General features: G+C 42.3%; 1 protein-coding gene and 1 pseudogene across 1 annotated transcript; one reads left to right on the top strand and one right to left on the bottom strand.

Moving 5' to 3' along the window:
- Nucleotides 1–42,954: 42,954 nt before the first annotated feature.
- Nucleotides 42,955–51,123, bottom strand: LOC147958414 (signal recognition particle subunit SRP54 2-like). Its single transcript, XM_087532119.1, has 4 exons — nucleotides 51,031–51,123; nucleotides 43,814–43,951; nucleotides 43,534–43,685; nucleotides 42,955–42,988 (listed from the first exon to the last, which is right to left on the bottom strand). The coding sequence occupies exons 1-4, from the start codon at nucleotides 51,121–51,123 to the stop codon at nucleotides 42,955–42,957; spliced, it is 417 nt and encodes a 138-aa protein (XP_087388245.1).
- Nucleotides 51,124–84,256: 33,133 nt separating this feature from the next.
- LOC147958413 (zinc finger BED domain-containing protein DAYSLEEPER-like) lies at nucleotides 84,257–111,343 on the top strand (annotated as a pseudogene).
- Nucleotides 111,344–144,179: the final 32,836 nt, after the last annotated feature.

The following is a 144,179-nucleotide window of genomic DNA, read 5'->3' as shown; positions in this document are numbered from 1 at the left end:
GACTGTGGCACGCATGTCATTTACTTTTCAATATAAGCCCTTTACGTGGTGCCGCTTAGACGCTCGACTGCAGCATGATTATTTATTTGTTCACCCTTCGAGGCGTCGCTCCAGACACCCGATCGGTTTTTCAGTTACTTTGTTGGGATTTCGGGAAGACTACCACCCGACACTTTTTTATTTATCGTGTTGTGCCAATATTTACTAAATCGAATGTGCAACACCAATTACTAATGACGCATTCATGCATGCATTTGTTATATCTTATGTCCAAACTGTCTTGCGAGTACTTTCAAAGTACTCACCTGGCTTGTTGATTTGGCCAGATGTTGACGAAGGTGATCTCATGGATGAAGAGTTCGATAGCGAGTCCGACGCCTAGAGGAGTCCCAGTCAGTCTCGAGTGATCCTGGATTTGGTTACTGTATTATATCCGCTTCCGCTACCCGAATAAATTCATCAAGCCTCACCTCGATGCTCGATGAGCTGCCAGTTTAGGAGTCATATTATCCACTCTCCACTGTGATATTCCACCACCACTTTTATCTCGAGTCAGTAGTATGCCACCACACCATTATGTCATATCCGCCATTATGTATAATTATTGGCGTGCTTGTAATAATTTGTTGAGCAGCCTTAGCTCGACCTTGTAATATATTATATGCTACTGGCTTACTGTATCAAGAATTTTATCTACCAGTAAGGAGGATTTTCCTCAATACTGGACTCAAAAGATTGGCTTCTCAATAAACATTTTATTGGAAAACCGGTCGTGACAAGCTTGTTACCAGAGCCAGGCTGACTGTAGGAAGCCACTAGGTGCGATCGCTAATCGGTTATTAGCATAATAGAGCTAATTCATATTTTTGCAAATGTAGTCATTTTCTGACAGTCAGCATAAATTTATGATCTGACCATTCAGAATTTTTGCCTACTTTTGTAGATGGCTGACAACAGCTGCGAGTCACAGATGTTCGCCAACGTGCCCGATGGGTTCGTCAAGCTCCTCTCCTTCATCGTTCAGGTCGCGATGGGGCCATCTATGCGCCCAGTCTTCACACTCTACCAGCACAAGGTCAACGACAGTCTGACCATGCACCAGGCCGCGGTGCAATTCAAGGGAGGGCGTGTTGAGTTACGCCGCTTCCGGTACTTGGGAAGAGCCATGCCTACGGAGAAGCATGCTATGCAGATGGCAACCCGCGAGGCGATAGCTCGTCTCAGGGATGTCCTTCCCTCGATGAAGACTCGTCGTTACCGCTACCTTCCATGCCATGTGCCATACACCTGTCACTACGCGTTCTCTTGCCCCAGAGGAGAACGAGACGAGGCTTTTGAGATGCTTATTGAGTACCTCCGGGCTCTGGAGGCAGCCTTCGACAACCTGGTGGACGACTTCGTGGCTGCCCGTATGGACTCAGTCCATGGCTGTGCCGCCAACAGGAGGGAGTTCCTGCACACTGCACCGCCACTGACTTTCGTCTCGTCCTCAGCATCTTATGCTCCTACCACTCTCTCCACTTCTCGTCGCCTGCCTACCACCGAAGAGTTCAACCAAGTCATTGCGCCCACTCCAGCCCGCACTGCACCACCCTTTGCGCCCACTCCTGTTCGTGTTGCTCCGCCTCTGGCGCCCGCTCCATCTACTCGGCGCAGCACTACACGTCTGGAGCAGGAGGAGGTCGAGTCCCCAGCCTCACTACGCCTCACCCTCGGCAGGGCAAAGGAGATCGTCAACATCTCCGACTGAGTACGCTTAGCCGCCATGCGATGACCCGCTTTGTACGATATGTTTATATGTACATAGGTTGTGAGAAGTAGCTTGTTTGCGCATCATGTAGGAACTGGGAGAAGTGCACTAGCCTAAATAACATGTCAGGAATATGTACGCATATCCTGAGTGATGTATTGTATAATTACTGCTTGCGTGTAAGATATGTAATGAGCAGTCCTTCTCCGTGCGCAATCGATTTTTATCTTGAAAAATCCTGGAGCATTTAAAAAAAATTCCCCGTCTTTATGGATTTATTGATTTTTTTGCGACTAAATTCCCTTTCTTATGAGGTTTACAAAATATATCCCCAGAGTGAAAAATGTCTCGTCCTTGGACGCGCTCCATGCCAAATCTGCCAGAAGAGAATTGTGGCACCCAAACTAGCAACAATTTCACACAGGGGCAGTCAAGTCAACAGGGCAGTGAGACAGCATTTTCCCAAATATGCCGCCTTTATGAGCAGAGTCAACAGCAACATCAGGAAATGATAAACCAAGTCATCAATATGGGAAATCACCATGGACAGTATCAGCAGCAATCCAAGTTGTCTGAGCTACAGAAGACGCGTCCCCCAACATTTTCTCATACTGACAAACCTCTTGAGGCCGATGACTGGCTCCGAGACATGGAAAGAAAATTAATTATTGCACAATGTTCATACCTCGAGAAAGTACTATATGCTCCGCACTATCTCACAGGAGCAGCTGCATCATGGTGGGAAAATTTCCTACACATGCACCCTAAAGAAAATGATATAACTTGGGAGGAGTTCAAAGAAGGTTTTCGCGGGGCGCACATTCCTAAAAGTCTTATGAAAATCAAGAAGAGAGAGTTTGATGACCTCAAACAAAGGACCATGACGGTGTCAGAATACAACGGTCAGTTTACTCTATTGTCTCGCTACGCCAACGAAGAGCGTATGACTGAAAGCAAGAAGATGGAGAAATTCCTAGACGGTCTGGCGCCCGCGCTTAAATGCCAGCTGGTTGTGCACACTTTTCCAGATTTCAAAATGCTAGTGGATAAGGCCATTACCTTGGAAAATGAGAGACGCAGCTTGGAGGATTTCCGCAAGCGAAAAAGGGACCAGACTACTCTTGCTCGCAACCACCGAAGCAAGACGGATTTTCAAAAAGGTGGGACACACAAACCCACGACAAACGTCTCACGCCCAATCAAGAATTTCCATGCAAGGGACAAGGAGTTCACATATCGCCCAGGCGTTACTTGCTGCGCATGTGGAGAAGAAGGGCACTATGCCAAGCAGTGCCCCAAGCCAAGGAACTCGACCCCCAAAGCCGAACAACGGTGGCAATAATTCAGCGCCCAAGAGAAACAATTTCAACCCCAATAACAACCACAAGAAGGGTCATCTGAACCACGTGACCAAAGAGGAAGCACAGAATGCCCCGGATATCGTACTCAGTACGTTTCCTGTCAACACAATACCTGCCATGGTTTTGTTTGATTCTGGAGCTTCTTGCTCATTCATTTCAAAAAGTTTTGCTTTGCAAAATAATTTTTTGATGTTTCCCTTGGAAAAATCCATGATCATCAAGTCCCCTGGGATTAAGCAAGTTACTCAGAGTTACTGCCAAGGTGTGGTTATTGAGTTTGAAGGATTGAAGTTTCACACCAATCTTATTGTATTGGAAAATAAAGGACTGGATGTCATCCTAGGGATGGATTGGTTAACCACCAACAAAGGTTTTATTGACTGCTTCAACCGGACCGTAATTCTCACCCACCACCACGGGAAGACAATAAGAGTTTCAGCCAAAGAGAGAAAAATATCCCGGCAACCGAGATTGAACAAGGTGGACATTTCTGAATTAAGCAAGGTTCCAGTAGTGTGTGAATTTCCAGACGTATTTCCCGAAGAACTACCAGGCATGCCACCAGACCGAGAGATAGAATTCAGCATTGAGCTAGCACCCAGAACCACCCCCATATACAAGAAACCATACAGAATGGCACCATCCGAGTTGGTAGAATTGAAGAAGCAAATAAAAGAATTACTGGACAAAGGATATATTCGAGCCAGCTCCTCACCTTGGGGTTCACCAATTTTATTTGCCAAAAAGAAGGATGGAACACTGAGATTGTGTATAGACTATCGAGCACTTAACATGGTCACAATCAAGAACAAATACCCGATGCCACGGATAAATGATTTATTTGATCAGCTCGCTCAGGCCAAGGTATTCTCAAAGATTGACTTAAGGTCGGGATACCATCAATTAAAAGTACGAACAGAGGATATCCCCAAGACAGCCTTCACCTCCAGATACGGACTATATGAGTTCACAGTAATGCCATTTGGACTAACGAACGCCCCTGCATATTTTGTTCACCTCATGAACAAAGTATTTATGAAGTTTATGGACAAGTTTGTTGTGGTATTCATCGACGATATTCTGATATACTCCAAGACACCAGAAGAGCACACTGAACATATCAGAATTGTACTAGGAGAACTCGGGAAACATCAATTGTACGCCAAGTTCAGCAAGTGTGGATTTTGGCTAAGACAGGTAGGTTTTCTGGGCCACGTACTGACCCAAGAAGGTATTGCTGTAGACCCGGAAAAAGTCAAGGCCGTACTTGGCTCGAAACCACCAGCCAGCGTAACAGACGTACGAAGTTTCTTGGGAATGGCAGGATACTACCGAAGGTTTATTGAAGGATTCTCCACCATAGCCAAGCCAATGACGCAGTTACTCAAGAAAGACAAGAAGTTTGAATGGACGGAAGCTTGCGAGAAAAGTTTCCAAGAACTAAAAAGGAAATTAACGACAGCACAAGTATTAATTGTGCCAGACATACACAAGAATTTTGAAGTGTATTGTGACGCATCCCGAAGGGGTCTCGGATGCGTATTGATGCAAGAAGGCAAAGTTGTCGCATACGCTTCAAGGCAACTTCGCAAGCATGAAGAAAATTATCCCACTCATGACTTAGAATTGGCAGCAGTCATTCATGCACTCAAGGAATGGAGGCATTTCTTACTTGGAAATCATTGTGAAATATATACGGACCATAAAAGTCTCGAGTATATTTTCACACAGCTAGAACTCAATTTACGGCAACGACGCTGGTTGGAATTGGTAAAAGATTATGATGTTGGTATCCACTATCATCCAGGAAAAGCAAATGTAGTGGCAGATGCTCTTAGTCGGAACCCCAACTCGGACGACAACAGTCTGCAAGGCTTGAGACCTGAATTCCAACAAGAGTTTGCCAAACTCAACTTGATGATGGTCACGGAAGGCACCATAACGAATTTGGAAGTACAACCCAACCTTGTGGAAAGGATTAAGGAAGCTCAGCATGGACACCCCAGCATCGAAGGCATTAAAAGAAAGGTGAGGATGGGCAAGGCCTCGGAATTCGTCATAGACGATGAGGGAATATTATGGTACGGAGAAAGACTCTGCGTGCCAAATATAGAGGACCTCAAACAGAAAATTCTAGCTGAAGCCCACACCGCCCCATATTCGATCCACCCTGGAGGAACCAAAATGTATAAGGACATTCAGGAAAGATTTTGGTGGCATGGTATGAAGAGGGATATAGCCACCTTCATTGCATGTTGCGATTCTTGCCAACGCATAAAAGCTGAGCATCAAAGACCAGCCGGACTACTGCAACCGAACAGAATACCTGAGTGGAAATGGGACGAAATAGGGATGGATTTCATTGTCGGACTACCTCGGTCACAACGCGGGAATGATGCCATATAGGTCATCACCGATAGATTAACCAAGGTGGCACATTTCATTCCAGTGAAGACAACCCACACCACTCAGAAGCTTGCCAAGATTTATCTCTCCTGCATAGTTTGTCTGCATGGAGTCCCAAAGACTATAATATCCGACAGAGGCACTCAGTTTGTCTCTAGATTTTGGGAGCAGCTGCAACAATCGCTAGGAACTCAACTGGCCTTCAGTACAGCATACCATCCCCAGACTGATGGACAAACTGAACGCGTAAACCAAATTCTAGAAGACATGCTGAGAGCATGTGTCCTCACCTATGGAACCAGTTGGGAAGAAAGCTTGCCATACGCAGAGTTCGCATACAACAACAGTTACCAGGCCAGCCTGCAAATGGCACCATTTGAAGCTCTGTACGGGCGGAGATGTCGTACCCCGCTAAATTGGTCAGAGACCGGAGACAGCCGTATCTTCGGCCCAGACATGCTCAAAGAAGCCGAGGAAAAGGTCAAGCTAATCAGGGACCGACTCAAGACAGCTCAAAGCCGACAGAAGAGTTATTACGATCAAAAACATCATGGAGTCAATTTTGAAACCGGAGAGTATGTGTACCTGAGAGTATCTCCTATGAGGGGCCTGCAACGATTCAAAGTTAAGGGAAAGCTAGCACCAAGATTCATCGGACCATTCTGTATAGTGGCACGAAGAGGCACGATAGCCTACCAGCTAGAATTACCTGAAGAATTATCCGATGTCCACGACGTGTTCCACGTCTCGCAGTTGAGGAAGTGCGTAAGCAACCCAGAGAAGCAAGTATCCCACGAGAACATTGACGTGCAACCAGACCTCACCTATCGGGAACATCCAGTAAAAATATTAGAGTTCTCTGAAAGGAGGACCCGACAGAAAACCATCAAGTTTTTCAGAGTTCAGTGGAGCAATCACACCGAGAGTGAAGCAACTTGGGAAAGAGAGGATTTTCTTCGAACAGAGCACCCACACTTATTTGAGGATCAGCTGAAATCTCGGGGACGAGATTTTTCCTAAGGGGGTAGGTGTTGTGACACTCCAAAAAAATTTATTTAATTTTCAACAAAAACTTTGTTGGTTTTGATGAAGGTCATTTAAATCCTTTCAAAAACCTCTCTCTCAAAACTTTTCCCCTGGCAAGGATTTTATTTTTGTATCTTCTTCAACTTTGGTGTTTGATTATTAAAAACCTTTTTTCTGATGGTTCCCTTCTCAAATATATTTTTGGAATTTATTTATTTTCTTTTAAGAAGAAATCCTATTAGTTTTGGGGCTTCTTTTTTTTTGAAACCACCCATGCTTTTACCATGTCTCTTATGGTAAATCCTCCCAAAACCCCTCACTCCACTTTGGGGCAATCCAAACTTCCTGCTCCAACAAGTCCAAACCATTTTTGGAATTTATTTCATTTATTTTACTTCCCAAAACAATTCTGTCAATTATTTTAAGCCTAGATGATTTACAAAGGAAGTACCTGATTTCCTTTGAGTTTTGATCTCAAACCAACTCCTCTGGATAGTCCTTAGCACCCCCAACCTAGATCCATCAAGATCCACTCTTCTTCTTTTCAAAATTGTCAAGTTTCAGCCTCTGCAAGTTTGGACCAGATTTGTCAAATTTGGTGAAATTCATATCTTCTCTTCTCCAAATATTCTACCAAAATTCAGGCAGCCCCCAGATGCAATGAGAGGACACCCCACCAAAAATCAGCTCAAGGAAAATTCCCCACATGCTAAAATCATTTCGTCGAACACTTGGTCGGCACTGTTTCTGTAGACTTTCAGAAATTCAGAGTTTCAGAATTCAGTCAGTGTCATTTTTCGTCAGTGGCTTGTCATCCATCACCAGTGCGCCCTGGCGCGTTGCGCACGGCCTCTCCTCCCTGGCCAGAGAACCGCACGCCCTCTTGGACGGGTGCATGTGTCGGTGGCGGTGAGCATCGCCGACGCCGGCAGCTTCTGTAGTGGCAGAGCCACCCGTGGCGGCCAGCGAGAGCCCGTGCCAGCTCGCTACGCCGTCCGGCGCCGCCCATCGCTCCCTTGCCCTCCGCGTGGCCTCATGCACGCCAGCGCACCCCGCAGCACCGTCGCCGTGGCTCGGCAAGCACAGGGCGCGCCCTCTGCCGCCGACGGGCCCGCGCCGCCCCGTTCCGTCGAACCCACCCAAAGCACCTAATCCGAACTCGTTTAGCGCTTAAACGGAACCGGAGGAACTCCACGTTGACGCCCAACTCCCTAAACTCCCCGACCAAGCTCTGCGCCACCGTAACCATCACCGGAGATCTCCGTTCTCGGCCACCGCCTCGGATCGCCTATAAAAAGGGGCCCCGAGCTCGCTCTCGAGCACGCACCACCACTGCACCCCACCAACACCCCGCCAAGCCACTAGGAGGACCTCGAGGAGGTCTCCTCCCCCAACCCCGGCCGCCCCGATCTGCCTCGGCCACCAGCTCAATCCACTTCGGTGAGGCCATTCCCGCCGCCCAAATCTCGTCAGTCATCTCCTCGAGCACCCAGTGATCTAACCCAGGCTTCAATTTGACCTCCGCAGCCCTCCCCGACGAGATCCAACTCCACCCGAGCCGCCGTCCGCCGGAGCAAGGACCGCCGTCGACGTGGTGCTCGCCGACAACCACCACCACCACCCACCGACGCGGAAGGACACGATGAGCATGTAGGTACTCTCCGATCCTCCTAACTCGCCGTGGATCGCCGCCGGCGACCACCGCAGCTCTCGGGCGCCGACGAGCTCTATTTCTTCCCCGTTTGAAATTTCAAACCTGACGGGTGGGAACCCCCCCCCCCCCCGTCAGCCTCTCTTTCTTTTAAACGAAACGTTTTCTGAAAGCGTCTTCTGCCAAAGTACGTCTCCCTTCTGGGCCGGCGTATTCTCAAACGAAACGTCTTCTGTTTTATAAAATGAACCCTGAGAAGTTTCTGTTTCATTCCAGAAAGGTCCCTGGATTAAAACCCTTATAACTTTTAAATAGAAAATGATTTTTGATTGATTCTTTTTCTGTCCTCTTTAAATTTTTGTCTAGTTTTTTACCATATTTATTTGAAAAATATTTGGAATTACTTTTGTGCACCTCATGGTATTTACGTTAGCGCGTATGTTTCTTTATACCGTAGATACTGAAGGAGGTGACGGAACCGCGAACTTCACCGAGCTAGGCTCCAACTACTCTGAACCAGGCCAGCATGTTTGAACTTTTGATATGACGAGTGCCTTTGGCATGATTGCATTAAGTAGTTTCATGGCATGTTTATGAGTATATAAATGAATGTCATATTACATGCAAAGTTGAGGCAAGTGAGTTTCGAAAATCAATAAGTTGTTGGATATGAGTTTGCATGGCCATGTGATGGCATGAGAATGGGTAAGAGGGCAGTGTTGTAGCATGCCAGTCTTATGCCAGACTATTTGACTCCAGTGTCAACATGAATCAGTCCAGTTTCCATCCGTTTTCCCTTCCTGTACTACCACATGTTTTCCGCAAGGGATATGGATTAGTAAGTTGCAAACCGCTTTCCTGGTACACACCAAATTGAGAGGCCGTGATGATGGTTCCATGGCCCTGGATTAAAGCCAGTCATCCGGTCAGGGAGCATGGGTGTTTCCGGTTGGGACCGAGAGGGGGGCACCCCTTAGAGCGCGCGTATATAAATTTGATCCCATGCTATTCGAGATTGTGATCTCCCCATCTCAAAGTTTTTCTTGAACGCTGTCTAGGGTGATCCCTGGCATCGTGAGGTGGGATGGGTGTGTACTGGTTAGATGTGTTTCTTCCGAAATACCGTAAACGGAACTAGTCCTTCGTGACTACGGAAATCCGTTGGCTGTGGGCAATTTAGTACAAACTCTGCAGAGTCAAAAATCCGTTGAACCATCTTATCCATGTCCAAGTACTGTGTTCAACTTATCTTGTCCCATGTCAGTCTCAGTGACAAAAACTCTGGTGAACCACATGAGTGTTAAGTCCGGTTAAATGTTTATTCCTGTGGATGGACTAACCCGTTTATTATTGTGTGTTGAATATTTATTGTGAGTATTGTATCTTTGTGAATTTATCGGATATGAATAAGGAAATTTAAGCCCCTTCTGAGATGTCGCTCAGACGTCCGACTGTGGCACGCTTGTTATTTACTTTCGATATAAGCCCTTTCTGAGATGTCGCTCAGACGTCCGACTGTGGCACGCTTGTTATTTACTTTCGATATAAGCCCTTTCTGAGATGTCGCTCAGACGTCCGACTGTGGCACGCTTGTTATTTACTTTTGATATAAGCCCTTTCTAAGATGTCGCTCAGACGTCCGACTATGGCACGCTTGTTATTTACTTTCGATATAAGCCCTTTCTGAGATGTCGCTCAGACGTCCGACTGTGGCACGCTTGTTATTTACTTTCGATATAAGCCCTTTCTGAGATGTCGCTCAAACGTCCGACTATGGCACGCTTGTTATTTACTTTCGATATAAGCCCTTTCTGAGATGTCGCTCAGACGTCCGACTATGGCACGCTTGTTATTTACTTGCGATATAAGCCCTTTCTGCGATGTCGCTCCGACGTCCGACTGTGGCACGCATGTCATTTACTTTTCAATATAAGCCCTTTACGTGGTGCCGCTTAGACGCCCGACTGTGGCATGATTATTTATTTGTTCACCCTTCGAGGCATCGCTCCAGACACCCGATCGATTTTTCAGTTACTTTGTTGGGATTTCGGGAAGACTACCACCCGACACTTTTATTTATTTATCGTGTTGTGCCAATATTTACTAAATCGAATGTGCAACACCAATTACTAATGACGCATTCATGCATGCATTTGTTATATCTTATGTCCGAACTGTCTTGCGAGTACTTTCAAAGTACTCACCTGGCTTGTTGATTTGGCCAGATATTGACGAAGGCGATCTCATGGATGAAGAGTTCGATAGCGAGTCCGACGCCTAGAGGAGTCCTAGTCAGTCTCGAGTGATCTTGGATTTGGTTACTGTATTATATCCGCTTCCGCTACCCGAATAAATTCATCGAGCCTCACCTCAATGCTCGATGAGCTGCCAGTTTAGGAGTCATATTATCCACTCTCCACTGTGATATTCCACCACCACTTTTATCTCGAGTCAGTAGTATGCCACCACACCATTATGTCATATCCGCCATTATGTATAATTATTGGCGTGCTTGTAATAATTTGTTGAGCAGCCTTAGCTCGACCTTGTAATATATTATATGCTACTGGCTTACTGTATCAAGAATTTTGTCTACCAGTAAGGAGGATTTTCCTCAATACTGGACTCAAAAGATCGGCTTCTCAATAAACATTTTATTGTAAAACCGGTCGTGACATCTTCTATGAAGTATTCGGAGGAGGAACCCGCCTTGCAATGCCGAAGACAATCTGCGCGCCGGACTCTTCGTCATTGAAGCCTGGTTCAGGGGCTACTGAGGGAGTCCTGGATTAGGGGGTATCCGGACAGCCGGACTATATCCTTTGGGCGGACTGTTGGACTATGAAGATACAAGATTGAAGACTTCGTCCCTTGTCCGGATGGGACTCTCCTTGGCATGGAAGGAAAGCTTGACAGTACGGATATGTATATCTCCTTCCTTGTAACTGACTCTGTGTAACCCTAGCCCCCTCTGGTGTCTATATAAACCGGAGGGTTTAGTCCGTAGGACCAACAACAACAATCATACCATAGGCTAGCTTCTAGGGTTTAGCCTCTCTGATTTCATGGTAGATCAACTCTTGTACTACTCATATTATCAAGAATAATCAAGCAGGATGTAGGGTATTACCTCCATCAAGAGGGCCCGAACCTGGGTAAACACCGTGTCCCCTGCCTCCTGTTAGCATTCGCCTAGACGCACAGTTCGGGACCCCCTACCCGAGATCCGCCAGTTTTGACACCGACAACGGGTAACAAGTAATAAAAGTAAATAAGGTGCAGCAAGATGGCCCAATCCTTTTTGTAGCAAAGGACAAGCCTGGACAAACTCTTATATAAAGGAAAATGCTCCCGAGGACACATGGGAATTATCGTCAAGCTAGTTTTCATCACGCTCATATGATTCGCGTTCGGTACTTTGATAATTTGATATGTGGGTGGACCGGTGCTTGGTTACTGCCCTTCCTTGGACAAGCATCCCACTTATGATTAACCCCTCTTGCAAGCATCCGCAACTACAAAAGAAGTATTAAGGTAAACTTAACCATAGCATGAAACACATGGATCCAAATCAGCCCCTTACGAAGCAACGCCTAAACTACGGTTTAAGCTTCTATCACTCTAGCAACCCATCATCTACTTATTACTTCCCAATGCCTTCCCCTGGGCCCAAAAATGGTGAAGTGTCATGTGGTCGACGTTCACATGACACCACTAGAGGAAAAACAACATACATCTCATGAAAATATCAAACGAATACCAAATTCACATGACTACTTATAGCAAGACTTCTCTGATGTCCTCAGGAACAAACGTAACTACTCACAAATCATATTCATGTTCATAAGAAGAGGTGTATTAATATGCATAAAGGATCTCAACATATGATCTTCCACCAAATAAACCAACTAGCATCAACTACAAGGAGTAATCAACACTACTAGCAACTCACAGGTACCAATCTGAGGTTTTGAGACAAAGATTGGATACAAGAGATGAACTAGGGTTTGAGATGAGATGGTGCTGGTGAAGATGTTGATGGAGATTGACCCCCTCCCGATGAGAGGATCAATGGTGATGACGATGGTGATTATTTCCCCTCCCGAAGGGATGTTTCCCCGGCAGAACAGCTCCGCCGGAGCCCTAGATTGGTTCCGCCTGTTGCGGCGGAGTTTCGTCCCGAGAGCTTGCTTCTGATTTTTTTTCTAGGGCGAAAGACTTCATATAGCCAAAGATGGGCACCAGAGGCCTGCCAGGGGGCCCACGAGGCAGGGGGCGCACCCAGGGGGTAGGGCGCGCCCCACCCTCGTGGATGGTGGGTGGACCCCTCTGGTGCTTCCTTTGCCCAATATTTTTATATATTCTAAAACTGACTTCTGTGAAATCAGGACTTTTGGAGTTGTGCAGAATAGGTCTCTAATATTTGCTCATTTTCCAGCCCAGAATTCCAGCTGTCGGCATTCTCCCTCTTCGTGTAAACCTTGTAAAATAAGAGAGAATAGGCATAAGTATTGTGACATAATGTGTAATAATAGCCCATAATGTAATAAATATTGATATAAAAGCATGATGCAAAATGGACGTATCAACTCCCCCAAGCTTACACCTCGCTTGTCCTCAAGAAGCCGATATCGAAAAATATGTCCACATGTTTAGAGATAGAGGTGTCGATAAAATAAAATACGGACATGAGAGCATCATGATCATTCTTAGAACAGCAACATATATATATATTGCCATATGATTTCTTATGCTAAAGTAACAATTCATTCACAATTTCAAGTATGAATCAGAAACTTCATTGAAAACTAACAAATTATAATCTCATTCATTGAAGCAATTGTAATTTACCATAACATCAGAAAGAGTCAATATAAGAGCTTTTCAGCACGTCCACATACTCAACTATCATTTAGTCTTTCACAATTGCTAACACTCACGCAATACTTATGGGTATGAAGTTTTAATCGGACACAGAGAAAGATAGGGGATTACACTTTTGCCTCCCAACCTTTTACCTCAAGGGTAATGTCAACAATAATAGTTCATGAAAACTCACATCCAATTAGCTATATATATCAGGATCTTTCCAACACATTGTGCTTGCCAAATGATAAAATGTAAAAAGGAAAGGTGAAGATCACCATGACTCTTGTATGAAGTATAAGACGAGAATAAAAGATATGCCCTTCGTAGAGGGAAGCAGAGGTTGTCATGTGTTTTTATGGTTGGATGCACAAAATCTTATTGCAAAAGAACATCACTTTACATTGCCACTTGTGATATGGACCTTTATTATGTAGTCTGTCGCTTTTATTTCTTCCACATCACAAGATTGTATAAAGCTTATTTTCTCCACACTAATAAATCATACATATTTAGAGAGCAAATTTTTATTGCTTGCAACAATGACAACTTACTTGAAGGATCTTACTCAATCCATAGGTACATATGGTGGACTCTCATGGCAAAACTGGGTTTAAGGATATTTGGAAGCACAAGTAGTATCTCTACTTCGTGCAAAGAATTTGGCTAGCATGAGGGGGAAAGGCAAGCTCAACATGTTGGATGATCCATGACAATATAATTTATTTCGGATGTAAGAAAGCATAACCCATTACGTTGTCTTCCTTGTCCAACATCAACTTTTTAGCATGTCGTATTTTAATTTGTGCTCACAATCATAAAAGATGTCCAAGATAGTATATTTATATGTGAGAACCTCTCTTTATTTATTACTTCCTATTAATTGCAACGATGACCAAAACTATGTTTGTCAACTCTCAACAACTTTTATTCATCATACTCTTTATATGTGAAGTCATTACTCTCCATAAGATCAATATGATCTCTTTATTTCTTTTTATTCTTACTTTTATTCCCTCAAGATCATAGCAAGATAATCAAGCCCTTGACTTAAAACTAATCTTTATTGTATATAGCTCACGGACTCGATTACATAGAAGGATCATAAAGCAAAACTCAAAACTAAATCATACTAAAACTTTATTCTACTAGATCAAGATATTACCAAAAGGATCGAACTAAGAAAAATGGTAAAGATAAAAGGTGTCATGGTGATACGATACCGGGGCACTCCCCCAAGCTTGGCAGTTGCCAAGGGGAGTGCCCGTACCCATGTATTTATGTCTCTTTCTTCGGAGGTGGTGATGTGATATTCTTGGCGATGATGCCCCTCAAGATGCGATTTTCTTTCTCGAGCTTATTAACTTGTTTCTTGAGGTCCATTATTTCCTTACGGAGCATGCCCATGATGGCTAAAGCTCCTTTCACCCATGGATGTTGCATAGCTGCGGGAGAACAAGTAACACTCTTTTTCATATTTTCATAAGAAAGAAATCTAACATTGGAAGGGATGACCGAGTTTGGAATAGTTGAGCTCTGTAGTTCCCCCATCGTGAATCCGGCTCGGAAATGAGAAGTAACTTCTTGATCCTCTTCCATGGCATCTATCCTTTTCAAGTCGGCCTCCATCTCTTTCTCCATTGATGGCCCAAAGTGGTCAACATCACTGTTTGCTCCTGGTCCCGGTGTCGGATGAGACACTCGGCTCTCCCGGACTGACTCTTGAGAAGACATCTTGATCTAAATCTGCTGCAGAAATAGCTCGAAACAAAAACAGAGGATATTTGCATGGTACGGTGGTCAAAACCTTCGGGAGATTATATAATGAATTTTTACCGACCAAAAGAAGTATCGTGAAAGAAAACGGAGTCCGGAGGGCACACGAGGTGCCCATGAGGCAGGGGTGCGCCCTCCACCCTCGTGGATGCCTCGTGTCCTTTACGGACTGCCTCTTATTTTCCTAAGTTCTTAAATATTCCAAAACGGAGAAAAATTGCTATTATAACTGTTTTGGAGTCGGTCTACTTACCGTACCACATACCTCTTCCTTCTTGGAGGCTGAAACGTTCTAGAAGGTGTCCCTTATATACTCCTCCGGTGTTACGGTTTCAATAACATTAGTTTCAACATTCATAGGGCTACCTGAGATATAATGTTTGATTCTTTGACCGTTCACCACCCTCGGATTTGTGCCTTCGAAGTTGTTGATTTTTATGGCACCGGAATGATAGACCTACTTGATAACATAAGGACCTTCCCATTTAGAGAGGAGTTTGCCTACAAAAAATCTTAAACAAGAGTTGTATAACAATACATAATCACCTACATTAAACTCGTGTTTTGTATCCTTTTGTCATGCCATCTTTTAACTTTTTATTTAAATAGTTTGGCATTCTCATAGGCCTGGGTTCTCCACTCATCAAGTGAGCTAATGTCAAATAGTCTCTTCTCACCGACAAGTGTGAAGTCATAGTTGAGCTCTTTAATGGCCCAATATGCCTTATGTTCTAGTTCAAGAGGTAAGTGACGTGCTTTTCCATAAACCATTTTATAAGGAGACATACCCATAGGATTTTTATATGCAGTTCTATATGCCCATAATGCATCATCAAGTTTCTTGGACCAATTCTTTCTAGATCTATTAACAATCTTTTGCAAAATTAATTTAAGCTCTCTATTGCCCAGTTCTACTTGACCACTAGATTGTGGATGATATGGAGATGCAATTCTAATATTAACATCATACTTAGCAAGCATTTTACGAAAAGCACCATGAATAAAATGTGAACCATCGTCAGTCATTAAGTATCTAGGGACTCCAAACCTCGGAAAAATAACTTCTTTAAGCATCTTAATAGAGGTGTTATGATCAGCACTACTAGTTGGAATAGCTTCTACCCACTTAGTAACGTAATCAACAGCAACTAAAATATGTGTATACCCATTAGAGGAAGGAAACGGTCCCATATAATCAAAGCTCCAAACATCAAATGGTTCAATAACAAGTGAATGATTCATAGGCATTTCCTGACGTCTACTAATATTACCAATTCTTTGACATTCATCACAAGACAAGACAAACTTACAGGCATCCTTGAAGAGAGTAGGCCAATAAAAACCGGATTGCAATACCTTATGTGCAGTTCTATCTCCAGCATGGTGTCCTCCATAAGCCTCGGAGTGACACTTGCATAGGATCTGTTCCTATTCATGCTTAGGTAAACAACGTCTAATAACCCCATCTACTCCTTTTTATAAAGGTGTGGGTCATCCCAGAAGTAATGTCTTAAATCATAGAAAAACTTTTTCTTTTGTTGGTATGTGAAACTGGGTGGTATAAATTTAGCAACAATGTAATTAGCATAATGAGCATACCATGGAGCAGTACGAGAAGCATTTACGATAGCTAATTGTTCATCAGGAAAGCTATCATCAATAGGCAGTGGGTCATCAAGAACATTCTCTAACCTAGACAAGTTGTCTGCAACGGGGTTCTCATCTCCTTTTCTATCAATAATATGCAAATCAAATTCTTGTAGTAGGAGAACCCATCTAATAAGTCTAGGTTAAGCATCTTTCTTTTCCATAAGGTATTTAATAGCAGCATGATCAGTGTGAACAGTTACTTTAGAATCAACAATATAAGGTCTAAACTTTCACAAGAAAATACAACTGCTAAAAATTCTTTTTCAGTAGTAGCATAATTTCTTTGGGCACTGTCTAGAGTTTTACTGGCATATTAGATAAAATTTAATTTCTTATAAACTCTTTGTCCTAGGACAACACCTACAACATAATCACTGGCATCACACAATATGTCAAAGGGTACATTCCAATCAAGAGGCTAAACAATAGGTGCAGAAATCAAATCTTTCTTAAGTATTTCAAATGCTTCTCTACACAATCATCATCAAAGACAAAAGGAACATATTTTTGTAAGAGGTTAGTCAGAGACCTAGAAATTTTTGAGAAGTCTTTAATGAACCTCCTATAAAAACCGGCATGACCAAGGAAACTTCTTATACCTTTAATGTCTTTTGGACACGACATCTTTTCAATAACATCAACTTTAGCTTTATCAACTTCAATACCTCTTTCAGAAATTTTATGCCCCAAGACAATGCCTTCATTAATCATAAAGTGGCACTTCTCCCATTTCAAGACAAGATTAGTTTCCACACATCTCTGCAAAACTCCATCAAGGTTGCTTAAGAAATCATCAAAAGAAGTTTCATATACGGAAAAATCATCCATGAAAATCTCAACAATCTTTTCACAAAAGTCAGAGAATATAGCAGTCATACATCTTTGAAAGGTAGCAGGTGCATTACATAAACCAAAAGGCGTATGTCTATAAGCCAAGGTACCAAAAGGGCAAGTAAAGGTGGTCTTTTCTTGATCCTCTTCTGACTACAGGAATCAGGAACTTTGCCGTCTACCATGGCTGACGGCAAAGGCATGCCTGGCGAACGACAAAGGCCTTTGCCGTCAGCCAGCAAACGGGAAAACGTCCTGTTGAATGAGCTACGGCAAAGGGCACTTTGCCGTATGCTGGCGGACGACAAAGATGAAAGGCCTTTGCCGTCAGCTAGCGGACGGCAAAGGGCATGGCTCTTTGCCATCTGCTGGCAGACGACAAAGGGCATGGCTCTTTGCCATCAGCTGGCAGACGGCAAAGGCTGCAGGCTCTTTGCCATTTGCTGGCAGATGGCAAAGAGACCAAATATGCATTAATTTTATTTCTTCTTATATTAATTCATTTTCACAGAAAATCAAACATATATATATAGTTATTCTTCACCCTCTCTCTATTCTGACACCAATGCAACGTATTTTTACGTTTCATAAATTTTGTCTTATTTCATACATAAAAATAGAACGTAAGAAAATATGTACTTGTCGTAAAATATATTTTATGTTACATAAAATTATGAATGTAAGAATATAGTGTAAAACATACATAAAATGTGATTTTTATGGTCTTATAACCTAATTTTTTTTATTTTTTATACCAAATTTTACATATTGAATCAATATGCATGTAACTATTTATATTGTAAACGTAATTTATTTAGGAAGCGGTCGTAAGATTACCTCGGGTGAAGAATAATTTATTCTGCACCCTGGGTGATGAATAGTAACACTATATATATGACCGATATAGCATATCCAACACATGTTCCAATAGTAGCAAGTTTCATCCATACATATACATAGTTTCATCAATATTACACAGTTTCATCCATAGGTACCAAGTTCCAAAAAGTCAAAACAAAAACTAAAGACAAGCACTCCATATATGAAATTACAAGAAATGACCTAAAACTAAATATCTACTTTCCTAAAAACTATCTTATTACTAAGATCTTCTTCTTTTCTTCCAACTTGCATAACAAAAACACTAAAAAGAGAGAATGGGTTAGGAGTAGAAATGTAGCATTTCACTTGGAGAAAAATTCATTTCAGAAACATTATTAGTAATTAAAAGTCAGTATAATTCTTCATAATTTGTCTATGATAACTGTATCAGTCAAACATGCAACAAATTACTGGGAGGGCCGATATAGCAAGGAAATCAGACACCACCATCATTATCGGTATTTTTCTACAAAATTTTAGTACGTGTATTTAGGAAATAAATGTTAAATATACATATATATCAACCCTTATTATAAACAGAATCACATGCACGCGGATCAAAATAGGTTGCACTCTAACTTTAAATTTCTAGTTTACTGTCTATTAGCTTTACTTGAACTTTCACCTCGCACAAATAAGTTCAATATTCCATCGTCCAACCAGGCATATGCAATATATATATATATAACTCAACATTTCAGGTTACAGTAAGAAATCAATGGAAATATCACCATAAGATACAAATCTGATTTATTTAATTAATTATTTCGTGAATGTTTTGAATATTCTATGTATCCTAGAATTGGCAGTTGTAAGTGCATCTAGTGCCACCCCTAGTTGGTTTTGGAGTATTGACGACAAACCTAGTTGAGGGACTAATGTGTTTGTGAGAATTGCAGGATAACACAGGTAGAAGTCCCTCATTAATTCGGTTTTACTACCAGAGATGACCCCTAAAAATGTATGAAGACATTGAAGCCAAAGGTGGTATATGAAGATATTCACATTGAAGACTATGACAAAAGAAGACATGTTATGAAGCCTATGGAGCTCGAAGACTTAGATCTTTCGTAGTTCTTTTTCTTTTGTGTTGAGTCATAGGAACCACTGTACTGTTAAGTGGGGTCCAGGAGAACCAGTCAGAATGACTGAAGTGATGCCTAAACCAAAAAACCTATGTCTTCGAGTGAAGACAATGAGAGCGAATCTTGTCCAGAGCCGGACAAGTCAGCTTTGCTTGTAGCCCAAGTAAAGTTGCCATGAGAGTTTGAAATCTGACCGTTGAGATACGTGTCAGTTCCTTAGTGACCCAGGGTCATTTCGGACAAATCAGGTCGGGTTGCCAAGTGGCTATAAATAGCCAACCCCCTACAACCATAAACGGTTGGCTGCTCAGATTTCAGTGCACGGCTTTTGTCGTTTGAGAGCAACCCACCTCGAAGCCTTTGAGAGAAAATTCCTAGTGAGGAGAAAAGCCCTAACCACCCAGAGCCAGAGAATATTGGGCATCACTTAAGTCTTCTTGTCTGTGTGATCTGAAGACTTATTACACTTGAGGACTGTGAATCCTCCAGACGGTTAGGCGTCGCGTTCAGAGCATCCAAGAGACATTGTGGATTGCCAGTGAACGAAGTCTGTGAAGGTTTGGGAGTCTACCTTGAAGACTTACTAGAGTGATTGGGCGAGGACTATGTGACCTTAGCTCAAGGAGAATACAGTGAGCACTTGGTGTCCTGAGCTGCGTGTTCAGGACTGGGTGTCCGGGACTGTGTGTCCTAAGGTTTAAATACCTAGCCGCTCCAACCAGACGTATAGTTGTCACAGCAACTGGAACTGGTCCAACACATCATTGTCTTCAACGAGTCACCGGTTTCATCTTCACTTCCTTTTTCTTACTGTTACTCATTGTGAAGCCATTGCATGCTTGCTCTATCTTTTGTCTTCACAACGTGAATGTATGATCTGTTTGGCTTCATAACTTCTTCCTACCTGATCCTTATTACACTGCAGCTGTTTGTCTTTGTGCTTTCACTCTATTGAATACTTGACCATGGCTTGCCTAGTGTAATCTAACTTCCGCTGCATAGTAATAGGCAAAATCTTTGCTGTTTGTCTTCATAACTCCCACGTTTTGAAGACTTTCATAAAAATCGCCTATTCACCCCCCTCTAGTCGATATAACGCACTTTCAATTGGTATCAGAGCAAGGTGCTCCCTTGTTCTGTGTGATTCGGTTTAACCACCTGGAGTTTTAGCTATGTCGACTGCAGGGATAATCAAAGTCTCCGCTGCGTGCCCCGTCTTCGATGGAACTGAATATCCCTACTGGAAGAATAAGATGCGCATGCATCTTGAAGCCATTGATGTCGACCTATGGTATGTCGTCGAGAACGGCGTTCCCTAGGCTGGAGAAGGTGTCACTGCTGCTGATGTCAAGAAGTTCACTCAACTGGACTCTACTGCCAAAAATATCATCTGTGGTCATCTGACAAAAGGACAGTATGGCCGTGTGAGTGCCTTGAAGACATCCAAGCTGGTCTGGGACTGGCTCTCCAAGGTCAATGAAGGCATCTCAACCCAGAGAGATCAGAGAATCAGTGTTCTTTGCAACCTCTTCAACCGCTTCAAGCGAAATGACAATGAGAATGTCCAGCACACATTTGACCGGCTCACTGACATCACAAATGAACTTCAAGCCCTCGGTGCCACTGAGATCACCAAACATGAAATCGTCAAGACGCTGCTGAGATCACTTGATAGTTCGTTTGACATCCTAGCCCTGATGATTCAAGAACGTACTGATTTCAAGACACTCGATCCGTCTGACATACTTGAGAGGCTCAACACACATGAGTTCCAGCTTTCTGAGAAAAGAGATATCTACGGTCCAAACTATGGGCGAACTCGTGCCTTGAAGGCAAAAGCTGTTTCCTCATCTGAAGAAGAATCTGACAGCAGTTCTGATGATCCTGAAGACATTGGAAGGGAACTTGCAATGCTAGTGAAGAAGTTCCAAAAATTCACCAAGAAGAAAGGCTTCAGAAAATCTTCACGATCAAGCTCAAGGAATGATGAAGCTTCTGCTCATGACTACAAGAAGAGAACATGTCACAAGTGCAAGAAAACTGGACGCTTCATCTCTGAGTGTCCAAAGTGGGACAATGAGAACAGAAGGAAGAAGAAGAGCAAGGAATATGATTCTGATGACAAAAAGAAGAAGAAATACTCAAAGTCTTCTTCCAAGTCTTCCTCAAAGTCTTCATCACACAAGAAGAGCTCATCTGGCAAGGCACGTGCGTTTGTTGGCAAGGAAATGGATTCAGAGGAGGAGTCCGCTTCTGAGGAGGCAGAGGTGGAATCTGAGGAGGAGTCTGATTCTGGCATTGCGAGTCTGGCTACAGCATACGTCGCCAAGTCCATCTTCAACACTGAAGACAATGACTTCATCACCGACACTGATGCAAATGACAAGAATGACTCCACTCCTACCTACTGCTTCATGGCACGCGGTGCCAAGGTAAACACACGCACTACTCGCTATCAAACATCTAGTGACGATGACTCTGACTGTGATTCAAAACCCAGCTACAAAACACTTGCTAAAATTGCAACTGAACAACAGAAAGCTATGGAACATATTCAAAAACTGTTAGACAGAAGCGATGATCTGTTGGGTGCTGAAATGACTCAATCTGAATCCTTAATTGAAGACATAAAAAATCTTCACGTTAAGTATCAGGAACTTGAAGATCGTCTTGATACTCTCTCAACAACTCATGAAAAGCTTTCCTATGATTATCTTCAAAGGAAGCAAGAACTTGAGAAATTGAGAGCGGCTCATGAAGATCTTCAAAAGGAAAATGAATCACTTCCCGCCGAACAGATCAGTTCCGCTCAGGAAGGATTTGAGCCACCATGTCTTAAATGCATTGAGCGTGATAATGCTACTTCTGTTGCTGAATGTTCCACTGCTACTGCTGTTGCAATATCTTCAACTGTTGATGTGGTAACTAACCCCTCTGCTGAGGATACCACTGCTATTGCTGATGAGAATGCTAGGTTGAAGACATTGCTTGAAACAGGGATGTACAAAAGTCTTAAAGGACATCAGACATTATGTGATGTCCTCAAGAAGCAGATTCTGAACCGAAACCCTAGGAAAGAGGGTTTTGGGTTCGTAAGGAAAATAAATGCAGATGGCTCTTACTAGAAACCTGAGCAGTACCCCAAAACCACATGGGTTGCTGCAAAGGAACCTTCAGCAGATCCATCCAATTTATCTGGCTTCACATGTGCTAGCCCCATTTTTATTGATGAATCCTTTGATGCAAACTATAAACTGTTTGAGAATCAGAATGGTGAAGTGTTTGCCAGGTACATTGGTACTAACTGCAGGAATGGACCGCCTATGAAGAAGATCTGGGTTCCGAAAAAGTGTCTGGAAAATCTTCCTGTGAATGTCTTCATGACACCTCACTTGAAGAAGACAAACCTCAGACCAAAGGCTTCATACGGTCCAAAGTCTTCATACAAATAGAGGACTCACCTGAGTCACACTAACGCAAATGTTTTGAAGGGAAACCATACTCAGGCATATGAATATGAGAGCGGTTCATCGAACCGTCATGTTCATATGACCAAAAATTATTCTGCTTATTCCTATGAGTATTGTTGTCCACTTGCAAGACTGTTTGCTAAGGCTTCAAAGCCAAAATTCTCAGATGCTGCACTTAGACTTATTGCTTCTAAGCCACCCTTGAAGATGTGGGTGGTTAAGAAAGCTTAACTCTCTTTTGCAGGGAAAGGTCTCTAGCAGAAAAACAAAATCTTCTGACGCTATTGCTGGGGACCTTAAAAATCTTGTAGGGCGCAAGATAAAATGCCCGAATGGCATCATTATGTACTTCGTTCCTGAATCGCATGCTACTCTCCCTATTAGTCCTAATCTGGACCTAAGTTTTCATAACCCACTGGTTCGTCAAATGTTTTTTCTTCACAATTCTCTTCGTGAAGCCTATCCCCCTAACTGCACTGTAGGGTACGACACCAGCGTCTTCAAAGTCTTCAGAATGGATTATTGACAGTGGGTGTACAAATCACATGACTGGCAAAAGAAGCCTTCTTATGGACTCAACCTTACGTCCATCCGACAAGAGCCACATCACATTTGCTGACACTGGTAAAAGTAAGGTATTGGGTCTAGGTAGAGTTGCAATCTCAAAGGATCAACACATGGATAAAGTCATGCTTGTTGAATCCCTTGGCTTCAACTTAATGTCTGTCTCAATGCTTTGCGATTTGAACATGATCGTAATGTTTGGAAAATATCGTTGCCTAGTACTAATGGAATCTGACAAGTCTCTAGTGTTTGAAGGGTATCGAAAAGATGATCTGTACGTGGTAGATTTCTCAGCAGGGCCACAACTTGCAGTATGTCTTCTTGCAAAAGCTTCAGAATGCTGGCTTTGGCATCGGAGGCTTGGGCATGCTGGCATGAGGAACCTCCACACCCTTGCGAAGAAGAAGCATGTCATAGGCATCGAAGGCGTCAAGTTCAAGAAAGATCACTTATGCGGTGCCTGTGAAGCAGGGAAGATGACAAGGGCAAAACATCCTTCGAAGACAATCATGACTACTACTCAACCCTTCGAACTGCTCCACATGGATCTTTTCGGCCCCACTCACTACTCAACTTTTACTACTACTGCTTGCCTCTATGGCTTCGTCATTGTTGATGATTACTCTAGATATACTTGGGTGCACATAATCCTTTACAAGACTGAAGTGCAGGATGTCTTCAGACGCTTCGCCAATCGTGCTATGAACAATTTTGGCGCCAAGATAAAACACATCAGAAGTGACAATGGCACTGAATTTAAGAACACTGGCCTTGATACATATCTTGATACCTTGGGTATCACACATGAATTCTCAGCTCCGTACACGCCACAGCAGAATGGCGTCGTCGAACGCAAGAACAGAACACTCATTGAGATGGCCAGAACAATGCTAGATGAATACAAGACTCCAAGAAAATTCTGGACTGAAGCCATTGACACTGCATGCCATACAATCAATCGTGTTTATCTTCACAAGCTTCTGAACAAGACATCTTATGAACTCCTAACTGGCAAGAAGCCAAATGTCAGTTACTTCAGAGTATTTGGCGCAAGGTGCTGGATCAAGGACCCACACCACACCTCAAAGTTTGCACCAAAAGCACATGAGGGCTTTATGCTTGGATATGGAAAGGATTCGCACTCCTACAGAGTATTCAATCTCTTTCATTACAAAGTGGTTGAAACAGTGGATGTGCGGTTCGATGAGACAAATGGTTCACAAAGAGAGCAACTGCCAAATGTGCTAGATGATATTCCAGCTAGTGAATCAATCAAGCTAATGGGAACTGGAGAGATTATACCTTCTGAAGCTCATCCTGAAGAAGAACTTATCATCTCAGCACCTGATCAACATGAAGACAATGCTCAGCCTGAAGACATTCCTCCCAACAACAACACAGATCAGCAAGAGCAAAGTCTTCGCCCTGTACATCCTCGTGTTGCCAATGAAGTGCAGATTGACAGAATAATTGACAGCATCAATGCACCTGGTCCACTCACTCGTTCAAGGGCAACTCAGCTAGCAAATTTCTGTGGGCACTTCGCATTCGTCTCAATATCAGAACCCAAGAAAGTTGAAGAAGCCTTCATGGAACCTGAATGGATTCAAGCTATGCAAGAAGAGCTTCAACAGTTTGAGCTGAATAATGTATGGGAACTGGTTAAGCGTCCTGATCCACGGAAGCACAACATAATAGGCACCAAATGGATATACCGCAACAAACAAGATGAGCATGGTCAAGTTGTCAGAAACAAAGCTCGTCTCGTTGCTCAAGGATATACTCAAGTAGAAGGCATTGACTTCGATAAAACATTTGCTCCCGTGGCTAGGCTTGAAGCCATACGCATTCTGCTGGCCTATGCAAATCATCATAACATACTTCTATATCAAATGGATGTGAAAAGTGCCTTTCTCAATGGCAAGATTGAAGAAGAAGTGTATGTTGCACAACCTCCTGGCTTTGAAAATCCAAAACATCCTGACATGGTATACAAGCTCAACAAGGCACTATATGGCCTCAAACAAGCCCCTAGGGCCTGGTATGACACACTCAAATACTTCCTGAAGAGCAAAGGCTTCATACCTGGTTCCCTGGATCCCACTCTTTTCACGAAGACATATGATGGTGAACTGTTTGTGTGCCAAATATATGTGGATGACATTATCTTCGGCTGCACCAATCAGAAGTACAGTGAAGAGTTTGGATATATGATGCAAGAGCAATATCAGATGTCCATGATGGGGGAGCTGAAGTTCTTCCTTGGTCTTCAAATACGACAACAACACAATGGCATCTTCATATCTCAAGAGAAGTATCTCAAAGATTGCCTGAAGAAGTTCGGTATGCAAGACTGCAAAGGCTTCACAACACCAATGCCAGCCAAACATCATCTAGGTCCTGACAACAATGGTGAAGAGTTCGATCAAAAGGTATAACGCTCCATGATTGGTTCTTTGCTTTATTTATGTGCATCTAGGCTAGATATTATGCTTAGTGTTTGCATGTGTGCTCGATTTCAAGTGGCACCAAAGGAGTCGCATCACTTAGCTGTGAAGCGAGTTCTTCGATATTTTGCTCACACCCCAACTCTAGGATTATGGTATCCAAAGGGCTCAGAGTTTGATTTGGTTGGATTTTCGGATGCTGATTATGCTGGTGACAAAGTTGATCGCAAGTCTACATCAGGCACATGTCACTTTCTGGGACGATCACTTGTATGTTGGTCTTCAAAGAAGCAGAACTGTGTATCTCTCTCCACTGCTGAATCTGAATACATTGCTGCTGGATCTTGCTGCGCTCAGCTTCTGTGGATGAAGCAAACACTCAAGGATTATGGCATTCATCTAAAGCAAGTACCACTTTACTGCGACAACGAAAGTGCCATCAAGATTGCCAACAACCCAGTTCAGCACTCGAAGACAAAGCACATTGAAATTCGTCATCACTTTCTCAGAGATCATGTTGTGAAGGAAGACATTGATATCATACACGTCAACACTGAAGAACAATTGGCAGATATCTTCACCAAGCCCTTGGATGAGAAGAGATTTTGCAAGTTACGGTGTGAGCTAAATATCCTGGAATCCTCAAATGTCCTGTGATCAGGCACACATCCTAACACTTATGCATATGATGACTTAGATGTGCAACGCACAAAGTAAAGTATATCTTCAATCAATGAAGACATACATTCTAAGTGTGAATACATTAATGTGGAATTTGACTTCAGAGCGCCACGATAATTGTGCGTCGTGTCTGGGTCTAATACTTCCTATACGGTGGGTAACGCCACCACCAAACGTTCTATTTTGAAGTGTTTCACTCATGGCGTTACCTTGCAATATCTTCACATTTGGTTTGGCTTCGAACTCAACATGTCTTCATGATTATCTTCACTACATTGATTATATAGATGTATACATACTAGTGTTCTGTCCTCTACAGCATTCACTTATAGCTATGTCTTCTTGGTTGAATCTTTTGAACTAAGTGAATGTGATCGGACCCTAATCTCTCTATGCTTTCTATCTCAAATTCTATCTCTCCAAGTCATATGCATTCTATTGAAACTGTCGAATGTCTTCACTGCGTCCTTGTTAGCAGAAGATATAGAGACAACCATAAAGTCCGTTTTCAATGCTCATTCCTCCACATAAAATCCGGAGAAGCAGGAACGACCGCCCGACAATCCAGGCGTGCGTGGGACGTGGAACAAACCCCAAACTTCCGCAAACAGGCCACGCATTCCTCAGATGCGAATCACTAGGGGCACCTGTGTAATAGCACAGTGCCGCCCCTGTGCCTATAAATTCACACTTACCGCGGTCATTATCTCCTTCTTCCACCTTCGCACGAACCCTAGCGCCACCGCTAGCTCTCGACGATGCCGGCGACGAAGCACTTCGCTGCCGCAACCTCTCCGACGCCGTCCTCACGCCGACCGCGGACATCGTTCTCTCCGCCATCGCCGTAGGTGTCTTCCGTCGCCAAGTTAGGGCACGGAGGACTGAACTGCTCGGCATCATCTCCCACTTCCGTCTAGCAGTTCCAAGTGTGGTAAATAAAACTTCTTTTTACAACCCCTTTTGATCTCGTGGTTCTGTCACTTTCTACCATAAGAAGTTTATCTTCTCACAAGTTAGATCTCTCAATCTGCATCTCATAACATGCCTATTATATTCACTTGTGCTTCATGAAGTAGTTAGATTCCTCACTTGTACTGATCTGTGGGTTCGTACAAATCTGGAATCAACTTCTTATCTATGAGTGAATGTCTTCGCACGATGAGGTCAATGTCTTCTAAACTGATTAATCTTCAAAACCTTCTGAGAATGCATATGACCTCTTCCCCTTCCCTCGCACCTTAATGCTGTCACAGGTACATGTCCGTGGGAGAATCCTTCGGTTCTCATAGTATGCATTCATTTGCAGAATTCCTACAGCATCACATAAATTCTCCTGAAGCCAGTTCCTGTTGGTCCAGCAAAAGAAAGCCTTTGAAGCCTTTGAAAGTTTTGAAGCCTTTCAAGTTAAAGTTTATGGCTTCAGAAGCAGCAGCAAGGAAGGGGGGCAGATAGCGACGTGAAGGAACTTCCAAAGATCTGCCTGAAGACCTGGCAGAAATGTATAAAACAGATCCTGAAGAGAATTATGGGCAGCGCAAGACCCGAATCCAATGGATTCGACGCTATTGGGCTGAACAATGGTTCAAATACCGCTTCACAACCCAAGAGTATGCTGAGAAAAGTGCCATCAAAAGACCATGGGGAGACATCTTATACAAAAACCTTGTACCCAGGTCCAGAGATGAAGCTATTGCCCAAAGCTTCTATCCATGCATGGTTCGTGGGCCACAGCCTGATGACGCACATCCGTCGTCACTACTCTAGTGTTGTGACGACAATCTATTCAAGCGCAACTTCCAGTTTGCCCAACAATCAGCGAAGCAGAACAAGAAGAAGTTGGGGTTAGACTTCAACCCTGGTCCCTCAGCACCAAGGGCAGATGGCACACGCTACGCAGAACCCAATATCATCGGTCCGTATGCCAATCTTGAGGGCCTCATCACCCGCATCTTAGTCCAAGGGACTGCCGTGAATGACCCTCCAGCTGACTCTGAGTCTGATGAAGCTCCTGCTGTACCGAAGCCAAAGCAGTCGAAGAAGCCAAAAGCTTCAAAGCCAGCCCCTTCATCAAAAATCTCAAGGGTGAAGCCATTGGCAACTGCACCTCCTGAAGACAGTGTGCAATCTGAAGAAGTATCCCGCGTCTCCAAGCCCCAGAAGGCCAAGGTGCCTCAGCCACACACCGGCAAAGAGCTCACAGCTGCTGCCATTCTGCGCAGCGAAGCCATTGATCTGTCAAGTGATGAAGATCTTGGAGATGACGCTCTAGAGCAGCTCATCAAGAGCAAAGAAGAAGCTGAAATCTTCAACAATTTGCCTCTCTTTGATGTCGCCATCATCCACAACTTCATCGACGAATGGTTTGCCACACCAAACATCAGCTTCGAAGATCTGCAGCTGCCTGTTGGCCTCAGTGTCGCCTTCCAAGGTGCAATTGCTTCAGAACTTGCCATTGCCCAGCGCATTGTTGAACTGAAGCAGAAAATTGATCATGAAAAGGCTCAGTTCAAGAAGAATATGGCCAAGCTCAGCGTGCAAGAAGTGAAGAGCTTCAAGACCATGTTGCATGAGCTCAAGGAAAATTTTCTGAAGAAGCGTGCAGAAGCTCAGGGCTCACGTGAGCGGATAAAGTCTCTGGCTGAAAGATGTGTACAAGCCTACAATGAGGCTGAGAAGCGCAAGGCACTTGGGCGTCCTGGCATCGACCCCAAGATGGCCGCGAAGAAGAAGAAGAAGCCTGCTATGGCTGAACCAGAGGCACCTAGGCAAGAAGCAGTTCCAATTGTCTTCCCAACTGCAACGACTGGCTCGAAGCCAAAGAGCCAGTCAACAGCTTCAGAGCTCAAGAAGACAAGAACTGCTGAGGCTGAAGCCAGAAAGAGGAAAAGCTCTGAAGCCTCTCCTACTGCCCCCAGCAAGAAGAAGCGAAAGATCAAGAAATCTCGGGCTGCTCTCACAGAGCCCTTGATAGTTGAACCTATCTCTATGGTTCACCCCAATGCAGAATGACAACTGATAGTTCATGAGCCTGCTTCTATAGAGGCTCCTGAAGCTGAAGACATACTAGCAGCCGACCCCATTGCTGCTGAAGACATTGGTCATCAGGACAATGTACAAGATGATGCAGCCCTTCCTCAGTATGAACAAAGCGAGCTCATCAGCATTGGTCGTCCTCTGACGCCAATTGCACAAGATGCGTCATGGGCGGATCGCCCTCAAGAGGAAGAAGACAATGAGGCCCAGCCCACTCCAACCCCACAGGCATCGTCTGCATTCCGCAGGCTTCGCAAAGGTCCAAGGCATCAAGTCTATGCTGAAGACATTCCGGCTGCATCAGCCACAGAAGACGCACCACAAGAGCCTACTCCTATGCTCCACCAAGAAGCAGTTCTCCAGGAGAACGTGCTTGTGACTGACCCTCCAGCTAGTCAAGCGGAGGCTGAAAATGTTGAGGCTGCCACAACCAACACTGAAGCCAATGTGGAGCCCTCCCCACCAAAAGCTTCAGCAGACAGCGAAGCTACTGATCCAGACACTTCTGTTCCTGAGTCTGCTGCAGGTCCTCAATTTGATTACCATGTTGAGCACATGCCTCATGTCCAGAAGCCAGTCCCAAGGCTGCCAAGGTTCCCAGGTCCTGCATCAGCACCTGGCTCCTTTGACATCAATAGCTTCAAGGTAGACAATACGTTCTTCAACAGCTCCAAGAACTCCTATTCAAGGGAAAGGATTTCATCAGATAGGTTCTAGAGCTATCCTCAACGCAGCTACTATTCATGCATCCTATACAACCAAGGTCGCATCTTCCCGCACAAGCGCCTTGATGTTGAAGCCATTGCTGGTCTGCCCTGCTTAGAGGAAGCGCTGGATTGCTTCAAGCAAGTGGGTCTGCTGCAGTTTATAACTGATGAAGAGCACTGGAATGAAGAGCTTCTGTTGCAATTCTATGCCACCCTACACATCAAAGGATACAACAGAGATCCGAAGACTTGGGCCCTGGAGTGGATGACCGGCAATGTCCATCACGAAGCCAATGCATTCGATATCATTGAGCTCACCGGCCTACCCACTCCTGGCGAACTCTTCGAGGAAGGTTGTCCACTACACACTGAAGCTCTTGAGAGCATATTCCAGAGGCCTGAACCAAATATGAGTCAGATGCTCTCCATGATGAAGCCATTGCCCCACAATGCTCCTTATCCAACAGAGTTCTTCGTTGAAGACTTTGAGTACCTGCCCAGAACCATCTATCACATTATCCGGCGGACTCTCTGGCCTATTAAAGGGCACTCTCCAAATGCCAAGATCGAGGGTGCAATGAAGACTCTGATATTATGTATCCTTCATGGCAAATGCTTCAACGCACAGGATTTCTTCATACGCTAACTCGCTGCATCAGGCTCAGATCTATTTGGTTTAAAGTTCTATGCTCCTTGGGTAATGAGACTGATCAAGCTTCACTCTGCGATCTCATATCAGCCCTCAGCCCGCAACCATCGGATCTTCTTGCCAGATGTGGATACCTCTGCTGAAGCTATATATCCTGAGCCTGCCAAGCAACCTTTGAGTCTTCAGAATGCAGAACACCAGAGCTTCACTCAAAATGATGAAGGTGTTGAAGCCATCTCCAGGGTGTATCCTTTGGCTGGCACTACACGTGCGCCACACCCTGCTTCAACTGAAGCCACTGATAGTGCAACAGCTTCCAGACCCAAGAAGCGCGCTCGTGTTCTCAATAACCGAGAGCTTCTTGTGGCCCTTCATCAAAAACAAGATAGGCATCACGACTGGCTAAAGCGTCAGATGAAAAGCCTCTTGGTGGATGTTAATCGTCTTTGAAATCTTGCCACCAAGAATGCTTTCGTCACTCATGAAACCTGTCGTCGTACATGGAAAGGGCTATCAATGATGTGTACTGAAGCTGAACTTGAAGAGGATGGCTTCACTGAGCGATTCAAGTTTGACACCACACCTCCTAGAAGGGCTGTGATGCGCAACACACCATCACTTGAAGACTCTGATTTTTCTTCATCTGCTGCCACAGTCACTGCCAGAATCATTGATGAAGAAGACGATGCTACATCACCGCAACCTGCTTCAGCACCTCCAAGCTCTTCTGCACCGCCAAACACCTCCAACGACCCTGCTGCTCCTGGGAACGAGTAGACACTCTATGTCTTCAAACCTTTTTGGTCCTTGCTGACAAAAGGGGGAGAAGCATATGGGTTGATAGTCTTCAAGCGGGTCCATATGGGCGGGTGCCTTATGTTTTGCTATATTTTGCTTCGTGCTTACAACTCTCGTTTTTGCTTCATTTGGTTCTTTGAGTTGTAACACTAAAACTCGATGGTCGTCTGCTACTTGTTTGCCACCCTGTTTGCGAAGATAAATTCCGCATGTGCGACGATAAATTCCGCACTTATCTCATTCTGCAGACGTCCATTTTCCATTATGCATGTCATTATCTTCATATACTTTCACATGCATAGTGGATTGTCATCATAAGCTGAATTGGATCTCCACAAGTACAACCTGCCATGTGCATTTGCATTCCAAAAGCAAATTAACTTATATGCACATCTTCAGGGGGAGCCCTTGAAACTTATGAAGACAATTCCTTATCCTTTACAAATTCACAGACTATATTCCCCGTTGAAAACTTCAACTAGTTTGTCATCAATCACCAAAAAGGGGGAGATTGTAAGTGCATCTAGTGCCACCCCTAGTTGGTTTTGGAGTATTGACGACAAACCTAGTTGAGGGACTAATGTGTTTGTGAGAATTGCAGGATAACACAGGTAGAAGTCCCTCATTGATTCGGTTTTACTACCAGAGATGACCCCTAAAAATGTATGAAGACATTGAAGCCAAAGGTGGTATATGAAGATGTTCACATTGAAGACTATGACAAACAAAGACACGTTATGAAGCCTATGGAGCTCGAAGACTTAGATCTTTCGTAGTTCTTTTTCTTTTGTGTTGAGTCATAGGAACCACCGTACTGTTAAGTGGGGTCCAGGAGAACCGGTCAGAATGACTGAAGTGATGCCTAAAACAAAAAACCTATGTCTTCGAGTGAAGACAATGAGAGCGAATCTTGTCCAGAGCCGGACAAGTCAGCTTTTCTTGTAGCCCAAGTAAAGTTGCCATGAGAGTTTGAAATCTGACCGTTGAGACACGTGTCAGTTCCTTAGTGACCCAGGGTCATTTCGGACAAATCAGGTCAGGTTGCCAAGTGGCTATAAATAGCCCACCCCCTACAACCATAAACGGTTGGCTGCTCAGATTTCAGTGCATGGCTTTTGTCGTTTGAGAGCAACCCACCTCGAAGCCTTTGAGAGAAAATTCCTAGCGAGGAGAAAAGCCCTAACCACCCAGAGCCAGAGAACATTGGGCATCACTTAAGTCTTCTTGTCTGTGTGATCTGAAGACTTATTACACTTGAGGACTGTGAATCCTCCAGACGGTTAGGCGTCGCGTTCAGAGCATCCAAGAGACATTGTGGATTGCTAGTGAACGAAGTCTGTGAAGGTTTGCGAGTCTACCTTGAAGACTTACCAGAGTGATTGGGCGAGGACTATGTGACCTTAGCTCAAGGAGAATACGGTGAGGACTTGGTGTCCTGAGCTGCGTGTTCAGGACTAGGTGTCCGGGACTGTGTGTCCTAAGGTTTAAATACCTAGCCGCTCCAACCAGACGTACAGTTGTCACAGCAACTGGAACTGGTCCAACACATCATTGTCTTCAACGAGTCACCGGTTTCATCTTCACTTCCTTTTTCTTACTGTTACTCATTGTGAAGCCATTGCATGCTTGCTCTATCTTTTGTCTTCACAACGTGAATGTATGATCTGTTTGGCTTCATAACTTCTTCCTACCTGATCCTTATTACACTGCAGCTGTTTGTCTTTGTGCTTTCACTCTATTGAATACTTGACCATGGCTTGCCTAGTGTAATCTAACTTCCGCTGCATAGTAATAGGCAAAATCTTTGCTGTTTGTCTTCGTAACTCCCACGTTTTGAAGACTTTCATAAAAATCGCCTATTCACCCCCCCTCTAGTCGATATAACGCACTTTCAGCAGTGGCGGGTTCCCATAGCATATATTAATATAAAAATCACAACTTCTTCATGTACCTATACATGTTATTACATAATGTTGCTAGTCTGACATAGATTGATACTAAGCACAAACTCTCCAAGGGAAATTGAGAAACTCCACTATGTCATGTTGATATATCACTGGAGATGGTAAAATTATACTACTAGGAAAAGGCTAATTAGTGGCGCGCCTGTTTTGGCCATTAATGGAGCACTACAGGTATGCCACTATTAACATGCCACTAGTAACAAGTACTAATGGCGCACCCCTGGTGCGCCACTAGTATCCCAGATAGTAGTGGCGCACCTGGCAGTGCGCCATTAATATGTCCCCTGGTGCGCTATTACTATGCCTCTCAGGGGGCCATATTTACCTTGTGCTCTGGGTTACTAATGGTGCACTTCTAGATAATGCGCCACTAGTGTGTTTATTGCAGTGCGCCACTCAAGTGCAGTATGGTGCGCCACTAGTATGAATATTAGGAATTTTTTTCTTTTCTGATATTTGCACGGGTTACAAAATATATTACTGCATAGAATATAGACAGCACAACATATAAATAGCAGATTTATCGAATACAACAGAAGATTAGTCTCCGAATACAATTCATCATATTAGTCTCTGAATTCAAAAGACCGAACAAAGTTAGAACATTACAAGTCTCGAGACCGCGAGTAGGGAGTTTGTCTTCACATTACAAGTCGATATCGATCATCTAAACTACCATCACATAGAAGAGAGTTGCGGTCATCACGATGAGCATCATCGCGATGAAACCGGTCTTCATCCGGTTCCTCCTCCGCTCCCTCCTCTCTCCCACTAGATAGCGCGCGTATCTAGCTTCCGCCTCCGCCCTAGTGGTGTAACCTTTGTAACTGTTACCGCTGAAACGGTGAACCTGTCTCCAACACTCCTCCCAGTCGTCGTAGACTCCGGGAACCTTACCCTTGTACACGACATATGATGACATCTCTATGCACTAGACAAACAAAACGTTAGTAGCAATTCACAGACAATACATAAGCAATATATAAGTATGCAACAAAAGGATCGGAAGAGAAAAGCAACACATTAATAGCATGATTCATGGTCCTACTAATAAATAGCATCGATTACATATAAGTTGAACGACTATCCAAACCAAAGAGACATACAAGTTCATTAAAGTTTAACTACAACATGAGCTAATCGCTATTTCAGAACTACATAGCATCACTACTTTCGACTCGACTCAGGGACCAGAGCGTGGATGAAGCCGCCGTCTTTTGTGATGGTCATGAAATCGCGATCGTTGTCAGCCTGCATTTGTAGCGTTGTTTCTATTTAATTGTTGGACGGTTGATATCTGAGGTAGAACTGCCCCGAAGTACGAAGGACATCTTGATGGATGATTTCTGCAAACTCCGACTGGATGCGAAAGAACTCTTGTCTGAGGTCCGCGTCCTGGATTGTCGACAAGCGTGCGGCCCAATCTTTGAGACTATTTGGTAGCAGAAGGTGACTATGGTCCCGTACGATCGTCCGCATGTGATGGAGGGCGTAGTAGGCATCCTTCTGACCGCCAAGCGGCTGCTCGACGCAGGGGAACGTCGTTACATGGGTGAACACGTGCTTGCCGTACCTAAAAATTGGCCTCCTGAAGGTGCCTCCAGATTTGGAGTAGCCGGGGAGAACATCATCAAGAACTTTCTTGATATTTGGTAGTCTTTATTCGACTGACGGTCCGAGTCGAAATACATGGCCATGGAATAGTTCGGGCTTAAGTGGATGAGTGTGCAACGTGTGTCACTGCACAAAACACGGAATGTTAGAGAGAAAAAAGAACGATTGAAATCTAAGAAATCATATGTTACGGGGCGGTGAGGGGATGACTTACTCGGGAAAGTAAGGCACGAGGAAGTTATCCTTATCTGGGTTCGCCGAAATGACGCCTTCGAGGTATGAACTCGCGACTTGCCGGTCCCTAGCGCTGCCCAAGAGCTTGGCACGCATGTAGAATGGGTCGACTATCACGATGTCCGGGGTCTTGTCTCTAATGATCCGCATCTCCATACTTAGCGAAAATAGCTGAATGAAGGTGTAGTGCAGCGGATGAAGGTTAAACATAGCAAAGATGTCATCAAACCGTAGGACGATCATACCCCCGATGGTGCTATCGACAAAGCCCTTGCCCTCTGGCACCTTGGCCACGAAAACCGGGTATGCCACATCATTCTCGGAGAGACGCCGCTTCTCCAAAGAAAGAACACTGTCATGCAGACTCCGCATAGCACCGGTTGCAGCATTGAGCAGATTAGTCGGTAGCATCGGCCTACCCGCCACATGCACCCTCCTCGAGATATCCTTGTTATTCTTTCTTTTTCGTCCCTTCTTCTTCTGCTATAATGGGATCGAGTTTTGCTCAGAGACAGCCTTCTTGAGTGTGTTGGGGCTGATAATATTTCGCACCTCGGCTATCTGAGGCTCGGTGAAGGCGGCAGCTGGAGGCGTCTCCTGAGAACTGAACGCCAGACGACGCCTGTTGCAATTGGGTTTCTCCGTGGTACCAGCTAGATCGTGATCGTCTTTTGCAGGGTTGGGTTCTTGAGAAGGAGGCCCCAAGAATTCGTCGCTGTACCCATGTTCGTTGAAGTACTTATCGACCCTGGTAAATGTACCGTCGTCGTCGTCTGGATCCTGTGCCATATGCATGTCCGGATCGGCCATATGTTCGTCGTCGTCGTCCGGTAGCATTGCGGCGATCTTGCCATGGCTTGGCGCCGGCACGACTGGCGGTGTTGTCTGTGGGGTGGTGTCCCCCGCCCCAAACGAATCTGGCTCTTCGGCCAAAGCATGGACCAGCTTATGCAGGCGCTGAGGGTCATCACATCATCTTCGTCGGCCCAGGGGGTCGATACGGAGGTAACAAGTCGTCGCAGCCCCGCAGCACCCGAACCAGTTGAACCCTATACATGTTGGGTGGCATTGGATTACCATGGAACAGACGGTTGCCCGGTTGAACGATTTTGGCCTTGGCGACATCGATCAACTCGCCGCCCACGAAGTGCAGGAGAGTGCATGGAACGTCGGCGGCGCCCTGCAAAAACATGTAGGGCGTCAGGGATGCCTAGTCAAAGGCAAGGAGATGAAGTCATCGGCCGAGAGGCTTAGTTACCGTGATGGCGTCGAGCTCGGCTAATGTCGAGGCACCGCCAACGGCGGGCGTGCAAGTGACGGAGGGGCCGCTTGCTGCCGAGGTGCTGGCCGGCGTATTCTTCCCACACCCGGGTGCATTAAGCTCCAATGTCGGCACCGACGCCGGAGACACCAATGCCGCCTCCGCCGGAGACACCAATGCTGCCTCCGCCGGAGACACCAATGGCGCCGCCGGCGAGTTGTGCGAGTTGCTTCCCGTGAAGCTGGGAATCGGGGGTGGCCCCTGTTGGCCGCCCGCAATCCACGCCTGCAGCCCCTCAAGCAAGGTAGGCATAATGGCGGTGATTATCGCTCCCAGTTGGTCTCGCACTTGCTCTTCGACCATCTTCGGAATTCGCGCCACTTGTGCCTTGAGTTCTTGAACCTCGCGCTCTTGGATTTCCTAGCTGGTCTTTCACTCCAAAACATTTATGAATGTGAAAAAATATCATCAAATTTGTTATTTGAAAATATTTATGAATATGAAAAATATCATCAAATTTGTTATTTGAAAATATCATCAAATTTGTTATTTGAAAATATTTAAAAAAATATCATAAAAATTGGTATACCAATGGCGCACCTCCTAGGGGTGCACCATAAGTACCTTGACAGCAATGGCGCACCTTCTCCTGGTGCGCCATTAGTAACTCTTTTTTTTGAATTTTTTTGTTACATCTAATAATTTTTTAGAAAATGATGATCAAATTTGAAAACGTTTATGAATGTGAAAAAATATCATCAAATTTGTTATTTGAAAATATTTATGAATATCAAAAATATCATCAAATTTGTTATTTGAAAATATCATCAAATTTGTTATTTGAAAATATCATCAAATTTATTTATTTTTTGGATTTTTAATTGCATTCATTTGTGAATTGTTAAAACATTTATGAATATGAAAAAATATCATCAAATTTGTTATTTGAAAATATCATCAAATTTGTTTTTTTTATTTTTAATTGCACTCATTTGTGAATTGGTAAAACATTTATGAATATGAAAAAATATCATCAAATTTGAAAAAATATTCATGAATTCAAAACGTGCCCATGAAATTTAAAAATATTCATGAGTTCAAAAATATTAACAAATTCAATACTTTTTTGTGATTTAGAAATTCAATACCACAATAAACATAAATAAAAATTGGTATACCAGAATAAACATAAATAAATATTCATGAGGACTAGAACAGAAGAAATATCATTGCAATATGTCGAAATACAATCGAGAAATGAAGACTACAATTTAAATACAATCGATCTTAGCTAGCTATCTTTTCACAATCTTCTTGCCCTTGTTTTTCGCAAATGGAGTTCTTCTGTTGAACGGACGTCCTTTAGGTAGGGTGGTCTTGCTTCTTCTTGTGGTGTATGGCACTTCATCGTCGTCGTCATGTTCCATCTTCGGGTCGCCGTACTTGTCGAAGTCTTGCTCATTTGCGACTCCATCCATTCCGATGATCTTCCTTTTGCCTCTCCTCATGACAACACAACTGGGCTTTGACGGGTCGGTAATGAAGAAGCATTGGTCCACTTGGGAAGCCAGTACCCATGGCTCACTTTTCGCGGTGATGTTTGCACCCGCGGTCTTGGATTTGGCTTCGGGTATAACCATGGTGATGAAATACTGGTCTTATTTTAGGACGCTCTTGGCCCATCTGACATGGAACATCGGGACCTTCTCTCCAGCGTAGCTCAGCTCCCAGATCTCCTCGATCCTTCCGTAGTATCTGTCCTTGTCGTTATCGGTGTAGGATTCCATCATTACCCTGGAGTTCTGATAACCATCGCTCTTCATGTCCTTGTCCTCGGTGTAGAATATGTAGCCATTGATATCGTACGCCTCATAGGTCATCAGGTTGTGCTCGGCGCCCTGTGACAAGGCGAATATGAGTTTTTATTCCGTGGAAGAATCCTCATGTAAAGGGTACGACATAAGCTTCTCCTTGAACCAACGCGTGAAACATGAGTTGTGCTCTTTGATTATATCTTCGTCCGTCCTCTATTGGCCTTGGTCATTGTACGTCTTCTCAATAAAGGTTTTGTGCTCTACCACCCAAGGATCGACCACGTCTATGTGTTGTAGCGCGACTAGGTTTGCTCTTTCAAAGTCGGCGAGTTGACCCTCGAAGTTGACATGCATTTCGCAGCGACCATCGCGGTGACCCCATCCAGCGAGCATGCCGAGGTGCCTGTTGACGGGCAGGCCAACGGGGTTCTCGATGCCTAGATAATTCGTGCAATAGGAGATGCACTCTTCGGTCAGAAAGCCCCTGGCTATGCTTCCCTCTGGACGTGACATGTTGCGAACGTATCCTTTGATGACACCATTCATACTTTCGAACGGCATCATGATGTGCAGCAACGTCAGCCCGAGTTGGATGATATCCTCCATGATATGGACCAGCAGATGCACCATAACATCGAAGAATGTGGGCGGGAAGTACATCTCAAGCTCGCATAGTATCACCACGATCTCTTCCTGTAGCCTTCCGAGTTGCCTCACGCCAACCGACTTCCAAGAGATGACGTCGAAAAAGTTGCATAGGCCAAATAGCGTTTCGCGGACGTGCGCGTCCATGATCCCATGGATTTTAACTGGAAGTATTTGCGTCATCGGCACGTGACAGTCGTGAGACTTCATCCCACTGAACTGTTGCTTCGCTGAGTCTAGGTATCTGCTTATCTTCCCGCGTAACCGTAAGGAAGTTTTACTCCTACGAGGCAGGTGAAAAATTGCTCGATCTCCTCCTGACTTAGAGTGAAGCACGCGGGAGGGTAGTCATTTCTGGTCTTCTTGGCCTTTTTGCCTTTGCAACGACTTTCCGTGTCCTGCTTTGCCTCATCATCATTAGCGTGAAGCTCCTCCCTGATGCCCATTGATTTCAAGTCGGCCCTTGCTTTCAGCCCATCTTTGGTCCTCTCTGGCATGTTGAGCAGGGTACCAAGCAGACTCTCGCACACGTTCTTCGTGATATGCATGACATCAAGGCTGTGAGGCACATGGAGGATCTTCTAGTATGACAAGTCCTAGAAAACAGACCTCGTTTTCCATACCTTCAGCAGCGGCTCTGGCGCCTTTCGCTTCTTTCCCGGCTCTGGCGCCTTTTGCTTCTTTCCCGGCAGTGGGCAATCTTTCCAATTTTTCAACAGCTCGTCTATTTCCTCGCGGCTCCTCGTACGCGGGCGTCTTCGGGGTTCGGTTTCACCATCGAACAGATCCTTGCGTTTTCTCCATGAGTCATCGTCGCGAAACCACCTTCCATGTCCCATGAACATAGTTTTCGAAGACCCGGGATCTCTATCTAGCTGGCGATATGTTGTGTCATCCATGCACCTGACGCATCCAGAAAATCCGTGGACCACCTACCCCGCGACATATCCGTAACCGAGATAGTCGTGCACCGTCGTGAGCAGTGCAGCTCTCATAGGGAAATATTCTTTCTCTGCGGCGTCCCATGTATTGGCTGGCGTTTTCCATAGCGTGTCTAGCTCCTCTTTCAACAGCCCCAGATACAGATTGATTTTGTTCCCTGGTTGTTTCGGCCCTTCAATTAGCATACTCATGTGAATGTACTTACTCTTCATGCACAACCAGGGGGAAGGTTGTACATCCACACAAACACAGGCCAGGGGCTATGTGTGCTTCTCTGGCTGCCAAACGGATTGACTCCATCAGTGCTCGCGCCCAGCACGATGTTCCTTGGATCGTCCCCAAATTCTGGGTGTTCGAAGTTCAACGCTTGCCACTGGCTCGCATCCTTGGGGTGACTCAGCATCTTATCTTTTTTATTTATCTCCGGATCATTTCCGTCATCTTCTCACTTCTTCTCCTCCCTATCCGCGTGCCAACGCAGGAGCTTTGCTAGCTTAGGGTCCGCGAAATACCGCTGCAGACGAGGAGTGATCGGAAAGTACCACACCACTTTTCGAGGAGCTTTCTTCCTCTTCTTGTATCGAGTGACGCCGCACACCGCACATATGGTAGACTCCGCGTGCTCGTCCCGATAAATGATGCAATTGTTCATGCACACATGGTACTTCACATGCGGTAAATCCAGAGGACACACGATTTTCTTCGCCTCCTCAAAACTGGTCGGGCACTTATTCCCCTTGGGAAGACGTTCATGCCAGAATGACATGTTCTCGTCGAAGCATGCGTCGGTCATTTTGTGTTTTACCTTCATCTCCAGAGCCATGAGCATTACTTTCAGGCGGGTATCCTCGGGCCTGCATCCTTCATACAATGGAGTAACCGCATCTATCTCCAGTTGATCCAGCTTGGCTTTCTCTCGGGCGGCAGCTCTTGCGTTATCTGTCTGCTTGAGAAGCAGCTCTTGAATATGAGGGTCTTGCACCCAGCCCATCGATGGTTCATCGTCGTCTGCTCCGGCATCTTCATCTTCATGATCATGCCCTTCGTCTGCTCCGGCATCTTCCTCATCATCATGTCCGGCATCTTCTACATGATGACTGTGTACTGCATCTACTTCGTGATCATGTCCTGGAGATTCTTCGTCTTCACGCCCGCCCTCCCCGCGGTTGTCTTGCTGCCCTTCCTCATTTCTTGCACGGCCCCCATGGACGACTTCATAGTCATCTTCATCACCTTGCCACCGATAGCCATCCATGAAACCACACAAGAGCAGGTGGTCCCGCACCTGTACGGAATCCGGGTCCATAAGGTTCTTCAGCTTGCATCTTCGACACGGACATCTTATCTCCGTCTCGTTCTTTTGAAGCATCTCGGCCTTCGCGGAGCTCAAAAACCTATTCACAATGCCTTCGATCATCGTGCGGACCATGGTCGCCTGCGGGGTAGAGCAAAACTATATTTTAGAACCAAAAAAAATTTGGCATGACTTTGCCTAAAAATAGGACCAAAAAGAATGCATAGTGCCAAATTCTCGCCAAAACGGAAATGAATCAACATTCCGGCAAAATATTGGCAACTATCGCATTTCAAATACCGGTACCTGCAAACACAAACATAAGCAACACCACAAACATATGCAACACCACAAACATACATAGATCTAGGCCATAAAAAGTGCATGTGCACGTTGTTGGAGGGAGAAAAAAGTAGATCTACAACATAAAGAAAGCTTTCCCCTTACTTACCTATCAAAAAAGGTAATTTAACCACTTAATTTGGGTGAATCTATGGTGCAAATGAGGTGAGGAGGAGGAGGAGGCAGCCGAGACAAGCTTGGAGGAGGAGGTGGAGAGAATGAAGTGGGGAAAGTGAGTGTGGTAGGTGGCTGTCCAAAATATATAGCTGCTCTCAGGTTAGTAATGGCGCACCACCTCAAAATGCGCCATTATTAACCCTGGTTACTAATGGCGCACCTGTTACGTGGTGCGCCATTACTAGTTTTGCAAAAAAAATTGTTAGTAGTGGCGCACTGTGGTTGTGGTGCGCCATTACTAGTTTGAACTAGTAATGGCGCACTATACACTAGTGCGCCATTACTAGTTTTGAAAAAAAAGTAAAAAAAATTGTTAGTAGTGGCACACAGAGTGTGTGGTGCGCCATTACTAGTTAAAACTAGTAATGGCGCACTATGCCCTGGTGCGCCATTACAAGTTTTGGAAAAAAATTGTTAGTAGTGGCGCACCGTGGGTGTGGTGCGCCATTAGTGATATGGACACTAATGGCGCACCTGCACATGGTGCGCCACTGCTATATAGCAGTGGCGCACCACATATGTGGTGCGCCATTAATATCCATATTGGCTATAGCCCTTTTCCTAGTAGTGTTAGTAGTGATGAAAAATTGGGATCTCCCTAATGCATCACAGGTCCTTAAGATTACAGAATGTGTATCTAGGAAATAACAAAAACATAACATAGGAGAAGTCTAGATGGATCAGTAGAAATTATGTATGAATTAGCTACCGTGTGTCGAGATACCAACCATCAGTATGTTGTTTTACTGGTGCGGTATTGAGTATTCTAATAGTAAGCGCAGTAATTTGACGAACATGTAAAACACATCTAAAACCTCATAATCAGATAAATGTGTTTACTGTGAAGTAATAGGCTTCTCTTATCAACTAAAGATGTGCAAGAAATTTGAGGCTCATGCATCAGCTCCCCTCAAATTGTGTCGATTGTAAAGCATGTCCAGAATGCCGATAAACTCATGTAGCAAAGTGAGAGAACAATGAAGTCGTGAATTAGCAATCCAGAAGCAATGGGTCTAACCCTGTCACAAACCTGATCAGGCGGCTATGTAGATTGAGTAATCAAAGAACCTGATCAGGACAAACTAAGAAGATGATACCAAATGAAATGACAAAGCAGAGTAGAGCTTGCAGCAACTGAAAAAACTGAATTCTAAAACTCTCTAACAGCAGAGTAAAGTAGAGCTGGCTCGTCTTATCAAATATTCAGTACCATTTGAATTCCCAGGTCCAAACAATGCAGAGTGATATGGTCTGGTTGTTCATGGCGGCCATCGATCCAGATGCCATTTTTTTGGTTTCTGAAGCTAGGGGATGAGTGACGATGTACCTTTTTTCGACGCAGATGTCGTGGTCGCGGCAGCATGCATCCAGGTCGTCGCAGAACTTGCAAGGCTTGACCTATGTCAATTTGTTCCCATCACTTGCCCCCCTTCAAATGAATATATAAGCAAACCGGTAAACAGCTTAACCAGAACTAATCAAGTCACTATGAAAGATAATGTTGTTCTCATCAAATTTAACCGTGAAACAATGTCCACCAAAGGAATAACATATACCACCATATGTGTTCATTTGGGTGTGGATGAGATTGCTAAAACATCAGGTATATATACCACAAAACGGAATTTAGGCAGAATAACGAAGCAACAGGCAGGGCAGACTGACCTTGCAAAACAACAAACATAACCATGCAAGGCTTCCCTTTCTTTGGAGCGAAGGCAGGCTTCCCGGAGTCCAACATGTTGCACAACTCATCGAAGACAAACTACAGCAACAACGACACACACCAAAGGCAATTCAATCAGGATGGCCGCGCATGCAAAGCCACTCCCCGAAATCGCATGAGAGAATTCTCGTCAGGCTAGGGCATGCTCGGGCGGGCCGGGACATTACCTTCTTGATGACGCGGTGCTTGTCGGTGCCGGCAACGAGCGCCCCGAGGTCGACGGCGCGCTTGACGCTGGCCTGCATGTCGCGGACCATGTCAAACTGGACGTCGGCCTGCAGTAGCGCGTGGGTGATCTCGTTGAGTGATATGTCTTTATCTATAATTTTTTATTGTTCCATGCTATTATATTATCTATTTTGGATGTTTAATGGGCTTTACTATACCTTTTTATATTATTTTTGGGACTAACCTACTAACCAAAGGCCTTGTGCAAATTACTGTTTTTTTGCCTATTTCAGTGTTTCCCAGAAAAGGAATATCAAACGGAATCCAAACGGAATGAAACCTTCGGGGGAGTTATTTTTGGAACAAACATGATCTAGGAGACTTGGAGTGGATGTCAAGAAAGAAGCGAGGAGGCCACGAGGCAGGGAGGCGCGCCCCCCACCCTCGTGGTTCCCTCGCAGCTCCACCGACGTACTTCTTCCTCCTATATATACCCATATAACCCGAAAACATCCAGGAGCACCACGAAATCCTATTTCCACCGCCTCAACCTTCTGTACCCGTGAGATCCCATCTTGGGGCCTTTTCCGACGCTCTATCGGAGGGGGAATCGATAACGGAGGGCTTCTACATGAACACCATAGCCACTCTGATGATGTGTGAGTAGTTTACCACAGACCTTCGGGTCCATAGTTATTAGCTAGATGGCTTCTTCTCTCTCTTTGGATCTCAATACAAAGTTCTTCTCGATTCTCTTGGAGATCTATTCGATGTAATTCTTTTTGCGGTGTGTTTGTCGAGATCCGATGAATTGTGGGTTTATGATCAAGATTATCTATGAACAATATTTGATTCTTCTCTGAAATATTTTATGCATGATTTAAATATCTTTGCAAGTCTCTTCGAATTATCAGTTTGGTTTGGCCTACTAGATTGATCTTTCTTGCAATGGGAGAAGTGCTTAGCTTTGGGTTCAATCTTGCGGTGTCCTTTCCCAATGACAGCAGGGGCAGCAAGGCACGTATTGTATTGTTGCCATCGAGGATAAAAAGATGGGGTTTATATGATATTGCTTGATTTTATCCCTCTACATCATGTCATATTGCCTAATGTGTTACTCTGTTCTTATGAACTTAATACTCTAGATGCATGCTGGATAGCGGTCGATGTGTGGAGTGATAGTAGTAGATGCAGAATTGTTTCGGTCTACTTGTCGCGGACGTGATTCCTATATACATGACCATGCCTAGATATTCTCATAACTATGCGCTTTTCTATCAATTGCTCGATAGTAATTTGTTCACCCATCGTAGAATTTGCTATCTTGAGAGAAGCCACTAGTGAAACCTATGGCCCCCGGGTCTATCTTCCATCATATTATTTTCCTATCAACTTGCTATTTTTGTTTTGCAATCTTTATTTTCCAATCTATACAACAAAAATACCAAAAATATTTATCTTATTATCTTTATCAGATCTCACTTTCGTAAGTGACCGTGAAGGGATTGACAACCCCTTTATCGTGTTGGTTGCGAGGTTCTTGTTTGTTTGTGCAGGTACGAGGGACTTGCGTGTAGTCTCCTACTGGATTGATACCTTGGTTCTCAAAAACTGAGGGAAATACTTACGCTACTGTGCTACATCACCCTTTCCTATTCAATGGAAAACCAACGCAAGCTCAAGAGGTAGCAAGAAGGATTTCTAGCGCTGTTGCCGGGGAGGTTGCACCAAGTTAAGTCAAGATTTGATCTCCCGTCAACAAGCCATTTCTGGCGCCGTTACTGGGGAGATCTACGCACAAGTCAAGACATACCAAGTACCCATAACAAACTATTATCCCTCGCATTACATTATTTTCCATTTGCCTCTCGTTTTCCTCTCCCCCACTTCACCCTTGCCGTTTTATTCGCCTTCTTTTCCGTTCGCCTCTTTTCCGCCCGTCTCTTTTTGCTTGCATCTTGTGTGTCCATGTGTTAGGTCGTTGGTTTTTGCTATCATGGCTAGTCCTTCTATCATTGTTAGTACTCCCGATCATGAAATTCTCAATTTTACACAAAGGGAGGGAGAAAATTTAAAAGATGCTTGGTATAGAATTTGCAATGCTCAGAATAGATCCACTAGAAAGCAGTCCACTTCCGTTCTTCTTCGCAATTTTTATGTAGGCTTCACCCCTTGGAATAGATATATTTTTGGTACCATTACCGGAGGGAATTTCTTGGGTAGCCATACTTTTGATTCTTATAATGCTATGATAGATTTGTTTGGGACACCACCTCTCTTGGTTAATGAAACTATTTTAACTTTGGAACATGTGATGCAAAGGCTTGAAATTATTGAAAATAAAATTGCCATTGTAGATTTGATTGAGAATTTGGATAAAAATATCCACAACCAGATTACCCAATATGGACCTAAGGTGGGAGTTACTCTGAAAGTTTTTAAAGAAAAAGAACCCATAGTTAACGAAAAGATAGATCAAGATTCCACAAGGATTGATAAACTTGAGGATATTATTACCAACTTAGGGTCTTCCTTTTCTTCCGTGAAAAATACTCCAAATCCTCCTACCGCTAGAGTTGCCAAGTTTATGTATGTGCCTAAAAATAAAAAGGGTGAATCTTCTAGTAAGGAAAATGCGGACCTCAAAGCAATAAGTGTTCATCCCAACTTTTTCACTATCATTAAGGAACCTTTTGCTACAAATGATTTTCTTGATTTCTTGCCTAGGAGTTTGATCATTAATAAAAATAATGAAACTCCTAAGGATTATAAGTGTTCTATTGAAGAATTGCATACCAAAGATGACAATACCTAGATCTATTCTTGTTTTTATGCCTAGCTAGGGGTGTTAAACGATAGCGCTTGTTGGGAGGCAACCCAATTTTATTTTTGTTTCTTGCTTTTTGGTTCTGTTTAGTAATAAATAATTCATCTAGCTTCTGTTTAGATGTGGTTTTATGTTTTTAATTAGTGTTTGTGCCAAGTAGAACCTTTGGGAAGACTTGGGGGAAGTTTACGTGATCTTGCTGTAAAAAACAGAAACTTTAGCGCTCACAAGATTTGCTGCCATTTTTTACTGGAGAATGTGATTAGGTTGATTATTTTTTAAGATGATTAATAGAAAAATTCCTCACGTCCACAAATTTATTTCAGAATTTTTGGGGTTACAGAAGTATTCGAAACCTACATATTACTACAGACTATTCTGTTTTTGACAGATTCTGTTTTTCGTGTGTTGTTTGCTTATTTTGATGAATCTATGGCTAGTATCGGGGGGTATGAACCATAGAGAAGTTGGAATACAGTAGGTTTAACACCAATATAAATAAATAATGATTTCATTACAGTAACTTGAAAGTGGTGGTTTGTTTTCTTATACTAACGAAGCTCATGAGATTTTCTGTTGAGTTTTTTGTTGTCAAGTTTTCAAGTTTTGGGTAAAGATTTGATGCATTTTGGAATAAGGAGTGGCAAGAGCCTAAGATTTGGGATGCCCAAGGCACCCCAAAGGTAAAATTAAAGGACAACCAAAAGCCTAAGCTTGGGGATGCCCCGTAAGGCATCCCCTCTTTCGTCTTCGTCCATCGGTAACTTTACTTGATGCTATATTTTTATTCACCACATGATATGTGTTTTGCTTGGAGCTTGTATGATTTGATTCTTTGCTTTTTAGTTTACCACAATCATCCTTGCTGTACACACCTTTTGGAGAGACACACATGAATCGGAATTTATTAGAATACTCTATGTGCTTCACTTATATCTTTTGAGCTAGAAAATTTTGCTCTAGTGCTTCACTTATATCTTTAAGAGCACGGTGGTGGTTTTAATTTATAGAAATTATTGATCTCTCATGCTTCACGTATATCATTTTGAGAGTCCTTTAGAACATCATGGTAATTTGCTTTGTCTATAAAATTAGTCCTAATATAATAGGCATCCAAGATGGGTATAATAAAAACTATCATAAAAAGTGCATTGAATACTATGAGAAGTTTGATACTTGATGATTGTTTTGAGATATGAAGATGGTGATATTAGAGTCATGCTAGTAGAGTAGTTGTGAATTTGAGAAATACTTGTTCTAAAGTTTGTGATTCCCGTAGCATGCACATATGGTGAACCGTTATGTGAAGAAGTCGGAGCATGATTTATTTATTGATTGTCTTCCTTATGAGTGGCGGTCGGGGACGAGCGATGGTCTTTTCCTACCAATCTATCCCCCTAGGAGCATGCGCGTAGTGCTTTGTTTTGATAAATAATAGATTTTTGCAATAAGTATGTGAGTTCTTTGTGACTAATGTTGAGTCCATGGATTATACGCACTCTCACCCTTCCACCATTGCTAGCCTCTCTAATACCGCGCAACTTTCACCGGTACCTTAAACCCACCATATACCTTCCTCAAAACAGCCACCATACCTACCTATATGGCATTTCCATAGCCACTCCGAGATATATTTCCATGCAACTTACCAGCGTTCCGTTTGTTATGACACGCTTCATCATTGTCATATTGCTTTGCATGATCATGTAGTTGACATCGTATTTGTGGCAAAGACACATTTATAATTCTTTCATACATGTCACTCATGAGTCATTGCACATCCTGGTACACCGCCGGAGGCATTCACATAGAGTCATATTTTGTTCTAAGTATCGAGTTGTAATTTTTCGAGTTGTAAGTAAATAAAAGTGTGATGATCATCATTATTAGAGCATTGTCCCATGTGAGGAAAGGATGATGGAGACTATGATTCCCCCACAAGTCGGGATGAGACTCCGGATGAAGAGAAAAAAAAGAGAAAAAATGGCCATAAAAAAGAGAAGGCCCAAAAAAATGAGAGAAAAAGAGAGAAGGGACAATGTTACTATCTTTTTACCACACTTGTGCTTCAAAGTAGCACCATGATCTTCATGATAGAGAGTCCCCTATGTTGTCGCTTTCATATACTAGTGGGAATTTTACACTATAGAACTTGCTTGTATATTCCAATAATGGGCTTCCTCAAAATGCCCTAGGTCTTCGTGAGCAAGAAAGTTGGATGCACACCCACTTAGTTCTTTTGTTGAGCTTTCATACACTTATAGCTCTAGTGCATCCGTTGCATGGCAATCCCTACTCAATCACATTGATATCTATTGATGGGCATCTCCATAGCCCGATACGCCTAGTTGATGTGAGACTATCTTCTCCTTTTTGTCTTCTCCACAACCACCATTCTATTCCACCTATAGTGCTATGTCCATGGCTCATGCTCATATATTGCGTGAAGATTGAAAAAGTTTGAGAACATCAAAAGTATGAAACAATTGCTTGGCTTGTCATCGGGGTTGTGCATTATTTAAATATTTTGTGTGGTGAAGATGGAGCATAGCCAGACTATATGATTTTGTAGGGATAACTCTCTTTGGCCATGTTATTTTGAGAAGACATGATTGCTTTGCTAGTATGCTTGAAGTATTATTATTTTTATGTCAATATTATACTTTTGTCTTGAATCTTTTGGATATGAACATTCATGCCACATTAAATAAAATTACATTGAGAATTATGCTAGGTAGCATTCCACATCAAAAATTCTGTTTTTATCATTTACCTACTCGAGAACGAGCAGGAATTAAGCTTGGGGATGCTTGATACGTCTCTAACGTATCTATAATATTTGATTGTTCCATGCTATTATATTATCTGTTTTGGATGTTTAATGGGCTTTAATATACCTTTTTATATTATTTTTGGGACTAACCTACTAACCAAAGGCCCAGTGCAAATTGTTTATTTTCCTATTTCAATGTTTTGCAGAAAAGGAATATCAAACGGAATCCAAACGGAATGAAACCTTCGGGAGAGTTATTTCTCGAACAAAAGTGATCCAGGAGACTTGGAGTGGACGTCAAGAAAGAAGTGAGGAGGCCACGAGGCAGGGAGGCACGCCCAGGGCGGTAGGCGTGCCCCCACCCTCGTGGGCCCCTCGCAGCTCCACCAACGTACTTCCTCCTCCTATATATACCCATATACCCCGCAAACATCTAGGAGCACCACGAAACCCTATTTTCACCGCCGCAACCTTCTGTACCCATGAGATCCCATCTTGGGGCCTTTTCCGACGCTTTTCCGGAGGGGGGATCGATCATGGAGGGCTTCTACATCAACACCATAGCCTCTCCGATGATGTGTGAGTAGTTTACCACAGACCTTCAGGTCCATAGTTATTAGCTAGATGGCTTCTTCTCTCTCTTTGGATCTCAATACAAAGTTCTCCTCGATTCCCTTGGAGATCTATTCGATGTAATTCTTTTTGCGGTGTGTTTGTCGAGATCCGATGAATTGTGGGTTTATGATCAAGATTATCTATGAACAATATTTGATTCTTCTTTGAAATATTTTATGCATGATTTAAATATCTTTGCAAGTTTCTTCGAATTATCAGTTTGGTTTGGCCTACTAGATTGATCTTTCTTGCAATGGGCGAAGTGCTTAGTTTTGGGTTCAATCTAGCTGTGTCCTTTCCCAGTGACAGCAGGGGCAGCAAGGCACGTACTGTATTGTTGCCATCGAGGATAAAAAGATGGGGTTTATATCATATTGCTTGAGTTTATCCCTCTACATCATGTCATCTTGATTAATGTGTTACTCTGTTCTTATGAACTTAATACTCTAGATGCATGCTGGATAGCGGTCGATGTGTGGAGTAATAGTAGTAGATGCATAATCCTTTCGGTCTACTTGTCGCGGACATGATGCCTATATACATGATCATGCCTAGATATTCTCATAACTATGCGCTTTTCTATCAATTTCTCGATAGTAATTTGTTCACCCACCGCAGAGTTTGCTATCTTGAGAGAAGCCAGTAGTGAAACCTATGGCCCCCGGGTCTATCTTCCATCATATTATTTTCCTATCAACTTGCTATTTCTATTTTGCAATCTTTATTTTCCAATCTATACAACAAAAATACCAAAAATATTTATCTTATTATCTTTATCAGATCTCACTTTCGTAAGTGACCGTGAAGGGATTGACAACCCCTTTATCGCGTTGGTTGCGAGGTTCTTGTTTGTTTATGCAGGTACGAGGGACTTGCGTGTAGTCTCCTACTGGATTGATACCTTGGTTCTGAAAAACTGAGGGAAATACTTACGCTACTGTGCTGCATCACCCTTTCTTCTTCAAGGGAAAACCAACGCAAGCTCAAGAGGTAGCATTGAGGCAGTCGCCGAGGACCCTTTCGTCGAAGACCGTGGCGCTCGTCATCTGCGCGAGCCCATAGGAGAGGCTCCCGCCGAGCTGCGCGAGCACCATCTCGTCAGACTCGCGGGAGCGGGGGCTCTCCTCTCCCCTCTCCTCGCCGGGCGGTGGCGGCGGCTTGGCCGCGCCCCCGGAGCCCCCGGCAAGCAGGAGGAGCACGACCAACACCGAAACCCTAGTAGGGCATAACCGAAGGGGCGACCACATGGAGCAGAGGAAAACAAATCAATGCGGAGGAATAGATAGATCTCGTCAAGGAGCAGCCGTAGGTGTGCTGGGCGGCGCCAGAGCTCACCGGAGCGGCCGGAATCGGCCAGCGTCTGTGGCGGCAGTGCAAGGGGATCGAGAGGACCAGACAGGAAAAGAGCTAAGCGAGCGAGAGAGATGGGCTCATGCGTTGGTTCTGGTCTAGCCCAGCCAGTGTAAGTTCGTGATTTGTGTGTTAGGCTAAGTCCTACCTGCAAAAAATAGCCCCACCTCTTTATCGTCTGCCTGTAGATGGCAAAGCGGTGGGGCTAGTGGGTCGTTACAGTGCTGGTATCCACTAGACCCCTCCCACCTCTTTGCCGTCTGCCAGCAGACGGCAAAGATTCTTTTCCATCTGCTGGCAGATGACAAAGAATTGGCTGATGGCAACCAGGTTCTTTGCCGTCCGTTTTTTGTAAGCGGGCGGCAAAGACCTTCTTTGTTGTCCGCTAGCAGACGGCAAAAACTCTGATTCCAGTAGTGAGGTATTTGAGAGAAACCAGAATAACCATCTAGAAATCAAAAATGTGTATGTTTGGATAATCTTTCTAGCATTTGATCAATAAAAGGTAAAGGGTGATGTTCCTTTTTAGTAGCTTTATTTAATTTGCGGAAATCAATTACCATTCTATAACCTGTAACAATTCTTTGTGGGATCAATTCATCTTTATCATTAGGAACAATAGTAATACCTCCTTTCTTAGGGACACAATGGACAGGGCTTACCCACTAACTATCAGCAACGGGATAAATTATACGTGCCTCCAGAAGATTTAGTATTTCTTTTCTTACTACTTCTTTCATTTTAGGATTTAACCGTCGTTGGTGATCAACAACCGGTTTACATCCTTTTCCAATTTTATTTTTTGCTGGCATAGAGTGGGACTAATGCCCTTAAGATCATCAAGAGTATATCCAATAGCAGCACGCTGCTTCTTCAAAGTTTTCAATAATTTCTCTTCTTCCTCCTCTGAAAGGTTAGCACTAATAATAACATGATATATCTTCTTCTCATCAAGATAAGCATATTTAAGAGTATCAGGTAATGGTTTAAGCTCAAACACGGGATCACCCTTGGGTGGAGGAGGATCCCCTAGAATTTCGACAGGCAAGTTGTGTTTCAAAATAGGTCCCTGTTTAAAGAATACTTCATCTATTTCTCTTCTTTCATTCATAAACATATCATTTTTCATGATCTAGCAAATATTGTTCTAAAGAATTATTAGGAGGCACGACAATAGAAGCAAGACCAATAATTTCATCTTTACTAGGCAATTCTTTATCATGGGGTTGTCTACGAAATTTAGCAAAATTAAAATCATGAGACATATCCCCTAGACCAACAGAAACAATGTCTTTTTGCAGTCTATCTTAGCGTTAACAGTATTCAAGAAGGGTCTACCAAATATAATGGGACAAAAGTCATCTTGTGGGGAACCAAGAACAAGAAAATCAGCTGTTTATTTTTAGTATCGGGTCTAGCAATTCTAGCAGCTTCATCACAAAAGTAAATAACATGCCCATCAATATTATCGGGCAAGAGATCCTTAACCATAGCAATACTAGGTTCAACTTTAATTTACTCAGAGGGTGTAGGTGTTCTAATGTTACTTTTGTTGACCACAGTTGAAGCTTTAGCATGATCCTATTCTAACAGGGAAAGGTGGTTTCTCAATATAAGCGGTAGGAACAATAGGATGAACATTATAAGTGATAGTATTTTCTTCAACCTTAATAGGCTCAACTACTTTTACTTCAATGGGAGGATGATATTTAATCCACTTATCCTTAGGGAGATCAACATGAGTAGCAAATGATTCATAGAAAGAAGCTACTATCTCAGAGTCAAGTCCATATTTAGTGCTAAATTCACGAAAAGCATCGGTATCCATAAAAGATTTAGAGGTAATATCATTGGCGGTCATAGAACTTGCGTTGGACGTTCAGTTTGGTGGGAAAACTTGTAAAATCCAGATTTATGGTCATCTAACTTGTTGATTGGTGCAAATACGGTGCTTTCTACCGTATTCGGACATACACCATGCCTGCGTGGCATGCCAGCTTGGTAGTGGCCCACATGTCAGTAGACTGGAGTAAATCCTTTTCAGATAACTCCCTCAATTTTTTTAATTACGCGGAAAAGCACATATGAGACCCACCTGCCAGTGAACAGTATTAAAGAAATCACTTTCCAGATAACTTCCTCAAGTTTTTGAATTACGCAGAAAAGCACAGATGAGACCCACCTGCCAGTGAACAGTACTCTCTCCGTTTTTATTTACTCTGCATATTAGAGTTGACTGAAGTCAAACTTCGTAAAGTTTGACCAAGTTTATAGAAAACAATATAGACATTTATCATAATAAATCTATACGATGTGAAAGTACATTTAATAATAAATCTAATGTTGTTGATTTGTTATTGTATATCTTAATATTTTTGTATATAAACTTGGCCAAAATTTGTAAAGCTTGATTTTGACCAAAGCTAATATGCGAATTAAATAAAAACGGAGGAAGTATAAGAGAAAAAAATCATTTAAAGGGGCCGGTATTTGAACTGGCGACCTTCAGATGGTGCGCACACCTCGTGAACCAACCCGCCTAATGACACTTCAAGGGATAAGGTCGTACTATATTATCCTCTTAAAACACGTGGGCCTGTCAGCTCAAATGGCGTATGATCAGTGCAGCCCATTTGCACCTTTGATAATTCTTTAGAAAATTGTAGATAGTCTGTAAATTATGATCTCGGTCAGAAAAATAATGTTAAAATATTGTTAATACAAACGAAATAGCTTACTTTCAAAACTCTTCATGTAATATTTCAATACTTAAAATAGTACTTACGAATTATGAAAATGTTTGTATAATTTAAAATAATATAAATATTTAAATTGTTGATTTGAACATTCAGTCCTGGCTAACATAATACATAGGTTTATATTTATATATTTTATTCACTAATCATCGTTTGTATGTATAATATTTTTTAACACACAAATATCTGAACAAATTATATTACTTATGTTTTACTAAATATTTATATAATAGTCAGGCTTATATGAAACTTTTTTATTTACTTGTCATCTTCTGTATGACAATAGTGAAGGGTGTCGTTGGTAGCGGCCTCGTGGGTTCGAGACCTAGCGGCTTCCTTTTTTATGTTAAAAAATTCTCTCATCTATGAGTAGTACAGTTTTTGTATAATATTTTTGAAATGTAATTTTACACATATTTGGATTACTCTAAACTATACAAACATTTTTGTAATCCATAAATATATTTTCATTACTGAGATCATAATTAACATTTTTTTAGACATAGATCATAAATTACATACAAATTTCTAAAGCAAATCAAAGTTGCAAAATGGGCTCCACTGATCATAGCCCATTTGAGTTGGTAGGCTCAGGTGTTCTACCTGACGGGTTACAAAAAGTGGTTATCCTTCCAAATCAGTAAATCACGTTGGGCCTGCTGGTTCACCTAGTATACGCTCCCTTGTGATGGTCGTTGGTTCGAGTCTCCCGCCCCATCCTATTTATATTGATCATTTTTCTCATATACTGTTCACTAACAAGTGAGTCTCACTTAAGCTTTTTTTCATGATTTAAAAATCTAGGAAGTTATTGGAAAAATTAACTCCTGACCACTGACATGTGGGCCGCCGACATGCCATGCAGGCGGGGTGTATGCCGGGATACAGTAGAAAGCACCGTATTTGCACCAATCAACAAGTTAGATGACCAGAAATCCATATTTTACAAGTTTTAGCATCAAACTGGACATCCAGCGCAAGTTCTATGACTACCAATGATATTACCTCAAAGATTTAACACAATCAAACTTAGGTGTTATACCTGACTCCTTACCTTCGTCGAGTTCCCAATCTTCAGAGTTGCATTTAATTCTTTCCAATAAATCCTATTTGAATTCAATAGTCTTCATCATAAAAGATCCAGTACAAAAAGTATTAAGCATGGAGCGATTATTGAGAGAAAGCCGAGCATAAAAATTTTGAATAATAATTTCTCTTGAGAGCTCATGATTGGGGCATGAATATAACATTGACTTAAGCCTCCCCCAATCTTGAGCGATGCTTTCTCCTTCGCGAGGCCAAAAATTATATATATAATTACGATCACGATGAACCAGATGCATAGGATAACACTTCTGATGAAATTCCAATTTCAATCGACTGTAGTTCCATGATTCAATATCATCACATAGCCTAAACCATGTCAATGCCTTTCCCTTCAAAGATAAATGTAAGACCTTCTTCTCGATAACATCTTCGGGCATACCTGCAAGCTTAAATAATCCACAAACCTCATCCACATAGATTAAGTGCAAATCGGGATGCAATGTTCCATCTCCTGTAAAAGGATTAGCTAGCAGTTTCTCTATCATACCCGAAGGAATTTCAAAATAAACATTTTCAGTAGGTTCAGTAGGTTGAGGAGCAACTCTTTGCTCTACTGGTCGAAGTGAAGATACCCCGAATAAGCCCCTCAAAGGATTACTTTCCATAGTAACAAGTGACAGTAAATTTCAGCACACTATATAAATCTTTCCTTACCAAAGGCGCTTCACTCCCTGGCAACGGCGCCAGAAAAGAGTCTTGATGACCCACAAGTATAGGGATCTATCGTAATCCTTTCGATAAGTAACAGTGTCGAACCCAACGAGGAGCAGAAGGAAATGATAAGCAGTTTTCAGTAAGGTATTCTCTGTAAGCACTGAAATTATCGGTAACAGATAGTTTTGTGATAAGGTAATTTGTAACGGGTAACAAGTAATAAAAGTAAATAAGGTGCAGCAAGATGGCCCAATCCTTTTTGTAGCAAAGGACAAGCCTGGACAAACTCTTATATAAAGGAAAACGCTCCCGAGGACACATGTGAATTATCGTCAAGCTAGTTTTCATCACGCTCATATGATTCGCATTCGGTACTTTGATAATTTGATATGTGGGTGGACCGGTGCTTGGGTACTGCCCTTCCTTGGACAAGCATCCCACTTATGATTAACCCCTCTTGCAAGCATCCGCAACTACAAAAGAAGTATTAAGGTAAACCTAACCATAGCATGAAACATATGGATCCAAATCAGCCCCTTACGAAGCAAAGCATAAACTAGGGTTTAAGTTTCTGTCACTCTAGCAACCCATCATCTACTTATTACTTCCCAATGCCTCCCCCTAGGCCCAAACAATGGTGAAGTGTCATGTAGTCGACGTTCACATGACACCACTAGAGGAAAGACAACATACATCTCATCAAAATATCGAACGAATACCAAATTCACATGACTACTTATAGCAAGACTTCTCCCATGTCCTCGGGAACAAACGTAACTACTCACAAATCATATTCATGTTCATAATCAGAGGGGTATTGATATGCATAAAAGATCTGAACATATGATCTTCCACCAAATAAACCAACTTGCATCAACTGCAAGGAGTAATCAACACTACTAGCAACCCACAGGTACCAATCTGAGGTTTTGAGACAAAGATTGGATACAAGAGATGAACTAGGATTTGAGATGAGATGGTGCTGGTGAAGATGTTGATGGAGATTGGCCCCCCTCCCGATGTGAGGATCGATGGTGATGATTTCCCCCTCTCGGAGGGATGTTTCCCCGGCATAACAGCTCCGCCAGAGCCCTAGATTGGTTCTGCCTCGTGGCGGCGGAGTTTCGTCCCGAGAGTTGCTTCTGATTTTTTCCAGGGCGAAAGACTTCATATAGCCAAAGATGGGCACCGGAGGCCTGCCAGGGGGCCCACAAGGTAGGGGGCACGCCCAGGGGGGTAGGGCGCGCCCCCCACCCTCGTGGATGGTGGGTGGCCCCCCTCTGGTGCTTCCTTCGTCCAATATTTTTTATATATTCTAAAACTGACTTCCGTGAAATTTCAGGACTTTTGGAGTTGTGCAGAATAGGTCTCTAATATTTGCTCCTTTTCCAGCCCAGAATTCCAGCTGCCGGTATTCTCTCTCTTCGTGTAAACCTTGTAAAATAAGAGAGAATAGGCATAAGTATTGTGACATAATGTGTAATAACAGCCCATAATGCAATAAATATCGATATAAAAGCATAATGCAAAATGGACGTATCATGATGCTTATGTGAAAAAGCTTCAGTCTGATAAGCTCGAACCCAAATCGGAGAAATGTGTCTTCATAGGATACCCAAAAGAAACTATTGGGTACACCTTCTATCACAGATCCGAAGGCAAGATTTTTGTTGCTAAGAATGGATCCTTTCTAGAGAAGTAGTTTCTCTCAAAAGAAGTGAGTGGGAGGAAAGTAGAACTTGATGAGGTAATTGTACCTTCTCTCGAATTGGAAAGTAGCTCATCACAAAATTCAGTTCAAGTGATGACTATACCAACTAGAGAGGAAGCTAATGATAATGATCATAAAACTTCAGATCAAGTTACTACCTAACCTCGTAGGTCAACCAAAGCACGTTCCGCACCAGAGTGGTACGGTAATCCTGTTGGGGAACGTAATAATTTCAAAAATTTCCTACGCACACGCAAGATCATGGTGATGCATAGCAACGAGAGGGGAGAGTGTGATCTACGTACCCTTGTAAATCGACAACGTAAGCGTTTGGTTGATGTAGTCGTACGTCTCCACGATCCGACCGATCCAAGCACCGTTACTCCGGCACCTCCGAGTTCTTGGCACACGTTCAGCTCGATGACGATCCCCGGGCTCCGATCCAGCAAAGCGTCGGGGAGGAGTTCCGTCAGCACGACGGCGTGGTGACGATCTTGATGTTCTACCGTCGCAGGGCTTCGCCTAAGCACCGCTACAATATGACCGAGGTGGAATATGGTGGAGGGGGGCACCGCACACGGCTAAGGAACGATCACGAAGATCAACTTGTGTTCATGGGGTGCCCCTTGCCTCAGTATATAAAGGATGGAGGAGGAGGAGGCCGGCCAAGGCAATTGGTGCGGACGGGATGTGGAGTCCTACTAGGACTCCAAGTCCTAGTAGGAGTCCACCAAGAGGGGAGGAAGGGAGAAGGAAGTGGAGGAGAAGGAAAGGTGGCCGGCCCCCTTTTCCCTAGTCCAATTCGGACTAGAGGGGAGGGGGGGCGCAGCAGCCCCTTGGCCCTTTCTCCTCTTCCCACTAAAGCCCATCAAGGCCCATTGCTTCTCCCGTAACTACCCGGTACTCCGAAAAATACCCGAATCACTCGGAACCTTTCCGATGTCCGAATATAGTCGTCCAATATATCGATCTTTACGTCTCGACCATTTCGAGACTCCTCGTCATGTCCCCGATCTCATCCGGGACTCCGAACTCCTTCGGTACATCAAAACTCATAAACTCATAATATAACCGCCATCGAAACCTTAAGCGTGCGGACCCTACGGTTCGAGAACAATGTAGACATGACCGAGACATGTCTCCGGTCAATAACCAATAGCGGAACCTGGATGCTCATATTGGCTCCTACATATTCTACGAAGATCTTTATCGGTCAGACCGCATAACAACATACGTTGTTCCCTTTGTCATCGGTATGTTACTTGCCCGAGATTCGATCGTCGGTATCCCATACCTAGTTCAATCTCGTCACCGGCAAGTCTCTTTACTCGTTCTGTAATACATCATCCCGCAACTAACTCATTAGTTGCAATGCTTGCAAGGCTTAAGTGATGTGCATTACCGAGAGGGCCCAGAGATACCTCTCCGACAATCGGAGTGACAAATCCTAATCTCGAAATACGCCAACCCAACATGTGCCTTTGGAGAAACCTGTAGAGCTCCTTTATAATCACCCAGTTACGTTGTGACATTTGGTAGCACACAAAGTGTTCCTCCGGCAAACGGGAGTTGCATAATCTCATAGTCATAGGAACATGTATAAGTCATGAAGAAAGCAATAGCAACATACTAAACGATCGGGTGCTAAGCTAATGGAATGGGTCATGTCAATCAGATCATTCAACTAATGATGTGATCCGTTAATCAAATAACAACTCTTAGTCCATGGTTAGGAAACATAACCATCTTTGATTAACGAGCTAGTCAAGTAGAGGCATACTAGTGACACTCTGTTTGTCTATGTATTCACACATGTATTATGTTTGCGGTTAATACAATTCTAGCATGAATAATAAACATTTATCATGATATAAGGAAATAAATAATAACTTTATTATTGCCTCTAGGGCATATTTCCTTCAGTCTCCCACTTGCACTAGAGTCAATAATCTAGATCACATCGCCATGTGATTTAACATCAATAGTTCACATCTTTATGTGATTGGTTCACATCTCCATGTGACTAACACCCAAAGGGTTTACTATATTCGATAATCTAGTTCACATTGCTACGTGATTAAGACCCAAAAAGTGATCATGTTTTGCTTGTGAGAGAAGTTTAGTCAACGGGTCTGCCACATTCAGATCTGCATGTATTTTGCAAATTTCTATGTCAACAATGCTCTGCATGGAGCTACTCTAGCTAATTGCTCCCACTTTCAATGTGTATCCAGATTGAGACTTAGAGTCATCTGGATCAGTGTCAAAACTTGCATCGACGTAACCCTTTACGACGAACCTTTTGTCACCTCCATAATTGAGAAATATTTCCTTATTCCACTAAGGATAATTTTGACCGCTGTCCAGTGATCTACTCTTAGATCACTATTGTACTCCCTTGCTTAACACAGTGTAGGGTATACAATAGATCTGGTACACAGCATGGCATACTTTATAGAACCTATAGCTGAGGCATAGGGAATGACTTTCATTCTATTTCTATCTTCTGCCGTGGTCGGGCTTTGAGTCTTACTCTATTTCACACCTTGTGACATAGGCAAGAACTCTTTCTTTGACTGTTCCATTTTGAACTACTTCAAAATCTTGTCAAGGTATGTACTCATTGAGAAAACTTATCAAGCGTCTTGATCTATCTCTATAGATCTTGATACTCAATATGTAAGCAGCTTCACCGAGGTCTTTCTTTGAAAAACTCCTTTCAAATATTCCTTTATGCTTTCCAGAAAATTATACATTATTTCCGATCAACAATATGTTGTTCACATATACTTATCAGAAATGTTGTAGTGCTCCCACTCACTTTCTTGTAAATACAGGCTTCACCGTAAGTCTGTATAAAACTATATGCTTTGATCAACTTATCAAAGCGTATATTCCAACTCCGAGATGCTTGCACCAGTCCATAGATGGATCGTTGGAGCTTGCATATTTTGTTAACACCTTTAGGATTGACAAAACCTTCTGGTTGCATCATATACAACTCTTCTTTAAGAAATCCATTAAGGAATGCAGTTTTGTTTATCCATTTGCCAGATTTCATAAAATGCGGCAATTGCTAACATGATTCGGACAGACTTAAGCATATATACGAGTGAGAAAATCTCATCGTAGTCAACACCTTGAACTTGTCGAAAACCTTTTGCGACAATTCTAGCTTTGTAGATAGTAACACAACTATCAGCGTCCGTCTTCCTCTTGAAGATCCATTTATTTTCTATGGCTTGCCGATCATCGGGCAAATCCATCAAAGTCCATACTTTGTTCTCATACATGGATCATATCTCAGATTTTATGGCCTCAAACCATTTCGCGGAATCTGGGCTCATCATCGCTTCCTCATAGTTCGCAAGTTCGTCATGGTCTAGTAACATGACTTCCAGAACAGGATTACTGTACCACTCTGGTGCGGATCTCACTTTGGTTTACCTACGAGATTCGGTAGTAACTTGATCTGAAGTTACATGATCATCATCATTAGCTTCCTCACTAATTGGTGTAGTAGTCACAGGAACAGATTTCTGTGATGAACTACTTTCCAATAAGGGAGCAGATACAGTTACCTCATCAAGTTCTACTTTCCTCCCACTCACTTCTTTCGAGAGAAACTCCTTCTCTAGAAAAACTCCGAATGTAGCAACAAAAGTCTTGCCTTCGGATTTGTGATAGAAGGTGTACCCAAGTCTCCTTTGGGTATCCTATGAAGACATATTTCTCCGATTTGGGTTTGAGCTTATCAGGATGAAACTTTTTCATATAAGCATCACAATCCCAAACTTTAAGAAACGACAACTTTGGTTTCTTGCCAAACCACAGTTCAGATTGTGTCGTCTCAACGGACTTAGATGGTGCCCTTTTGAACGTGAATGCAGCTGTCTTTAATGCATAACCCCAAAACGATAGTGGTAGATAGAAAAGAGACATCATAGATCGCACCATATCTAATAAAGTACGGTTATAATGTTCGGATACACCATTATGCTGTGGTGTTCCAGGTGGCGTGAGTAGTAAAACTATTTCACATTGTTTTAACTGAAGGCCAAACTCGTAACTCAAATATTTTACCTCTGCGATCATATCGTAGAAACTTTTATTTTCTTGTTACGATGATTCTCCACTTCACTCTAAAATTCTTTGAACTTTTCAAATATTTTAGACTTGTGTTTCATTAAGTAGATATACCCATATCTGCTCAAATCATCTGTGAAGGTCAGAAAATAATGATACCCGCCGCGAGCCTTAACACTCATCGGATCTCATACATCAATATGTATTATTTCCAATAAGTCAGTTGCTCGCTCCATAGTTCCGGAGAACGGCGTTTTAGTCATCTTGCCCATGAGGCATGGTTCACAAGAATCAACTGATTCATAATCAAGTGATTCCAAAAACCCATTAGCATGGAGTTTCTTCATGCGCTTTACACCAATATGACCTAAACGGCAGTGCCACAAATAAGTTGCACTATCATTATTAACTTTGCATCTTTTGGTTTCAATATTATGATTATGTGTATCACTACGATCGAGATCCAACGAACTATTTTCATTGGGTGTGTAACCATATAAGGTTTTATTCATGTAAACAGAACAACAATTTATTCTCTTACTTAAATGAATAACCGTATTACAATAAACATGATCAAATCATATTCATGCTCAACGCAAACACCAAATAACACTTATTTAGGTTCAACACTAATCCCAAAAGTATAGGGAGTGTGCGATGATGATCATATCAATCTTGGAACCACTTCCAACACACATCGGCACTTCACCCTTAACTAGTCTCTGTTCATTCTGCAACTCCCGTTTCGAGTTACTACTCTTAGCAACTGATCCAGTATCAAATACTGAGGGGTTGCTATAAACACTAGTAAAGTACACATCAATAACATGTATATCAAATATACTTATGTTCACTTTGCCATCCTTCTTATCCGCCAATCACTTGGGGTAGTTCCGCTTCCGGTGACCAGTCCCTTTGCAGTAGAAGCACTTAGTCTCAGGCTTAGGACCAGACTTGGGCTTCTTCACTTGAGCAGCAACTTGCTTGCTGTTCTTCTTGAAGTTACCCTTCTTCCCTCTGCCCTTTTATTGAAACTAGTGGTCTTGTCTACCATCAACACTTGATGTTTTTCTCGATTTCTACCTTCGTCAATTTCCGCATTACGAAGAGCTTGGGAATCATTTCCGTTATCCCTTGCATATCATAGTTCATCACGAAGTTCTACTAACTTGGTGATGGTGACTAGAGAATTTTGTCAATCACTATCTTATCTGGAAGATTAACTCCCACTTGATTCAAGCGATTGTAGTACTCAGACAATCTGAGCACATGCTCACTAGTTGAGCGATTCTCCTCCATCTTTTAGCTATAGAACTTGTTGGAGACTTCATATCTCTCAACTCGGGTATTTGCTTGAAATATTAACTTCAACTCCTGGAACATCTCATATGCTCCATGACGTTCAAAACGTCTTTGAAGTCCCGATTCTAAGACATTAAGCATGGTGCACTAAACTATCAAGTAGTCATCATATTGAGCTAGCCAAACGTTCATAACGTCTGCATCTGCTCCTGCAATAGGTCCGTCACCTAGCGGTGCATCAAGGACATAATTCTTCTGTGCAGCAATGAGGATAAACCTCAGATCACGGATCCAATCCGCATCTTTGCTACTAACATCTTTCAACACAATTTTCTCTAGGAACATATCAAAATAAACACAGGGAAGCAACTACGCGAGCTATTGATCTACAACATGATTTGCAAAATACTACCAGGACTAAGTTCATGAGAAATTTAAGTTCAATTTAATCATATTACTTAAGAACTCCCACTTAGATAGACATCCCTCTAATCCTCTAAGTGATCATGTGATCCAAATCAACTAAACCATGTCCGATCATCACGTGAGATGGAGTAGTTTCATTGGTGAACATCACTATGTTGATCATATCTACTATATGATTCACGCTCGACCTTTCGGTCTCCGTGTTCCGAGGCCATATCTGTATATGCTTGGCTCGTCCAGTATAACCTGAGTATTCCGCGTGTGCAACTGTTTTGCACCCGTTGTATTTGAACGTAGAGCCTATCACACCCGATCATCACGTGGTGTCTCAGCACGAAGAACTTTCGCAACGGTGCATACTCAAGGAGAACACTTCTTGATAATTAGTGAGAGATCATCTTAAAATGCTACCATCAAACTAAGCAAAAATAAGATGTATAAAAGATAAACATCATATGCAATCAAAATATGTGACATGATATGGCCATCATCATCTTGCTTCTTTGATCTCCATCTCCAAAGTACTGTTATGATCTATATCGTCACCGGCATGACACCATGATCTCCATCATCTTGATCTATATCAATGTGTCGTCGCGTGGTCCTCTCGCCAACAATTGCTCTTGCAACTATTGCTATCGCATAGCGATTAAGTAAAGCAATTATTGGACGCTTGCATCTCATGCAATAGAGAGACAACCAAAAGGATTTTGCCAGTTGCTGATAACTTCAACAAAACATGATCATCTCATACAACAACTTATATCTCATCACGTCTTGACCATATCACATCACAACATGCCCTGCAAAAACAAGTTAGACGTCCTCTACTTTGTTGTTGCAAGTTTTACGTGGCTGCTATGGGCTTAAGCAAGAACCAATCTTACCTACGCATCAAAACCACAACGATAGTTTGTCAAGTTAGTGCTGTTTTAACCTTCGCAAGGACCGGGCGTAGCCACACTCGGTTCAACTAAAGTTGGAGAAACTGTCACCCGCAAGCCACCTATGTGCAAAGCACGTCGGGAGAACCGGTCTCGCGTAAGCGTACGCGTAATGTCGGTCCGGGCCGCTTCATCCAACAATACCGCCGAACCAAAGTATGACATGCTGGTAAGCAGTATGACTTATATCGCCCACAACTCACTTGTGTTCTACTCGTGCATATAACATCAACACATAAAACCTAGGCTCGGATGCCACTATTGGGGAACGTAGTAATTTCAAAAATTTCCTACGCACACGCAAGATCATGGTGATGCATAGCAACGAGAGGGGAGAGTGTGATCTACGTACCCTTGTAAATCGACAACGTAAGCGTTTGGTTGATGTAGTCGTACGTCTCCACGATCCGACCGATCCAAGCACCGTTACTCCGGCACCTCCGAGTTCTTGGCACACGTTCAGCTCGATGACGATCCCCGGGCTCCGATCCAGCAAAGCGTCGGGGAGGAGTTCCGTCAGCACGACGGCGTGGTGACGATCTTGATGTTCTACCGTCGCAGGGCTTCGCCTAAGCACCGCTACAATATGACCGAGGTGGAATATGGTGGAGGGGGGCACCGCACACGGCTAAGGAACGATCACGAAGATCAACTTGTGTTCATGGGGTGCCCCTTGCCTCAGTATATAAAGGATGGAGGAGGAGGAGGCCGGCCAAGGCAATTGGTGCGGACGGGATGTGGAGTCCTACTAGGACTCCAAGTCCTAGTAGGAGTCCACCAAGAGGGGAGGAAGGGAGAAGGAAGTGGAGGAGAAGGAAAGGTGGCCGGCCCCCTTTTCCCTAGTCCAATTCGGACTAGAGGGGAGGGGGGGCGCAGCAGCCCCTTGGCCCTTTCTCCTCTTCCCACTAAAGCCCATCAAGGCCCATTGCTTCTCCCGTAACTACCCGGTACTCCGAAAAATACCCGAATCACTCGGAACCTTTCCGATGTCCGAATATAGTCGTCCAATATATCGATCTTTACGTCTCGACCATTTCGAGACTCCTCGTCATGTCCCCGATCTCATCCGGGACTCCGAACTCCTTCGGTACATCAAAACTCATAAACTCATAATATAACCGCCATCGAAACCTTAAGCGTGCGGACCCTACGGTTCGAGAACAATGTAGACATGACCGAGACATGTCTCCGGTCAATAACCAATAGCGGAACCTGGATGCTCATATTGGCTCCTACATATTCTACGAAGATCTTTATCGGTCAGACCGCATAACAACATACGTTGTTCCCTTTGTCATCGGTATGTTACTTGCCCGAGATTCGATCGTCGGTATCCCATACCTAGTTCAATCTCGTCACCGGCAAGTCTCTTTACTCGTTCTGTAATACATCATCCCGCAACTAACTCATTAGTTGCAATGCTTGCAAGGCTTAAGTGATGTGCATTACCGAGAGGGCCCAGAGATACCTCTCCGACAATCGGAGTGACAAATCCTAATCTCGAAATACGTCAACCCAACATGTGCCTTTGGAGAAACCTGTAGAGCTCCTTTATAATCACCCAGTTACGTTGTGACGTTTGGTAGCACACAAAGTGTTCCTCCGGAAAACGGGAGTTGCATAATCTCATAGTCATAGGAACATGTATAAGTCATGAAGAAAGCAATAGCAACATACTAAACGATCGGGTGCTAAGCTAATGGAATGGGTCATGTCAATCAGATCATTCAACTAATGATGTGATCCCGTTAATCAAATAACAACTCTTAGTCCATGGTTAGGAAACATAACCATCTTTGATTAACGAGCTAGTCAAGTAGAGGCATACTAGTGACACTCTGTTTGTCTATGTATTCACACATGTATTATGTTTCCGGTTAATACAATTCTAGCATGAATAATAAACATTTATCATGATATAAGGAAATAAATAATAACTTTATTGCCTCTAGGGCATATTTCCTTCAAATCCTGTTCTGGAAGTCATGTTACTAGACCATGATGAACCTACGAACTATGAGGAAGCGATGATGAGCCCAGATTCCGCGAAATGTCTTGAGGCCATGAAATCTGAGATAGGATCCATGTATAAGAACAAATTATGGACTTTGGTTGACTTGCCCGATGATCCGCAGGCCATAGAGAATAAATGGGTCTTCAAGAAGAAGATTGATGCTGATGGTAATCTTACTGTCTACAAAGCGACTTGTCGCAAAAGGTTTTCAACAAGTTCTAGGAGTTGACTACGATGAGATTTTCTCACCCGTAGCGATGCTTAAGTCTGTCCGAATCATGTTAGCAATTGCCACATTTTATGATAATGAAATCTAGCAAATGGACGTCGAAACTACATTCTTTAATGGATATCTTAAAGAAGAGTGGTATATGATGCAACCAGAAGGTTTTGTCAATCCTAAAGGTGCTAACAAAGTGTGCAAGCTCCAGCGATCCATTTATGGACTGGTGCAAGCATCTTGGAGTTGGAATATACGCTTTGATGAGGTGATCAAAGCATATGGTTTTATACAGACTTTTGGAGAAGCCTGTATTTACAAGAAAGTGAGTGGGAGCTCTGTAGCATTTCTAATATTATATGTGGATGATATATTATTGATTGGAAATGATATAGAATTTCTGGATAGCATAAAAGGGTACTTGAATAAGAGTTTTTCAATGAAAGACCTCGGTGAAGCTGCATATATATTGGGCATCAATATCTATAGAGATAGATCAAGACGCTTAATTGGAATTTCACAAAGCACATACCTTGACAAGATTTTGAAGTAGTTCAAAATGGAACAGTCAAAGAAGGAGTTCTTGCCTGTGTTGCAAGGTGTGAAGTTGAGTAAGACTCAAAATCCGACCACGGCAGAAATTAGAAAGAGAATGAAAGTCATTCCCTATGCCTCAGCCATAGGTTCTATAAAGTATGCTATGTTGTGTACGAGACCTATTGTGTACCTTGCCATGAGTTTGGCAAGGGGGTACAATAGTGATCCAGGAGTGGATCACTGACAGCGGTCAAAGTTATCCTTAGTTACCTAAGAGGACTAAGGAAATATTTCTCGGTTATGAAGGTGATAAAGAGTTACGTCGATGCAAGCTTTGACATTGATCTAGATGACTCAAAGTCTCAATCTAGATATTGTTGGGGAACGTAGTAATTTCAAAAAAAATCCTACGCACACGCAAGATCATGGTGATGCGTAGCAATGAGAGGGGAGAGTGTTGTCCACGTACCCTCGTAGACCGAAAGCGGAAGCGTTATGACAACGCGGTTGATGTAGTCGTACGTCTTCACGGCCCGACCGATCAAGCACCGAAACTACGGCACCTCCGAGTTCTAGCACACGTTCAGCTCGATGACGATCCCCGGACTCCGATCCAGCAAAGTGTCGGGGAAGAGTTCCGTCAGCACAACAGCGTGGTGACGATCTTAATGTTCTACCATCGCAGGGCTTTGCCTAAGCACCGCTACAATATTATCGAGGATTATGGTGGAGGGGGGCACCGCACACGGCTAAGAGAACGATCATGAAGATCAACTTATGTGTCTAGAGGTGCCCCCCTGCCCCGTATATAAAGGAGCAAGGGGGGAGGCCGGCCGGCCCTTGGGGCGCGCCAAGGAGGGGGGAGTCCTCCTCCTAGTAGGAGTAGGACTCCCCTTTCCTAGTCCAACTAGGAAGAGAGAAGGGGGAAGGAAAGAGAGGGAGAGGGAGAGGGAGAGGGAAAGAGGGGCCGCGCCCCCCTCCCCTAGTCCAATTCGGACTCCTCATGGGAGGGGGCGCGCCACCTCCTGGGCTGCTGCCCTCTCTCTCCCCTCAGGCCCACTAAGGCCCAATACTTCCCCTTCCGGCACTCCGGTTTTCTCCGAAATCACCCGAAACACTTCCGGTGTCCGAATATAGCCATCCAATATATCGATCTTTATGTCTCGACCATTTCGAGACTCCTCGTCATGTCCGTGATCACATCCAGGACTCCGAACAACCTTCGGTACATCAAAATATATAAAATCATAACGAAACTGTCATTGTAACGTAAAGCGTGCAGACCCTACGGGTTCGAGAACAATGTAGACATGACCGTGACACGTCTCCGGTCAATAACCAATAGCGGAACCTGGATGCTCATATTGGCTCCTACATATTCTATGAAGATCTTTATCGGTCTGACCGCATAACAACATACGTTGTTTCCCTTTGTCATCGGTATGTTGCTTACCCGAGATTCGATCGTCGGTATCTCAATACCTAGTTCAATCTCGTTACCGGCAAGTCTCTTTACTCGTTCCGTAATACATCATCTTGCAACTAACTCATTAGTTGCATTGCTTGCAAGGCTTAAGTGATGTGCATTACCGAGAGGGCCCAAAGATACCTCTTCGACAATCGGAGTGACAAATCCTAATCTCGAAATACGCCAACCCAACATGTACCTTTGGAGACACCTGTAGAGCACCTTTATAATCACCCAGTTATGTTGTGACGTTTGGTAGCACACAAAGTGTTCCTCCGGCAAACGGGAGTTGCATAATCTCATAGTCACAGGAACATGTATAAGTCATGAAGAAAGCAATAGCAACATACTAAACAATCAGGTGCTAAGCTAATGGCATGGGTCATGTCAATCACATCATTCTCCTAATGATGTGATCCCGTTAACCAAATGACAACACATGTCTATGGTTAGGAAACATAACCATCTTCGATCAACGAGCTAGTCAAGTAGAGGCATACTAGTGACACTCTGTTTGTCTATGTATTCACACATGTATTATGTTTCCGGTTAATACAATTCTAGCATGAATAATAAACATTTATCATGATATAAGGAAATAAATAATAAATTTATTATTGCCTCTAGGGCATATTTCCTTCAGTCTCCCACTTGCACTAGAGTCAATAATCTAGTTCACATCGCCATGTGATTTAATACCAATAGTTCACATCACCATGTGATTAACACCCATAGTTCACATCGACATGTGACCAACACCCAAAGGGTTTACTAGAGTCAATAATCTAGTTCACATCGCTATGTGATTAACACCCAAAGAGTACTGAGGTGTGATCATGTTTTGCTTGTGAGAGAAGTTTAGTCAACGGGTCTGCCACATTCAGATCCGTAAGTATTTTGCAAATTTCTATGTGAACAATGCTCTGCACAGGGCTACTCTAGCTAATTGCTCCCACTTTCAATATGTATCCAGATTGAGAATTTAGAGTTATCTGGATCAGTGTCAAAATTTGCATCGACATAACCCTTTACGACGAACCTTTTGTCACTTCCATAATCGAGAAACATATCCTTATTCCACTAAGGATAATTTTGACCAATGTCCAGTGATCTACTCCTAGATCACTATTGTACTCCTTTGCCAAACTCAGGGCAGGGTATACAATAGGTCTGGTACACAGCATGGCATACTTTATAGAACCTATGGCTGAGGCATAGGGAATGACTTTCATTCTCTCTCTATCTTCTGCCGTGGTCGGGTTTTGAGTCTTACTCAACTTCACACCTTGTAACACAGGCAAGAACTCCTTCTTTGACTGTTCGATTTTGAACTACTTCAAAATCTTGTCAAGGTATGTACTCATTGAAAAAACTTATCAAGCGTCTTGATCTATCTCTATAGATCTTGATGCTCAATATGTAAGCAGCTTCACCGAGGTCTTTCTTTGAAAAAACTCCTTTCAAACATTCCTTTATGCTTTGCAAAATAATTCTACATCATCTCTGATCAATAATATGTCATACATATACTTATCAGAAATGCTGTAGTGCTCCCACTCACTTTCTTGTAAATACAGGCTTCACCGCAAGTCTGTATAAAACTATATGCTTTGATTAACTTATCAAAGCGTATATTCCAACTCCGAGATGCTTGCACCAGTCCATAGATGGATCGTTGGAGCTTGCATATTTTGTTTGTACCTTTAGGATTGACAAAACCTTCTGGTTGCACCATATACAACTCTTCTTTAACAAAACCATTAAGGAATGCACTTTTGTTTATCCATTTGCCAGATTTCATAAAATGCGGCAATTGCTAACATGATTCGGACAGACTTAAGCATAGATACGAGTGAGAAAATCTCATCGTAGTCAACACCTTGAACTTGTCGAAAACCTTTTGCAACAATTCTAGCTTTGTAGATAGTAACACTATTATCAGCGTCTGTCTTCCTCTTTAAGATCCATTTAATCTCAATGACTCACCGATCATTGGGCAAGTCAATCAAAGTCCATACTTTGTTCTCATACATGGATCTCATCTCAGATTTCATGGCCTCAAACCATTTCGCGGAATCTGGGCTCATCATCGCTTCCTCATAGTTCGCAAGTTCGGCATGGTCTAGTAACATGACTTCCAAAACAGGATTACCGTACCACTCTGGTGCAGATCTCACTCTGGTTTACCTACGAGGTTTGGTAGTAACTTGATCTGAAGTTACATGATCATCATCATTAGCTTCCTCACTAATTGGTGTAGTAGTCACAGGAACAGATTTCTGTGATGAACTACTTTCAAATAAGGGAGCAGGTACAGTTACCTCATCAAGTTCTACTTTCCTCCCACTCACTTCTTTTGAGAGAAACTCGTTCTCTAGAAAGGATCCATTCTCAGCAATGAATATCTTGCCTTCGGATCTGTGATAGAAGGTGTACCCAACATTTTCTTTTGGGTATCCTATGAAGACGCACTTCTCCGATTTGGGTTTGAGCTTATCAGGTTGAAACATTTTCACATAAGCATTGCAACCTCAAACTTTAAGAAACGACAGCTTAGGTTTCTTGCCAAACCATAGTTTATACGGTGTCGTCTCAACGGATTTAGATGGTGCCCTATTTAATGTGAATGTAGCTGTCTCTAATGCATAACCCCAAAACGATAGTGGTAAATCGGTAAGAGACATCATAGATCGCACCATATCTAATAAAGTACGGTTACGACGTTCGGACACACCATTACACTGTGGTGTTCCAGGTGGCGTGAGTAGTGAAACTATTTCACATTGTTTTTAACTGAAGGCTAAACTCGTAACTCAAATATTTTACTTCTGCGATCATATCGTAGAAACTTTATTTTCTTGTTATGATGATACTTCACTCTGAAATTCTTTGAACTTTCAAATGTTTCAGACTTACGTTTCTTCAAGTAGATATACCCATATCTGCTCAAATCATCTGTGAAGGTCAGAAAAATAACGATACCCGCTGCGAGCCTCAACACTCATCGGACCTCATACATCAGTATGTGTTATATCCAATAAGTCAGTTGCTCGCTCCATTATTCTAGAGAGCGGAGTCTTAGTCATCTTTGCCCATGAGGCATGGTTCGCAAGCATCAACTGATTCATAATCAAGTGATTCCAAAAGCCCATCAACATGGAGTTTCTTCATGCGCTTTACACCAATATGACCTAAACGGCAGTGCCACAAATAAGTTGCACTATCATTATTAACTTTGCATCTTTTGGTTTCAATATTATGAATATGTGTTTCACAACGATCGAGATCCAACGAACCATTTTCATTGGGTGTGTAACCATAGAAGGTTTTATTCATGTAAACAGAACAACAATTATTCTCTAACTTACATGAATAACCGTATTGCAATAAACATGATCAAATCATATTCATGCTCAACGCAAACACCAAATAACACTTATTTAGGTTCAACACTAACCCCGAAAGTATAGGGAGTATGCGATGATGATCATATTAATCTTGGAACTACTTCCAACACACATCGTCACTTCACCCTTAACTAGTCTCTGTTAATTCTGCAACTCCCGTTTCGAGTTACTACTCTTAGCAACTGAACCAGTATCAAATACCGAGGGGTTGCTACGAACACTAGTAATATATACATCAATAATCTGTATATCAAATATACCTTTGTTCACTTTGCCATCCTTCTTATCCGCCAATTACTTGGGGTAGTTCCGCTTCCAGTGATCGGTCCCTTTGCAATAGAAGCACTCAGTTTCAGGCTTAGGTCCAGACTTGGGTTTTTTCACTTGAGCAGCAACTTGCTTGCTGTTCTTCTTGAATTTCCCCTTTCTTCCCTTTGTCCCTTTACTTGAAACTAGTGATTTTGTTTACCATCAACACTTGATGCTTTTCTTGATTTCTACCTTCGTCGATTTCAGCATCACGAAGAGCTTGGGAATCGTTTCCGTTATCCCTTGCATATTATAGTTCATCACGAAGTTCTACTAACTTGGTGATGGTGACTAGAGAATTCTGTCAATCACTATTTTATCTGGAAGATTAACTCCCACTTGATTCAAGCGATTGTAGTACCCAGACAATCTGAGCACATGCTCACTGCTTGAGTTATTCTCCTCCATCTTTTAGTTATAGAACTTGTTGGAGACTTCATATCTCTCAACTCGGGTATTTACTTGAAATATTAACTTCAACTCCGGGAACATCTCATATGGTCCATGACGTTCAAATGTCTTTGAAATCCCGATTCTAAGCTGTTAAGAATGGTGCACTAAACTATCAAGTAGTCATCATATTGAGCTAGCCAAACGTTCATAACGTCTGCGTCTGCTCCTGCAATAGGTCAGTCACCTAGCAGTGCATCAAAGACATAATTCTTCTGTGCAACAATGAGGATAAACCTCAGATCACGGACCCAGTCCGCATCATTGCTACTATCATCTTTCAACTTAGTTTTCTCTAGGAACACATATAAAACATAGGGAAGCAATAACGCGAGCTATTGATCTACAACATAGATATGCAAATACTATCAGGACTAAGTTCATGATAAATTAAAGTTCAATTAATCATATTACTTAAGAACTCCCACTTAGAAAGACATCCCTCTAATCTTCTAAGTGATCACGTGATCCAAATCAACTAAACCATAACCGATCATCACGTGAAATGGAGTAGTTTTCAATGGTGAACATCACTATGTTGATCATATCTACTATATGATTCACGCTCGACCTTTCGGTCTCAGTGTTCCGAGGCCATATCTGCATATGCTAGGCTCGTCAAGTTTAACCTGAGTATTCTGCGTGTGCAAAACTGGCTTGCACCCGTTGTAGATGGACGTAGAGCTTATCACACCCAATCATCACGTGGTGTCTGGGCACGACGAACTTTGGAAACGGTGCATACTCAGGGAGAACACTTTTATCATGAAATTTAGTGAGAGATCATCTTATAATGCTACCGTCAATCAAAGCAAGATAAGATGCATAAAAGATAAACATCACATGCAATCAATATAAGTGATATGATATGGCCATCATCATCTTGTGCTTGTGATCTCCATCTCCGAAGCACCGTCATGATCACCATCGTCACCGGCGTGACACCTTGATCTCCATCGTAGCATCGTTGTCGTCTCACCAATCTTATGCTTCCACGACTATCGCTAACGCTTAGTGATAAAGTAAAGCATTACAGCGCAATTGCATTGCATACAATAAAGCGACAACCATATGGCTCCTGCCAGTTGCCGATAACTCGGTTACAAAACATGATCATCTCATACAATAAAATTTAGCATCATGTCTTGACCATATCACATCACAACATGCCCGGCAAAAACAAGTTAGACGTCCTCTACTTTGTTGTTGCAAGTTTTACGTGGCTGCTACGGGATTAGAAAGAACCGTTCTTACCTACGCATCAAAACCACAACGATAGTTTGTCAAGTTGGTGTTGTTTTAACCTTCACAAGGACCGGGCGTAGCCACACTCGGTTCAACTAAAGTTGGAGAAACTGACACCCGCTAGCCACCTGTGTGCAAAGCATGTCGGTAGAACCAGTCTCGCGTAAGCGTACGCGTAATGTCGGTCCAGGCCGCTTCATCCAACAATACCGCCGAACCAAAGTATGACATGCTGGTAAGCAGTATGACTTATATCACCCACAACTCACTTGTGTTCTACTCGTGCACAACATCAACGCATAAAACCTAGGCTCGGATGCCACTGTTGGGGAACGTAGTAATTTCAAAAAAATTCCTATGCACACGCAAGATCATGGTGATGCATAGCAACGAGAGGGGAGAGTGTTGTCCATGTACCCTCGTAGACCGAAAGCGGAAGCGTTATGACAACGCGGTTGATGTAGTCGTATGTCTTCACGGCCCGACCGATCAAGCACCGAAACTACGGCACCTCCGAGTTCTAGCACACGTTCAGCTCGATGACGATCCCCGGACTCCGATCCAGCAAAGTGTCGGGGAAGAGTTCCGTCAGCACGACAGCGTGGTGACGATCTTGATGTTCTACCGTCGCAGGGCTTCGCCTAAGCACCGCTACAATATTATCGAGGATTATGGTAGAGGGGGGCACTGCACACGGCTAAGAGAACGATCACGAAGATCAACTTCTGTGTCTAGAGGTGCCCCCCTGCCCCCGTATATAAAGGAGCAAGGGGGAGGCCAGCCGGCCCTTGGGGCGCGCCAAGGAGGGGGGAGTCGTCCTACTAGTAGGAGTAGGACTCCCCTTTCCTAGTCCAACTAGGAAGAGAGAAGGGGGAAGGAAAGAGAGGGAGAGGAAGAGGGAAAGAGGGGACGCGCCCCCCTCCCCTAGTCCAATTCGGACTCCTCATGGGAGGGGGTGCGCCACCTCCTGGGCTGCTGCCCTCTCTCTCCCCTCGGGCCCACTAAGGCCCAATACTTCCCCTTCCGGCACTCCGGTTTTCTCCGAAATCACCCGAAACACTTCCGGTGTCCGAATATAGCCATCCAATATATCGATCTTTATGTCTCGACCATTTCGAGACTCCTCGTCATGTCCGTGATCACATCCGGGACTCCGAACAACCTTCGGTACATCAAAATATATAAACTCATAATGAAACTATCATCGTAACGTTAAGCGTGCGGACCCTACGGGTTCGAGAACAATGTAGACATGACCGTGACACGTCTCCGCTCAATAACCAATAGCGGAACCTGGATGCTCATATTGGCTCCTACATATTCTACGAAGATCTTTATCGGTCAGACCGCATAACAACATACGTTGTTTACCTTTGTCATCGGTATGTTACTTGCCCGAGATTCGATCGTCGGTATCTCAATACCTGGTTCAATCTCATTACCGGCAAGTCTCTTTACTCGTTCCGTAATACATCATATTGCAACTAACTCATTAGTTTCATTGCTTGCAAGGCTTAAGTGACGTGCATTACCGAGAGGGCCCAGAGATACCTCTTCGACAATCGGAGTGACAAATCCTAATCTCGAAATACGCCAACCCAACATGTACCTTTGGAGACACCTGTAGAGCACCTTTATAATCACCCAGTTACGTTGTGACGTTTGGTAGCACACAAAGTGTTCCTCCGGCAAACGAGAGTTGCATAATCTCATAGTCATAGGAACATGTATAAGTCATGAAGAAAGCAATAGCAACATACTAAACGATCGGGTGCTAAGCTAATGGAATGGGTCATGTCAATCACATCATTCTCCTAATGATGTGATCCTGTTAATCAAATGACAACACATGTCTATGGTTAGGAAACATAACCATCTTCGATCAACGAGCTAGTCAAGTAGAGGCATACTAGTGACACTCTGTTTGTCTATGTATTCACACATGTATTGTGTTTCCGGTTAATACAATTCTAGCATGAATAATAAACATTTATCATGATATAAGGAAATAAATAATAACTTTATTATTGCCTCTAGGGCATATTTCCTTCAGATACATATTGAACATGGGAGTAATTAGCTAAGAGAAGCTCCATCTAGAGCATTGTTGACATAGAAAATTTGCAAAATACATACGGATCTGAATGTGGCAGGCCCGTTGACTAAACTTCTCTCACAAGCAAAACATGATCACACCTTAGTACTCTTTGGGTGTTAATCACATAGCGATGTGAACTAGACTACTGACTCTAGTAAACCCTTTGGGTGTTGGTCACATGCCAATGTGAACTATGGGTGTTAATCACATAAAGATGTGAACTATTGGTGTTAAATCACATGGCGATGTGAACTAGATTATTGACTCTAGTGCAAGTGGGAGACTGAAGGAAATATGCCCTAGAGGCAATAATAAAGTTGTTATCTTATATTTCCTTATATCATGATAAATGCTTATTATTCATGCTAGAATTGTATTAACCGGAAACTTGATACATGTGTGGATACATAGACAAAACACTGTGTCCCTAGTAAGCCTCTACTAGACTAGCTCGTTAATCAAAGATGGTTAAGTTTCCTAATCATAGACATGTGTTGTCATTTGATGAATGGGATCACACCATTAGGAGAGTGATGCATTGGACAAGACCCATCCATTAGCTTAGCATATTGATCATTAAGTTTTATTGCTATTGCTTTCTTCATGTCATATACATATTCCTTTGACTATGAGATTATGCAACTCCCGGATACCGGAGGAATACCTTGTGTGCTACCAAATGTCACAACGTAACTAGGTGATTATAAAGATGCTCTATAGGTATCTTCGAAGGTGTTTGTTGGGTTGGCATAGATCAAGATTATGATTTGTCACTCCGAATATCGGAGAGGTATCTCTGGGCCCTCTCGGTAATGCACGTCATAATAAGCCTTGCAAGCAATGTGACTAGTGTGTTAGTTGTGGGATGATGTATTACGGAACGAGTAAAGAGACTTGACGATAATGAGATTGAACTAGGTATGAAGATACCGACGATCAACTCTCGGGCAAGTAACATACCGATGACAAAGGGAATAATGTATGTTGTCATTACGGTACGACCGATAAAGAACTTCATAGAATATGTGGGAACCAATATGAGCATCCAGGTTCCGCTGTTGGTTATTGACCGGAGAGGTGTCTCGGTCATGTCTACATAGTTCTCGAACCCGTAGGGTCTGCACGCTTAACGTTCGATGACGATTTTGTATTATATGAGTTATGTGATTTGATGACCGAATGTTGTTCGGAGTCCCAGATGAGATCACGGACATGACAGGAGTCTCGAAATGGTCAAGAGGGAAAGATTGATATACAGAACGATAGTATTCAGACATCGTAAGTGTTCCGGGGTACCTGGTACATATCGGGTCACCGGAAGGGGTTCCGGGCATCTCCCGGCAACTACATGGGGCTAATGGGCCAAGAAGGGGACAGACCAGCCCCTAAGGGGCTGGTGCGCCCCATGTAGGCCGAAATAAGGGGGAAGGAAAGAGGAGAAGAGAGAAAGGAAGGGGAGGGATTCGGCCTCCCCCTTCCTTCCCTCTTCCCTCCTCCTTCCTTCCCCCTCCGGCAGTTATGGAAGGGGGGAGACCGAATTGGGAGGCGCCCAAGTAGGATTCCTCCTACTTGGGGTGCCCCCTTGGCTGCCTCTCCTCCCCTTCAACCTATATATATGTGGGGGGCACCGCTAGAACACATACCAACAATTGTTAGCCGTGTGCGATGCCCCTCCATAGTTTACGCCTCCGGTCATATTCACGTAGTGCTTAGGTGAAGTCCTGCGCGGATCACTTCACCATCACCGTCACCACGCCGTCGTGCTGATAGAACTCTCTCTCGACACTTTGCTGGATCAAGAGTTCGAGGGGCGTCATTGAGCTGAACCTGTGCAGAACTTGAAGGTGCCATATGTTTGGTGCTTGATCGGTCGGAATGAGAAGAAGTTCGACTACATCAACCGCGTTGTCAAATGCTTCCGCTTTCGATCTACGAGGGTATGTGGACACACTGTCCCCCTCTCGTTGCTATGCATCTCCCAGATAGATCTTGCGTGAGCGTAGGAATTTTTTTGAAATTGCATGCTACGTTTCCCAACACCCGATTGGTTTTTCGTGGCTACAGAGGCTTGCGGTGGCGGAACTCCCGATCTAGGTTTATTTCTAGGGGTTTATATATTTATAGGGATTTTTGGCCTCGGGAACAAGTTAGGGGGGTCCACGAGGCGACGGAAAGACAGGGGGCGCGCCCTAGGGGGTGTCCTCCACCCTTGTGGATGCCTCGTGGCTCTTATGGCCCAACTCTTTTTCTTCGGGGGCTTCTTCTGGTCCATAAAAAATCATCGTAAATTTTCAGCTCATCTGGACTCTGTTCGATATTCCTTTTCTATGAAACTCAAAAACAAGGAAAAGACAGAAACTGGCACTGGGCTCTAGGTTAATAGGTTAGTCCCAAAAATCATATAAAATATGAAACATCCAAAACAGATAATATAATAGCATGGAACAATCAAAAAATTATAGATACATTGGAGACGTATCAAGCATTAGCTGCAGGGGTCTCCCCGTGGGCTCCTTGGTGCGGATCTGACGACGACGGGCCCCTCCCCTACCCCTCTTCTTGCCTCGTTGGTCTATGAGGCGGGCATCCGTGTGCCCGGTGCTCGTGGCTGGGTGGGGATGGGGGGTTGGTGGGTATGGACCGGGTGAAACCCTTGGTCTGCTGCATCCACGGTGACGGCGTCGTTGTCCTTCTTGAAGGCGCCACCTTTGGTCGAAGGATGAGTGGTCGAGGCTTCGCGGGAGGGGGGTTGTCTTCCTCGTGGTGTTCCTGCTCGGTTGCTTTCGGTCGACGTTGATTCGAGCTGCCGCAGTGACGAAGTATGGGTTGTGGCGGTGCGAGCTGAGGCGGCCGTGCTTGCAATTCTCTCCCCAGCATCCTGTTGGCCTGGCCTTCCTCTCAGGTGAGCGGCTTTACCTGCCGACGGCGTGGCACCCTACGGACCGGGACGAGGGGGTAGGGGCCTTCTTCGGAGGTTGAGACGGCTTGTGTGCTACTAGGGAAAAGGCTAGCAGCAGCGCGGGTTTTAGGTGTATCAGTAGCGCGGGGACCGGCGCTACTAATAAGGCGCTACAGCTAACATGTAGCAGTAGCACGTGCTCACCAGCGCTACTGCTACACAAGTGTAGCAGCAGCGCGCTTAGTGGAAGCTCGCTACTGCTATTATGCCACCCGCGCTACTGCTATTACGGACCCACGCTACTACTAACATAATAGTAGTAGCGTTTCTTGAGTACCAACGCTACTAGTATACTAAATACTAGTAGGGCACAATTTTTTCCGACGCTACTACTAACTTATTAGAAATTAAAAAAAATCAACCAATTCCATTCTATCACACAGTTGTCGTATCTACTATCACACAGTTCCTCATTATAGCCATAACTCATGCATAATTCCTATCCTTTATAGGCGTAAGAGTACAAACTGTACACAGTTCCTCATTGTAGCCATAACTCATGAATAATTCCTATCCTTTATAGGCGTAAGAGTATAAACTGTGTGTGGCAGCTACCTACGTAAGTGGTGCTTGCCATGCAAATTCAGAATTTTACCACTACTTCTAGATGCCAGAGAATGAGACACGTTAGTTGTTATGGTCCGATCAAAATATTGGATCACTCGTCAATGTGCGGCGCCTGCCCGAACTGATCTCGCGACCTGCAGCTGCGACGAAACACACTGGGTAGCCTCGACGAGCCACACCTAACCGACGACAGCCACCGTTGTGACGGCGTCACGTCCCTCACCCTGGCCCTCAGCTCCAGCAGGCATCGGTCGATGTTGTCCTCGTGCCTCGCCAACAGCGGAGGGAGGAAGCCATCATACACGTGCCTCGCACCCTGAAACCCGAACACCATTAAGATTCAGATTCAGAATTGGCCACATACCGAATCAAGTGTATCTAAATGTTGATCATCTCTCGGGCTCGGGGTGTCTGGTCGACTGCTTACCCATGTGCTGGGGTGCCGGAGATAGAGGACGAGCATCAGCTTCGCCTCTCCATACATCAGCAGCCATGACACCATCCGGTCCATGAACCTCTCGACGACCGTCAACATCGCCACCAGAACCCTGCAACATTACCAATAGAGGTTCAAAAACTTCAGATTCTATAGAAGAACACATAGAAAAACAACGCGGTACATGTCGGTGCCAATGTGCTACAAATTTTTCCCGAAATTCTTATTTAAGCCGTAATGCACAACTGAACTACACACTGAAGCAGCACATAGCTACTTCCATGACAAAAGATAACACAAAAGATTAGAAGCAATTCTGTTGTGTTGGAAGCCCTAAAAAGAAACAACACATACGAACCACATAAGGAGTTAAGAGGCATAATTCTTCCGGTAATTTTCTATCTATCCATTTTTCTAAGTAGTCACTTCAATACCTTGATATCTTCCACATTTTCAAAGATAACAAAGTCCATGAATCTACTGTTTGAAGAGCATAGTGACTATACAAACTTGCAAATTGGGCTGGCCAAAAACTAAACATAGAGTGCATCTTCTCTAAACAGAGAGTGGTACTTGTTGAAGACAAACTGGACTGAAGTGATAAAAAAAGGACACAGTGTCATACATACAGTCTACCGATGCACACAAAAGCTTACCCTCAAACAGCCAACCATGTAATAAGAAGACTAAAGCATTGTGGGGGGAGGGATGCTGCTGCCAGACAGTGTCATACAGTCTACAAAATGACAACCAGTGGACTCTTTTAATCTGATAGTGTTTCTTGTAGAAGAAATAGGCAAGATAAATCAAGTCATGATTGAATATTGATTAAGGACTACCAATCCATATATATAAATGTATTGTTTCTGTTACTCAACAGAACATGTAGGTAGCAACCTGATATGATGCTTGATTTGGACGAAAAAACCGCAAACCCTTTTTTCCTCTAGAATAAAAGTACCTCCCAAGTGTTCAAAACCACCACAAATTCATCTTGTTGCATATATCAACCGGAATGGATCCTAGTGTGGTTAATGATAATTACAAACTTAGCCTATTCACAATTGATTATTAGCTAAATATAAGAGAACATTGCATGTTTCATCACAGTAACTGCCAGAAAAAACTGAAAAACAAATGTTTCTACTATGTGGCATATTTGAACTTAAATATGCTATATCCCCATGTACCTTTTGTTTGCAGGTATCCTCTGGTAGCATTGCAAAAGTGAGACTACATTATGGCCTTGAATAAACATATACGAATAGTAATCTGCCAAGTAAGAAAAGTATCATGTTATATAACATATACAATCAAGTGATATAACTGGACGGATCTCCATACCCATGGAGAAGACCGGACATTGGTGCTGCTGTTGGTGGCGTGCATTGTCCTGGTCCTAGTCCTGGTCATGGAGACAGACGGGGGTTAGAGAGGGAGGGAGAGACGAGGGAAGATGAGGGATTTGTACCCATAGATGCGCCCCCTCTTGCCTGCAGATCCATGGCGAGCTCGCTCCGTGGGCTAGGGTTTCGGGTCCATGGTTCCGCCGCTGCCGCTGCCACTGCGTGGTTGTGGAGGAGGATGGCTCCGTGGATCTGGGTGCCGGCTGAGCAGCTCGAGCCGAGGACGAATCTGGCCGGAGGGGAGGAAGGGTCTCCATGGATGGACGACGAGGGCGTCCCACGGAGATGGCCGCAACCAACCGGAGCTTGTCGGCTCGATCTGCAGCCTTTGGAGCGAAGGAGAGGTCGGGGGTCGCCGGCGGCGGATTTAAGGGAGAGAGTGGAGGTGGGCGGCGGCGAGGAGATCTGGGGAAGGAGATCGACCGAGAGGGGTGGGGGGAGGAGATCGACCGAGGGGGTGGGGGCCACGAGAGAGAGACTTTTTTTTCAGGGATTCGTGAGAGAGAGTTTGGCAGGGGTGGGGGTCGATCCGTGTGCGGTGGTGGACACACTTAGTATTAGCGTGGGTATATCAAGTCGCTACAGCTATTCGCTTAGTAGTAGCGCAGGTTTTAGCATCTGCGTTATTACTATACCTAGTCTGGAGCCAACGCCCTGGCAACTTTAGTAGTAGCGCTTTTCTCAACTAGCGCGCTACTGCTAAACGGATATTAGTAATGCAGTTTTGTAAAGAGCGCTACTGCTAATTAACAGTAGCGTCTGTTTTTAAACCGTGCTGCTGGTAAGTTTCTGTATATAAGGTTTTCCTTAGTAGTGGTGGTTTGACATTGTTGGTCTCGGCGGAGTTAACATGCGTGGCCTCCTCTGCCTGCGGTTTCTGCCCGGTCCTAGTCGTGTCGTAGTCAAGATCGGGTTTGTCGACTTAGTGGTCCTTCCGGTGTCTTGTATCTTTACCGTTCTTACTCCTTTTCTTTTCTTTGGTTGTATGGCCCGTTGTATGCTGGTTGGGGTGCTTTATATATAAAGCGGGGGGAAACCCTTTATCGACTAAAGAAGGGCAGCGGTATTAATTTTCTGCAACATCTCCATGTATTTTCCGAATCAATACGACTACACATTGTCCATCGATTCATGCTCATTTCTAATGCCAGAACTTTTTTTTTGCGAGAATTGCTGCTGCAGTTGCTGGCTATGGCTCGTCGGTCAAAGAATTGTGGAACTTGCACCCGGTATTTGCGATCGGTGCTCGTCGAGTGCGCGCGTTCCTGGGTTAGTGATTGGTAACCTGGCGAAGCTAACCCCCACAACGTGTTTGGCAATATTTAGGAAGAGGAATGGAAGTTTAGAGTAGGGAGTTGGGTCGAGATTAGACATTGGATAGGTCGTTTTATTCCCAATCCTCTGTTTGGTGCGTGATAGGAGTTATGTGTGAGAATTTGAGAAAAAATTGTACTCTCTTGTTTGGTTTGTGGGAATTGACATGAGACTAGACAAGGAAAGTTAGGATAAACGGTTAAGATTGACTCACTTGTTAATAAAATGATGGGAGTTGAAGTCTCAAGTCTCATGCCTCTCCCCTTGTGAATTCCTAGTCCCTCGAATCAAACAATAGATTTAAAGTCTCATACTCCTTCAATTCCTATTCCCTGACTTTAATTACTCCCAACCAAACACGCTGCTAGAGATTAGCCAATTACGTGTGCAGTTGGGCATGCAAATTAGGATGGCAACACATCCATCCATCCATCCTTCACGAGGCAGACACACATGAGCGCGTGACGATTGAGGAGGTTAAATTAGCCGCCAATCGGCAATCGTTGTGCACTTGCATGAGAATCTTCTCTGATCGCGTACGGCATATCTCTACCGTCGATTTTACATGCATCACGAAAAGGGTTCTTCACGTGCTCCCTTCATCTATCTATTATATTATTAAAATAAGAGTCAAATAAGCCATTACGTTTGTTCACATATATTAACAAAATATTATCCATTGATTCTAACTATAATGGCCGAGATAAAAAGAAGTTAAAGGTTGCGTAGAACATCTATTGGGTACAATCTATCTTTGACACGTACAAAGGGCTTTGGCACGTAAACAAAATCAGCACACGTACAGGTGACGAAAAAGCTACATGAAAGTAAAGAGTTTTCCTTTAAAAAAGGAAAGTAAGAATTGTAATCACATCGCAGTTATAGCGACTTGAGAAAATATAGCGTTCGGCTCGGCTTGGCCTACGCTCCGTGAAGGGCATTGGAGATCCCATCGGAACCGGTGACACAACCGGAGTTGCCATCGAGGGGAAAGTTGTCGGCTCCAGAAGACTAACAAAGAACCTAATCAGTGTTCCGGACAAGATGCCGCTGAGCTGATTGGAGCAACCGAAGAACAACGAAAACCCCAAGATAATGCTTTCGAACAAGGCCATCATCGATCCTCACCGAGAAGTGCAGAATCTCCAGCGAGGTCGACGACCTCTCGACGAACCACACACGCAGGCTGCCATTGGCACCATCACCTCACGGCTCGCGATGGACGGCTATTCCCAGTGGATTATTTCGGCCTCAACGCCCACGCAGGCGCTGTCGAACCAGCGTGCCGCTCGACACCGGCAAAATTGTGTCCAGCTAACTCTACACCATCGTCACCGGCAAAACAGAGAAACTCTAGCCACAACACCTCGAGGAGACTGCGGGTGCCACCAGCTCGGGGAATGACTGCTTCCACAAACAAAACAATGGTTACCACACCGACCATCTGACGAGAGCAGCAAGATGGAGGTTGAAGATGAAGAAAAGGATGGGAGCAATGCTTGCAGTAGGCAACGGGTGAAGGATGGGCCATCAGCCTTGCAGCTGCTGCATAGCGAGCTGGCTGCGGTAGCTGTGAACCACAACATGCTGAAGTGGATGTGCGGTGGAGTTGGACGAGCAGCAGGTAGTATACGAGCACCATGAGTAGCCGAGTAGCAGCTGCAGTGCCTCGGCTGTGTCTCAAAGTGGGAGCGATTCAGCGCCAGTAACGCGTGAGACGGAAAGAATTAGCTATGACACCAACATGTGCAGGGCCACCGACTCCGATGGGATCACAACAGCGTTTATGGAGCATCTCACAAGGAGCAAAGGAGTCATTGCGTATACTGGAGCGCTCTTGACGTGATTAATTTTCCAGAGTCAGCTTGCATGATCCTTTATTCTAAGTATTTATGGTATGATATTTTCAAACAAGTGGATGAGCTCCCATGTAATCCCATAACAATAATATGTTTTCAAGTGTCAAAAAAATTTAGTCACATTTGTCTTCTTTTTGTGCGTGTAAATTTCCATGAATATTGATGAAATTTGTGTGACGTTTAAAAAATAAGTTTTCACGATTACAAGTTTGTTTTCTAGAGCATTAAAGAAATCAGTTACAGAAAGTACTATTTTAATGAAGTTTACACGTGCTTGAAGCATGAATATGTATAGTATATGAAACAATCAATTTGGTACTATACATCTTCTTTGTGAATTTATATATGAACATTTTCTTTCCCTAATAGCTTCTACATATGGAGACAATTAAAAAAAATTAGTGAAACACCTTGCATTCCAATTACGATGGACTGACCAAATCAGCGGTCACTATACCGGTTACATATGGAGACTCTTAATAATTGGGTAAAGTCATATGTCTGTGACAGGATGGATGATTTGGATGTGATAGTAGGAGAACAACCGCGCAAGAAACTGGAAGAAAAACTTAATGGGTAAGAAGAGAAGGATGTCCAACATAAGTACGGTGACGACACATGAATACCTGGTGGTGCTCGGCTGATTCAAAGCCTCAAAGGTTCCCGAACATCATCAATATAGAACACTAGACATGCATACTCTGACACTTATGCCATCATCAATACATACCACACAAATACGACCTCGAAAATGCAGTTAGAAACAGGCAACACAAAATCATATGTAAAAAATCCTAGAAGGCCTACACGTGCTCATTACGGCGGATAAACATCACATTTGAACCACCATGCTTGAAATTATTTATTTTGTAAAATAAATGATATAGTAGTTGAGTGCATAGTATGATATAAATCAATTAAATTTTGTTATATAAAAAGGGGTACTAGCGTACTCCACGTCACTAGCAGCCTATACCTAACTAATAATCACACTTCAATGCCATAGGAGTTAGGGTTTAATGAATCTAGGAAAGTAAGATAGTATGATCGGATTTTGACATAATAACTGAAAGTGAATTTTCTGGACAAATAGTTAAAAGCAAGTAACCCGATACTACAACTACATTTATTTCATAGTGGGGATTGACGAGAAAACATGCCACATAAGGAGAATATAATAACTTCATGGCTAAAGAGGCACTCTAGAAAATGAACGGTGCTGATTTGACACTCTAGAAACTAAGATGATTAGCGATTGAGATTTTAGGCAATTCGTCCAACATGGACACATATAACCATGCAAAAAAATAGACACATATACAACCAGAATATTTAGGTCTTTCGAAGAAAACTAAAAATAGGCAAATAATACACGTGACAACAAACTAGCAATAGGGAAGGATTTTTTAGGGGAGCGAGCAATAGGCAAGTAAAAATAACCTTGACACGTACAAAAAAAGTCCACCTTTCCCTAAGAAAACTTACACGCATAAGTTAGACCAAACATAGAATAAGGAATTATAAAAGAAAGCCTAGCCTGCTCTCTCTCTCTCTCCTTAAAAAAAGAAGTCTCACGTTGCACGTATGCATTAGCGACCGCCACCGCCGCCATAGAATGATTGAACGCTTCAAAGATCCTTCGAGGATTGCTTGGTTGTCATGGAGTGCTTGCCGGAGATGGAGACAACAGGCAGATTGAAGTTCCGGGTTGCTAGAAAGAAGAATTGGGCTAGCATGATTGTTAGATACATCTTGATGGGCTTGATCTTGGAGGCCGCCCAAATCGTGATGGCAAGCAGTACGAACCACGCACAATGCAAGACCTGGTCAGGTCGTCGGCCACATCCACATGGTCACTGACATAGATGAGAAGATGCACCAGCCGGATAACAAAGTTCTCCTCTTGACGATCAATCAGGAGCTTCGATTGATTGATAATGTCTACCTATAATATGTTTTTCTCTATCAACTAAGATATCGCGAACTCATAACTTTTTTTATCATTTTAGGAATTATGAAAATATCTCTTGGGAGAGAAAACATAAAAAAGAATTATAGGAGGAAAAGTAGACATGCCATTCAACATACATAATGCAAAAGCACCAAAAGGTGCCGCTGCTAACATACAATCAAAATACAAAAGGTATCCTAATGTATTTCAACTTTGGTGAGACATCCCAAGGGCGCGTTTGCAACTCCAGCTTAGCAAGGATAAGAGTGTTCCACTTGACCTTATAATAATTTAAATCGAAATGATAGAATTTCAGGTTGGGAGGAGTAAGAGAAAACAACACGTATAGTAAAGAACTCTTTCTCGGATAAGTACTCAAATGCTTGGAGTTAAGAAGGCAAAATTTGGCAAATAAAATCACATAATTTCAGTCATATAACTGCGGGATGACGATACTACGTACTTCTACAATAATTCTCTACCGTTTATATTTATATAGAATTATCATGTGTGTTAATACGTAAGTGATATAATTAAATATTATCACACAAAGACGTTCCTAATGCATATGAAGAAGCAATTTAAGCATTTTTTGAACATAAATTCATCTTGGAGACTTTTTGTATAACATATTTGAAATATGTTTCAGAATAACGTGTTACCAAGAAATAACATTACTATTTTAGGGCATGCCTTCCAAAATAATTTTTCATGTGTAACTAAGAACGTTTTCACAATGTACATTAAAAAAATGTAAAGAAAAATTTTCATTCATAATCTAGCCGCGCAAATGCGCGGGTCACCCCGCTAGTTTACTTATATAAGATCATTATAGAATATACATTTTACATCTATACAAGGCCACCAACAATAATTAAGAAAAAATTAATGATATTTTTTCGTATATTTGCATGCATGCAGTCGTAGTGATAGTCAACTACTTCCTTTACTCAGTTTTCTTGCATGCATGCGGTGTGTTAATGATCCCAATAAACGAAAAGAAATCCCCTCAAGAAAACATGAAAAGAAAAACTAACTTGCAAGGTAGGCATTAAATTCTACATTGATACCTGCAATCTGAATGTGTGGCCTTATATATAAAAATGGAGTACCACATAATCTCAGTTAAGTACTCTCCATCCAATAATATAAAACATTTTGACACTATGTAGTGTCAAAAAACGTATCATCAACCAAAGGTTGAAGTGACAAGACAATCAACTTTTCAACAAGATCAAGACTTCTTCCAAGAGGGAACTAGGAAAAAGGAAAGAAAAGAAAAGTTGCAGAATGTAATCCACGCACTAGTATCTACTTATCTATGAAGATTTCAACACAAGAAGAACACACGAGTTATAAACGAGAACATCCGGCTCCAACAAAGGATCCCAATATTTGCGTCGCATCATCATTACCCTTTTGAAGGCTTCTATCTCACATAATCAATTATCTTAATTAGCTCATTGAGAAGGCCAGCTCTACCAAGTGTAACAGCAATACTATGGTATGCAGCCATATCTAGGTATATTTGAGCATCTCCCTGATGTGAAGCAAGATAAGACGTTTGTGTTAGTTATTTTTTTTGTATTTTGAAAGAGGGAAACATACAAATTAACACTTTTGCTTCGGTACAATCCATTAAACACATTAACGGAGGAGAACTCTCCATATCCTTTCATAATAAAGGATTATTTTTAGTGAATCGTAACAAAGGGTATGATGGTCCTTTTTGAAAATACGTCAACGGTACGGACGAGCCCACTAGCGAGCATTTAAAAGGCCGGCCCATTAGCGAACACTTAATAAAATAAATAGAAGAGAAAATGGAGAGGGCGGGGAAATAAATAGAGGATAACGGGGATCAAACCTAGGTCCCCTGGATCAAGGGTTGAGCAACAAACCACTAGCTCACTATCAACTCTGTGATAAAAATGTAGGTCGCAACTAACTTAAGGTAAAAGGGCCGGCTATTCGACTGGTTTTTCGAGGGTTTTTCTTTTCGTTCTTTTGTTTCTTTCTCAACTTTCACTACATTTTTAATTTTCTTCTTCGGTTTTGTTCGGTTCTTTCTTGTTTTTATCGGGTTTTTTTTCTCAAATGCTTGAAATACTTGTTTAACTTTTTGTCAAATTCTTGAATTAACTTTTTTAAATACATGTTCAACTTTTTTCACACACATTATATATTTTTCGTACACATGAGAAACATTTTCTCTATACACATTTAATATTTTTCAAACTCTTGGTTAACATTTTTTCAAATATTTTTATGTAATTTTTTTGTAATATATTTATTTAGAATACTTGGAAGCATAAATAAAAGTAAAAACAAATTAAAAACGAAAAAACATGAAAAAAATGAGGTTGTGCCCTCCCGCACGTTTGGGCTGACCCATCTAGCGTCCGGCTTAACACGAGGCCTCCCTACGTCTCACTATAAGCGTGAAATAGGGGTGCCCCCGGTACGCGGCCAGTATTCATACCGCCCGTACACGGCCCGACGTATGTCATACCCAAACCCTATTTGGCGCATTCAGCGTTTTTTGTCTTTCTTTTTAATCTTCAAAAAAATGTGCACCACGGGAGATTCGAACCCCAACTCTAAAGGTTTGCTCGTGTTTTTTTAAACTGGGTTTTAGTCGCGGCAAAAGAAAAACAAAATCCATCCACAGGAAAATTTTCAAAATCCTAAATATTTTTTAAAAACTGATGAACTTTTTTCAAATCCTCAAATTGCCTAGTTGGGCCAAGGCCTAAGATTTTTTTTTCTCTTTTTTAAGTTTCTGTTTGCCCTATATTTTTTTCATTTATTTATATCCTTTTTGAAATTTATTATTCTTTTTAAAACCTGTTCAAAAATTTGTAATATTTTTTCGAATACCATGCAACGTTCTTGTTTTCAAATATTTTTATCTTAAAAACTCTTCCATTTTTGAATTTGTATTCACAAATTAGGAAATGTTTGTGTTTCAAAATAAAGTTGATAAATGTTTCTAAAAATATTTGTTTTGCAATTTTTCATCAACTATTAGGAATTGTTAATAATTTTGGCAAAAGAATTCTAATTTATAAAATTTTCATACTCAATTTAAATTCAAAATTGTTGAAAAATTTCAAGAAATAATTAGGACACAAGAAATGTTCATGTTGATTGGTAATGACAAAAATTGCAAATACCAGAAACATTCGAATTAGAAAAAACTACATGCCCACGGATGCACTCGTCTGGCCTAGTGTGACAACCAACTCTCAACTGGTAGTTTTTTTGGACTATGGATAAATGAAGCCAACTTTTGCAAGCCAATGAGCATGCCCATGTTAAGCATCCATGCCATGTTTGAACGAATTCCGACACCATTTGCATGTTGCGACATGTCCGACCATTTATTGACCTTTTTTTACTGGGAAAACTCTAGAAAATGATGAACTTGTCAAAAAACAAACAACTTGGCATGGTGCCTTGAATTGGTCATAAAAGATCATGGGAAAAATTGAGGTCATTTCAAGGATGTGCAGGAACAACGTGCTCTCAGACGGAGCCCTTTTTCCTATCTGAACACCCTCCGATGAAAATGGTCTATTTTGGACATTCTTGAAATAACACTAACTTCTACAAGCAGGTGGGCATGCCCATAGTACACATTCATGTCATGCTTGGACGATTTTTGACACTGTATGCAAGTCATAACACATCCGTCCATTTGTCGATCTTTTTTAACTGAGAAAACTCAAGAAAATGCAAAATTTGTTGAAAACCAAAACAAGTTGGCATGGTACCTGGAGTTGGCCATACAAGTCCATGGAAAAAATTAGGGTCATTTCAAGAATGTGAAGAAACAATGTGCTTTAAGACAAAGCCTTCTAGCCTACTCGAACACCCTCAGTTCAACATGGTCTATTTTTATACGTCCTTAAAATGATCACAACTTTTGCAAGAAGGTGGGCATGCCCATAATAGGCATCCATGTCAGGTTTGAGAAATTTTTGACATCATGTGCAAGTTGCAACACGTCTGACCATTTTATTGACCTTTTTGACTGAGAAAACTCTAGAAAATGCTAAATTTGTCAAAACAAATTGGCATGATGCCTTTAATTGGTCATAGAAAAAAAATTAGGGCCAGTTGAAGAACATCGAGAAAGAACATGCTCTCAGACGGAGCCTTCTGGCCTACCCCGACACCCTCCGTTCAACATGGTCTATTTTTGGACATCTTTGAAATAATCTCAACTTTTGCAAGCAGGTGGGCATGCCTATGTCAGGTTTGAACGATTGCTGACACCATATGCCAGTTGTGGCATCTCCGGCCATTTATCGGCCCTTTTGACAAAGAAAACTCTAGAAAATAGGGTTATTTCAAAGATGTCGAAAAACAATGTGCTCTCAGTAAATTTTTTTAATAATTTATCTAATATTTGAAGAAGTATTTAAAATCATAATAAAAATATTTACTTAAAATTGTTATTTTGATATTCCAAATTATTTTTTTAATTTTGTGAGAAGAGTTAAAAAATAATAATAAAGTGCACAAAGAGAAAATGAATTAACAAAAAGGAGCAGAAAAATAAAAAAAATAGAAAAGAGATTAGGCCTTGGCCCAACTAGGATTCGAAAAAATGTTCATGCATTCAAAAAATGTCAGTGTTTTCAAAAATCTGTTCACTATTTCAAAACATGTTTAATTTTTTCAAAATTGTTAAGAAAACAAAACATATATATACGAGAAAATTCAAATATGTTCTTGTTTTCTAAAAAAATCTTGAGAAATACAAAAAATGTTCGAAACAATTCACAAATTGTTCATATTTTCTGATTTTTTTTAATTCCAAATTTATTTTTATTTTTTAAATTTTGTTTGTCTTCAAAGCTTTGTTCGCTCTTTATTAAAAGTGTTCATGTTTTGACATTCCAAGCAATTTTTAAAGACACATTGTTTTTTGAATTTTCTATACAAATTTCCGAAATGCGACTATTTGCATCTTTTCTAACAATATATGAAAAGGCAATAAAGTCCTGTGTGTGGTGTCATCTATCTTGGGAGCTCCTAGTCAGCGCTTTTAGTGTTGGTTAGGAAGTTGGTGCTCACGCGCATGTTAGTGGGCTGCGGCCCAATATTAAACCAGCTCGCTCGCTTTGCCCGCTTGCTTTGAAAAAAGTTCACAAGTTTGAAAAACAGTTCATGAATTCCAAAATTCTTCATGAGTTAAATTTTAAAAATTTCATGATTTGGAAAAAGTTCATGACTTTGAAAATTATTACGAGTTAAAATATAATGAATTTGAAAAAAAGTTCACAAGTTTGAAAAATGTTTACGGATTTGAAAAATGTTCATAAGTTCAAATTTTCAAAAGTTCTTGAAGTCGAAAAAAGTCATGAGTTTGGAATTTTTTTGCAAATTCGGAAAAGTTTAAGGATTTGATAAAATGTTTGACAAATTTTAAAAATTTCACAATTTCAGAAAAAGTTCACGAAAAAATGAAAAAGGAAAAAAGAAGGGAAAAGCCGTGCATGAAAAACACAAAAGAAAAATTGCTCAGAAAAACATCGTATAACCTGAATCGGAAATGTACACAACAAGAAGAAAAAGAAGTAGAACTAAACACAACAAGCCTTCGGCTGGAACTGGTAACTATGGTTGGATTTAAACCTCATGGTCATTTGTTCAAATCCTGAATTGCGCAATATTTTTTGAGGCTCAAAAAGGGAAAAAAAATCCAACCACGGGAGGGCGTGTGTTCATGCCGCAACAAAGCTTGGCAAGAAAAGGTAAAAGAGGCACCGGTAGATGTGGTTCATAGTTGTCGATGGACATGGAAAATAGGTGGCGGGAAAGAAGCGATGTGCTCATAGCCGGACGACGCGACTGAAGGCAGCTAGAGGAGATGCGACTTGCCACTCGAGGGAGATGCGCTACCCGTGTGACCGAAGGACGCGTCCCGTGGCTGTCGAAGAAGATGTGGTGTAGCGCAAGAGCAAGTGGCAACGGGCGCGGGGGTAGCAGGGGCGGCAGCGCAGTCGAGAGAGGAGGAGGCATGAGGTACGCGCTGGCGGCCTATGGTGGGCCGAGAAGAAGGGTGTCGTCACACGCGGCTTAGAGCTCCGCTCGGCAGGAGGGGCGCCGCGCTAGATAAAGTTCCCAGTGGGATCGATCTCTTTGTACGCATCCTTGTCTGCTTCTCCTCTACTCCCCTCTTCCCGCAAACCGATATTTATTGGAGGGGTAGGAAAGGCGGCAAGGGCGGTGAAGTTTGACTCAAACTCATGGAGGAAATCTAGTAGCAAAAAAGCACATGCATTGCAACGGAAAAAAACACACGCTACTCTTTCGTCTAAAGATGCCTAACCGTTGCACCGGTCATTCGCGCGCGGGGGGGGGGGGGGGGGGTAACCATCACTCAAGACCACAATAGGTCCACGTTCTTTATTTTAGCAAGGTATTACATTTGTGTTGCTGCTTATCCTCCATCTCACCCTCACGGCCACATTTTCTTGCATCACCGAGATACATCGTCACTCTCAATTTCATGAAATCATGACATTTTTTAAAACTCATTAACATATTTGAAATCATGAGTATTTTTCAAATTCATGAATACTTTCAGAATTTTTCGTACATTTTCTAAAATCAAGAACATTTTTGAATTCATGAACATTATTTTTTGAAACGGACTTCATGAACATTTATAATGTTTGCAAAAAACTAGCGAACAATTTCTTAAACAAATTTTCTTGAATGGGCGAACATTTCTAGAATTCACAAACTTTTTTGATTTAGCGAACATTTCTTGAAATGCATGATCAGTTTTAAATCAGCGCACATTTTATGAATGAATAAACTATTTTGTAAGTCATGATCAGTTTTTATTTTTTTTCTATATTTTTTCACTCATGAACATTTCTTGAATAGGCAAAATTTTGTTCAATTTCAGTAACAATTTTCAATACACAAACCTTTTAAAAAATTATGATTTTTTTATTTTACGAACATTTATTTTCAAACTTTCAAACATCTTCTCAGTAAGCAAACATTTTTTTTTACAAAATCACAAATATGTTTTGTATCCAAAACATTTTTTTATGTTGGAACTTTTTTGAAGTAAATTTTTTAATAAATCATAAAATGTTTGTGGATTCAAAAAATGTTTGCTTACTTAAAAAATGTTAATTTTTTTAACAATATATGTTCGTAAAATTAAAAAAGGGTCATGATTTTGGAAAAAGTTCGTGTTTAAAAAATGTTAATGAAATTGAATAAAATTTCGCCAATTCAAAAAGTGTTCATGAATGAAAAAATATCCAAAAAAATTTAAAACTGTTCATGACTTACAAAATAGTTTATTCATTCATAAAATGTTCGCTGATCTAAAAACTGATCATGCACTGCAGAAAATGTTCGTTAAATCAAAAAGATGTTCATGAATTCTAGAATTGGTCGCCCATTCAAGAAAATTATTTAAAAAGATATTCACAGTTTTTTTGCAAATAGTGTAAATGTTCATGAATTCAAAAAAATACCTAATTTTATAAAATGTTCGAAAATTTGTAAAAGTATTCATAAATTTCAAAAATACTCACAATTTCAAATATGTTAACAAGTTTAAAAAAATGTTCATGATTTCAAAAAATTGAGAGTGACGGCGTATCTCAGTGATGCAGAAAAATATGGTCATGAGGATGAGAAGGAGGATAAGTGGCAACACAAATGTGATGCCTCGCCAAAATAAAGGACCTGGACCTATTGTGGTCTTGAGTGATGGTTACTAGGTTAAGAGCGTGTATTATTTTTTGTTACGTTGCAACGCACGGACTCTCTTGCTAGTCTCTACCTAATAATAAAGAGAGGATTGGTTCTGCAAAGTTGCCAGGATTACATCCAATGCCACCAGTGAGTGAAAAAACTTCTTTAGTCACTAGCCGTCGCATTTGTTAATATTCAGCTCACCCCTATAGCTCAAGAGAGAAACAGCCTAACTTGCTAGATACCCCGTCTTCTAATCGGGAGACTTGAGTTCGATTTCCCATCTCTCCTCTTTTCTTTTGCCTTTTACCTCTAAATTTCAGTTGGCGTAAGATAGAGATACCTGGCCCAAGCGTTGCTTAGCAGACGGGCTGCACAGTGCTACAAGTTCGGCTCAGCTACTCTCAGTTTAACTTTTCTTCTTTTTTTGGCAGATTTAAGTACTTTTTTAAAATATGCATATCTTTGAAACCTTAACACCAAATTTAACATGTTATATATGGAAATCACTCAAAAAATGTGTAGACTCTAAATATGCTATTATATTGCATGTTAATTATTTCTAAAATTATGTTTAGGATGCACCCTTAATTAATACTTTTTAATCCGTGGTATTTTGAAAATGTCTATTTTATACGTTTCCTATCCATTTAAGTTGACTAAATAGGATAGTATGATGCTCTCAGAAAATCTATTATTGGCACCATAGAGGATGTTCATTTCTACTTTATGCCACTATTACTCTAGATGGGCTGCACAGTGCTACAAGTTCGGCTCAGCTACTCTCAGTTTAACTTTTCTTCTTTTTTTTTTGGCAGATTCAAGTACTTTTTTAAAATATTCATATCTTTGAAACCTTAACACCAAATTTAACATGTTATATATGGAAATCACTCAGAAAAATGTGTAGACACTAAATATGCTATTATCTTGCATGTTAATCATTTCTAAAATTATGTTTAGGATGCACCCTTAATTAATACTTTTATCTGTGGTATTTTGAAAATGTCTATTTTATATGTTTCCTATCCACTTAAGTTGACTAAATAGGATAGTATGATGCTCTCAGAAAATCTATTATTGGCACCATAGAGGATGTTCATTTCTACTTTATGCCACTATTACTCTAGATTAATCTATTTGATGCTACTGTTGCTTTTAGATTTAGTTCATGACATGAGGCCCACATTTATTAATAATGTTATTCCTTTAAATTTTACTTTTAAATTTTAGAATGAACTAATAAGGTAAACTAAGTTGACTCAGGACCACATCTCATGTTTCAAATTGGCATCCTGCAAAACCCTACCCTCAATCAATCCATTGTTCTACATGTTGTTCATTGTTTTTGAAGCTCGCCGTTCATGCCTAATGGCCATTGCTTGTCATGTTAAAAAAGAGGGCATGCACCTACGAAGGATCATGAGAATGTTTATCACATTAGAGACGTCCTTTATTGTTTGAACTCCCGTTGCAATGTGTGTTTGCTAGTCTCTATCTCTACTAATAAATCAAATATTGCTTCTGGTCGTCCGTCTAAAAAATTACCCTCGAAGTTGCTATATATTACCCGCTATGCCATCCATAAGTGAACAAAGCGATTCACTTTTTTTCTACTAATAAACCAAATATTGCTTCTGGTCGTCCGTCTAAAAAATTACCCTCGAAGTTGCTATATATTACCCGCTACGCCATCCATAAGTGAACAAAGCGATTCGCCTTTTTTTGTTAAGTCACCGTCGTGGTAAGTCTTTTATACGCAAGATACCCAGTTTTAGTCATGTGCGGACCGGTGGCGTAGTGGCAGAAGCCTGTTACTCCAACTGTGAAGACCAGGGATTGAACCCTGTTTCCATCGATTTTCCCCACATCTTTTTCTCACCCACCTCATCTCCCCGTATGTCTTCATGGGCCAGCCCGCGAGGCATGGCGACGCTGTTTTTTTTCATTTCATTTTTTTGTCTTTCTTTTCTGTTTTTTTACTTCTTCTTTAAATTAATTTGAGACTGACAAATTTTAAAAAGTTGCGACTCTTGAAAAAATGGTCGAGAAATCATAAAATATCTACGAAATTTACAAATGTTCGAAAAATCATTAATTTTTCGTTGTTTCAAAAAATGTTGATAATTTTACAAAAATGTTGGCAAATTATAAAAAAAATAAAAATTTAGGAAAAAATTGTCAGGAAATAAACCATGTTCTTGATTTTGTTAAAATGATAATTTATACAAAACATATTCGCGAATCTAAAAAAATATCCATGAAATTTTAGAAAATTCTCAAAAAATATTCAACTTTTCTGCGAATTTCAATTTTTTGCCCTAATTTAAAAACAATCATTAAATCAAAAAATGTTCAGGAATTAAAAAACTATTCATGTGTTCAATAAATTTTCGTCTAAACAAAAAATGTTTATGAATTAAAAAAATGTTTTTTTAAAATGTATGTCAATTCAAAAAACTTTTCACCATTTCAATAGTCTTTTATGTCTACGTTTTGATCAGTTTCTGGAAAGTCTTTATATGTCTAGGCGTTGGGAGTAGCTCGTGGTAGATGAAATTTATTTTTAAAGTTTTCAACATTTTCTTGTGCTACACACTGACAAGTGTGCCATGCGGTGGCAAGCTCATTGCATTCGGATTTACCATGGCGAATGCATTGTGATCACATGGACATCACATCCATTATCAGCGAGAGTCGGAAGAAAGATAAGTGGCAAAATGATGAGCCACTGTGTTAAAATAGAAGATATTGATATGTCAGGGTATTTAGTCATACTTATTCAACCAACGTATAATTTTTGTATCTACCGTTGCAACGCACGGGCATGTTTGCTAGTAATAATAAAGAGGCCATTGCTTCTAGCGGTACGTCACCACAATTGCGCCCAAAGTTGCAAAAAATTACTCACAGATGCCACCTATAACTGATAAAAAAGTTTCACACAGGGAGATCCCCGCCTGGCCTATGCAGTAGAAACCTTCTATACTGCGCTATGTGCGCTGAGAAAAGACACAACACGCATTTATGGGCCGGCCCATGTCTAGCCGGCCTATTTTTTAAATTTCATTTTTGTTTTTTGTTTTCCTTTTTCGTCTTCTTTTTTTCTATTTTAAAAAAATTGGGACTTCAAAAAAATGTGAATTTCGAAATAAAATGTGTAATAATTCATAGTTTTTTGTGGATTCAATAACGTGCCCGACTTTAGAAAAATGTTCCCAATTTCGAAAACAATTTTTCAGGAAATAAAAAATGTTCATGATTTTTCAAAAAAGTTTGCTTATTAAAAATGTTATTGAAATTGAACTAAATTTCACCAATTCGAAAAATGTTCAAGAATTCCTAAAATTAAAAAATATATTTTATTCATTCATAAAATGTTTGATGATTGGAAAAATGACCATGCATTAAAAAAATGTTTGTTAAGTCAAAGAAATGTTTGTGTATTTCAAAAATTGTTCCACCAAATTCCAAACAATATTCGTCTATTCTAGAAATGTTCGCCAACTCAAGAAAATTGCTAAAAAAATGGTCACAATTTAAAATAATATTTGAAAATAGTATAAAATGTTCATGAACTTAAAAAGTGTTCGAAAATTTACAGAAGTGTTCATGAATTTGAAAAAATGTTCATGATTTCAAATATGTAACGAGTTTAAAAAAATGTTGATTATTACACGAAATTGAGAGTGTAGTGTATCTCGGTCAAGCAACAAAATGTGATAATGGCTATTGGAGATTTTGGTTTTTTTCTCCCGTTACAACGCATGGGTCCTTACGCTAGTAAAAGGGAAATTTCTAGTGGAAGTGCATCCAGTACAAATATGAATACAACAATATAATCTTTGGTGACATGCATTATTATTATTTAAGTTAAATCTATGATCAAAGTTTGGTGTTCCCTCTGTCTCAGTTTACAAGGCTTGCATGTGCATCTAGGTTGTCAATTTAACTTATATAAAATAAATTGTTTAACATAAAAATTATATCATTAGAAAATAGAACACCTAAAGGTTCTAATGATATATTTTTTGTAATGTATGACTCTTATTAAGTTGGTCAAATTAACGACCTAGGTACACGTGCAAGACTTGTAAACTGAGATGGAGAGAGTACAAAATACTAAGGGGATGAATAAACCAGAACGGAGGTAGTAGTGGTCTATTTTAGGAGCAGGTTGACCATGGTTTATGTTTTCTCCTCATTCCCCATAATGTACATTACGAGCGCACCCTCATCTGACCTTTAGATACATATCTAGTGGCGTGCGCGTAAACATAGTTTAAAGCAAAAGAAATTTAGATGCATTTTACGTACTTCCAAAATAACCAATCAAATTGTCTCCATTCTCAAAACATCTCTCGAATTAAGAATGTATCTTCTTAGATTTCAAGGGAGATTTCTCTATTACGCACGCCCTTTCGTGTTTTGTGATGACACCTGGGGCTTGCATGAAGCCCATATGCAAACAACAGCTTGGTCAATTCATTTGTATCACAAAACCCAACATCTGCATATTGGGCCTACGCACAGCCCACCATCTGTATGTTGAGCCTACATAGAACGTGGTTCATCTTTTGACCAAGGGAGAGATGACCAACATATATGGGGAATCTCCATTCTTGTACAAATGTTAGAACCACACTGAGAGGAGGGTGTTGTGCTATGGACACACACACATACACGTATTATAGCGCGTGCGTTCGTGTGAAATATTTTCATGGCTTGAACTTAGAACTTTGAATGCTTGGGTGACCGCATTGTGTGCGAACAATAAAACTTTTTTATTTTTTTTTTCTAACTTGCAAAGTGCTGGCACTCTTGTTTTATCAATTTCAAAAGCAATGACACGTCTGCATTTCATCTCCAGAGTTTGAATAAAATTTCAGGGATCTACAGATCGCCGAAACTCTAAAGTGCCAACGGCTTAACCAACTAATCTACATACCAAATGACAATATTAAGCTGGTTCCATGATACCAACGTAGAGTGAAAGGAATACTTTTCTCATTGGAAAACCCTTATTTTCCACCAACCGATTTCCTAGGAAATCAGTCGGGCCGCTAACCCGCCACGTGCCCGTGGCTCCTGCACGCTGCTCTTTCCTTTTTTTTTTTCCAGGAATACGCAAAAGCCTTGTGCCCTTGCGTATCATTGCATTTATAGGTAGGGTGAAATACATGGCAATGTTGCTACAAGTTGTTACAATAGCGGACGGCGTGACGAGCATGTTTGCAGGGATGGCATGCTTCGGCAGCCGTGCGCACGGAGAGATATGGGTACGCTGCTCTTCCCTGGCTTTCATTTATGTTTTTCTTTATCTTGTATTCCCCACGTCCCAAAATTCTTGTCTTAAATTAGTCTAGATACGGAGTCTAATTTAAGACAAGAATTTTGAGACGAAGGGAGTACGAAAGTACAGGTTCTTTTTACGTTTAAAAGCGATGGAATCCAACTCGCTAACTCTCTAACGCAGTAAGCAGGTATTGTTCACTCCGGCCCAAGCCATAGATCGGGCTACTAGTACAATTTAATTGAGATGCATGCTATATGGATGGAGTAGCTTATACTCCATATCATAGTACAACCAAGTGTAGTTATTATTAACAAAAAAGGAAAACTGATATGAATTGGTTAGTCAGGTCATCTACACGTGACGGACGACTAGGGCGCGTTGCGAACCGAGATTCCCGTCATGCCACCACCTGGCGTTGGATAAATCTACCGCTCCCAAGCTGCAAGCAGGAGCCGCGTATTGCTGCAAGGGAAAGGTGGTTGCCGATGTTGCAAGGGGAGAGTTTGGTCGCCTAAGCTGTTGCAAGGGTGGTCAATGATGAATACATTGTTGCAAGGGTAGCGGCCGATGATGCAAGATGGAATCGCAACATTGCAAGGCCAACTCGATGATGTTGCAACTGAGGATATGTGATGTTGTAAGGTCGGGTTGGCAATGCTGCAAGGTGGATGCGCGGCGTTGCAAAATCGGAATCTCGACACTCGCTTAATCACGATGTTGCAACATCGGCCGACAATGCTGCAAGCTACGACGTTGCAACACAACAAGGCCAGACTGCGTTGCATGTCTCTTTTACCTTACGCCCACCCCCTTGTGTTGTTACCTCTCTCCTAGTCTGAGCATGCAACCACATCTTTCTTCTCTTCCTGTGATGGCAACAACATTGGATCAACCTCCGAGATTTTCCATTGTACTCGCCAATCCTATGTCACATGTTGTCAATCACCGCCCTTCCTATCCAACCCACTACATCACTAACATGCTGCCTCTAGCTGTCATGTATCTAAGTTGGACCATTGCTTGAGAACACACCAGCTGCATCGACCATAATATACACATGAGGAAAAACTAAAAGGTCATTAAATTGGTGGCGTAATTATGATTATGTGATTCCTGTTTGATAACGGGAATAAGTAAGGGCAACTTTAAACTTACCAAAGGCTGCATGCATCAACCGATGCGACGGCCGGAGGTTATCCTCCTTTTCGGAAAAAAGGTTAGACTTTTCTATACTCTTAATAGAACATACTACTTAACATATGAACTTATAATGTGTAATGAATATGCACCCACATTGTTGTCATTGCAAGACACAAGTCAACCCTATTTAACATTGTATTTTATCCTGAATATTCTGATTAGTGTACCTTCATACAATATATATTAATTAAAAATTAATTCCCACTTCCAGGTGACTACTGACAGGAAGAATTACCATTGCCACCCTGGTACATTGTTACCTTTTCATAGGAAAAGACAAGTCCAAAATGAATAGCATCACAACAAGACATAAACACAAAATATACTATTCACAATTGAATTTGTTTTCTTTCTCTTTGTACTCGATACACAGATCAAATTTGGGTCGAAAAATTTATGGGACTGTAAAAACACACTTAGATACTAATTCAATTTCAAAATGAATTAGATGTGCTACCGTGATGGTATCATGGTATCACCTAATTAGATCCATTCCCCGCTAGAGAATCATGTTGCATGGCCTGATACCCGCCACAGCTATTTTGGCAAAGTAGTCATGGCAGATTGTCAAAATGAATCCGCCACTGGTATCTACAGAGCAATGGCGGGCGGACATACACACCCGCCACACATAAACTCTTCCAATTTTCTTGCGTGGTGAAATCTACTAGTGGTGGGCCAAATTTATGCCTGCCACAAATAAAATATGGTAACCCACGCCAAAATAAATTCTAGATAACTAGAAGTTAGCTGTGGCCGACACTAATAGCCGCCCGCCGCCCATAAGTTAGGTCCAAAAATTCCTAAGAAAATGTATGTAGTAAACTTAGAGTAGTCTCAAATTTGAACGGGGTCCAAAAATTCATAAGGAAATCATATTTGGTAAACATAGAACAACTTGTATGTCCGCTACGTCGGGGGAGAGTGTCTAGCTTGTACACGACGTGCATCAAGTTTTTGTCGTAACGGTGTCAAATTTTTACCACACACTATAGGTGTCTAATGAATATATACACCATGTCAAGTCTCATCCCGTTCGGAGCTCATTTGCTCGCCCAAAGATTTTTGCCATTTTTATTGCCAGAAAGTCAATTAATGTCGCGAAAGAGCAAACTAACTCAAAAAGTGACAAAATTCGAGAACGAAGCATTCAATGGTGTCAATTACTCATGGAAAAGGTTTGAAATTGAAATGATTAAAAAAAATGAGTTGGGTGTGTATAAGGGCGGTTTTGGTTCGAAATCCTTACACTTGGGGGAGTGTGTCTAGGTTGTACACGAGGTGCATCAAGTTTTTGCCGTAACAGTGTCAAATTTTTACGATGCACTACAGGTATCTAATGAGTACACCATGTCAAGTCTCATCCCATTCGGAGGTCGTTTGCACGCCCAAAGAATTTTGCCATGTTTAATTGCTGGAAAGTCAATTAATGCTGCAAAAATAGCAAACTAATTCAAAAAGTGACAAAATTTGAGAATAGGGATTTCGATGGTGTCTATTACTAATGAAAAAGTTTGAAGTTGAAATGATATTAAAAAAATTAGTTGGGTGTGATGATAATAGTTTTCGTTTGAAATCCTTACACTTGGGGGTAAACCCGGGCATGGACAGCTCGGCCCAAAAAACCCAGGCCAGGCCGCGCTTCTATCTCGGGCCGGGCTCGGGCTTTAGAAATAGGCCAGTTTGTATTTTCGAGCCAGGCTCGGGCTTCAAAATTGGCCCAAAGAAAAGCCCGGCCCGAACCTTTGCTGGAAAACTCCAACGCACAGACGACCCAGGCACCCAGTCCAACCATCATGTGTTCTAACTCCGGAAGCCCAGCTCAGTACGCAAACCCTAACTCCTATCCCCGCACCCACACCCCCGTCTCCAACCCTCCCCGAAGCATAGACCTACCCCGCGTCTCCAACCCTCCACCGCTCCACCAGTGGCGGCTAGATCCTGCTATGGCGCGGCCGCGGTGCTCCCTCCCTACCCCAACCTGACGAGCTCTGTTCCCTCCGCATCCCGACCTAACAAGCGGTGGCGCAACTTCCTCGTGCCGACGGCGCCGCCCCTTCATCGACCCGAAGGTGACTGTGGTTTGGTAATAGGGATGGCATATTCAAGTCAAACTTCTCTCTTACTCATGATGAATGGGAAAAGATTGGTATCATGCATGATTTCTTGAAAACCATTTATCAAGTGACATGCACATTGTCCGAGACAAATTATCCTATCTCCAATTTACATTTCCAGTGTGTATTCTTGGTTCAATCATGTGTCTTAAAGGCATTTAGTGAAGGAAAGGAGTTCATGGCACCAATGCTAGCTCCAATGAAAGAGAAGTGTGATAAGTATTGGGCTATAATGTCTTATTTTCTTGTGCTGCTGTCCTTGATCCCCGTTGCAAGCTTGGTTTTGTTAGCTATTGTTATGGAAAACTTTATGCCCCCGACGAGGCAAAATGCCGGGTGCATGAAGTTAAGAAAACTTTGGAGAATTTGTTTGCTGAATATAATGGTGCTGTTGTTAGTCAAACATCATCAGATGTTGCTACAACACTGGTACATCGACGTGCTATACAAACGGTTTTTAACCCCTTTCCGCGACATTATTTGGAACCATCGCCAAGTGAGTGTGGGCGATAGGGGGTCCTTCCCACACGACCTAGAAATCGTCAGGGATAGGCCCTCATGGGACACAGGCTGGGGCCGTGTGCGATCGGGCGAGGCATCGAAACCCAATCATTTTCATAGGTATGTACATCCCACACGGTAATTCGAGAAAAACATTTCAGTAGGTATATACATCCCACACGGTGAATCCCAGAAAATCATTTCCGCAGGTATGTACATCCCAAACGGTGAATCCTAGAAAATCATTTCCGTAGGTACGTACATCCCACACGGTGAATCCTAGAAAAACATTTCCATACGTATGTATATCACACACAGTTGGAAATGTTTGTGCAAGGTGGCCTAACGCAAACAGTTTTCTACCGGAAGCCGTGTGTGATTGTTAGTTGATCGAACACGCATACTTTCTAGAAAACCGTGCGGGTTGTTTGAGTTCATCACCCACGGTGCTGTCTAAGTAACCGTCTGCAATAGAAAACCACAATAAGCAGGGTAATTAGTCTATTATTGATAATCCATGTACTAATCAAACAAACATTTCTTATAAAACACGCCAGATATTTCATATCCGTATAAAAGTAACCAGAATTTCATAATCGAATTACATCAGATAGCTTCGGCACTCAGTTACGCTATTACACAACAGCACTGAGTTTCACATGCAACATGAAAAACCTTTGGAAAGTAGCATCATACACGGTAAATAGACAAATGAATCTCATCTAGGAAACTACAGAAGCGGAAGGCAAATATTTAGCCTTCAGTGATGTTGAATGTCCTTGCAACTTTAGGCCAGTGGCTATGGATAATTGCCCGCCCAACCTTCGTCCTCTTCAGCAAGACTTCAATATTGTACAGTGGGTGTTGAATGAATACCTTCCTCGCCTATTGAACATGCAGGTGGTTTGCGAGGTAATCATCGGTGAACTGCTTCGAAAAGTACTGAAAACAAAGCTATGCACAAATTGCTGTTGTAAATTTTGAAATGGCGCAAGGGGTAAAAACAAGGTAAAAGAGTTGGTACCATCCTATAGTTGGATGATGTCTTCTTCATTGTGCAAACAAAGATCTTTCTGTTATTCGTCGCAAGTTTCTTCATCCTAACAATCTTTCTGAGTTTCTTGACTTGATTGATATTCATGGACATCTCATTTCCCCATATGCAAAATGGGTTGAACAGTGGGTCTAAGCCTCTGACAGCAGGACCTACATGTGCAAGACCAAATTGTAAGAAACCTAAATATTAGAATGATTCCTGCAACTGCACAATAATGTGCTATTAGCCAAAGGACCCTGCTTGAACAAACCTTGATGGTAAACCGCAGTGTGTCCCATTGTTTCTCTGCAACACACATAAGGAAGATCTTGATCAGGTTACTGAGAGTTGCCATACTATCAGTAGAATATGTATTGAGTACAGCCAAATTCGATTGGTGTCACATGCATAACAATACAAAATTGTACCCACATCAAATGAAAATCAAATTGCAGAACTGAACCAAACAGTTAAATGGATAGCAGACGAAATGAACCAAAATAGTTAACTGAGCACGGCATTGCAGAATGAATCATGTACTAGAAGATAAGATAGTTAACAAAACAAAGAATGCTTGAGAACAATACTAGGAAATGTAGCAATTGTTGGACCAAAGTGTTAATGGAACATTACATTTCAAAGGACCAAACTGTTAACTGAACATCAGATTGCATATTAACATTACAGAGGACAAATCACTAGAAGGCATTGGCGGTGGCCTCAAGAAAACAGCACGAACTGTATTTTAAAGTAGACAACCGCGTGGCGGTGTCGACGGCGGCCTCGAAGACGAGGTGCTCCTCCAAGATCTGGCGGTCGACATGCATGGCAGCCATAGCTACCTCGTGTGCGTGTGCGGCCACATGCTACTGAGCTCCACGTTATACTGCGTGCAAAATGGCTGTGGGCAGCGCTTAATTGGAGGAGGGGGCAGTGATTTCGGTGGAAGGTGTGACGCCATTGGTCGGGGCATGTGGTACGGGAAAGGAGGAGGATGGTGTGGGTGGGGTGTGGATTACCTGACCATATCGACGAGACTGCGCAACAAGAAGAAGGGTCGGCGGCGAGGAGGCCGCGTAGCAAGAAGAAGGGTCGGCGGTGAGGAGGCCGCACAGCAAGAAGAAGGGTCGCCGACGAGGAGGCGGCGCTGCAAGAAGAAGGGTCGCTGGCGAGGAGGCGGCGCTGCAAGAAGAAGGGTAGCTGGCGAGGAGGCGGCGCTGCAAGAAGAAGGGTAGCCAGCGAGGAGGCAACGCTACAAGAAGAAGGGTCGCCGGCAAGGAGGCTGAGCTGCCAATAAGCAACAATGAAGGTTTGAACTTGGAAAGTAAGGAGGAACAGTGGCAATGTGGCTTTTGGTAGGAGGGAGGGGCGGGGAGATAGATATTTCCGTGGTGGCAAATTTTTTCGCTCGGCGCCACGAGAAACCTTCGCGCAAGTGTAGTTCAAGCGGGGGCGGTGGACTGTAGATGACGAAGCTTCCTGCGTAAGCCATACAAGACGGTGCACCAAGATATTTTATATTGCATCCCGCATGATTCTTTCTAGTTAACTGTTTGTGATATACCTGATTTTTTCATTATGTTTTGAAAGACAAAATGGTGTTATGGAGGGAAAGGATGGTGTTTGAATTGCTAGAACAATTACATACAGTGAACATGCAACTAGTACATGAGTGTCGTGTTTAAATTTAGAATTATTCCGGGTTTGTTTGGGATTTTTTGCATTAGTTGAGTTTCTGGGCAGTTAATGTGCATAATTCAAATTTAAACTGCAAGCACATGCTCCAATGCACCAAAGTTTGTTGAAAATCGCATCTGTGTCTTTGGGTGAATTTATAGGTCCCATGCAAGAAATGAGAATGAAATTCAAACATCTGGGCGTCGTGGCTAGGCCGGAAAGATTGAGAAACTTGGTTTTTAAATTCCTGTAAATCCAAAACACGCCTGAAAATCATGAAACTTGGCATGGTGTCATGACATGGCACCAACATGCTGCGGTAAATTTTTTGATCGAATTGGGACAAGCTTTGGTGTAAGCTTCTTGCAAACCGGAGCTTCCCTCAAGAAGGCTCGTGGTTCCGAGAGGGAACGTGTCACCTCAGTGTGCGAAACGAGATACGTACACTGTCTTCTCCCGCCTTAATTTTTTTACACAGCCAGATTAGACCAAATAGAAGTATCGTGCTAAATTTTGGAATTATTCCGGGTTCGTTTGGCCTTTTTATACATTAATTGAGTTTCTGCGCATTTAGTGTGCATAATTCAAATATGAACTACAAGCACATGCTCCAGTGCACCAAAGTTGGTTGAAAAACCACGTGTGTGTCCTTGGGTGTATTTATAGGTCTCATGCAATAAATGAGAATGAAATTCAAACATCTGGGCGTCGTGCCTTGGCCGGAAAGATTAAGAAACTTGATTTTTAAATTCCTGTAAATCCAAAACACGCTTGAAAATCATGAAACTTGGCATGGTGTCATGACATGGCACCAACATGCTGCGGTAATTTTTTTGGCGAATTGGGACAAGCTTTGGTGTAATCTTCTTGCAACCCGTAGCTCCCCTCAAGAATGCTCGTGGTTTCGAGAGGGAACTTGTCACCTTCGTGTGCGAAACGAGATACGTACACTGCCTTCTCATGCCTTAATTTTTTTACACAGGCATATTAGACCAAATAGAAGTATCGTGCTAAATTTTGGAATTATTCCGGGTTCGTTTGGCCTTTTTTATACATTAAATGAGTTTATGCGCATTTAATGTGCATAATTCAAATTTGAATTACAAGCACATGCTCCAGTGCACGAAAGTTGGTTGAAAAATCACATGTGTGTCCTTGGGTGTATTTATAGGTCCCATGCAAGAAATTAAAATGAAATTCAAACATCAGGGCGTCGTGGCTCGGCCGGAAAGATTGAGAAACTTGGTTTTTTAATTTCTGTAAATCCGAAACATGCCTGAAAATCATGAAACTTGGCATGGTGTCATGACATGGCACCAACATGCCGCGGTAATTTTTTTAGCCGAATTGGGACAAGCTTTGGTGTGAGCTTCTTGCAAACCGGAGCTTCCATCAAGAAGGCTCGTGGTTCCGAGAGGGAACGTGTCACCGCCATGTGTGAAACAAGATACGTACACTGCCTTCTCCCGCCTTAATTTTTTTACACAGGCAGATTAGACCAAATAGAAGTATCATGCTAAATTTTGGAATTATTCCGGGTTCCTTTGTCCTTTTCATACATTAATTGAGTTTCTACGCATTTAATGTGCATAATTCAAATTTGAACTACAAGCACATGCTCCAGTGCACCAAAGTTGGTTGACAAATCACATGTGTGTCCTTGGCTGTATTTATAGGTCCCATGCAAGAAATGAGAATGAAATTCAAACATCTGGGCGTCGGGGCTTGACCAGAAAGATTGAGAAACTTGGTTTTTAAATTCTTGTACATCCAAAACACGCTTGAAAATCATGAAACTTGACATGGTGTCATGACATGACAGCAACATGCTGCGGTAATTTTTTTGGCCAAATTGGGAAAAACTTTGATGTAAGCTTCTTGCAAACCGGAGCTTTCCTCAAGAAGGCTCATGGTTCCGAGAGGAAACGTGTCACCTCCGTATGCGAAACGAGATACGTACACTGCCTTCTAACGCCTTAATTTTTTTACACAAGCATATCAGACCAAATAGAAGTATCGTGCTAAAATTTGGAATTATTCCGGATTCATTTGGCCTTTATTATACATTAATTGACTTTCTGCGCATTTAATGTGCATAATTTAAATTTGAACTACGAGCATAGGCTCCAGTGCACCAAAGTTGTTTGAAAAATCACATGTGTGTCCTTGGGTGAATTTCTAGGCCCCATGCAAGAAATGGGAATGAAATTCAAACATCTAGGCGTCGTGGCTCGGCCGGAAAGATTGAGAGACTTGGTTTTTTAATTCCTGTAAATCCAAAACACGCCTGAAAATCATGAAACTTGGCATGGTGTCATGACATGGCACCAACATGCTGTGGTAATTTTTCTGTCCGATTTGCGAAAGCGCACACATTAACAATCAACGAAGTCATTTTGGAAGAAGTGTTGTCACATTACAAATCGGAAACACAAGTATTATTGAAACTGTGAGCGTTCTACTTACCATTTACGTGCCGCCATGTGTCTCCTTTTTTATTGGCTAGGAGGTGCCGTGCGGGGTAGCTATTTGAGTACAGGAGGCGTGCGATCAAACCCCTGCGCGTGCTCATCGGGAGGAGAGCCCTTTGACCGCTACCCGCCGCACACCTCCCTCCCAACGTCTCCATTAATGGCGCCCGAGCCCCTGTTCTACGGCGTGGCTATGTGTCTCACTGGACCGAGATTTAAGAGAGAAAAATGTAAATCAGAAAAGAAAGTTTTGCACGGATCTTGATGTAAGATCTGATGGACCTATATAGCATCGATTGCGGCTTATAGCAAGCATGATGAATATAAGGACGATGACAGTGGATAATAATTGTCTTACATATTTAGGAACATAATTAAAAAAGCCACATGCGGCAACGCCCGAAATACACAAGAGCAAAAGAAGAAGGAAGACAACGATCTGCCCCGCTGATCTCTATGTTGCTGTAGGCCGCGGGAACTAGTCTCCGCGGCGAGCGGCGATGAGCTCTTTCTTGTCCTCAAGATGCTACTTGAGAGCATCCTCGGATTCCTCCACCAGCCTTCTGCACTCGATGCGCAACATGGCATTCTCGTCCATAAGTTTCTCGACAATGATGCCGGTCGTCTTCAACAAGGCAGCGGTCTCCTCCCGCTGCTCTGCACTTCGGACGATCTTCGCCCTCAGCAGGTCACGCTCGGCCCGGAGCTTCGCATTGCTCTCATTTAGTTGCCGGATGATGCCGGCAAAAGAGGCTTTCATGTCGTCGTGCAACCTCGCCCAGCCGGAGATCTGATCCATCTGGCTATGGACGATCGCATGCATGCGCCTGTAAAAGTCCTCGCCTACCCGCGAGACATTTTCCCAGGCTTCCACGGCGCGGGAGGATATCTCTGCTGCATTCACGGCACGGCGGGACATCTCTTCTGCTTCCGCGGCGCGGCCGGACCAGTCTGCCGCATCGACGGCGCGGCGGGACTTGCGTGGTGCTTCAGTGGCGCGGCGGGACCTCTGTGCTGCTACGGCCGGGCGGCGGGACATGCCGGTTGCGTTCGCGGCGAGGCGGGACATCTCTCGTGCTTCCGCTTCCATGCTCGCATCTCCCTGGTGGCAATCTCTCGACCCAGAACTCACGCTGGCCATGGCAAACAGAAAGGGAAGGATGATGAATGACTTTGTTTTTGTGGATGAGGAGTTGAGGAGGAATGTGCAGTCATCTTGGAGTAGTAGTATTTATAACTGAGTAGTAATACGCTCCTAAGTGAGAAACCGTTTAGGTTTTGATAGATGTGAACAGGTTTGCAATTTGGAATGTGACGGGACGCATGCTCAAAATTTACTGACAGTTATAAGTGCGACACTATTCCCGGAAGGCGTAACATGGGCACATACGCCTTCTCGGCCGCGTACATGGCGTTTGCACCATAGGGTGCACCGCAATAGGCAATGTCAGCTCACGTCTTGTTCCAACAACCGTGCGTGCTCGTTATTACCATCGCGCAAGCTTCTTTTAATTAGAATGTGTGTGCCCGTCTAGCGCATACACATTGATCGATCTAACTGTTTCAGTTTGTTGTGGCTAATCGCAAGCAGTTCATCCATGTGAAGTGTATGACATCAATCGCATACACTTTGATCTGGCTGACCCGTTTCAGTTATGTTGCCTAATCGTAAACAGTTAATCCTTCCGAAGCGTATGCCCTCAATCACACACACCTTGATCTGGCTGACCATTTCTTTTGTGTTGCCTACTCACAAACAGTTCATCTGAGTGAACCGTATGCTGTATATCGCACGCGCCTTCATCAGGCTGCCCATTTATTTTGTTCCGCATCATCGCAAATAGTTCATTGGACTGAACTGTATGCCCTGCATCGCACACGCAACTAAAATCTGAACCGTGTTTGATGGCTCTGCCATCGCAAATGTTTTGCACCTTTTTTGACGGTTCTTTTACACCACCGTTTGCGATTATTGCATCGCACACAGTTTCGTCGAAGGGTCTCTGATCGTAGTGTCGCGTTAGCAGCATCCTGCAGTAGTGCAAACACTAGGGGAAGTAGGTGAGATGGTTCTGATATGTTCGATGACTACAAGAGTTACATTCAATCTCAATGGGCAAATGTAGAGAGGTCTCAATTGGATCTTTACTTGGAAGAAACACCTAGGAAATAGAATGATGAGTTGAATGTGTTGGAATTTTGGAGCAAATCATCTATGCGAGATCCTGAGCTTGCATCAATGGCTCAGGATATTCTTGTTGTTCCCATTTCCAGTGCTGCTTCGGAGCAAGCCTTTAGCATGAGTCGCAAAGTTATAACACCTGACCAAGCTTCACTTAAGCCTAAGACCATCGAGGCTTTAATGTGTCTCCAAGATTGGTATCATTGGAATATGTCTCAGAATGAAGGTACAATCAAGTGTCTATTGTTGTTTCATATTAACATCACCATTGATTCTTGTGTTGTTTGTTTTGTAGAAATGAGCACTATAGGAGGTGGACCTTCAAGTTCTCATGCAGATGAGTTATCTTTAGATTCGGTTTGTTTCTATCTAACTTACTATCTTGTCTTATTTACCATATATCAGTTTTGCACTCCTTTAATATCTTCCTTTGTTTGTTGATATCAAGCTTACTTTCGTGCTTCATTCCATTCCTATCTTCCTTACTTTCAAATTGTGCTTTCATCCAGGAAAATAATTAAGTTGAGATAGCTTGATGGAACAATGAAGATATGGATTCAAAAGAGTCATCAACTTGTGGCTTTGAACTTGTTATTTGGTATCTTTATTATGTAATGGACTTGTTATTTGATATGATGTTATGTAATCAACTTGTCGAACTATGTTGTGGACTTATCGAACTATGTTGTGGACTTGTTGAACTATGTTGCTTGTGTCTTTGGACTTGAGAAATATGTTATGTAATGATTTAATGGACTTGTTATTTGGTATCTTGTGAAGAGTTTAGTCATATGCCTATGAAGATTACATGTATATGCTGCTAACCGTATATCTCAACCTAGAGATAAAAACATTTTGAGAGGCATACTTTTCCCATCAATGAAAACGACTTAGAGTTCCCTACACTTTCCATGCTAGATATATCATAGGCGGTTCCCAAACAGAAAATAAAGTTTATTCCTTTTTCCACCATACCTCCACTTTCCATGGCTAACCGTATCCACGGGTGCCTTCCACACCAACACTTTCCAAGGAATTTATTATTTGACAACATAAAGTAAATTCATTTTTCATTTCGGGACTGGGCATCCCTAATACCTTTGCCTTACTCTCGTGCAATGAGAAGTGAATAAACACTCATCGTGAGAATAACACATCTAGCATGGAAACTATTGGCCACCCCTCACCACCTCACGAGCGGTACGAGCAAACAAAAGAGAAATTTATTTTGAATATTAGAGATGGAACATATGAATTTGCTTAGAACGCCAAAAGAATACCGCATATAGGTAGGTATAGTGGACTCATGTGGCAAAACTAGTTTAAAGGATTTTGGATGCACAAGTAGTGATCATAATTAGTGAAAAATGAAGGCTAGCAAAAGATTGAGAAGTGACCAACCAAGAAACCAATAATCTCATAAGAGAGCATTAAGCATAATTAACACCGAATAATGCACCACAAGTAGGATGTAATTTCATTGCATAACTATTGACTTTCATGCTTGCATAGGGAATCACAAACCTTAACACCAATATTCTTACTAAAGCATAATTACTCATCAACATGACTCACATATCACATCACCGTATCTAAAAACTATTACGAGGAATCAAGTTTATTTTGTCCAATGATCTTCATGAAAGTTTTTATTATATCCTCCTTGGATATCTATCACTTTGGAACTAATTTGCATGTGTTTCTTTTGATAAGCTCAAACAAATATAAGTGAAGATCATGAGCATAATATTTCTTTCTCTCAAATTAATTTAAGTGAAGCAAGAGAGAATTTCTTAAAAAAATTACTAACTCTCAAATAAATCTAAGTGAAGAATGAGAGCATTTCTTCAAAAATACTAAAGCACACCATGCTCAAAAAGATATAAGTGAAGCACTAGAGCAATTCCATAGCTCATAAAGATTTAAGTGAAGCATAGAGAGCAATTCTAACAAGTCGTGGCATAATTTTGGCTCTCTAAAATGGGTGTGTCCAGCAAGGATTCAAGACTTAAAATAAAAAGCAAAACAAGCAAAGACTCATATCATACAAGACGCACCAAGCAAAACTCATAGTATGTGACGAATAAAAATATAGTTTCGAGTAAAATACTGATGATCGTTAGAAGAAAGAGGGGATGCCACTCGGGCATCCCCAAGATTAGTTGCTTGCTTCTCTGTGGATAATATCTTGGGATGCCATGGGCATCCCCAAGCTTAGGCTCTTCTTACTCCTTATTCCATCATCCATCGTAACATCACCCAAAACTTGAAAACTTCAATCACACAAAACTCACAAAACCTTCGTGAGATCCATTAGTATAAGAAAACAAATCACTACTATAAGAACTGTTGCAAACCCATTCATATTTTATTATTTCATTATATCTACTGTATTCCAACTTTTCTATGGCAAAAACTCTTCAAAGGAAACCATAGAATCATCAAAACAAGCACACAACGCAAAGAAAACAGAATCTGTCAAAAACATGAGAGTCTGTACCAATCTGGACGAATACTTTTGTAACTCCAAAAATTCTGAACAATTGGGACCACGTGAGAAATTTGTATATTAACCTTATGCAAAAAGAATTGGCATTTTATCACGCTCTTGTTAAAAATTAAAATTATTTTCGTGAGCGCAAAAGTTTCTATTTTTTCAGCAAGATCAAATCAACTATCACCCAACATAATCCTAAAGGCTTTACTTGGCACAAACACTAATTAAAACAAAAAACACAATCATAATAGTAGCATAATTGTGCAAATACTCAAGAAAAGAAAGCAAAAGACAAAAATAAATTTTATTCGTTGGGTTGCCCCCCAACAAGCGCTATCATTTTACACCCCTAGTGTCACATCCCTAGTTCTGGTATGCACTAGGCTAGCCTTTCATGTGAGCGTCATGTTTAAATTTCAATGAATTTGAATTGGGGACTGTTCAAACTCTAGCACCAGATCAAATCAAATAGGTTCAACATAAAATCATTTTCAATAAACCCAAAATGCCCTTTGAAAATGTTCATGATTTGTGATAAAGGTGTAAACCTCTGCCAAAAATGATGAGCATATTTCTTGGACATTTATGGATTTTTGAGTTAAATTATATTGTATTTGAATTGGAGCATTTAATGCCTATAAATATTTTAAATGCTTCAATACTTCTGAAAACAATTGGGGGCTGTTGGAAATAATTCAAATAGTGCCCACAATTTTTGTCAGGATTTTACAAAATGAGTTAGTATTTTTACTAATTCAAAACAAATCAAAATAAATAGAAAACAGAAACAAAAGTAGAAAGGCAAAGAGGGAAAGAAACCCATCTAACTTACCGCAGCCCATTTAGCCGGCCCGCTACTATGCAGCCCACCTGCCAATCATCTTCTCCACCGCGCCAGTAGACAGGGCGCGTGTGCTTGACGCACGCGCGCTCACCGTGCGGCACGCAGTAGCTGCTTGGCTGCCTGCTGAGACACGTCGACGACGCGGGCGACTTCGCCGCTGCTGTTCGCATTGAGCCATCCCTCTCTGCTCACTTTCCCCTCGTCCCACCGCTTCTTCCCCCCAATGCCGAAGCCGCCATGAGCAGGCCACCGCCGTTCTCGCAGCCACCGTCGCCGCCTCGCTGAACCGCCATGTCTAGGAGGTTCCCCGCGTCTCCCTCGACCTCTCTGCTGAAGCACGCGACCACGGGCGCCCCGAAACGTCGCCCTCGAGCTCGTCACCGCCGCATCTGCTCGCCGGACTTCATCGATGATTCACCACCTACCGGTCCTCCCCGAGCCCGCTGAGCCTCCTCGTCGAACCACCGTGAGCCGTGCTACCTTTCCCCTCTGTTTCCCTCGTCGGATACATGCCGTAGCTACCGCTCCCGTCAGCTCCCGAGCTCGCCGCCGCCAGCCATGACGCCACCGCGACCACAACTGCTGTCGCCCGCGTCCGAGCCCGTTAACATTCTCAGAAGCTCCCCAGCAAGCCAAATCCACCACCAGCACCTCCTACCGTGCACTGCAGCCCCTCCAGGCCAACCCCGTGCTCCGGCCGCCGCCCAAGTGGTCGCCGCCGTCGACCCTGGCCTCCCTGCGCCCAGCTGCGTGCACCCCTGGATGGGGGCGAGCGAGGGCTCCCCCCTGGTGCCCTCAGCGCGGCAAGCCGCAGCCTCTAGCACCACTCCGGCGAGCTGCGCCGCGTCTGTGTGTCGCGAGCGACTAACCCCGGCGGCTGCCGACGTGGCCGTCATTAGATTAGGGACTAATTAACCGTATTAGTTAACACTAGTCACTGACAGTGGGTCCCAGTTTGTTAGTTTACTGGTTAACCAAAACTATTAGGCTAATTAGCAAAACCAGTGGACTCATGCGTCAGCTTTGACCGAGCTGACGTGGACCTTGACCGGCCCCACCTGTTAGTGACCCAAGCCAGCACTGTTACACTGACCAGTGGGCCCCACTGGACAGGTTTGACCCAGAACAACTCAGTTGACCTGCTGACGTCACAGCTATGTCATGCTGACGTAGTAAATCATTTTCTAGATTTTAAATAATTAGAAAATTCCAGAAAATGTCTAAAACTTCAAAAATTCATAGTAATTCAACCGTAACTCCAAATCAAACAAATTATATATGAAAAATGATCAGAAAAATCCAATCTATCCATCTGTACCATTTTTATGCATGTTAGAACAACTTAAGGCCACTGTTTAGGACAAATCAAATGAATGGCATTTAAATAACCACATGTGGAGTTTGAATTTGAACTTTGGGTTCAAACCAACTTCATTTAATTGTGTTGCTAGTTGCATTAGCTCAATCAACAACATATTGCCATGTCATTATCATGCATCATGTTGTGCATCGCATTGATTGTGTTCCTTCTCTGTTGCCGGTGGTTGTCCCCTCTCGATAGACGTTGTACCGACGTTGTGATTGTTGACACTAATGAAGACCCAATGATATCTTCAGAAGTGCCAGGCAAGCAAAAACCCCTTGGTCATTTCGGTACAATACCACTCTCTCGCTCCTGCTCTCTTTTACTGCATTAGGACAACAACGTTTCAACTGTTACATGCTGCGGTAGCTGAACCCCTTTCCTCTGCATGACCTGTCATTGCCACAGTAAATAGATGAAACCCACTAGCATGAGTAGGAATTGTTTGAGCCCTGATGTGCCTACTCATTCATGCTTGTTGTCATGCCTACTACTGCTTAGAGTTGAGTCAGGTGTGATTCATCGGGAATGAATTGGAACATGGTGAACATGTCCTACCGTTAAGAGCTAAGTGGATGAACACGATTTGGTAAATGTAGCGGTGAGAGGCCATGTAGGAGTACATGGTGGGTTGTCTCATTGCAGCCGTTCTCAGGAACTGAGTTCTGTGTTTGTGATCCATAACAGTTACTACCACACATTGGGTTCCGGTAACTCGGCCCCTCTCGGCTTATTAATCAACTCGATCTCTGTCCAGGAGTTGCAACTAGTTTCTGGTGTTTGTAGGTAGTGTTAGTAGTCTACCAAGTGGCACCCAGTACATGTGGGCTTGGGACAGACTAGGCACAGTGGCACGGTGTACCAAGTGGCACCCGGATGGTGGGCTTGGGAACCCTGCTCACATCGTTTGGGGCCGTGAGCGACACCCCAGCCGGATCTCCTTGCGGATGGAACCCGAATAGGCGATAAACCTGGACTAGAGACTTGTTGGTTAGTCAGGTCGTGGCCGACTCCCTCGCCCGGCTTCCGCTTGAAGGTTGTTGAGGTACATGACGTGTACAGGGCGATAAGTGGCGAGAGCGTGTGTGAAGAAGTACACCCCTGCAGGGTTATCATTATCTATTCGAATAGCTGGATTCCTCGGATATGGAAACTTGGACCCCTTGCATAGTTCATAGACAAGTGAAAGTGGATATTCTAAAATGCGCAAGGTAAGTGTGAGTGCTATGGATGGCGTTCTCGCAGGGAGACGGGAGCGGGTCCATAGTGGTGTATTGGTATGGTGAATATGTGGACTCGTGTGCGCCATCTCAAAAGAGTTACTTGCAGTCGTAGTTCAGGATAGCCACCGAGTCAAACTGGCTTGCTGCAGTTAAACTCCACCACCCCTTTATTGATACTGATGCATATGTAGTTAGTTCTGATGTAAGTCTTGCTGGGTACATTTGTACTCACGTTTGCTTAATTTATGTTTTGCAGAGAGACTTCAGTCTCACTAGTAGTTCCACGTGGACTTCGACGTTTAGCTTGTTACCTCAGCTACGATCTTGTACCCTTGGGAGGGTCTTGTAGATAGTCAGGCTTCTGAGCCTTCTTCATTTGTAGTTGTCTGTACTCAGACAAGTTAAGCTTCCGCATGTGCTTGTTGCTTGTATGCTCTGTATGTTGGGTCATGAGACCCATGTTTGTAATTGTTGGCTCCTCGGAGCCTAATGAATAAATACTCTGAGTCGTAGAGTCTTGTTGTGATGCCATGTTGTATTGCACATATTGAGCATATTGTGTGTATGATTGAAATGCTTGGTATGTGTGGGATCCGACAACCTAGTTGTTTATCCTTGGTAGCCTCTCTTATGGGGAAATGTAGTCTTGTGCCTCCATGAGCCATAGTAGTCCGCTACAGCCCGGTTCACCGGAGTCCTGCTAGCCCAGCACTACTGCTCCGGAACACTTGACTGGCCGGCATGTGATTCACTTCGTTCCTGTGTCTGTCCCTTCGGGGAAATGTCACACGGTGACATCCGGAGTCCTGCCTAGCCTGCTACAGCCCGGTTCACCAGAGTCCTGTTAGCCCAGTGCTACAGCCCGGATTCGCATGCTGCGGATCGACATGCTCGATGTTGATTCATGTATGCCTGTCCCCGTAAGTTAGTGCCACTTTGGGTTCATGACTAGTCATGTCGGCCCGGGTTCTCTGTCATATGGATGCTAGCGACACCATCATATACGTGAGCCAAAAGGCGCAAACGGTCCTAGGCCATGGTAAGGCGATACCATGGGGATACCGTGCGTGAGGCCGCAAAGTGATATGAGGTGTTACAGGCTAGATTGGTGTGACTTAGAATCGGGGTCCTGACAGCTTTGGTATCAGAGCCTGACTACCTGTAGGATTACCAAGCCAAGCTGGTCGAAGTTGAGTCTAGAAATGCTTTAGTTATATAAGGGAATTGATTGTGGGAAGGAACGTAAGGCTCTTTTTACTCCTTATCCTCATGACCTTCTGATCTGAGTCATCTTATCTTTTCTACGGGGTTAAGAACTAGGATTCTCTTCTATCTCTTAGGAGGACATGTTACTAAACCGTAGTTGCCTAGGATTGTTGAGTTTAAGCCTCAGTTCAGTTCCTACTACTTCCATATGTTCATAGCTGGCCTTAGAACCTTGATATTGTGATGTTGAGTGGTTATGCCACCATTTTTGCAGGTTGTCTCAAATCTTTTGAGCAATTACAGCCATTATGCTGTCCGAGTCATCCCAGGTTTCTAAACAGTCTGATGCATTTGCAAATGTCTTCATCTCGTTTCCAATGTCCTTTGGGCCAGATTAAGCATGCTAATCGGTCTGTTGAGGTACTCCATTGCCTTGACATATATGTTGGAGCTAGTATTATGACCCTAGGCATTCTAGCGAACCACCCATATATCCCCTGTGTGATAATTCTGGCCACCTTTCTTGAAAGCATCCCATGATGTTATTTAGTATGTAGGTATTCTATTCCTGGGTTTTGAACCCGAGATATTCACCCTACTTACTTCATGTTGTTAGTATTTGCTAGTTCCCTTAAGATATTAGTAACCTTGTGATAGTCCTCGAGGTCTGTGGTATATCATTCTTCCAATACCATGAGCCAATATGGCAGAAGTTATTTGAACCAAAAGATCACAATCAGAGTACTCTTGAGGAGTTCTCCATTCATAATTGTGATTATGCCAGTTCTACCTTTCTGCATGGGTTATCCGGAAGAAACATGTTGAGCTTTGTTCAACATACTAATCTATGCATCCACAACTCAGAAAGATATATCTCCCCTTGAGTTGTCCCTCCTCATTTGTATTCCGACCATCATCTATCAATTGATAGTCAGGAGTAATTGTGCATCCGTGTTATCGATGCTTATTATTCTTGTGGTCAGTCAAGCCATTCTAGTTCAGAATGACTAGGAGAAACAAACTCCAGTACCTCATCCATTTCAAGGATTGGGTCAAAGCAGTTGTATTCCGCAGATCAAATGCAATCAAGCTTTTGGTCTGTTCTACCCTGAAGTATTACCCACTTTATGTCAGGAATGTCATGAGAATTGCACCTTCTCTTACGAATTCTTAACATAGTGATACTTCTCGCCATCATTATTCATTCCTCGGTGTCGTGTTGTCGCAACCAGAATTCCGGCAAGTGAATTGTGATGTGTGAAATCAGTACTCTGAGCAACTCGTTGCTTGGTAGTAAATGGACAATATTCTCATTCTTAGCGTGTTGGTTATTGAACTACCATTCTCAGATTGATCTTGCTACCTAGTCCTTACTTCAGGTGCACTCTTCGATCAATGAGTTATGATTGTGTCAATCCCTCACTCTTTCGATCATATCGTCTTGCCCTGAAAAGCAAGATTGTTCTCGAGCTTAGAGTCATATCGGTGGTTTGTGATTTTCTGGATATCTTCACGGAAGTATCACCAGGTCATCTCCTGACCAATATGGTGAGTTCGTGATCAAGTTGGTTACCAATAAACCACTCTTTCTCCAAGAATCCGTGTTGGATACCCTTGAGCTAGTTGGTTAAGCTAAACAACAACTTGGAGAGTTGGAAGATAAAAGCTTTGCCGAATTTAGTTCATTCTGAAGGGATATCTTTGCGTTTGTGTGTGTGTTGAAGAAAGGTGATTTCTTCATCGATTGGTCCTCTGATCAGTTGTTGGATCTATTTTCTTGCCAAAACTTTGATTTGGGCGTGGGCTATCCTCAAATCAAATCAGAACCAACGATGATCGTAATGTTGCCTTACTCGTGGTTGATCCCTCGAGCATACACCATTATATCTTTTGGGTCTGACCAATGCTATCGTCTTGTTCACATAGTTGTGGGATTCCATATATATGGAAACATGGATGAATTGTTGTTGAGCCCATCAACAACATCCTTACCCTTTCCATGAATTATGTTGAACATTAAGCTAGTGTGGGAAACTTTGGAAGCGTTGCCCTCGTGTCCCGTTCATAAGGTATATGTTTGGATGAAAGAAGATACTTCCTCTAATTCACGTGCACTTGATGCAAGTTGCCGCCATGAATTTGAGAAAGGTTTGTTTTGCTTCCTCTGGAACCATCCCAAGTCAGTCATGCATATGTGCGAAGTATTTTGTGGTCTGGAGACTTGCAACTTCATTCTATATGTATTCCTAGCACACCAAGCCACTGATTGATTTGTTCAAGGAGAAGAAGTTCCTTCTTAAGAGCATGCCTTATGCAAGGACTTTGTTATCCTTGATGGTGGTTCCCCACCTGAACTCGGTAGTGTTTTTATTATAAGACTACTACGTGGTCATGCTTGTCTGGGACAACATGTTCACATGTGTTAGCAAAACCAGCTCATGTTTTGGAGCTTACTACCATAGTCCATTTCCCGAGAATCTCGCAACGCCATCTCGTCGATTTGTGTTGCAAACTTTCATTTTCTTCTAGACTTGATGGGTCTAGAATATCCTGTTACCAAACAGATTTGAATCTCAGACAGATATGATGGTTGGAACTTTTCCAAGATCTATGATGTAGGTCCCCGACAAGGTTGATGTTCTGGCCGACACACCTAGCCAGAAGATCTATCATTGTAGTATCTTGATTGAGCTATTTGACCATTTTCTCCATGAGGATTTAGTGTGACCTATTCTTGAAGTTGTTCCTTAGGGATCCTTGTGCTCTCAGTTTCTTCGATGATTCTATAACCATTGGAACGTTGGAAACACTCTCGACTGTTGAGTTCTTCCCCAGTTACCAGAATCATTCCCAACATTTGCATTTTGTTCCCAGCTTGCACCTCAGTAGTTGTTGTTCAGGATCATCTTCAAAAGTGGACTTACCATGGGTACCATCCATTTCCGATGATAAGCTAAAAATCATCCATTGCGTTGTCTTCAACAAGGTAGTCCACATCATCCATCCTAGTCGGAGTATGCCATTCTTTCGAACCCTTCCAACGATCGATTGTGATTACCTCAGGCTGGTATAAAGAGTTTCAATGATCTTTGTATCAAAAGTAATTCTTTTTGTCACTTAAGGGAAATGCTTTTCGAGTCACCTTTCCCTAAGGTGTCCCGTTATCGAATCATGGCAGATAACTCCTCTTATCTTGAAACCATGCACCATCTTATTCAGCGTGGAATTGTGCTTATCAACTTGAATCTTCGTTCTCTGTTTCACTCCATCCCTTTGGATGTATGTTTTGTGTCTCAACTCGAGATGTTTCAACATCTCATTCCGTGAGTTGATCGTGAGTTGTTCGATCTTCGAGAAGATCGATTTCGGTAGAGAGTCTCTTTCCGTCATCATCATGTTGGATAAAGATCTCGATAGCAAAGATGTCAAGATCAATTGGAGCAATGAGTCAACATCCTCGAGAAGGGCAGTTGGATCGAGAAGACTGTGATAGTTTTGTGACCCCCTCTGTCTTCTTACTTCACTTCTTGAATCTCGGGACGAGATTCTTGTTTAGTAGGGGTGAGCTGTCACATCCCTAGTTCTGGTATGCACTAGGCTAGCCTTTCATGTGAGCATCATGTTTAAATTTTAATGAATTTGAATTGGGGACTGTTCAAATTTTCTTGAATGGGCGAACATTTCTAGAATTCACAAACTTTTTTGATTTAGCGAACATTTCTTGAAATGCATGATCAGTTTTAAATCAGCGCACATTTTATGAATGAATAAACTATTTTGTAAGTCATGATCAGTTTTTATTTTTTTTCTATATTTTTTCACTCATGAACATTTCTTGAATAGGCAAAATTTTGTTCAATTTCAGTAACAATTTTCAATACACAAACCTTTTAAAAAATTATGATTTTTTTATTTTACGAACATTTATTTTCAAACTTTCAAACATCTTCTCAGTAAGCAAACATTTTTTTTACAAAATCACAAATATGTTTTGTATCCAAAACATTTTTTTATTTTGGAACTTTTTTGAAGTAAATTTTTTAATAAATCATAAAATGTTTGTGGATTCAAAAAATGTTTGCTTACTTAAAAAATGTTAATTTTTTTAACAATATATGTTCGTAAAATTAAAAAAGGGTCATGATTTTGGAAAAAGTTCGTGTTTAAAAAATGTTAATGAAATTGAATAAAATTTCGCCAATTCAAAAAGTGTTCATGAATGAAAAAATATCCAAAAAAATTTAAAACTGTTCATGACTTACAAAATAGTTTATTCATTCATAAAATGTTCGCTGATCTAAAAACTGATCATGCACTGCAGAAAATGTTCGTTAAATCAAAAAGATGTTCATGAATTCTAGAATTGGTCGCCCATTCAAGAAAATTATTTAAAAAGATATTCACAGTTTTTTTGCAAATAGTGTAAATGTTCATGAATTCAAAAAAATACCTAATTTTATAAAATGTTCGAAAATTTGTAAAAGTATTCATAAATTTCAAAAATACTCACAATTTCAAATATGTTAACAAGTTTAAAAAAATGTTCATGATTTCAAAAAATTGAGAGTGACGGCGTATCTCAGTGATGCAGAAAAATATGGTCATGAGGATGAGAAGGAGGATAAGTGGCAACACAAATGTGATGCCTCGCCAAAATAAAGGACCTGGACCTATTGTGGTCTTGAGTGATGGTTACTAGGTTAAGAGCGTGTATTATTTTTTGTTACGTTGCAACGCACGGACTCTCTTGCTAGTCTCTACCTAATAATAAAGAGAGGATTGGTTCTGCAAAGTTGCCAGGATTACATCCAATGCCACCAGTGAGTGAAAAAACTTCTTTAGTCACTAGCCGTCGCATTTGTTAATATTCAGCTCACCCCTATAGCTCAAGAGAGAAACAGCCTAACTTGCTAGATACCCCGTCTTCTAATCGGGAGACTTGAGTTCGATTTCCCATCTCTCCTCTTTTCTTTTGCCTTTTACCTCTAAATTTCAGTTGGCGTAAGATAGAGATACCTGGCCCAAGCGTTGCTTAGCAGACGGGCTGCACAGTGCTACAAGTTCGGCTCAGCTACTCTCAGTTTAACTTTTCTTCTTTTTTTGGCAGATTTAAGTACTTTTTTAAAATATGCATATCTTTGAAACCTTAACACCAAATTTAACATGTTATATATGGAAATCACTCAAAAAATGTGTAGACTCTAAATATGCTATTATATTGCATGTTAATTATTTCTAAAATTATGTTTAGGATGCACCCTTAATTAATACTTTTTAATCCGTGGTATTTTGAAAATGTCTATTTTATACGTTTCCTATCCATTTAAGTTGACTAAATAGGATAGTATGATGCTCTCAGAAAATCTATTATTGGCACCATAGAGGATGTTCATTTCTACTTTATGCCACTATTACTCTAGATGGGCTGCACAGTGCTACAAGTTCGGCTCAGCTACTCTCAGTTTAACTTTTCTTCTTTTTTTTTTGGCAGATTCAAGTACTTTTTTAAAATATTCATATCTTTGAAACCTTAACACCAAATTTAACATGTTATATATGGAAATCACTCAGAAAAATGTGTAGACACTAAATATGCTATTATCTTGCATGTTAATCATTTCTAAAATTATGTTTAGGATGCACCCTTAATTAATACTTTTATCTGTGGTATTTTGAAAATGTCTATTTTATATGTTTCCTATCCACTTAAGTTGACTAAATAGGATAGTATGATGCTCTCAGAAAATCTATTATTGGCACCATAGAGGATGTTCATTTCTACTTTATGCCACTATTACTCTAGATTAATCTATTTGATGCTACTGTTGCTTTTAGATTTAGTTCATGACATGAGGCCCACATTTATTAATAATGTTATTCCTTTAAATTTTACTTTTAAATTTTAGAATGAACTAATAAGGTAAACTAAGTTGACTCAGGACCACATCTCATGTTTCAAATTGGCATCCTGCAAAACCCTACCCTCAATCAATCCATTGTTCTACATGTTGTTCATTGTTTTTGAAGCTCGCCGTTCATGCCTAATGGCCATTGCTTGTCATGTTAAAAAAGAGGGCATGCACCTACGAAGGATCATGAGAATGTTTATCACATTAGAGACGTCCTTTATTGTTTGAACTCCCGTTGCAATGTGTGTTTGCTAGTCTCTATCTCTACTAATAAATCAAATATTGCTTCTGGTCGTCCGTCTAAAAAATTACCCTCGAAGTTGCTATATATTACCCGCTATGCCATCCATAAGTGAACAAAGCGATTCACTTTTTTTCTACTAATAAACCAAATATTGCTTCTGGTCGTCCGTCTAAAAAATTACCCTCGAAGTTGCTATATATTACCCGCTACGCCATCCATAAGTGAACAAAGCGATTCGCCTTTTTTTGTTAAGTCACCGTCGTGGTAAGTCTTTTATACGCAAGATACCCAGTTTTAGTCATGTGCGGACCGGTGGCGTAGTGGCAGAAGCCTGTTACTCCAACTGTGAAGACCAGGGATTGAACCCTGTTTCCATCGATTTTCCCCACATCTTTTTCTCACCCACCTCATCTCCCCGTATGTCTTCATGGGCCAGCCCGCGAGGCATGGCGACGCTGTTTTTTTTCATTTCATTTTTTTGTCTTTCTTTTCTGTTTTTTTACTTCTTCTTTAAATTAATTTGAGACTGACAAATTTTAAAAAGTTGCGACTCTTGAAAAAATGGTCGAGAAATCATAAAATATCTACGAAATTTACAAATGTTCGAAAAATCATTAATTTTTCGTTGTTTCAAAAAATGTTGATAATTTTACAAAAATGTTGGCAAATTATAAAAAAAATAAAAATTTAGGAAAAAATTGTCAGGAAATAAACCATGTTCTTGATTTTGTTAAAATGATAATTTATACAAAACATATTCGCGAATCTAAAAAAATATCCATGAAATTTTAGAAAATTCTCAAAAAATATTCAACTTTTCTGCGAATTTCAATTTTTTGCCCTAATTTAAAAACAATCATTAAATCAAAAAATGTTCAGGAATTAAAAAACTATTCATGTGTTCAATAAATTTTCGTCTAAACAAAAAATGTTTATGAATTAAAAAAATGTTTTTTTAAAATGTATGTCAATTCAAAAAACTTTTCACCATTTCAATAGTCTTTTATGTCTACGTTTTGATCAGTTTCTGGAAAGTCTTTATATGTCTAGGCGTTGGGAGTAGCTCGTGGTAGATGAAATTTATTTTTAAAGTTTTCAACATTTTCTTGTGCTACACACTGACAAGTGTGCCATGCGGTGGCAAGCTCATTGCATTCGGATTTACCATGGCGAATGCATTGTGATCACATGGACATCACATCCATTATCAGCGAGAGTCGGAAGAAAGATAAGTGGCAAAATGATGAGCCACTGTGTTAAAATAGAAGATATTGATATGTCAGGGTATTTAGTCATACTTATTCAACCAACGTATAATTTTTGTATCTACCGTTGCAACGCACGGGCATGTTTGCTAGTAATAATAAAGAGGCCATTGCTTCTAGCGGTACGTCACCACAATTGCGCCCAAAGTTGCAAAAAATTACTCACAGATGCCACCTATAACTGATAAAAAAGTTTCACACAGGGAGATCCCCGCCTGGCCTATGCAGTAGGAACCTTCTATACTGCGCTATGTGCGCTGAGAAAAGACACAACACGCATTTATGGGCCGGCCCATGTCTAGCCGGCCTATTTTTTAAATTTCATTTTTGTTTTTTGTTTTCCTTTTTCGTCTTCTTTTTTTTCTATTTTAAAAAAATTGGGACTTCAAAAAAATGTGAATTTCGAAATAAAATGTGTAATAATTCATAGTTTTTTGTGGATTCAATAACGTGCCCGACTTTAGAAAAATGTTCCCAATTTCGAAAACAATTTTTCAGGAAATAAAAAATGTTCATGATTTTTCAAAAAAGTTTGCTTATTAAAAATGTTATTGAAATTGAACTAAATTTCACCAATTCGAAAAATGTTCAAGAATTCCTAAAATTAAAAAATATATTTTATTCATTCATAAAATGTTTGATGATTGGAAAAATGACCATGCATTAAAAAAATGTTTGTTAAGTCAAAGAAATGTTTGTGTATTTCAAAAATTGTTCCACCAAATTCCAAACAATATTCGTCTATTCTAGAAATGTTCGCCAACTCAAGAAAATTGCTAAAAAAATGGTCACAATTTAAAATAATATTTGAAAATAGTATAAAATGTTCATGAACTTAAAAAGTGTTCGAAAATTTACAGAAGTGTTCATGAATTTGAAAAAATGTTCATGATTTCAAATATGTAACGAGTTTAAAAAAATGTTGATTATTACACGAAATTGAGAGTGTAGTGTATCTCGGTCAAGCAACAAAATGTGATAATGGCTATTGGAGATTTTGGTTTTTTTCTCCCGTTGCAACGCATGGGTCCTTACGCTAGTAAAAGGGAAATTTCTAGTGGAAGTGCATCCAGTACAAATATGAATACAACAATATAATCTTTGGTGACATGCATTATTATTATTTAAGTTAAATCTATGATCAAAGTTTGGTGTTCCCTCTATCTCAGTTTACAAGGCTTGCATGTGCATCTAGGTTGTCAATTTAACTTATATAAAATAAATTGTTTAACATAAAAATTATATCATTAGAAAATAGAACACCTAAAGGTTCTAATGATATATTTTTTGTAATGTATGACTCTTATTAAGTTGGTCAAATTAACGACCTAGGTACACGTGCAAGACTTGTAAACTGAGATGGAGAGAGTACAAAATACTAAGGGGATGAATAAACCAGAACGGAGGCAGTAGTGGTCTATTTTAGGAGCAGGTTGACCATGGTTTATGTTTTCTCCTCATTTCCCATAATGTACATTACGAGCGCACCCTCATCTGACCTTTAGATACATATCTAGTGGCGTGCGCGTAAACATAGTTTAAAGCAAAAGAAATTTAGATGCATTTTACGTACTTCCAAAATAACCAATCAAATTGTCTCCATTCTCAAAACATCTCTCGAATTAAGAATGTATCTTCTTAGATTTCAAGGGAGATTTCTCTATTACGCACGCCCTTTCGTGTTTTGTGATGACACCTGGGGCTTGCATGAAGCCCATATGCAAACAACAGCTTGGTCAATTCATTTGTATCACAAAACCCAACATCTGCATATTGGGCCTACGCACAGCCCACCATCTGTATGTTGAGCCTACATAGAACGTGGTTCATCTTTTGACCAAGGGAGAGATGACCAACATATATGGGGAATCTCCATTCTTGTACAAATGTTAGAACCACACTGAGAGGAGGGTGTTGTGCTATGGACACACACACATACACGTATTATAGCGCGTGCGTTCGTGTGAAATATTTTCATGGCTTGAACTTAGAACTTTGAATGCTTGGGTGACCGCATTGTGTGCGAACAATAAAACTTTTTTATTTTTTTTTCTAACTTGCAAAGTGCTGGCACTCTTGTTTTATCAATTTCAAAAGCAATGACACGTCTGCATTTCATCTCCAGAGTTTGAATAAAATTTCAGGGATCTACAGATCGCCGAAACTCTAAAGTGCCAACGGCTTAACCAACTAATCTACATACCAAATGACAATATTAAGCTGGTTCCATGATACCAACGTAGAGTGAAAGGAATAATTTTCTCATTGGAAAACCCTTATTTTCCACCAACCGATTTCCTAGGAAATCAGTCGGGCCGCTAACCCGCCACGTGCCCGTGGCTCCTGCACGCTGCTCTTTCCTTTTTTTTTTCCAGGAATACGCAAAAGCCTTGTGCCCTTGCGTATCATTGCATTTATAGGTAGGGTGAAATACATGGCAATGTTGCTACAAGTTGTTACAATAGCGGACGGCGTGACGAGCATGTTTGCAGGGATGGCATGCTTCGGCAGCCGTGCGCACGGAGAGATATGGGTACGCTGCTCTTCCCTGGCTTTCATTTATGTTTTTCTTTATCTTGTATTCCCCACGTCCCAAAATTCTTGTCTTAAATTAGTCTAGATACGGAGTCTAATTTAAGACAAGAATTTTGAGACGAAGGGAGTACGAAAGTACAGGTTCTTTTTACGTTTAAAAGCGATGGAATCCAACTCGCTAACTCTCTAACGCAGTAAGCAGGTATTGTTCACTCCGGCCCAAGCCATAGATCGGGCTACTAGTACAATTTAATTGAGATGCATGCTATATGGATGGAGTAGCTTATACTCCATATCATAGTACAACCAAGTGTAGTTATTATTAACAAAAAAGGAAAACTGATATGAATTGGTTAGTCAGGTCATCTACACGTGACGGACGACTAGGGCGCGTTGCGAACCGAGATTCCCGTCATGCCACCACCTGGCGTTGGATAAATCTACCGCTCCCAAGCTGCAAGCAGGAGCCGCGTATTGCTGCAAGGGAAAGGTGGTTGCCGATGTTGCAAGGGGAGAGTTTGGTCGCCTAAGCTGTTGCAAGGGTGGTCAATGATGAATACATTGTTGCAAGGGTAGCGGCCGATGATGCAAGATGGAATCGAAACATTGCAAGGCCAACTCGATGATGTTGCAAGTGAGGATATGTGATGTTGTAAGGTCGGGTTGGCAATGCTGCAAGGTGGGATGCGCGGCGTTGCAAAATCGGAATCTCGACACTCGCTTAATCACGATGTTGCAACATCGGCCGACAATGCTGCAAGCTACGACGTTGCAACACAACAAGGCCAGACCGCGTTGCATGTCTCTTTTACCTTACGCCCACCCCCTTGTGTTGTTACCTCTCTCCTAGTCTGAGCATGCAACCACATCTTTCTTCTCTTCCTGTGATGGCAACAACATTGGATCAACCTCCGAGATTTTCCATTGTACTCGCCAATCCTATGTCACATGTTGTCAATCACCGCCCTTCCTATCCAACCCACTACATCACTAACATGCTGCCTCTAGCTGTCATGTATCTAAGTTGGACCATTGCTTGAGAACACACCAGCTGCATCGACCATAATATACACATGAGGAAAAACTAAAAGGTCATTAAATTGGTGGCGTAATTATGATTATGTGATTCCTGTTTGATAACGGGAATAAGTAAGGGCAACTTTAAACTTACCAAAGGCTGCATGCATCAACCGATGTGACGGCCGGAGGTTATCTTCCTTTTCGGAAAAAAGGTTAGGCTTTTCTATACTCTTGATAGAACATACTACTTAACGTATGAACTTATAATGTGTAATGAATATGCACCCACATTGTTGTCATTGCAAGACACAAGTCAACCCTATTTAACATTGTATTTTATCCTGAATATTCTGATTAGTGTACCTTCATACAATATATATTAATTAAAAATTAATTCCCACTTCCAGGTGACTACTGACATGAAGAATTACCATTGCCACCCTGGTACATTGTTACCTTTTCATAGGAAAAGACAAGTCCAAAATGAATAGCATCACAATAAGACATAAACACAAAATATACTATTCACAATTGAATTTGTTTTCTTTCTCTTTGTACTCGATACATAGATCAAATTTGGGTCGAAAAATTTATGGGACTGTAAAAACACACTTAGATACTAATTCAATTTCAAAATGAATTAGATGTGCTACCGTGATGGTATCATGGTATCACCTAATTAGATCCATTCCCCGCTAGAGAATCATGTTGCATGGCCTGATACCCGCCATAGCTATTTTGGCAAAGTAGTCATGGCAGATTGTCAAAATGAATCCGCCACTGGTATCTACAGAGCAATGGCGGGCGGACATACAGGCCCGCCACACATAAACTCTCCCAATTTTCTTGCGTGGTGAAATCTACTAGTGGCGGGCCAAATTTATGCCCGCCACAAATAAAATATGGTAACCCACGCCAAAATAAATTCTAGATAACTAGAAGTTAGCTGTGGCCGACACTAATAGCCGCCCGCCGCCCATAAGTTAGGTCCAAAAATTCCTAAGAAAATGTATGTAGTAAACTTAGAGTAGTCTCAAATTTGAACGGGGTCCAAAAATTCGTAAGGAAATCATATTTGGTAAACATAGAACAACTTGTATGTCCGCTACTTCGGGGGAGAATGTCTAGCTTGTACACGACGTAACGGTGTCAAAATTTTACCACACTATAGGTGTCTAATGAATATATACACCATGTCAAGTCTCATCCCGTTCAGAGCTCATTTGCTCGCCCAAAGATTTTTGCCATTTTTATTGCCGGAAAGTCAATTAATGTTGCGAAAGAGCAAACTAACTCAAAAAGTGACAAAATTCGAGAACGAAGCATTCAATGGTGTCAATTACTCATGGAAAAGGTTTGAAATTGAAATGATTTAAAAAAATGAGTTGGGTGTGTATAAGGGCGGTTTTGGTTCGAAATCCTTACACTTGGGGGACTGTGTCTTGGTTGTACACGAGGTGCATCAAGTTTTTGCCGTAACAGTGTCAAATTTTTACGATGCACTACAGGTATCTAATGAGTACACCATGTCAAGTCTCATCCCATTCGGAGGTCATTTGCACGCCCAAAGAATTTTTCCGTGTTTAATTGCTGGAAAGTCAATTACTGCTGCAAAAATAGCAAACTAATTCAAAAAGTGACGAAATTTGAGAATAGGGATTTCAATGGTGTCTATTACTAATGAAAAAAGTTTGAAGTTGAAATGATATTAAAAAATGAGTTGGGTGTGATGATAATAGTTTTCGTTTGAAATCCTTACACTAGGGGGTAAACCCGGGCATGGACAGCTCGGCCCGAAAAACCCGGGCCAGGCCGCGCTTCTATCTCGGGCCGGGCTTGGGCTTTAGAAATAGGCCAGTTTGTATTTTCGAGCCGGGCTCGGGCTTCAAAATTGGCCCAAAGCAAAGCCCGGCCCGAACCTTTGCTGGAAAACTCCAACGCACAGACGACCCAGGCACCCAGCCCAACCATCATGTGTTCTAACTCCGGAAGCCCAGCTCAATACGCAAACCCTAACTCCTATCCCCGCACCCACACCCCGTCTCCAACCCTCCCCGAATCACAGACCTACCCCGCGTCTCCAACCCTCCACCGCTCCACCGGTGGCGGCTAGATCCTGCTATGGCGCGGCCGCGGTGCTCCCTCCCTACCCCAACCTGACGAGCTCTGTTCCCTCCGCATCCCGACCTAACAAGCGGTGGCGCAACTTCCTCGTGCCGACGGCGCCGCCCCTTCAACGACCTGACAGAGACACACGTTCATCGACCCGACGGTGACTGTGGTTCGGTAATAGGGATGGCATATTCAAGTCAAACTTCTCTCTTACTCATGATGAATGGGAAAAGATTGGTATCATGCATGATTTCTTGAAAACCATTTATCAAGTGACATGCACATTGTTCGAGACAAATTATCCTATCTCCAATTTACATTTCCAGTGTGTGTTCTTGGTTCAATCATGTGTCTTAAAGGCATTTAGTGAAGGAAAGGAGTTCATGGCACCAATGCTAGCTCCAATGAAAGAGAAGTGTGATAAGTATTGGGCTATAATGTCTTATTTTCTTGTGCTGCTGTCCTTGATCCCCGTTGCAAGCTTGGTTTTGTTAGCTATTGTTATGGAAAACTTTATGCCCCCGACGAGGCAAAATGCCGGGTGCATGAAGTTAAGAAAACTTTGGAGAATTTGTTTGCTGAATATAATGGTGCTGTTGTTAGTCAAACATCATCAGATGTTGCTACAACACTGGTACATCGACGTGCTATACAAACGGTTTTTAACCCCTTTCCGCGACATTATTTGGAACCATCGCCAAGTGAGTGTGGGCGATAGGGGGTCCTTCCCACACGACCTAGAAATCGTCAAGGATAGGCCCTCATGGGACACAGGCTGGGGCCGTGTGCGATCGGGCGAGGCATCGAAACCCAATCATTTTCATAGGTATGTACATCCCACACGGTAATTCGAGAAAAACATTTCAGTAGGTATATACATCCCACACGGTGAATCCCAGAAAATCATTTCCGCAGGTATGTACATCCCAAACGGTGAATCCTAGAAAATCATTTCCGTAGGTACGTACATCCCACACGGTGAATCCTAGAAAAACATTTCCATACGTATGTATATCACACACAGTTGGAAATGTTTGTGCAAGGTGGCCTAACGCAAACATTTTTCTACCGGAAGCCGTGTGTGATTGTTAGTTGATCGAACACGCATACTTTCTAGAAACCGTGCGGGTTGTTTGAGTTCATCACCCACAGTGCTGTCTAAGTAACCGTCTACAATAGAAAACCACAATAAGCAGGGTAATTAGTCTATTATTGATAATCCATGTACTAATCAAACATACATTTCTTATAAAACACGCCAGATATTTCATATCCGTATAAAAGCAACCAGAATTTCATAATCGAATTACATCAGATAGCTTCGGCACTCAGTTACGCCATTACACAACAGCACCGAGTTTCACATGCAACATGAAAAACCTTTGGAAAGTAGCATCATACACGATAAATAGACAAATGAATCTCATCTGGGAAACTGCAGAAGCGGAAGGCAAATATTTAGCCTTCAGTGATGTTGAATGTCCTTGCAACTTTAGGCCAGTGGCTATGGATAATTGCCCTCCCAACCTTCGTCCTCTTCAGCAAGACTTAAATATTGTACCGTGGGTGTTGAATGAATACCTTCCTCGCCTATTGAACATGCAGGTGGTTTGCAAGGTAATCATCGGTGAACTGCTTCGAAAAGTACTGAAAACAAAGCTATGCACAAATCGCTGTTGTAAATTTTGAAATGGCGCAAGGGGTAAAAACAAGGTAAAAGAGTTGGTACCATCCTATAGTTGGATGATGTCTTCTTCATTGTGCAAACAAAGATCTTGCTGTTATTCGTCGCAAGTTTCTTCATCCTAACAATCTTTCTGAGTTTCTTGACTTGATTGATATTCATGGACATCTCATTTCCCCATATGCAAAATGGGTCGAACAGTGGGTCTAAGCCTCTGACAGCAGGACCTACATGTGCAAGACCAAATTGTAAGAAACCTAAATATTAGAATGATTCCTGCAACTGCACAATAATGTGCTATTATCCAAAGGACCCTGCTTGAACAAACCTCGATGGTAAACCGCAGTGTCTCCCATTGTTTCTCTGCAACACACATAAGGAAGATCTTGATCAGGTTAACTGAGAGTTGCCATACTATCAGTAGAATATGTATTGAGTACAGCCAAATTCGATTGGTGTCACATGCATAACAATACAAAATCGTACCCACATCAAATGGAAATCAAATTGCAGAACTGAACCAAATAGTTAAATGGACAGCAGACAAATGAACCAAAATAGTTAACTGAGCACGGCATTGCAGAATGAATCATGTACTAGAAGATAAGATAGTTAACAAAACAAAGAATGCTTGAGAACAATACTAGGAAATGTAGCAATTGTTGGACCAAAGTGTTAACGGAACATTACATTTCAAAGGACCAAACTGTTAACTGAACATCAGATTGCATATTAACATTACAGAGGACAAATCACTAGAAGGCACTCGCGGTGGCCTCAAGAAAACAACATGAACTGTATTTTAAAGTAGACAACCGCGTGGCGGTGTCGACGGCGGCCTCGAAGACGAGGTGCTCCTCCAAGATCTGGCGGTCGACATGCATGGCAGCCATAGCTACCTCGTGCGCGTGTGCGGCCACATGCTACTGAGCTCCACGTTATACTGCGTGCAAAATGGCTGTGGGCAGCGCTTAATTGGAGGAGGGGGCAGTTATTTCGGTGGAAGGTGTGACGCCGTTGGTCGGGGCATGTGGGACGGGAAAGGAGGAGGATGGTGTGGGTGGGGTGTGGATTACCTGACCATATCGACGAGACCACGCAATAAGAAGAAGGGTTGGCGGCGAGGAGGCCGCGCAGCAAGAAGAAGGGTCGGCGGTGAGGAGGCCGCACAACAAGAAGAAGGGTCGCCGGCGAGGAGGCGGCGCTGCAAGAAGAAGGGTCGCCGGCGAGGAGGCGGCGCTGCAAGAAGAAGGGTAGCCAGCAAGGAGGCAGCGCTACAAGAAGAAGGGTCGCCGGCGAGGAGGCTGAGCTGCCAGTAAGCAACAATGAAGGTTTGAACTTGGAAAGTAAGGAGGAACAGTGGCAATGTGGCTTTTGGTAGGAGGGAGGGGCGGGGAGATAGATATTTCCGTGGTGGCAAATTTTTTTCGCTCGGCGCCGCGAGAAACTGTCGTGCAAGTGTAGTTCAAGCGGGGGCGGTGGACTGTAGATGAGGAAGCTTCCTGCGTAAGCCATACAAGACGGTGCACCAAGATATTTTATATCGCATCCCACATGATTCTTTCTAGTTAACTGTTTGTGATATACCTGATTTTTTCATTATGTTTTGAAAGACAAAATGGTGTTATGGAGGGAAAGGATGGTGTTTGAATTGCTAGAACAATTACATACAGTGAACATGCAACTAGTACATGAGTGTCATGTTTAAATTTGAAATTATTTCGGGTTTGTTTGGGATTTTTTTTGCATTAGTTGAGTTTCTGGGCAGTTAATGTGCATAATTCAAATTTAAACTGCAAGCACATGCTCCAATGCATCAAAGTTTGTTGAAAAATCACATCTGTGTCTTTGGGTGAATTTATAGGTCCCATGCAAGAAATGAGAATGAAATTCAAACATCTGGGCGTCGTGGCTAGGCCGGAAAGATTGAGAAACTTGGTTTTAAAATTCCTGTAAATCCAAAACACGCCTAAAAATCATGAAACTTGGCATGGTGTAATGACATGGCACCAACATGCTGCGATAAATTTTTTGATTGAATTGGGACAAGCTTTGGTGTAAGCTTCTTGCAAACCGGAGCTTCCCTCAAGAAGGCTCGTGGTTCCGAGAGGGAACGTGTCACCTCAGTGTGCGAAACGAGATACGTACACTGTCTTCTCCCGCCTTAATTTTTTTACACAGGCAGATTAGACCAAATAGAAGCATCGTGCTAAATTTTGGAATTATTCCGGATTCGTTTGGCCTTTTTTATACATTAAATGAGTTTATGCATATTTAATTTGCATAATTCAAATTTGAACTACAAGCACATGCTCCAGTGCACGAAAGTTGGTTGAAAAATCACATGTGTGTTCTTGGGTGTATTTATAGGTCCCATGCAAGAAATTAGAATGAAATTCAAATATCGGGGCGTCGTGGCTCGGCCGGAAAGGTTGAGAAACTTGGTTTTTCAATTTCTGTAAATCCAAAACATGCCTGAAAATCATGAAACTTGGCATGGTGTGATGACATGGCACCAACATGCTGCGGTAATTTTTTTGGCCGAATTGGGACAAGCTTTGGTGTGAGCTTCTTGCAAACCGGAGCTTCCCTCAAGAAGGCTCGTGGTTCCGAGAGGGAACGTGTCACCGCCATGTGTGAAACGAGATACGTACACTGCCTTCTCCCGCCTTAATTTTTTTACACAGGCAGATTATACCAAATAGAAGTATCATGCTAAATTTTGGAATTATTCCGGGTTCCTTTGTCCTTTTTATACATCAATTGAGTTTCTGCGCATTTAATGTGCATAATTCAAATTTGAACTACAAGCACATGCTCCAGTGCACCAAAGTTGGTTGACAAATCACATGTGTGTCCTTGGCTGTATTTATAGGTCCAATGCAAGAAATGAGAATGAAATTCAAACATCTGGGCGTCGTGGCTTGACCGGAAAGATTGAGAAACTTGGTTTTTAAATTCTTGTACATCCAAAACACGCTTGAAAATCATGTAACTTGGCATGGTGTCATGACATGACACCAACATGCTGTGGTAATTTTTTTGGCCAAATTAGGAAAAACTTTGGTGTAAGCTTCTTGCAAACCAGAGCTTCCCTCAAGAAGGCTCATGGTTCCGAGAGGAAACGTGTCACCTCCATGTGCGAAACGAGATACGTACACTGCCTTCTAACGCCTTAATTTTTTTACACAGGCATATTAGACCAAATAGAAGTATCGTGCTAAAATTTGGAATTATTCCGGATTCATTTGGCTTTTATTATACATTAATTGACTTTCTGCGCATTTAATGTGCATACTTCAAATTTGAACTACGAGCACAGGCTCCAGTGCACCAAAGTTGTTTGAAAAATCACATGTGTGTCCTTGGGTGAATTTCTAGGCCCCATGCAAGAAATGGGAATGAAATTCAAATATCTAGGCATCGTGGCTTGGCCGGAAATATTGAGACTTGGTTTTTTAATTCCTGTAAATCCAAAACACGCCTGAAAATCATGAAACTTGGCATGGTGTCATGACATGGCACCAACATGCTGTGGTAATTTTTCTGTCCGATTTGCGAAAGCGCACACATTAACAATCAAGAAGTCATTTTGGAAGAAGTGCTGTCACATTACAAATCGGAAACACAAGTATTATTGAAACTGTGGGCGTTCTACTTACCATTTACGTGCTGCCATGCGTCTCCTTTTTTATTGGCTAGGAGGTGCCGTGCGGGATAGCTATTTGAGTACGGGAGGCGTGCGATCAAACCCCTGCGCGTGCTCATCGGGAGGAGAGCCCTTTACCCGCTACCTGCCGCGCACCACCCTCCCAACGTCTCCATTAATGGCGCCCGAGCCCCTGTTCTACGGCGTGGCTATGTGTCTCACTGGACTGAGATTTAAGAGAGAAAAATGTAAATCAGAAAAGAAAGTTTTGCACAGATCTTGATGTAAGATCTGATGGACCTATATAGCATCGATTGCGGCTTATAGCAAGCATGATGAATATAAGGACGATGACAGTGGATAATAATTGTCTTACATATTTAGGAACATAATTAAAAAAGCCACATGCGGCAACGCCCGAAATACACAAGAGCAAAAGAAGAAGGAAGACAACGATCTGCCCCGCTGATCTCTATGTTGCTGTAGGCCGCGGGAACTAGTCTCCACGGCGAGCGGCGATGAGCTCTTTCTTGTCCTCAAGATGCTGCTTGAGAGCATCCTCGGATTCCTCCACCAGCCTTCTGCACTCGATGCGCAACATGGCATTCTCGTCCATAAGTTTCTCGACAATGACGCCGGTCGTCTTCAACAAGGCAGCGGTCTCCTCCTGCTGCTCTGCACTTCGGACGATCTTCGCCCTCAGCAGGTCGCGCTCGGCCCGGAGCTTCGCATTGCTCTCATTTAGTTGCCGGATGATGCCGGCAAAAGAGGCTTTCATGTCGTCGTGCAACCTCGCCCAGCCGGAGATCTGATCCATCTGGCTATGGACGATCGCATGCATGCGCTTGTAAAAGTCCTCGCCTACCCCCGAGACATTTTCCCAGGCTTCCACGACGCGGGAGGACATCTCTGCTGCATTCACGGCGCGGCGGGACATCTCTTCTGCTTCCGCAGTGCGGCCGGACCAGTCTACCGCATTGACGGTGCGGCGGGACTTGCGTGGTGCTTCAGTGGCGCGGCGGGACCTCTGTGCTGCTACGGCCGGGCGGCGGGACATGCCGGTTGCGTTTGCGGCGAGGCGGGACATCTCTCGTGCTTCCGCTTCCATGCTCGCATCTCCCTGGTGGCAATCTCTCGACCCAGAACTCACGCTGGCCATGGCAAACACAAAGGGAAGGATGATGAATGACTTTGTTTTTGTGGATGAGGAGTTGAGGAGGAATGTGCAGTCATCTTAGAGTAGTAGTATTTATAACCGAGTAGTAATATGCTCCTAAGTGAGAAACCATTTAGGTTTTGATAGGTGTGAACAGGTTTGCAATTTGGAATGCGATGGGACGCATGCTCAAAATTTACTGACAGTTATAAGTGCGACACTATTCCCGGAAGGCGTAACATGGGCACATACGCCTTCTCGGCCGCGTACATGGCGTTTGCACCATAGGGTGCACCGCAATAGGCAATGTCAGCTCACGTCTTGTTCCAACAACCGTGCGCGCTCGTTATTACCATCGCGCACGCTTCTTTTAATTAGAATGTGTGTGCCCGTCTAGCGCACACACGTTGATCTATCTAACTGTTTTAGTTTGTTGTGGCTAATCGCAAGCAGTTCATCCATGTGAAGTGTATGACATTAATCGCATACACTTTGATCTGGCTGACCCGTTTCTGTTCTGTTGCCTAATCATAAATAGTTAATCCTTCTGAAGCGTATGCCCTCAATCACACACACCTTGATCTGGCTGACCATTTCTTTTGTGTTGCCTACTCACAAACAGTTCATCCGAGTGAACTGTATGCTGTATATCGCACGTGCCTTCATCAGGCTGCCCATTTCTTTGTTGCGCATAATCGCAAATAGTTCATTGGACTGAACTGTATGCCCTGCATCGCACACGCAACTAAAATCTGAACCGTGTTTGATGGCTCTGCCATCGCAAATGTTTTGCACCTTTTTTGACGGTTCTTTTACACCACCGTTTGCGATTATTGCATCGCACACAGTTTCGTCGAAGGGTCTCTGATCGTAGTGTCGCGTTAGCAGCATCCTGCAGTAGTGCAAACACTAGGGGAAGTAGGGGAGATGGTTCTGATATGTTCGATGACTACAAGAGTTACATTCAATCTCAATGGGCAAATGTAGAGAGGTCTCAATTGGATCTTTACTTGGAAGAAACACCTAGGAAATAGAATGATGAGTTGAATGTGTTGGAATTTTGGAGCAAATCATTTATGTGAGACCCTGAGCTTGCATCAATGGCTTAGGATATTCTTGTTGTTCCCATTTCTAGTGCTGCTTCGGAGCAAGCCTTTAGCATGAGTCGCAAAGTTATAACACATGACCAAGCTTCACTTAAGCCTAAGACCATCGAGGCTTTAATGTGTCTCCAAGATTGGTATCATTGGAATATGTCTCAGAATGAAGGTAGAATCAAGTGTCTATTGTTGTTTCATATTAACATCACCATTGATTCTTGTGTTGTTTGTTTTGTAGAAATGAGCACTATAGGAGGTGGACCTTCAAGTTCTCATGCAGATGAGTTATCTTCAGATTTAGTTTGTTTCTATCTAACTTACTATCTTGTCTTGTTTACCATATATCAGTTCTGCACTCCTTTAATATCTTCTCTTGTTTGTTGATATCAAGCTTACTTTCGTGCTTCATTCCATTCCTATCTTCCTTACTTTCAAATTGTGCTTTCATCCAAGAAAATAATTAAGTTGAGATAGCTTGATGGAACAACGAAGATATGGATTCAAAAGATTCATCAACTTGTGGCTTTGAACTTGTTATTTGGTATCTTTATTATGTAATGGACTTGTTATTTGATATGATGTTATGTAATCAACTTGTCGAACTATGTTGTGGACTTATCGAACTATGTTGTGGACTTGCTGAACTATGTTTCTTGTGTCTTTGGACTTGAGAAATATGTTATGTAATGATTTAATGGACTTGTTATTTGGTATCTTGTGAAGAATTTAGTCATATGCCTATGAAGATTACATGTATATGCTGCTAACCGTATATCTCAACCTAGAGATAAAAACATTTTGAGAGGCATACTTTTCCCATCAATGAAAACGACTTAGAGTTCCCCACACTTTCCATGCTAGATATATCATAGGCGGTTCCCAAACAGAAAATAAAGTTTATTCCTTTTTCCACCATACTTCCACTTTCCATGGCTAACCGTATCCACGGGTGCCTTCCACACCAACACTTTCCAAGGAATTTATTATTAGACAACATAAAGTAAATTCATTTTTCATTTCGGGACTGGGCATCCCTAATACCTTTGCCTTACTCTCGTGCAATAAGAAGTGAATAAACACTCATCGTGAGAATGACACATCTAGCATGGAAACTATTGGCCACCCCTCACCACCTCGCGAGCGGTACGAGCAAACAAAAGAGAAATTTATTTTGAATATTAGAGATGGAACATATGAATTTGCTTAGAACGACAAAAGAATACTGCATATAGGTAGGTATAGTGGACTCATGTGGCAAAACTAGTTTAAAGGATTTTGGATGCACAGGTAGTGATCATAATTAGTGAAAAATGAAGGCTAGCAAAAGATTGAGAAGTGACCAACCAAGAAACCAATAATCTCATAAGCGAGCATTAAGCATAATTAACACCGAATAATGCACCACAAGTAGGATGTAATTTCATTGCATAACTATTGACTTTCGTGCTTGCATAGGGAATCACAAACCTTAACACCAATATTCTTACTAAAGCATAATTACTCATCAACATGACTCACATATCACATCATCGTATCTCAAAACTATTACGAGGAATCAAGTTTATTTTGTCCAATGATCTTCATGAAAGTTTTTATTATATCCTCCTTGGATATCTATCACTTTGGAACTAATTTTCATGTGTTTCTTTTGATAAGCTCAAACAAATATAAGTGAAGATCATGAGCATAATATTTCTTTCTCTCAAATTAATTTAAGTGAAGCAAGAGAGAATTTCTTAAAAAATTTACTAACTCTCAAATAAATCTAAGTGAAGCATGAGAGCATTTCTTCAAAAATACTAAAGCACACCGTGCTCAAAAAGATATAAGTGAAGCACTAGAGCAATTCCATAGCTCATAAAGATTTAAGTGAAGCATAGAGAGCAATTCTAACAAGTCGTGGCATAATTTTGGCTGTCTCAAATGGGTGTGTCCAGCAAGGATTCAAGACTTAAAATAAAAAGCAAAACAAGCAAAGACTCATATCATACAAGATGCACCAAGCAAAACTCATAGTATGTGACGAATAAAAATATAGTTTCGAGTAAAATACCGATGGTCGTTAGAAGAAAGAGGGGATGCCACTCGGGCATCCCCAAGATTAGTTGCTTGCTTCTCTATGGATAATAGCTTGGGATGCCATGGGCATCCCCAAGCTTAGGCTCTTCTTACTCCTTATTCCATCATCCATCGTAACATCACCCAAAACTTGAAAACTTCAATCACACAAAACTCACAAAACCTTCGTGAGATCCAATAGTATAAGAAAACAAATCACTACTATAAGAACTATTGCAAACCGATTCATATTATATTATTTCATTATATCTACTGTATTCCAACTTTTCTATGGCACAAACTCTTCAAAGGAAACCATAGAATCATCAAAACAAGCACACAACGCAAAGAAAACAGAATCTGTCAAAAACATGACAGTCTGTAGCAATCTGGACGAATACTTTTGTAACTCCAAAAATCCTAAAAAATTAGGACCACGTGAGAAATTTGTATATTAACCTTATGCAAAAAGAATTGGCATTTTATCACGCTCTTGTTAAAAATTAAAATTATTTTCGTGAGCGCAAAAGTTCCTATTTTTTCAGCAAGATCAAATCAACTATCACCCAACATAATCCTAAAGGCTTTACTTGGCACAAACACTAATTAAAACAAAAAACACAATCATAATAGTAGCATAATTGTGCAAATACTCAAGAACAGAAAGCAAAAGACAAAAATAAATTTTATTCGTTGGGTTGCCCCCAACAAGCGCTATCATTTTACACCCCTAGTGTCACATCCCTAGTTCTGGTATGCACTAGGCTAGCCTTTCATGTGAGCATCATGTTTAAATTTCAATGAATTTGAATTGGGGACTGTTCAAACTCTAGCACCAGATCAAATCAAATAGGTTCAACATAAAATCATTTTCAATAAACCCAAAATGCCCTTTGAAAATGTTCATGATTTGTGATAAAGGTGTAAACCTCTGCCAAAAATGATGAGCATATTTCTTGGACATTTATGGTTTTTGAGTTAAATTATATTGTATTTGAATTGGAGCATTTAATGCCTATAAATATTTTAAATGCTTCAATACTTCTGAAAACAATTTGGGGCTGTTGGAAATAATTCAAATAGTGCCCACAATTTTTGTCAGGATTTTACAAAATGAGTTAGTATTTTTACTAATTCAAAACAAATCAAAATAAATAGAAAACAGAAACGAAAGTAGAAAGGCAGAGAGGGAAAGAAACCCACCTAACTTACCGCATCCCATTTAGCCGGCCCGCTACTGTGCAGCCCACCTGCCAATCATCTTCTCCACCGCGCCAGTAGACAGGGCGCGTGTGCTCGACGCACGCGCGCTCACCATGCGCCACGCAGCAGCTGCCTGGCTGCCTCCTGAGACACGTCGACGACGCGGGCGACTTCGCCGCTGTCGTCTGCATCGAGCCATCCCTCTCTGCTCACTTTCCCCTCGTCCCACCGCTTCTTCCCCCCGATGCCGAAGCCGCCACGAGCAGGCCACCGCAGTTCTCGCAGCCACCACCGCTGCCTCGCTGAACCGCCATGTCCAGGAGGTTCCCCGCGTCTCCCTCGACCTCTCTGCTGAAGCACGTGACCGCGGGCACCCCGAAACGTCGCCCTCGAGCTCGTCACCGCCGCATCTGCTCGCCGGACTTCATCGATGATTCACCACCTACCGGTCCTCCCCGAGCCCGCTGAGCCTCCCTGTCGAACCACCGTGAGCCGTGCTACCTTTCCCCTCTGTTTCCCTCGTCGGATACGTGCCGTAGCTACCGCTCCCGTCATCTCCCGAGCTCGCCGCCACTGGCCCTGACGCCACCGCGACCACAACTGCTGCCGCCCGCGTCCGTGCCCGTTAACGTTCTCAGAAGCTCCCCAGCAAGCCAAATCCACCACCCGCACCTCCTACCGTGCACTGCAGCCCCTCCAGGCCAACCCCGTGCTCCGGCCGCCGCCCAAGTGGTCGCCGCCGTCGACCCCGGCCTCCCTGCGCCCAGCTGCGTGCACCCCTGGATGGGGGTGAGTGAGGGCTCCCCCCTGGTGCCCTCAGCGCGGCAAGCCGCAGCTCTAGCGCTACTCCGGCGAGCTGCGCCGCGTCTGTGTGTCGCTGGCGACTAACCCCGGCGGCTGCCGACGTGGCCGTCATTAGATTAGGGACTAATTAACCGTATTAGTTAACACTAGTCACTGACAGTGGGTCCCAGTTTGTTAGTTTACTGGTTAACCAAAACAATTAGGCTAATTAGCAAAACCAGTGGACCCATGCGTCAGCTTTGACCGAGCTGACGTGGACCTTGACCGGCCCCACCTGTTAGTGACCCAAGCCAGCACTGTTACACTGAATAGTGGGCCCCACTGTTCAGGTTTGACCTAGAACAGCTCAGTTGACCTGCTGATGTCACAGCTATGTCATGCTGACGCAGTAAATCATTTTCTGGATTTTAAATAATTAGAAAATTCCAGAAAATGTCTAAAACTTCAAAAATTCATAGTAATTCAACCGTAACTCCAAATCAAACAAATTATATATGAAAAATGATCAGAAAAATCCAATCTATCCATCTGTACCATTTTCATGCATGTTAGAACAACTTAAGGCCACTGTTTAGGACAAATCAAATGAATGGCATTTAAATAACCACATGTGGAGTTTGAATTTGAACTTTGGGTTCAAACCAACTTCATTTAATTGTGTTGCTAGTTGCATTAGCTCAGTCAACAACATATTGCCATGTCATTATCATGCATCATGTTGTGCATTGCATTGATTGTGTTCCTTCTCTGTTGCCGGTGGTTGTCCCCTCTTGATAGACGTTGTACCGACGCTGTGATCGTTGACACCGATGAAGATCCAATGATATCTTCAGAAGTGCCAGGCAAGCAAAAACCCCTTGGTCATTCCGATACAATCCCACTCTCTCGCTCCTGCTCTCTTTTACTGCATTAGGACAACAACGTTTCAACTGTTACATGCTGCGGTAGCTGAACCCCTTTCCTCTGCATGACCTGTCATTGCCACATTAAATAGATGAAACCCACTAGCACGAGTAGGAATTGTTTGAGCCCTGATGTGCCTACTCATTCATGCTTGTTGTCATGCCTGCTACTGCTTAGAGTTGAGTCAGGTCTGATTAATCGGGAATGAATTGGAACGTGGTGAACATGTACTACCGTTAAGAGCTAAGTGGGTGAACACGATTTGGTAAAGGTAGCGGTGAGAGGCCATGTAGGAGTACATGGTGGGTTGTCTCATTGCAGCCATTCTCAGGAACTGAGTTTTGTGTTTGTGATCCATGAACAGTTACTACCACACATTGGGTTCCGGTAACTCGGCCCCTCTCGGCTTATTAATCAACTCGATCTCTGTCCAGGAGTTGCAACTAGTTTCTGGTGTTTGTAGGTAGTGTTAGTAGTCTACCAAGTGGCACCCGGTACAGGTGGGCTTGGGACAGACTAGGCACAGTGGCACGGTGTACCAAGTGGCACCCGGATGGTGGGCTTGGGAACCCTGCTCACATC

Source organism: Triticum urartu, chromosome 7A (assembly GCF_056163025.1).
Source record: "Triticum urartu cultivar PI428250 chromosome 7A, HENAU_Tu73, whole genome shotgun sequence".
NCBI lineage: Eukaryota > Viridiplantae > Streptophyta > Magnoliopsida > Poales > Poaceae > Triticum > Triticum urartu.
This window is presented reverse-complemented; position numbering and strand designations above follow the sequence as displayed.

Excerpts from the sequence above, each read along its gene's own strand:
- LOC147958414 (XM_087532119.1), bottom strand. The coding sequence starts at position 51,123 with ATGGTGCTCGCGCAGCTCGGCGGGAGCCTCTCCTATGGGCTCGCGCAG. Across the intron at positions 43,952-51,030 it reads AAAGGGTCCTCGGCGACTGC|CTCAACGAGATCACCCACGC; the intron begins CTCAATGCTACC and ends AAAGACATATCA. Across the intron at positions 43,686-43,813 it reads AGCACCGCGTCATCAAGAAG|TTTGTCTTCGATGAGTTGTG; the intron begins GTAATGTCCCGG and ends TTGTTGCTGTAG.